Source organism: Mugil cephalus, chromosome 18, assembly GCF_022458985.1.
Source record: "Mugil cephalus isolate CIBA_MC_2020 chromosome 18, CIBA_Mcephalus_1.1, whole genome shotgun sequence".
Taxonomy (NCBI): Eukaryota; Metazoa; Chordata; class Actinopteri; order Mugiliformes; family Mugilidae; genus Mugil; species Mugil cephalus.
Window position 1 is genome coordinate 6,963,145 of NC_061787.1, and position 141,269 is coordinate 7,104,413.

Here is a 141,269-nt window from a genome sequence, read left to right on the forward strand (position 1 = left end):
CTTCCTCTCTCTTCTTTCTCTCTGTGTTAAGATGTACTGATATCTGGCCCTGGCTGCTGCTACACTTGCCAGTAGTCCTTCAGTGAGAGGAACCTGGGTATTGGGTTGGGAAAAGAGAACCAGACAGAATCAACATAGTTGGCCTCTTGAGTTTATCAACTCCTATGTCAACAGCATATTTCTAGTTCAGCCAGGGGTCATTCTTATCTGGGTAACAACTCCATGATGCATGATGCAATCGCACACCACAGTGTGACCACAGTGTCCTCTTGTATGCTGTCGAACTCCACCTCTTTGTTGACCGTTTGTTAACTGTAGCTTGGCCGTGGGAGAGGATGAGTAGCTTCCTGAGGACACTGCTCAAGAAGAGGTCCAGCCTCTTCTGCATGGCAGAAAAGGAGAGGAACGTCCTCACTTCGGGTCTCCAAGGACAAGAAACTGTCAAACTGTTGGAGAATGACATCCCTGATAACAAAACAGATAAAAAGAGAAAATAGAGAAAAACATTGATAAGTCATTGTGCTATTGGACATTCACTGGGCACTGCCAGCCAATCAGATTGATGACAAATTAATGTGTAGCCTACAATTTGCCTTTCTCATTCCTACCCGCAGACGTATCGGTTAGTTGTTTGTCCTGGAGAAACCTCTGAACCAGCCCTTTCTTGTGCTTCCTGCATCTTTCTGGGTCTCTGTACATTACTGAGGGATCCAGGCACATCATCTGCCTAACAGTCAAATAATTGAGAGGGCTCTTGTCCTGCACTCTCCTGATGATGCTACACAGTCCCTGCATGCACTCTCTCCTGAACTCTAGCACCCTGAGCTCTGCACCTTTGATGCACTGCAGAGAGGGGAATTAGACATGAATAGAACATGTCTACAACGACCTGGTTGCAGCCTAACCATATTTGTACAATTATCTCTTTAAAACATCACACTACCTTAAGGACTGACTCGGCACCTTGACCAATGCTGATGTCTTGTGGGCTGAGCCAGATGGTCTTGTCTGTGACATCCAGTTTGGTCAGCTGCAGGGCAGTGATGTTGCGGAGGACTTCACTCTTGATGAAGCGTCCGAGTAGACTCTGTTAACAGACAAACACAAAAATGCCCAGTGCAGCACATTAATCACTTACATCAAACTGTCTAATTATGATGCACATTTATCCATTATTTACACATACTTACCACAAACCCCATATTGTCAAAGACATATCAATTGAGCCTAATCAGTGGTTATTATAATGTGCAGTGTTGCCTATATAATATACAGTATATACTGTATACAGTAGTATATACAGCTGCAACAGTGTCCCATCCTATGGATGCTGAGAGAAAGACAGAGAGAGCGCGAGAGAAAAATACAGAGAGCAAAAGAAAGACAGGGAGAGAGACAAAGACGGACAGAGAGAGGACATTTCAACTTGGGGTCAGGGTTAGGACACAGTCACAGACCTATCCACGGCAGAAAGGCCTCCATGTTCAGGAGCAGTGATGGCCAGACCGCAAGGGCTCTCTCGACAACAGGTAGGTTTTCCACCCAACGATGGGCACAGAAGGACAGGGGGGAACACACTGGACTTTGTTACTGTGATGTAATCCTCTCTCCTGGCGGCACATTGTGAAACAATGTGCGCATTGCTGCAAGCAACTTGTCCAGCTGCCATGCAGTGAACCCACACTTGAATGCGTTGTGTAGCGTGTGCAGGCCATAGCTCCCCACACACAAACAAGCTGAACACCTGAGGGTTTCATTGCAAAACTTGATATTAGAAACAAAATTAATAAATTAAGGATATCGGCTCATAGTCGACTCAAACCTCTGGGTTTGGAGCAGTTTTTTAAAGTAAAGTTTTATTTACAGCAATCTTAAAAGACAGAGGCACATACTCTGTTAATTAATATACATTTATATGGTTTAATATTCAGGCGTTACTTCACAGAAAAGCATCCTTTATTCATTTAGTTGTGATGGGATCTAGGAGACAAGTCGATGGTTTAGATACTGTAATTACTGAAGTTAGCTCAGAGAAGTAGTCATAAATAGTTACCTGTGGTAACAGGTGTAACTGAACACAAGAGGGAGACACTTTTCAGTAAATATCCCAGCTCAAACGTAGTGAGAAGCATATTCAGTAGAATCAAACATGTTCACAGAGACTTGAACATTATTACAATTTCTATATCTTCACTATTGAGGGTTGTTGTTTAAACCGCACAATAGTTTGTCTGTTCATTTTGAATGGTGATAACATTTGCAATTTTAGATAAAATAAAGTCTTAAACACGTGAGAACTTATAATAATAAGATAATAATGACATTTATTTGCATAGCGCCTTTCCAGAACAAAGTCAGTAAGCTGCTTTATAGGTGAGAGTAGGAGGGTCAATACTATAGTGTGGAACAACTTGCTTCATCAGGGTCATCAAGACATGACGATGATGATTTGTTCTGGAAAAGCGCTATGGAAATAAATGTTATCTTATTATCATTACTGTGTTAGTAAAATGTGCTAATAATCAAATCTGTTCCATTAATCCACACTGTGATACACAAAGAATTCGCCCAGACTTTATTGTATCTCAGATCTCAGATTTTGTCACTGTCCGTAGTAAAGATGTGTTCATTTCAGCTGAATCGTTCCACAATTTAACTCAGTAATTTTTGGTAGGTAAAAGGTAAAAGACCATGTTTGAACAAATTTCACCCTTAACACTTAAACCCTCCTCAAACCGTCTGGACACCTTCGTGGCAAAAAAGGTAATAAAATGTGCCAATAATCAAATCTGTTCCATTAATCCACACTGTGATACACAAATAATTCTCCCGTTTCGGTTCAGACTTTATTGTATCTCAGATTACAAATTTTATCACTATGTAAAATAAATGGACTTTGGAAAGCTATTACTATTGTGTAATTTAAACAAGTGCCCTCAGTAATGACGATGTGTTCATTTCAGCTGATTCTGCAAAGTCCCTGTTGCATCTGAAATCAAGTTCTGCAGAAAACATAATCAGTTACAGTTTTTTATTTCTTTAGAAAGCTACTCATTAAACTGGCACCTTCCCAACAGCTGTAGACACTGTAATAATGTTCAGTTATTGATAATGAAGTCAATAGTTTGAGTTTTTTCTTGGTGTCTCTGTGAACGTGTTTGATTTAAGATTGGAATATATTGTATCCTACTGAATATATTATACATTAAAGTATATGATATGATATATGTGGGCTGAATATTTACTGGAAAGTGACTAATTCTTGTGTTCCCCTACACCTGTTACACATACACCTACAGCCCTCATATAACTGGCAATACACACGTCCTTTATGAGTTTTCAGATAAAGATACAACAGACACTAAAGGTGTTTTATGGAGAGAATGTGTAGCATTTAATAGCTAAAGAGAAAGACCAGATCAGAAAGATCAGAGCTAAAATAGATTAAACATATAATGAGATAGGAGGTAAGTCTAACGCATCACTGTATACTTTCTGTATGTAGCCCTGCCATACTATACTATCATTATTATACTATTATTATACTTTTTTTGGCGTACACTCATGAAGGAATGTTGAGGTAAGACATCAGCTACTGTGCACTCCTCCCAACAACGTTTCTTCTCGATCCTTTCAGGAGAAACAGGAATGTTTTACCTGGTTAATCCGACTTTAACATTGTAGCAGCAGCAAAATAACCTGTTTAAAATAGTCACTTATTTCTCTGTGAACGTGTTTGATTTCAGATTGAATATATTGTACACTATTTATACTGTGACTAACTCTTGTGTTCTGCTGCACCTGTTACACCTACTGCCCGACCTCATATAACTGACTATACACACATCCTATATGAGTTTCCAGATAAAAGAAAAGATACAACAAACACTAAAGGTGTTAGTACACACAGCAGGTAGACTTGCTTCACAACTATCTGGAGAGGAGGATTTGAAAGCTAAATACTATAGCTATATACTATTTTTTGGCGTGCACTCCTCCCAACAACGCTTCTTCTCCATCCGTTCAGGAGAAACTGACAACAAGAATGTGTTACCTGGTTGGTTTAATTAGACTTCAACAATATAAATGAGTGAAAATAACCTGCTTAAAATGTTATTAAGTAACAACTCACCAAGAAGAAGTGGATTAAACGACAGCACACCTACGCCTCTACAATATTCCACACTGTCCTCAGAATCATTTGCTACTGTCCATCAATATTAATGTATAGGTTTGACTGTATGCAGAAGAATTAATTTTATTTATTGATGTCCCTACTGTTCTGGAAAGGTGCCATACTTATAAAGCTTATTATTATATTATTCTTGTTACTGTGGACTACTACTATAAAATAACTGATAACACGTTCTGATTATCAGGTTCTTTGTGATCAGGAACCAAAAAGTGTTTCCTGGTGAACATAGTTTGCTTAAAATCAAGAAAAAATAAAAGAAACTGAATCATATTGTGCAACAGAAAATGAGATCCACTAAAGTTGTATGTGTTTATTCTATTGCTTTAAAACTGCTGATCTGTACTGTGTCCTTCTTTAATCAGACATCCAGACTCATTATTGTTTAAGTTCTCACATTGGCTGCAAGAAATCTGACTTTACAACCGACAATAAATGAAAATAACCACAACAGCACAATGAATCAAATGACAAATTCTTTATTAATACATTTGTACAAATATTAGACTGGAAATGAAACACTGCCTGTACCATTACTGGAAATTAATATTGTGTTTAATTCTTTCAGGATAACAACATCATTGAGGCAGTGGCCTGGAGACAGTGATCAGTACCAGGCTGTGATCACATTAGAAAGGTAACAGAGGATCTTCTTTGGTGTGACCTTCTTCTAAACCAGAGACTGATTTCTGTCCTCCATGACACGGAAGAGCTTCAAACACTATCACATGAAGGTGACTGGATGGTCCAGAATTAACCTGCAGAGAAAACAGAAGAAAGTCAACACGAGTCTTGAGTAGCTGAACAATGAAGATCAGGATTCAGTTTAATAACTCCAACAATAACATCAGTCTGAGCCTTTCTTTTTTCTTCAAGTGCACGATGAATAATCAGACTTTAAATAAGTGTAAATTACCTTGATGAGATAGTTAGTTCCTGCCACGACTTGGCTCCTGTAGTGAAGGGCTCTGAATATCCCATACTTCTTCTTTGTCTGTTCCTCCACTTGGCCTTTCACCTGTTTATGAACAGATAAAATATGATGTAAATCCAGACAGAAAATTCAGAGCAGAGAGTTCTGAATGAAGGATGTGAGATGTGAATGTGAACTGAAGCTCACCTCATCACAGATCCTCTGAATCTCCTCAGTGGCTGGTCTAGGCTCAGTGAATCCTCCACAAATAAAGTCAGTCATTCTGATGAAGCTCTTTGAAGTGGACAGAGAAGTCAACTGTCGTCTGTTGTGTGTCTCAAATGGTTATAGTCTAGTGGTTATCCATCATATTTATACAGTGTTACTACCTGGCTCAGACTGGAGGGTGGATCCAAGACATGACGGGTGGAGCTACATCGTTGTGTTGCTCAACCTTCATTAATGTTTCTCCAGATTCCAACTTAAAATTTTATGGTTTAGTTTCATATTAACAGCATAATGAGTCATGAGGCAAGTAAGTTAATAAAACAAATGATGTGTTGTATTTCACACAAGTTTCCATGGTTGCTTCCACAGCCATCGACTGAGACACAGACAGTATTGGAAATATATGTATTATATTAAACTGTGCAGAGATCCAAATGTTAATGTTGTTTCAGTATAAACACCCAGAAACCTTTCTTAATCTCCATCCAGCAGGAAGAGGGGAGAAAGTTCTGTCTTCACATGACATGTCATAAGGTTGTGTCCACTTCCCACTTCCCCACTCCCTTTTATTATGTTACTGTTATTGTGTTATCATGTTACAATTCCTCATTAATCAGTGTCAGTCAGAAAGAATGAATGCTGTTTATTGAAAGGTGTTATTCACTTAATCTGTGACCAGTGATTTGAATTCTTGCATCTCTTGAGCAGCTTTCCAAAGCTTTTTCCAAAAAAAAAAAAAAAAAATCTGCATAACTTCAGTTCATAAGTGTTTGAAAGAAGTGGGCGTAAGAGGAGTCTATTAGATCAGACTGCACATCTGGAACTTTGTATAAAAAAACATTGTTGTCCTGTCAAAATGTCCGTCCGTGCCTACATTTGTGTATTTATTTCAGGCTTTACCACTTTTCATTCCTGGGGCCTTCGTTCCAAAATTTAACTCAGTAATCTTTGGTAGGTAAAAGGTAAAAGACCATGTTTGAACAAATTTCACCCTTAACACTTAAACCCTCCTCAAACCGTCTGGACACCTTCGTGGCAAAAAAGGTAATAAAATGTGCCAATAATCAAATCTGTTCCATTAATCCACACTGTGATACACAAATAATTCTCCCGTTTCGGTTCAGACTTTATTGTATCTCAGATTACAAATTTTATCACTATGTAAAACAAATGGACTTTGGAAAGCTATTACTATTGTGTAATTTAAACAAGTGCCCTCAGTAATGACGATGTGTTCATTTCAGCTGATTCTGCAAAGTCCCTGTTGCATCAGAAATCAAGTTCCGCAGAAAACATAATCAGTTACAATTTTTTATATTTCTTTAGAAAGCTACTCATTAAACTGGCACCTTCCCAACATCTGTAGACACTGTAATAATGTTCAGTTATTGATAATGAAGTCAATAGTTTGAGGTTTTTTGGTGTCTCTGTGAACGTGTTTGATTTCAGATTGAATATATTGTATACTACTGAATATATTATACATTAAAGTATATGATATGATATATGTGGGCTGAATATTTACTGGAAAGTGACTAATTCTTGTGTTCCCCTACACCTGTTACACATACACCTACAGCCCTCATATAACTGGCAATACACACGTCCTTTATGAGTTTTCAGATAAAGATACAACAGACACTAAAGGTGTTTTATGGAGAGAATGTGTAGCATTTAATAGCTAAAGAGAAAGACCAGATCAGAAAGATCAGAGCTAAAATAGATTAAACTCATTATGAGATAGGAAGTAAGTCTAACGCATCACTGTATACTTTCTGTATGTAGCCATGCCATACTATACTATCATTATTATACTACTATTATACTATTTTTTGGCGTACACTCATGAAGGAATGTTGAGGTAAGACATCAGCTACTGTGCACTCCTCCCAACAACGTTTCTTCTCGATCCTTTCAGAAGAAACAGGAATGTTTTACCTGGTTAATCCGACTTTAACATTATAAAGCAGCAAAATAACCTGTTTTAAATATTCATGGTTTCACTGTGACGTCACACCGTCTCAATGGCGCCATCTTTAGGACCGTCAGATACCGGAAGTACGCTGTCAATATGCCGTCTATCTGCTGTGCGGTCGGCTGCGATAGAGCGAAGACTAAAAATACAGGATTTAACGTTTTACAATATCCCCCAAAACAATGAAAGAAGACAGAGGTGCGTCGCTGCCATTAAAAGGCCATTTAGGACCTAGCGCCACCAGCCGATCGCGGAGAAAAATGGCCAGTCAAACGGGAAATGCGCATCTTTCACCTTTCGAAAAACAACGCTATCTAAATAAAATTGTTATTTTGGGTTTCGATCCCTACTTAATTGCCTTTGAAATGCTAAATCCCCTTCAATCTGCCTTAAATTTGCCAAATTTGTCCTTTGCTGACATATACATTTATCTAATTCATAATACATCCCCCTACACCGGCGAGTATTGAAAAAAAGAGACCATTCCTTATGGGAAATAATGTCTTTTCCTTAAAAAAATCATATAAAATAGAGTGTGCATACAATGGCTGTAAAAAAAAATGTGTGTGTCGTTGGTACTACATAGGAGAACTATTCTACATTGGTTTGGAGTCACTAGGTCACATTGCTTGGGAGGTATTGAAATAAAAAGACACCGTTCCTTATTTTGAATAATCTGTCCATAATATCCGAATATTCAATATCAAACCAACTTCACCTCGGTTACAAGAACACCGAAGCCTACCTGTACCTGTATCACCTGGAGGACCAAAAAATGTTTTTGATCATGGGAAAGGTAAGTTATGTATTTATTTACTACTTTACGAGCTTTCTGGCCGATTAAAACTACCACGAACGTTACATTTGCTAGCTTGTTTTTGGCTAACTAACTAGTAATTCAATCTAAATTAAACACAACGAAGTAATCTTAATTATCTGAAACAATACTGAAGCGTTGATTTATTCTGTGACTAATATTGCGATTGTTACCTGAGATGAAGTGCTCAGCACAGAGTCTGGAGTGTTCTGTGGGAGTCCAGTGATCCCTTTTAATGGCAGCGACCCACCCCTGTCTTCTTAAATAGTTTTAGGGGATATTTTAAAACGTTAAATCTTGTATTTTTAGCCTTTTTTTAGCTCTATCGCAGCCGACCGCACAGCAGATAGACGGTATATTGACAGCGTACTTCCGGTATCTGACGGTCCTAAAGATGGCGCCGTTGAGACGGTGTGACGTCACCGAAGTGACAGTTGAACATGGAGATTAGCAGCATTCGTTTGAACTACAGGCTTTAATAGCGTCTAAATTGTAAAATTATTTTTTTTAAAAATGCGCAGAGCTGTTAGAAGAAAGGACTGGAACCCAGGCACAGAAACGTGGTGTTGTGGTTCACATTTAGTGTCAGGTAATATCAATTAATGCTGTATTTTGTGATGAAGTCTTACCCGAGTTTTGGAGGGCTGTCAGATGAGTTTGTCCATGTTGTTCTTTTGGGGTAGTTACAGCCGACTGTACTATTTCAACAATAAATAACAATAAAACAACAAACTGAATATTTGCATTCACTCCTCGTCATCCTTTTAACGTCCGGTCAGACGCTACAGTATTATATGACTAACGTTAAAGCTCTTAGCATTAGCATCTTTTATTTAGCTACATTTGTCATAAAAGAAATGAACTGAAACTAAGGCTAATCCACTTTTCCAAATCCATACTAGTTCTTCTGGATCATTGTCGAGTTCAATTGTCCTTAATTTGATCTAATAATACATATTTTCCTCGGTCTCGTGTTTTTACGGACACACTACGGAAGTGACGCAAATGCCCTCTTTACCCTCATAAAATGTACTACCCTCTGAAGCTTTAGTGGCAAAAATGTACACGCAAAAAGAAACAGGCCCCATAGACTTCCATTCAACCACATTTTTTTAATCTGACTGTCATCACAGTATAAAACCATGTATTCTGTAATGTTAGCATTTCATTTAGAATAAAGGTAATGATAATTATAAGCTTATTTCTCTGTTAATTCATCTTTTATATATTTTTAGACATAGTTATCTTCGTTTGGTTGTTCAAGTTTTCTCTGAGATCAGGTTCAGTTGTATGTGATTATTCTGTTGCATTAAAACTGCTGATCTGTACTGTGTCCTTCTGGCATTTAATAGTTAACTTAAAATTAGTGCATTTCACTCTTTACTTATAATTCAAAAATGAGAAATTTGTCAGACACTAAATTAAGCTCTGATTATGTAGAATATGTCACCTAAATGAATCTTTGTTAAGTTGTCACATTAGCAGCAAGAAATCTGACAATAAATTAAAATGACAACCATAACAACACGAATAATCAAATGACAAATTCTTTATTAATATATTTGTCAATAGACTGGAAATTAATATTGTGTTTAATTATTTCAGGATAACAACATCATCGAGGCAGTGGCCTGGAGACAGTGATCAGTAACAGAGGATGATCACATTACAGTGGTTTAAGATCATATTTACTGGTGTGTCCTTGTTGCACACCAGTCACTGATTTCTCTCCTCCATAACACGGCAGAGCTTCAAACACCATCACATGAAGATAAGTGAATCCTCCAGCATGAATCTGCAGAAAATAAAGAGGATATTATATTCATATGTTTAAAATCTCACATGGATTTTAAAATTAACTCAGTTTCTTAGAATTATCTGATAAATAATAAAACTTTAAATAAATATTTTAATGTAAATTACCTTAATGACATAGTTCATTCCTGCCACGACTTGGCTCCTGTAGTGAAGGGCTCTGAATATCCCATACTTCGTATTTGTTCTTTCCTCCACTTGGCCTTTCACCTGTTTATGAACAGATAAAATATGATGGAAATCCAGTCAGAAATTCAGAGCAGAGAGTTCTGAATGAAGGATGTGAGATGTGAATGTGAACTGAAGCTCACCTCATCACAGATCCTCTGAATCTCCTCAGTGGCTGGTTTGGTGTCTGACCATCCTCCACAAATAACGTCAGTCATTCTGATGAAACTCTTTGAAGTGGACAGAGAAGTCAACTGTTGTCTGTTGTGTGTCTCAAATGGTTATAGTCTAGTGGTTATCCATCATATTTATACAGTGTTACTACCTGGTTGAGACTGGAGGGTGGATCCAAGACATGACGGGTGGAGCTACATCGTTGTGTTGCTCAACCTTCATGAATGTTTCTCCAGATTCCAACTTAAAATTTTATGGTTTAGTTTCATATAAACAGTATAATGAGTCATGATGTAAGTAAGTTAATAAAACAAATTATCTACATGATCTCTTCACACTATGCAAAAAAAAGCGTTGAATAAGGTCAGCTGGACTTGTAGAATTTTCTTGAGGACGTTTCGCCACTCATCCGAGTAGCTTCTTCAGTTCTGAAGAACTGAAGAACTGAACTGAACTGAAGAACCAGAACTGAAGAAGCTACTCGGATGAGTGGCGAAACGTCTTCAAGACAATTCTACAAGTCCAGCTGACCTTATTCAATGCTTTTTTTGGATTACCATGACCTGGATGACTGAGAACCTTCACAGACATCTTCACACTATGCTATTTGTTAAATGTGCAGCCAAAGACCAAATCTGATCATCTTAGTCTTTTGTTACAGTTCTTGTATTAAACTAAACCAACTGTCTCTTGGCTTCAAAATAAACTTCATAGTCTAGTGATGAGAGTGGCATCTTATGTTTAATTGTGTTATTTAAACTGTGTAGAGATCCAAATATTAATGTTGTTATAATTATATAAAATGTATTTATTACTCAGCAGTGTGTAAACACCCAGAAACCTAGGTCGTAAAGTATAGGTCGTAAAGTTGCATTCACTTCCCACTTCTGTGGAAATATAGGTCCTTCCACTCCCTTAGTTTACAACATGTTACAATTATTCATTAATCAGTGACAGTCAGATGTTACATACAGTACTGTGCAAATGTTTTAGTCAGATGTGGAAAAAATGCTGTGAACTAAGAATAGACCTGTACATGTGTATTAAAGCCACAGGAATCTGAGGCCTTTCATGGTCAGATAAAGATGGTGTGATTGACTCAACATTTCTTAACAGTGCAACATTTTAAAAGGATACCATTGAACAGAAAATTTACAAAATATAAAATAATATAAATTAAAGCAATTTCAATTACCAGCCATAATAACCATATTTTTATATGTGATAAAATATATATATCCATGTATCAATGTACACACATATGTGGTCTAAGCATATATTGTAATATATTGGGAAGTACAACTGCTAAATCCCACATACGTAAATATGCACACAGAAAACAGAAAACATAGTAAAACATGAGACGACAACACCACTACAGCAGAACCAGGTTTTCTAATTAAAGGTTTAGTTTTATACCTCAATTCCTATTTTTTCCAGTTATGACAAAGGCACACTTTAAAGCTGCAGTAAGAAAAATTGTCTTCTCTTTCTAACAGTGAGAATAATTACATAAATAAAAGATAATTACACGGATTAATAACACAAAACCATCTGGAAGTCCTCCTCGAGGGTCTTGTTTAAGTAAAGTTGGATATCTTTATTAATACTACTTCCAATGGTTCCATCGCTCCATCTGCACACAAGACACTTGAGCTAAATGTTTTATTTAATATATATTTCAGGTAAACTGGACTGTACTTTTTTCTTTTTATTTATTTGCAAATGTTACTTCTACCTCATTTTTATTTCCTTTTATTTTATTCTTATGTCTATATCTTGTTCATATATGTATTTTTTTCTTATCACGTGACTCTTGGACATCACCTACATCCACGCTGTTCGTTACGCCAGCAAGTGACTATTTACACGCACCTGCGACACCGATTGCTTTTCCTCCCTCATGCCCAAAACAAGCACTACTACACCTTTGTCCCACGCCATCTCCCCCATGGGGGTAGATCATGCTACTACTCCACCTCGCCTTATTCCTACTCTTGTCACCAACAGACACTACAACCACAAGGCCTGAAGAGGTGTTATTTCTGATAACTTAATATTGCTTCAACCAATCAACTTATCTCTTCAAGCTCCAACTATAGTTGGCCTTCTAAATGTGAGGTCTCTATCAAACAAATCATTCATTTGTCAGGACATTATCGCTTCTAACAAAAATAGATATGTTTTTTTTTGTTTTTTTGTTTTGTTTTTTTCTGACAGAAACCTGGTTAAACTCAGATATCATTCTGAGGATTAGTGGAAGCCACCCCCTCCAGATTACTCTTACCTCCATCAGGGTTTCTGGTGGCGGTGGTGGTGTTGCTGTCATCTACAGCAAAAGTATAACTTGTTCTCCTGCCACTTTTGGCATTTTCTCCACATTTGAATTCCTTGGCTTTGTGTTAAACGGTAAAGCTCCTGTATTGTGTATAATTGTCTATAGGCCACCAAATCAGAGCAAAGCCTTCCTCAGTGAATTCTCTGATCTATTTTCAGTTGTCAAGTTATGATATGACAGAGTTTTAAATTTTAGGCGATTTTAACATTCACGTCTGCTGTCCTACAAATACGCCAGTGACTGATTTCATGTGTCTGATTCACTCTTTTAATTTAGTGCAATCTGTTACCTCCCCAAAACGCATGTTAAAAATCACACCCTGGACCTTTTATTGTCTTTTGGCCCCTCACTTAGCAACTTTGTCCTCCATGATATCTGTGTGTCTGACCACAAGGTTATTCTATTTGACATTGAGCTTCCCTTACCTACGCCAAAACTGCCTGTCCCAGTTTCCTCCCACATAGTGAATTCTAGTTTATCTAGCCTGTTCTCAAGTGCCTATGTTGCTGATCCCACAGCCTCTGTTATTGAATCCCACACACTATTTGCAGGGAGTGCCGGAAAGCAGGGCGTAAATGGACAAAAGACAAATTGCATATATGGTATGAGATATATAAATTACTTCTGATGTCATACCAATCCGCCATTAGACGCAAAAACAAAACACCTCTCAGATATCATCATCAAGAGCAATCATAACTATCATAAGAATTCTATTCAACACCACAATCTCCATTATGAACCCCCCTGCTGACTCCTCTATAAACTCCCAAATCATTTATGACCAGTTTAAAGGCTACGTTCTGAACAAAATTGATAGCATCAGGGCAAATATTTCACACACTACAAAAAATCTCATTGTTGGCCTCTGAGAAATCTCCCGTCTTTAACAACTTTGTCCCTATTTCATTGCCCCAGCTCAGACGCATAATTACAAGCATGAAGGCAACTAGCTGCGAACTCGATGTAATTCCAACTAAATTATTGAAGCAATCATATGAAGCAATCGGTCCTATCCTATTGACAATCTTTAACAGCTCTTTAGCCACAGGTGTTGTCCCGTCTTGTTTCAAACATGCCACAGTCCAGCCGCTCCTCAAGAAGCCTGGTCTTCACCCCAAATATTCCAAACAATTTTAGACCAATTTCTAAGCTTTCCTTTTTATCCAGAAATGTTAGAAAAAATGTTTTAATCAGATTCTGTCCTTCCTAAATCCGAATAATATATTTGAAAAATTCCAGTCAGAGTTCTGTGAACACCACAGCCCAGAGACCGCTCTTTTAAGAGTAACAAATTACCTCCTCTGTGCTGCGGATGACGGCAAATGCTCCATTTTAGTTCTTTTAGACCTAAGCGCAGCTTTTGACACCGTTGGCCACAAAATTCTCCTCCATCGCCTCCATCGCCTGTCATACTGGGTTGGCATCTTCGGTCCTGCCCTTAATTGGTTGTGCTCCTACGTCTCAAACAGACAATTCACTGTTTCCATTGGTAGCTCCTCCTCCAAAACCTGCAAATATTACATGTGGTTCTTCAGGGCTTAGTTTTAGGACCACTTCTCTTCAGTCTGTACGTGCTCCCGCTCGGGAAAATTATCAAAAGACACAACATCTGCTTCCGTTGCTACGCCGATGACACACAAATCTACCTCCCCCTCAATTCTCAAAGTCAGGATGACATCACCCAAATACAAAACTGTTTTGATGACATCAAAGACTGGTTGGCTCAGAACTTCCTACAGATAAATGAGGACAAGACAAGACAGAAGTCTTACTCTTTGGTCCTCCACATTATACTACTGCTACTGCCCAGAACCTCGACCACCTCTCCTCCTACATCACACCATATGCGAAGAACCTCGGTGTCTTATTTGACAATAATTTAAGTTTCAACAAGCAGGTAAATTCTGCTGAAATTCTTCAGCTCAGAACCATCTCTAAAATCAGGCACTTGCATCATTACACTGGCTCGCCGTTCATTTTAGGATACACCTCAAAATTATTCTGCTAGTTTATAAATCCCTCCGTGATTTGATGCAATGCTCTTTGCTCTTAAGGTGCTATATAAATTAAATAAATTTAAGCTTAATCTTGGATTGTTAAACCAAACAAAATGTGTATTTTCCTTCTGTAGGGAGTGCCTAAAATTTGTAAACAAACAAAAGTTGTAAGCGTTCAAAACAGCAAATCAGTTCCAATCAGTAAAATTCTCCAGTTGGAGAGGCTTTATTTTTTTGTACTTTGTACATACAGGTTTACAGAGAATACAAAGGATACAGATTATACAGGTTATTTGATACATGTGATTATTCTATTGCTTTAAAGCTACTCATGTGTACTGTGTCCTTCTTTAATCAGATATCGTTGATTAACTTAAAGTTAAAATAACACATAACACATAATTCAAATGTGAGAAATTTGTTAGAAATTAAATTCAGCTCTGATTATGTAGAATATGTCACCTAAATGAATGAATTAACATCCAGACTCATTATTGTTTGTTAAGTTCTCACACTATATATATATATTTCAATAGACTGGAAATTAATATTGTGTATAATTATTTCAGGATAACAACATCATTGAAGCAGTAGCCTGGAGACAGTGATCAGTAACAGAGGATGATCACATTCAAAATGGTTTAAGATGATCTTGACTGGTGTGTCCTTGTTGCACACCAGTCACTGATTTCTCTCCTCCATCACACGGCAGAGCTTCAAACACCATCACATGAAGATAAGTGAATCCTCCAGCATGAATCTGCAGAAAAGAAAGAGGATATTATATTCATATGTTTAAAATCTCACATGGATTTTAAAATGAACTCAGTTTCTCAGAATTATCTGATAAATAATAAAACTTTAAATAAACATTTTAATGTAAATTACCTTAATGACATAGTTTCTTCCTTTCACGACTTGGCTCCTGTATTGAAGGGCTCTGAATATTCCATACTTCGTACTTGTTCTTTCCTCCACTTGGCCTTTCACCTGTTTATGAACAGATAAAATATGATGTAAATCCAGTCAAAAATTCAGAGCAGAGAGTTCTGAATGAAGGATGTGAGATGTGAATGTGAACTGAAGCTCACCTCATCACAGATCCTCTGAATCTCCTCAGTGGCTGGTTCAGTCTCTGACCATCCTCCAAGAATAACCTCAGTCATTCTGATGAAGCTCTTTGAAGTGGACAGAGAAGTCAACTGTCGTCTGTTGTGTGTCTAGTGGTTATCCATCATATTTATACAGTGTTACTACCTGGTTCAGACTGGAGGGTGGATCCAAGACATGACGGGTGGAGGTACATCGTTGTGTTGCTCAGCCTTCGTGAATGTTTCTCCAGATTCCAACTTAAAATTTTATGGTTTAGTTTCATATTAACAGCATATTGAGTCATGAGGTAAGAAAGTTAATAAAACAAATTATCTACATGATCTCGTCACACTATGCAAAAAAAAAGCGTTGAATAAGGTCAGCTGGACTTGTAGAATTTTCTTGAAGACGTTTCGCCACTCATCCGAGTAGCTTCTTCAGTTCTGAAGAACTGAAGAACTGAACTGAACTGAAGAACCAGAACTGAAGAAGCTACTCGGGTGAGTGGCGAAACGTCTTCAAGAAAATTCTACAAGTCCAGCTGACCTTATTCAACGCTTTTTTTGGATTACCATGACCTGGATGACTGAGAACCTTCACAGACATCTTCACACTATGCTATTTGTTAAATGTGCAGCCAAAGACCAAATCTGATCATCTTAGTCTTTTGTTACAGTTCTTGTATTAAACTAAACCAACTGTCTCTTGGCTTCAAAATAAACTTCTTAGTCTAGTGATGAGAGTGGCATCTTATGTTTAATTGTGTTATTTAAACTGTGTAGAGATCCAAATATTAATGTTGTTATAATTATATAAAATTTATTTATTACTCAGCAGTGTGTAAACACCCAGAAACCTTTTTTAATCTCCATCCAGCATGAAGAGGGGAGAAAGTTGTATAGGTTATAAATAGGTATAGGTCGTAAAGTTGCGTTCACTTCCCACTTCTGTGGAACTATAGGTCCTTCTACTCCCTTAGTTTACAACATGTTACAATTATTCATTAATCAGTGACAGTCAGATGTTACGTACAGTAATGTGCAAATGTTTTAGTCAGATGTGGAAAAAATGCTGTGAAGTAAGAATACTTGAGGTAAAGAGCTGGACAAGTGTATTAAAGCCACAGGAATCTGAGGCCTTTCATGGTCAGATAAAGATGGTGTGATTGACTCAACATTTCTTAACAGTGCAACATTTTTAAAGGTGGTAAACACCCAGAAAACTTTCTTAATATCCATCCAGCAGGAAGAGGGGAGAAAGTTGTATAGGTCAAGACATGTTGTAAGGTTGGGTTAACTTCGCACTTCTTTGGAAATAAAGCGAGACAGCGAACGCCTGCAGTCCGCCAATAGAAAATGTAAAGCAATGTTGCACTTATCATGAAGTTTCAGCGACGTTCTGCTGACTTGTTAGGAACTCCTGTGGGTTAAAAGGTCTCATAAGCAAATACAGACAGCATATACGAAAGAAGTAAAAATAATTGTAATGTAATGTCATTTTCCATTAGCCACATCGGCTAAGTGCCTCAGCTCCTGCCTCCCATTGCTGCACCATTTCAATTCATATTACCGGGCTGACTGTGAAAAGCAAGGCATGTGCATCAATAAATAAATAAATAAATAGACAAATACCATTCACCAGTGTGTTCGTTAATTCTTGCTGTCAATTTAAGCTATTTATTCATATATTCATATATATATATATATTATAATATAGAGTCAGTTAACCTTGGCTAGTTCAGTAGTTTCAAACCATTATAACAGTTTCAACAAAATGAATATGACTGGTTGGCTACAGGAGTCGTGGTTTAGGCTTAACTCTAACATCCATCATCGGTGGACGGGTCGGTCCTGACCCCTGGCCACTCAGGCCAAGAAAGTCCTTCCTACCTGTTCCTCCCTGACATAGGCCGCATATTTCTCTCTCACCCTCATCGTCCTCTGCCTGACACTTGCAGCTGTGTAACTCCCCCCTTTGCAACTCTTATCACCTCAGAACGGCTCCTTATTGTTGTCTATTTTGTCTCTCAGACTCCTTAAATGCTTCCTCCCTGCTCTGTCCTAGTCAGCTGATTGCTACTTTCTCATTGTATGAATGTCATGTTAATATTCACACTCCAGACAAAAATCAAATAAGTAATCTTAACACATTTATGGCATATGTCTGTATTTATTTATTAATTTTTAATTGTGGCAGAGTTTGTCCTCCATACTAGACTAGAAAATCTGATGCTGTCTTGAGGGCAAAGGGTGGTGACACCAAATATTGATTCGGTTTAGATTTCTCTTCTGTTCCTTTAATTGCATTTTGTCAACTGATGAAAAAAACAATTAACACGAGAGATCTGAGGACCCCTCCACTGATTGCTGCTAGTCAGAGAGCAGTGGACGGGTTGGTTACGTCCATGCGGGGACAAGTTTTCCTCTGCTAGACAGAGACCAGTGGATCAGGAGGACGCCTACAAACAGGTCAGGGCTAGAATTCGTAGCGTCATCTCGATTGTCACCAGTACCACCTGACACCTAGAGGGATGGCCGGGGATCGATTCCTCGCATCGTCCGTTCTGCGGCGGAGATCTCCTCATCTGCTACCTGTTAGCAAAATATGAGTAATAATAAAAAGCCAAATAAAAATATAAGAACACATTGCAAGTCAAAGCAATGGTAAGAAGGAGTGCAGGAGCTCCTTTCATGGACAGAGTGGTGTTGATCTATTTGCATGTGCAAGAAGGGGAATAAAACATATATAAAAACACTAATATGAAAGACTAGCTTTTATATTTTTTGAGGGTTGAGAGAGAAGTGTCACTGTCATAACTGTACACACATTCTTCCTACACACATAATATCTGACTGTCACTGATTAATGAATAATTGTGTTTTAAGGAGTGGAAGTCCCAAAGAAGTATGCAGTGAACACAACCTTACAACATGTCTGACTCACAGTACTATCTCCCCTTTTCATGTTTAATGGAGAATAAGAACGTTCTGTCATGCGTTGTCTGGGTGAATAGTTCATTTATTATCATTGTTGTGTTGGATGTGGCATTTAATCCACTTCCTAAGCATATATATAAGCATAAATATATTTTATGCATTCATTCTGAAAGTAGGAAATTTCTTGCCAAGAAGAAACAGTCCCTGATGTCTTTGCCCCACAACATTCCTCCATGAGTGTAAGACAGACAAACACAAAAAATTAAAATAAAACAATACATCTTTCTTTATTGTCACTGCACAAAACCAGCACAATGAGATCTTGGTCTGTAGCTCCTCATCAACGTTAAATATACTGTAAAAACATTATGTAACAGATAATAAAATGCACAAATAGCGTCTAAAGGAAATGCAGTACAATCAAATAGAATGTGCATGATTGCAGCTGTGCAAAAGAACTATTGTGCACATTTATTCAGTAGTAACTGTGCAAAGTTAATCTCCAAGATATAGTGAAGAAATAATCTTTGTGTTTAGCTGTTGTTCAGCAGAAGAGAAATCAATATTTGGTGTGACCATCCTTTGCCTTCAACAGCATCGGTTCTTCTAGCTACTTGCACACAGTTTTTGAAGGAACTTGGCTGGTAGGTTGTTCCACACATCTGGGAGAACTAACCACAAATTTTCTGTGGATGCAGGCTTCCTCAGATCCTCCGTTCTCTTCATATAACCCCAGACACACTCCATGATGATGAGATCAGGGCTCTGTGGGGGCAATGCCATCACTTCCCGGACTTGTTCTTGTTCTTCTTTACTCTGAAGATAGTTTTTAATGACCTTGGCTGTATGTTTGGGCTCTTTGTCCTGATGCAGAATAACTCTGGGGCCAATCATCCTCCTCCCTGGTGGTACTTCATGATGGATAAGTATCTGCCTGTATATCTCAGCACTGAGGACACCATTAATCCTGACTCCATTTGCAGAAATGCAGCCCCAAACTTTCGAGGAGCCTCCACCATGCTTCACTGTTGCCTGCAGACACTCATTATTGCAGCTCTCTCCAGCCCTTCAGTGAACAAACTGCTACAGACAAGTATTTCTGATTTTGAGTCATCAGTCCAGAGCACCTGCTGCCATTTTTCTGTCCCTATATTATTGTGCATAGCTGAGTCTCTTGGCCTTGTTTCCATGTCAGAGGGATGGATTTTTGGCTGCAACTTTTCAATGAAGGCTGCTTCTGGCCAGACTTCTCCAGACAGTAGATGGGTGAACCTGGGTCAGTTCTGAGCTGACGGCTCTGCTGGACATTTTCAGATTTTGAAGGGAAATAAGCTTGTTGTGTTTTTAATCTGCTGCACTAAGTTCCAATTATTTTTCATTATTTTTATATATTTATATTATTTATTCTTAGTTTACATAATTTTTTTCCACACTAACTAAAACTTAGCTCCATCCACCTTGGGTGGCACTGGATCCACCCTCCAGTCTAACCACTTGACTTCAGAACTCTCTGCTCTGATTTTCTCTCTGGATTTACATCATATTTTATCGGTTCATAAACAGGTGAGAGGCCAAGTGGGGGGAACTACAAATATGATAATTGGGTTATTCAGAACCCTTCGATACAGGAGACAAGTCGTGGCAGGACTGAACTATGCCATCAAGGTAATTTACATTAAAATATTTATTTAAAGTTTGATTATTCATCATGCACTTGAAGAAAAAAGAAAGGCCCGGAGGTGTTATAGACTGATGTTGTTAAACTATTTATTTAAAGTCTTATTATTCATCACAACATTCTGAGAAACTGAGTTAATTTTAAACAGATGAATATAATATCCTCTTTCCAGACAAGATGATCTTGAACCACTGTAATGTGATCACAGACTGATCACTGTCTCCAGGCTGCTGCTTCAATGATGTTGTTATCCTGAAAGAATTAAACTCATTAATATTAACTTCCAGTAATGATATAGGTAGTGATTCATCTCCCGCCTATTGACAAATATATTAATAAATAATTTGTCATTTGATTCTTTGTGGGGTTTTTTGTTTTGTTTTGTTTTATTAAAGGCCATTTGTAAAGTCAGATTTCTAGTATAGTATAGTATAGTATAGTATAGTATAGTATAGTATAGTATAGTATAGTATAAATAACATGGCTACATACAGAAAGTATACAGTCATGCATTAGACTTTTTTTCCTATCTCATGATGACTTTACTCTATTTTTGCTCTGGTCTTTCTGATATCCAAGATATAGTAAAGGAGCAGTGTTTCTCATTAGCTATTAAATATTAAATGTTCTCCAGATGGTTGTGTAACACTATCTATCTGCTGTGTGTTGTTGAGCCGTTCACAAACCCATGAAGGATGAGCAATGTGGATCCAATGGGTGGCACTGGATCCACCCTCCAGTCTGAACCAGGCAGTAACACTGTATAAATATGATTGATAACCACTAGACTATAACCATTTGAGACACACAACAGACGACAGTTGACTTCTCTGTCCACTTCAAAGAGCTTCATCAGAATGACTGACTTTGGTCATGAAGGATGGTCAGAGACTGAACCAGTCACTAAGGAGATTCAGAGGATCTGTGATGAGGTGAGCTTCAGTTCACATTCACATCTCACATCCTTCGTTCAGAACTCTCTGCTCTGAATTTACATCATATTTTATCTGTTCATGCACAGGTGAAATTCCAAGTGGAGGAAAGAACAATGAAGAAGTATGATATATTCAGAGCCCTTGAATACAAGAGTCAAGTCGTGGAAGGAACTTACTATCTCATCAAGGTAATTCACATTAAAATATGTATTTAAAGATTTATCAATTATCAGATCATTCTTAAAATTATAAAAATAATTTTAAAATCCATGTGAGATGTTAAACAGATCATCAGTTATGATATTTTCTTCGTTCTTCTCTGCAGATTCATGCTGGAGGATTCGATTATCTTCATGTGATGGTGTTTGAAGCTCAGCAGTGTAATGGAGGAGAGAAATCAGTGACTGGTGTGCAACAAGGACACACCAGACAAGATCATCTTAAACCATTTTGAATGTGATCACAGACTGATCACTGTCTCCAGGCTGATGCCTCATAGCAACATGTAACTATTTACTTATCCTGAAAGAATTAAGCTCATTAATATGAAATTACAGTTATGATACAGACAGTGTTTAATTTCCAGTCTGTTGACAGATATAAATAAAAAAATATCATTTGATTCATTGTATTGTCTTTTTCATTGAAGTCTCTCTGAACCACAGTATAAATTTGATAAACTCATAAGACTACAAAGCAATGTAAGTTTTGTATAGGATGTTCATTCGAATGTGCAATTTATATAGTTAAATAGCAGAGACACAACTATATTTGGGCCTATTTGTTACAAAACTGTTAACATTTAATAACTGGAACTTTTCTAGCACAAAGAGGTTGTTACATGAGCGTATGTTCAAAGCTGCCAAGTCAGGACGGTCTGTCTGCTGTAGAGCACTAAGCACCACAAGTTATCAGTTTTGCTTTTTAATCCTTATGCCCTCCTTGGGCATTTTGGTACATTTTCTTTTCATTTGGTGGCCATTTTGGCTGTGTTTTATACTTGTGGCTTGAATTTCTGCAGGAACTCTTCTCTTTAGCCAAATCTTTTGAAATCTGGTGTCTTTTATTCTCACATCATTTATATTCTCGTGATGCGTATCTGTGGCAAAAATGTAAATATGCAGAAAAATGTCATAAAATCCTCATACATCAATACTTTTCTCTATGAGGATTTTATGTCACTTTCTTTGTGCATGTACATTTTTTTTGCCATGAAGGTGTCCAGACGGTTTGAGGAGGGCTTAAGGGTTAAGGGTGAAATTTGTTCAAACATGGTCTTTTACCTTTTACCTACCAAAGATTACTGAGTTAAACTGTGGAACGAAGGCACCAGGAATGAAAAGCGGTAAAGCCTGAAATAAATACACAAATGTAGGCACGGACATTTTGACAGGACAACAATATTTTTTTTATACAAAGTTCCAGATGTGCAGTCTTTTTTTTTGTTTTTGTTTTTTTTTTTGTGGAAAAAGCTTTGGAAAGCTGCTCAAGAGATGCAAGAATTCAAATCACTGATCACAGATTAGGTGAATGTGACCAAGTCCAGTGAATACAATGAGGAACAGTTATCAAAAGTATCAGCAGAGGCTGCAATTGCTGGACAATTGACACAAGCAAACTTTACAGGTAAGAAGAGCCGTAGTCGGGCAGTCAAGGAATAATAATATTTATTTGCAAAAATGAAATAAATGAAAAGAGGACCTAAAAATAAACAGAAACAGATGTGTATACTTAGAAAACACATCAGTTAGAATCAATACATTTTCAGAGCCATCAGCAGCGGGTTCCAGGCATGTAAAGTCCATGGCTAAAATCTGATTTGGCCTGGACGCCAGGAGGTGGCCCATGGTTGTCTTAGGTTTGGGGTGAACTGCTTTGGCCAGTGCACATCGTTCACATTGTTGGCAGTGGTTCTGGATGTCCTTAAACATACAAGGCCAGTAGCACCTCCGCCGCACCAATTCAAATGTTCTGTCCATTCCCTGGTGGCCATGATCACTGTGTAATTGATGCAAGACCTCACCTTTCAGGGCTTGCGGTAACACCAACTGGCGCACTGCCTCCCCACCTTCAGTTGGGAACACTTGCCGGTAGAGGACCCCATCGTTTTCCACCATTTTTTTCCACTGCCGCAGCATTTCCAGCACAGATGGAGATAGGCCCCTACGTTCTTGCCCGTTTGGCCCTCGCTCCTCTCTGCCAAAACCTCAGGAACACACTAATAGTGGGGTCGTTTTTCTGCAAGGCAGCAAGATCAGCAGAGGAGTGAGTTGGCAAAACAGAGACAACGGATTGTGTTACCTGTTGTGTGCCATGGAGCGAGATGGTTGGTACTGGCGAGAAAGTGCATCGGCATTGCCATTGGTGTGACCGGGGCGGTACTTGATTGTGAAATCAAAGGCAGAGAGTTGGGCAGCTCAACGTTGTTCCAACGCACCAAGCTTTGCGGTGGGCAGATGGCTTTAGGGATTGTTATCTGTGTAGACAACACATTTATGGCCCAACAGATACTCTCTATTTTTTTCTGTCATAGCCCATTTCAAGGCTAAAAACTCCAGCTTCATTGAGGAATAGTTTTAAATGTTTCATTCTGTGGGCCTTAAGCCTCTACTAGCATATGCAATTGGGCGTATTCTACCATCCTGTTGCTTTGAAAGTACTGCACCAAGCCCCCAGTGGCTGGCATCAATCTCAAGGTTGAAGGGGAGTGAAAAATCAGCATATGCCAGTACAGGGGAATCCACTAATCTTGCCTTGAGATCCTGAAAGCTTTTTTCACATTGCTCTGACCACACTTCCTGTAAGGGCCGTTTGGATGGCTTTTTGGTTTTTGAGCCCACCAATTCAGCCACAAGTTGATGGAGAGGGGCAGCCAGCTTAGCAAAGCCCTGAACGAAGCGACGGTAATAGATGCAAAGCCGAGGAATGTCCTCAGCTCTGACTGTCACTGATTAATGAGGAATTGCAACATAATAACACAATAACAGCAACATAAGAAAAGGGAGTGGAAGGGCTGATGCCGACAAAGAAGTGGGAAGTGGACACAACCTTATGACATGTCATGTGAAGACAGAACTTTCTTCCCTCTTCCTGCTGGATGGAGATTATGAGAGGTTTCTGGGTGTTTACACTGAAACAACATTAATATTTAGAACTCTGCACAGTTTAATATAATACATGTGGAAGCAACCATGGAAACCTGTGTGAAATACAACACTTCATTTTTTTTTATGAACTTACTTGCCTCATGACTCATTATGCTGTTAATATGAAACATAACCCACAAAATTTTAAGTTGGAATCTGGAGAAACATTCATGAAGGTTGAGCAACACAATGATGTAGCTCCACCCGTCATGCCTTGGATCCACCCTCCAGTCTGAGCCAGGTAGTAACACTGTATAAATATGATTGATAACCACTAGACTATAACCATTTGAGACACACAACGGACGACAGTTGACTTCTCTGTCCACTTAAAAGAGCTTCATCAGAATGACTGACGTTATTCCTGGAGGATACTCAGAGACTGAACCAGCCACTGAGGAGATTCAGAGGATCTGTGATGAGGTGAGCTTCAGTTCACATTCACATCTCACATCCTTCATTCAGAACTCTCTGCTCTGAATTTCTGTCTGGATTTACATCATATTTTATCTGTTCATAAACAGGTGAAAGTCCAAGTGGAGGAACAGACAAAGAAGAAGTATGAGGTATTCACAGCCCTTCACTACAGGAGCCAAGTCGTGGCAGGAACTAACTATCTCATCAAGGTAATTTACACTTATTTAAAGTCTGATTATTCATTGTGCACTTGAAGAAAAAAGAAAGGCTCAGAGGTGTTATAGACTGATGTTATCGTTGGAGTTATTAAACTGAATCCTGATCTTCATTGTTCAGCTACTCAAGACTCATGTTGACTTTCTTCTATTTTCTCTGCAGGTTAATTCTGGACCATCCAGTCACCTTCATGTGACAGTGTTTGAAGCTCTTCCGTGTCATGGAGGACAGAAATCAGTCTCTGGTGTAGAAGAAGGTCACACCAAAGAAGATCCTCTGGTACCTTTCTAATGTGATCACAGCCTGGTACTGATCACTGTCTCCAGGCCGCTGCCTCAGTCATGTTGTTATCCTGAAATGATTAAACACAATAAAGATCCTTTAATGATGATAGAGGCAGTAAAACATGTGCAGTCTATACTAATATTCAACCTTTGTTGGAGTGGAAAAAGTGATTCTGTAAAGGAATAATAAAGAATGATTCATGAAATTTATTGGGACTGTTCATTTCTGGTCAGTTTCATGTCGGTCAAGTGGGAAGAAAAGGTTTGGATCTTCATTTAGGATACACAAATATTCAAGGAACATTATTGTTGGAGGATGGTCATCGTGCACTTGAAGAAAAAAGAAAGGCTCAGAGGTTTTATAGACTGATGTTATTGTTTGAGTTATTAAACCGAATCCCGATCTTCATTGTTCAGCTACTCAAGACTCGTGTTGACTTTCTTCTATTTTCTCTGCAAAATGTTAAGATCCACTGAAATGTTCAAATTTAGATTAATATCATGGGAAAGCAGTAAATTCTGTTTCTGTTTTTATATTCTCTTCTCAGTTCTGAATTCATGCATCATGTGAGTACTTGACTAATAATCAATGAGAGGTTTCAAATATGTTTCGGTATAATAGCTTACATACTAACATTTTTAAACAATTTCTGAGAAAGTCCTCAATAATGAAATATAAGTAAAACTTATAGCAGGAATTATTCAAAGTTCTTTATTGTCATTTATATGTTGCACATACAAATGAAACTTGTTTCTCGATGCCAGGCGCATACATACACAAAGCATAGAAAAATACCAAAAAAATATAAAAATTGTCCAATAAAATACTAAAAAGCGAAGACACATAAGCAAAGGATAAAACTATTCCTTTGGCTGCGATCTGCAATCTCACCACTGGGTGTCACCAAATCCTCACACACTAGACCTGACATAACCAAGGTGACGTCCCTCTAACTTTTTTTTCTGAACTTTTGGAAGGTGGTAATGAGCCACTTGCCTTGATTTTCATTTACATGTCAAGATAAGTGTAAGGGAGGATTCCTTAAAATTTCGGTATGTTCACAGTACTTACCTTGGTCTACTCCTTTCTGAGCTGTTTGATTAGTGCCAGGTTTTTGCTGTCCTTTGCTCTTTCTTTACACAGCTGTCCCACCACTTCAGATCTTTGAGCTATGCTGTAATTTCTGTCAGCAAGGCCTTGGCCACTACTGAGGCTGCTGTGTTTTTTGCTGGGAAAGCTTCCACCCATTTCAAAAACATGTCAACCATCACAAGGCAGTATTTTTTACCCTTGCTTGATATTAATGCGATGCAATCCATCATAACGCGTTGGAGTGGTCTGTTCGGCAGGGTGTGCTGCTGAGTGTGTGAGGGATTTGGTTTTACCTGGATTGTTTTGAGCAATAATCTGCTGCGAAAGATGTGAAGCCTTTTGTAAACCAATATTTGGAGCTGATGCACACATCTCTCCTTTTGACACGTGGTCTAACCTGTGTGTCATCTTAGCAAAAGCAGGATAGAGATCTTTAGGTAGGAATGGTTTGTGATCAGGACCATGCAAAAAGCCGTCAAGACAGGAGCAGCTACTCTTGGACCAGAGTGATTGTTCAGACGTGAGAGACAGAAAGGGAGGGAAGATTACAAGAAGAACGGAAGTGGGTTTTAATGCAGCTGTTTTCACTGCGGCGTCTGCATTAGAAACACACTACAAACAGTGTCTGTACCGGAAGTGTGAACCACGCATTTGCACACTGCAAATTGTGATGGTGGGGTCATAGCCTCCAACAAATCTGCAACGAGCGTATGCTTAAGAATAGGCTTGCCACCGGATTTCAAGAACTTTCTGTGTTTCCAAAGTGTTCCAAAATCGTGAACTATGCCAAATACGTATCTGGAGTCGGTATAAATTATGACCGAACGATTCTGCCAGCGTACATGCCCTGGTTAGTGCCACCAGCTCTCTTGCCTGGGCTGAGTAATGAGGAGGGAGAGGGGGAGATTCAACGATCCCCTGGTCATCAACAACAGCAAAACTGCATGTCCACAGCCAGCATCAGGATCCCTGAAAGCAGAACCATCAACATAAAACACGACATCAGAGTTTGTCAGAGGCATGTCAGACAGGTCAGTACGTGGGGAACAAATTTGTTGCAATTCTGATAAACAACTGTGTGGTTCTCCATCCTCTGTGAGGGGAGGAGAGTCGCAAGGTTCAAAGTGGGGCACGTTTGAACTGTCACACGGGAAAGTCAAAGGAGTACAGGGTGATAACACAACCAGCATGCAGCCGAGAGGTGAAACAGAGTGTTAGAGAAGCATAACCGACAATTTTATGCGAGGCAGAAACAGCTTGTTCGCAGGCCACCACTGCCCACAAACGCATTGGCAAACCGCATGCAGCAGGGTCGAGCTGACGGAAGAAGTATGCCTCTGTAAAAGAACGGAAGTCATGTTACCATTTCTTTCATCGACAAACTGGGTGAAAGGTTTGTTAGGATCTGGAATCCCCAAGGTAGGAAGGGATTGTAAGGAAAGCTTAAGATCGCAAAATGCTTGTTCAGCAGCAGGTGTCCATATGACAGCGGAATGTGCAGTCAAATCTTTTTGATGTGCGGTATCTCTAAGAGGCCTGTCCATGTCTGAAAAGTTAGGAATGAAGGGTCGTCAGTGCCATCTGATGAAGTTTATCAAAACATACCTTTGTTCGAGTATGAGCAATGATCACTTGACCCAGTTAGCAGTGTTCTCTATTGGAAATAGTGTGGCTCGGTCTTTTTCATTTGATGCCATTCATGACAAATGTGCGAGTGCAGAGGCACGACATGTAACAATTTGGTGGTAACATTGTTACATCAAGTACTAACTGTTACGTAGTGGGTGACACTGCATGTAACTTGACTTATTTTTGGTTTTTTATAGTAGATCACCTGCTGTGTTGTTTTGATGTTGTTTTTTTCAGTATGAGACCTCTCTCTCTCTCTCTCTCTCTCTCTCTGTCTGTCTCTCTTTCTCTTTCACTTTCACTCAGTCTCTCTCTCTGTTGTTGTTTTTTTGCAGTATGAAACCTTCTCATTACTAGCCCCAGTTGAAGCTGCAAACAATACATTTTGCATTTAATGACTTCAAAACAAAAACAGTTGAGTACAAGCCTCAAGAATTATTCAGGGACAATGTAATATTTACTTTAAAATAAACTTTTAAGTCTTTATAGGCCATATTTCTTCCCTTTGAATTGTAAGGTAAACCAAAGCTGAGAGTCTGGATAAACTGGGACAGAGAAAAAGTGTTTGCCAGGTCAAGAACACAAAAGTATTGCATCTCAGACAGAATTTGACCTAGTATAGTATAGGGGTCAGGTACATTTGGAGTTGGAGCGACAATAGCTGAATTTACTGCCTGCAAGTCCTGCACAAAATGCCACTCGGTAGGCTGTCCTTCCGGTCTAACCATTTTGACAGAAAAAATAGGTGTTTGACATGTCTGAGGATCTCTTCAATACGATTTTGTGCCCATCCTCCGACCAGGGTGGTCTGCGTGTGACTCATGACAGGTTTGGTTTATCCCTCAGTGAATGCTGTCTTAAGCACTCATGTGGGCTAAAAGGTCACATAAGCAAATACAGACAGAGAATATATATATATATATGAGAGAAGTAAAAACAAAAATGTAATTTCCCATCACAATATGGACTAAATCATAAGGTTTTAAGTTGAAGAATCATTCATGAAGGTTGAGCAACACAACAATGTAGCTCCACCCGTCATGTCTTGGATCCACCCTCCAGTCTGAACCAGGTAGTAACACTGTATAAATATGATGGATAACCACTAGACTATAACCATTTGAGACACACAACAGACGACAGTTGACTTCTCTGTCCACTTCAAAGAGCTTCATCAGAATGACTGAGACTATTTGTGGAGGATGGTCAGAGACTGAACCAGCCACTGAGGAGATTCAGAGGGTCTGTGATGAGGTGAGCTTCAGTTCACATTCACATCTCACATCTTTCATTCAGAACTCTCTGCTCTGAATTTCTGTCTGGATTTACATCATATTTTATCTGTTCGTGCACAGGTGAAAGGCCACGTGGAGGAAAAGACAAATAAGAAGTATGATGTATTCACAGCACTTCAATACAGGAGACAAGTTGTGTCAGGAATGAACTATCTCATCAAGGTAATTAGGGCCACGGGACAACACAATGAGGCACTATAATGCTGCGTGTTTCTTATGATTATTATTATTTTTCATCTTCCTTCCTTTTTTCGTCCCTTAACTAGTTATATATCAAAATATGTGGCGTAAACATGATCGGTGTGCTATTAATTTTCTCTACGAAATATGAATTTGTTTGTACATGATTGCGAGTGAGTGATGTTGGTGGTGGTCAGAGAGTTCGTAGGTGCAAATTGGCAGCCACCTTTCCGTCAGTCTGCCCCAGGGCAACTGTGAATACTGAGGTGGTTTACCATCGCCACAGTGTGACTATGTGAGCGAATGAATAATGCATACTGTTCTAAGTGCTTTGAGCATCTAAAAATGAAATGCGCAATATAGAATGAATGCGTCATTATTATTATTAATTTTCCACGACATAAGTCAAGGAAAATTTTCCATTGAAATGAATAGGAAAGGAAAAGAGTGAAAACGGGAGTTTTTCAAACGTATACTGGATACTTTCACCAAGAGACTTCATTTTCCAGAGGAAATTAAAATATTTATTATTAAAATATTTCTTTCTTATTATTCATCATGTACTTGAAAAAGACTCAGACGCGTTAAAGACTGAGGTTATTATTCAATCCAACTGAGTTGTTAAACTGAATCCTGATCTTAATTGTTCAGCTACTTGAGACTCATGTTGACTTTTTGAGATTTTCTTCTATTTTCTCTGCAGGTTAATTCTGGACCATCCAGTCACCTTCACATGAAAGTGTATGAAGCTCTTCCGTGTGATGGAGGACAGAAATCAGTCTCTGGTGTAGAAGAAGGTCACACCAAAGATGATCCTCTGGAACCTTTGTAATGTGATCACAGCCTGGTACTGATCACTGTCTCCAGGCCACTGCCTCAATCATGTTGTTATCCTGAAATAATTAAACAAAATAATGATCTTTTACAGTAATGATGATACAGGCAGTAAAACATGTGCAGTCTATACTAATATTCAACCTTTGTTGGAGTGGAAAAAGTGATTCTGTAAAGGAATAATAAAGAATGATTCATGAAATTTATTGGGACTGTTCATTTCTGGTCAGTTTCATGTCGGTCATGTGGGAAGAAAAGGTTTGAATCTTCATTTAGGATACACAAATATTCAAGTAATACACAGGTGGATTTTATTAATTTATTTATTTTTTGTTAAAATCTTGATTCATTGAAATGTTTAAATGTAGATTAATATCATGGGAAACCAGTAGATGTTCTTGTTAGCTCTGAATTCATGCATTATGTGAGTATTTGCATAATAATCGATAAGAGGTTTAAAATAGGTTGAGGTATATAATTTCTGATAAAGTCTTCAGTACTGAAACACAACTATAAAAATTATAGCAGGAATTATTCAAGGTTCTTTGTCGTCCTCATGTATATGTTGCACAATAAAATTAAGGCATATTATTAATGAAACTTACAGCTTCTGGAAAGCTCTTTCAAAAGATCTTAACTATCTGAGGTTTAATTGACGATAAACAAGCTCACACAATTCAATAGTGCTACAAACCAGATTAATATATTGTGTGCTTTCTCCCTCTTGGCCCAGGTGCCTCACGGTTTCTTCCCTTAGAGCAGCTTCCTTCATCAGATGCAGAGACTTCAGTCCAGAGCATGTAGTCAGTAGTTTTCCAGGATCAGTTAGATCTGTGATGATCTTGTTCAAGGGTGAAATGCACCGATCTGCCATAACATTATGTCCAAATATTGTGCAGGTCTCTCTTGTGAGTCATCAGAGAATGGACATGGTTCTTCTGAGGGTGTCCTTGTGATGTTTATCATGCTTTGTGAGTTGTTCCTAAACCGTTTTTGTGTGCATGTGTCAGACTGCATCCTGAGGGGTATGGCTGCTGCCATCAAGGATTGTCATTGCTATGTGGTGGGGATGGTGGTGGTGGTGGTGGTAGACTTGGCATTCCACACGATTGAAGGCCAGGTCTAAAAGTTTCCCAGCAGAACATTGAATTATCGCAGGACTTCACTTGTCAGTGGTTTTAATGTTGTTGCTGATCGGTGTAGTTCTGCTTTCTGTTGTCATGTTACAGCAACTTGATGGACTTGCACTTCATGTTATTCAGAAATAGAACTCTTTTATGAACTTACTTGCCTCATGGCTCATTATGCTATTATTCTGAAATTAAACCACAAAATTTTAAGTTGGAATCTGGAGAAACATTCATGAAGGTTGAGCAACACAACGATGTAGCTCCACCCGTCATGCCTTGAATCCACCCTCCAGTCTGAGCCAGGTAGTAACACTGTATAAATATGATGGATAACCACTAGACTATAACCATTTTAGACACACAACGGACGACAGTTGACTTCTCTGTCCACTTCAAAGAGCTTCATCAGAATGACTGACATTATTGTTGGAGGATGGTCATCGTGCACTTGAAGAAAAAAGAAAGGCTCAGAGGTTTTATAGACTGATGTTATTGTTTGAGTTATTAAACCGAATCCCGATCTTCATTGTTCAGCTACTCAAGACTCGTGTTGACTTTCTTCTATTTTCTCTGCAAAATGTTAAGATCCACTGAAATGTTCAAATTTAGATTAATATCATGGGAAAGCAGTAAATTCTGTTTCTGTTTTTATATTCTCTTCTCAGTTCTGAATTCATGCATCATGTGAGTACTTGACTAATAATCAATGAGAGGTTTCAAATATGTTTCGGTATAATAGCTTACATACTAACATCTTTAAACAATTTCTGAGAAAGTCCTCAATAATGAAATATAAGTAAAACTTATAGCAGGAATTATTCAAAGTTCTTTATTGTCATTTATATGTTGCACATACAAATGAAACTTGTTTCTCGATGCCAGGCGCATACATACACAAAGCATAGAAAAATACCAAAAAAATATAAAAATTGTCCAATAAAATACTAAAAAGCGAAGACACATAAGCAAAGGATAAAACTATTCCTTTGGCTGCGATCTGCAATCTCACCACTGGGTGTCACCAAATCCTCACACACTAGACCTGACATAACCAAGGTGACGTCCCTCTAACTTTTTTTTCTGAACTTTTGGAAGGTGGTAATGAGCCACTTGCCTTGATTTTCATTTACATGTCAAGATAAGTGTAAGGGAGGATTCCTTAAAATTTCGGTATGTTCACAGTACTTACCTTGGTCTACTCCTTTCTGAGCTGTTTGATTAGTGCCAGGTTTTTGCTGTCCTTTGCTCTTTCTTTACACAGCTGTCCCACCACTTCAGATCTTTGAGCTATGCTGTAATTTCTGTCAGCAAGGCCTTGGCCACTACTGAGGCTGCTGTGTTTTTTGCTGGGAAAGCTTCCACCCATTTCAAAAACATGTCAACCATCACAAGGCAGTATTTTTTACCCTTGCTTGATATTAATGCGATGCAATCCATCATAACGCGTTGGAGTGGTCTGTTCGGCAGGGTGTGCTGCTGAGTGTGTGAGGGATTTGGTTTTACCTGGATTGTTTTGAGCAATAATCTGCTGCGAAAGATGTGAAGCCTTTTGTAAACCAATATTTGGAGCTGATGCACACATCTCTCCTTTTGACACATGGTCTAACCTGTGTGTCATCTTAGCAAAAGCAGGATAGAGATCTTTAGGTAGGAATGGTTTGTGATCAGGACCATGCAAAAAGCCGTCAAGACAGGAGCAGCTACTCTTGGACCAGAGTGATTGTTCAGATGTGAGAGACAGAAAGGGAGGGAAGATTACAAGAAGAAAGGAAGTGGGTTGTAACGCAGCTGTTTTCACCGCGGCGTCTGCATTAGAAACACACTACAAACAGTGTCTGTACCGGAAGTGTGAACCACGCATTTGCACACTGCAAATTGTGATGGTGGGGTCATAGCCTCCAACAAATCTGCAACGAGCGTATGCTTAAGAATAGGCTTGCCACCGGATTTCAAGAACTTTCTGTGTTTCCAAAGTGTTCCAAAATCGTGAACTATGCCAAATACGTATCTGGAGTCGGTATAAATTATGACCGAACGATTCTGCCAGCGTACATGCCCTGGTTAGTGCCACCAGCTCTCTTGCCTGGGCTGAGTAATGAGGAGGGAGAGGGGGAGATTCAACGATCCCCTGGTCATCAACAACAGCAAAACTGGCATGTCCACAGCCAGCATCAGGATCCCTGAAAGCAGAACCATCAACATAAAACACGACATCAGAGTTTGTCAGAGGCATGTCAGACAGGTCAGTACGTGGGGAACAAATTTGTTGCAATTCTGATAAACAACTGTGTGGTTCTCCATCCTCTGTGAGGGGAGGAGAGTCGCAAGGTTCAAAGTGGGGCACATTTGAACTGTCACACGGGAAAGTCAAAGGAGTACAGGGTGATAACACAACCAGCACGCAACCGAGAGGTGAAACAGAGTGTTAGAGAAGCATAACCGACAATTTTATGCAAGGCAGAAACAGCTTGTTCGCAGGCCACCACTGCCCACAAACGCATTGGCAAACCGCATGCAGCAGGGTCGAGCTGACGGAAGAAGTATGCCTCTGTAAAAGAACGGAAGTCATGTTACCATTTCTTTCATCGACAAACTGGGTGAAAGGTTTGTTAGGATCTGGAATCCCCAAGGTAGGAAGGGATTGTAAGGAAAGCTTAAGATCGCAAAATGCTTGTTCAGCAGCAGGTGTCCATATGACAGCGGAATGTGCAGTCAAATCTTTTTGATGTGCGGTATCTCTAAGAGGCCTGTCCATGTCTGAAAAGTTAGGAATGAAGGGTCGTCAGTGCCATCTGATGAAGTTTATCAAAACATACCTTTGTTCGAGTATGAGCAATGATCACTTGACCCAGTTAGCAGTGTTCTCTATTGGAAATAGTGTGGCTCGGTCTTTTTCATTTGATGCCATTCATGACAAATGTGCGAGTGCAGAGGCACGACATGTAACAATTTGGTGGTAACATTGTTACATCAAGTACTAACTGTTACGTAGTGGGTGACACTGCATGTAACTTGACTTATTTTTTGTTTTTTATAGTAGATCACCTGCTGTGTTGTTTTGATGTTGTTTTTTTCAGTATGAGACCTCTCTCTCTCTCTCTCTCTGTCTGTCTCTCTTTCTCTTTCACTTTCACTCAGTCTCTCTCTCTGTTGTTGTTTTTTTGCAGTATGAAACCTTCTCATTACTAGCCCCAGTTGAAGCTGAAAACAATACATTTTGCATTTAATGACTTCAAAACAAAAACAGTTGAGTACAAGCCTCAAGAATTATTCAGGGACAATGTAATATTTACTTTAAAATAAACTTTTAAGTCTTTATAGGCCATATTTCTTCCCTTTGAATTGTAAGGTAAACCAAAGCTGAGAGTCTGGATAAACTGTGACAGAGAAAAAGTGTTTGCCAGGTCAAGAACACAAAAGTATTGCATCTCAGACAGAATTTGACCTAGTATAGTATAGGGGTCAGGTACATTTGGAGTTGGAGCGACAATAGCTGAATTTACTGCCTGCAAGTCCTGCACAAAATGCCACTCGGTAGGCTGTCCTTCCGGTCTAACCATTTTGACAGAAAAAATAGGTGTTTGACGTGTCTGAGGATCTCTTCAATACGATTTTGTGCCCATCCTCCGACCAGGGTGGTCTGCGTGTGACTCATGACAGGTTTGGTTTATCCCTCAGTGAATGCTGTCTTAAGCACTCTGTGGGCTAAAAGGTCACATAAGCAAATACAGACAGAGAATATATATATATATATATGAGAGAAGTAAAAACAAAAATGTAATTTCCCATCACAATATGGACTAAATCATAAGGTTTTAAGTTGAAGAATCATTCATGAAGGTTGAGCAACACAACAATGTAGCTCCACCCGTCATGTCTTGGATCCACCCTCCAGTCTGAACCAGGTAGTAACACTGTATAAATATGATGGATAACCACTAGACTATAACCATTTGAGACGCACAACAGAAGACAGTTGACTTCTCTGTCCACTTCAAAGAGCTTCATCAGAATGACTGAGGTTACTTGTGGAGGATGGTCAGAGACTGAACCAGCCACTGAGGAGATTCAGAGGATCTGTGATGAGGTGAGCTTCAGTTCACATTCACATCTCACATCCTTCATTCAGAACTCTCTGCTCTGAATTTCTGACTGGATTTACATCATATTTTATCTGTTCATAAACAGGTGAAAGGCCACGTGGAGGAAAAGACAAAGAAGAAGTATGATGTATTCACAGCCCTTCAATACAGGAGACAAGTCGTGTCAGGAATGAACTATCTCATCAAGGTAATTAGGGCCACGGGACAACACAATGAGGCACTATAATACTGCGTGTTTCTTCTTCTTATTATTATTTTTCATCTTCCTTCCTTTTTTCGTCCCTTAACTAGTTATATATCAAAATATGTGGCGTAAACATGATCGGTGTGCTATTAATTTTCTCTACGAAATATGAATTTGTTTGTACATGATTGCGAGTGAGTGATGTTGGTGGTGGTCAGAGAGTTCGTAGGTGCAAATTGGCAGCCACCTTTCCGTCAGTCTGCCCCAGGGCAACTGTGAATACTGAGGTGGTTTACCATCGCCACAGTGTGACTATGTGAGCGAATGAATAATGCATACTGTTCTAAGTGCTTTGAGCATCTAAAAATGAAATGAAATATAGAATGAATGCGTCATTATTATTATTAATTTTCCACGACATAAGTCAAGGAAAATTTTCCATTGAAATGAATAGGAAAGGAAAAGAGTGAAAACGGGAGTTTTTCAAACATATACTGGATACTTTCACCAAGAGACTTCATTTTCCAGAGGAAATTAAAATATTTATTATTAAAATATTTCTTTCTTATTATTCATCATGTACTTGAAAAAAAAAAAAAAAAGACTCAGACGCGTTAAAGACTGAGGTTATTATTCAATCCAACTGAGTTGTTAAACTGAATCCTGATCTTAATTGTTCAGCTACTTGAGACTCATGTTGACTTTTTGAGATTTTCTTCTATTTTCTCTGCAGATTAATTCTGGACCATCCAGTCACCTTCACATGAAAGTGTATGAAGCTCTTCCGTGTGATGGAGGACAGAAATCAGTCTCTGGTGTAGAAGAAGGTCACACCAAAGATGATCCTCTGGAACCTTTGTAATGTGATCACAGCCTGGTACTGATCACTGTCTCCAGGCCGCTGCCTCAATCATGTTGTTATCCTGAAATAATTAAACACAATAAAGATCCTTTACAGTAATGATGATACAGGCAGTAAAACATGTGCAGTCTATACTAATATTCAACCTTTGTTGGAGTGGAAAAAGTGATTCTGTAAAGGAATAATAAAGAATGATTCATGAAATTTATTGGGACTGTTCATTTCTGGTCAGTTTCATGTCGGTCATGTGGGAAGAAAAGGTTTGAATCTTCATTTAGGATACACAAATATTCAAAGAATACACAGGTGGATTTTATTAATTAATTTATTTTTTGTTAAAATCTTGATTCATTGAAATGTTTAAATGTAGATTAATATCATGGGAAATCAGTAGATTTTCTTGTTAGCTCTGAATTCATGCATTATGTGAGTATTTGCATAATAATCGATAAGAGGTTTAAAATAGGTTGAGGTATATAATTTCTGATAAAGTCTTCAGTACTGAAACACAACTATAAAAATTATAGCAGGAATTATTCAAGGTTCTTTGTCGTCCTCATGTATATGTTGCACAATAAAATTAAGGCATATTATTAATGAAACTTACAGCTTCTGGAAAGCTCTTTCAAAAGATCTTAACTATCTGAGTCTTTAATTGACGATAAACAAGCTCATACAATTCAATAGTGCTACAAACCAAAATGTTCACGAAGTTAAGATTAATATATTGTGTGCTTTCTCCCTCTTGGCCCAGGTGCCTCATGGTTTCTTCCCTTAGAGCAGCTTCCTTCATCAGATGCAGAGACTTCAGTCCAGAGCAAGTAGTCAGTAGTTTTCCGTATTCCTTTATTTATTAAGTTTGCTTTAGTCAGCCAGGATCAGTTAGATCTGTGATGAACTTGTTCAAGGGTGAAATACACCGATCTGCCATAACATTATGTCCTAATATTGTGTAAGTCTCTCTTGTGCCTCGAAAAACAGTTGTGACTCATCAGAGAACGGAAATGGTTTTTCTGAGGGTGTCCATGTGATGTTTTCATTCTTTGTGAGTTGTTCCTAAACCGTTTTTGTGTGCATGTGTCAGACTGCATCCTGAGGGGTATGACTGCTGCCAGAGGCGTCACTAGGTTTTAAGGACAGATGCACAGGATGTGAGCGAACATAGCGCGCAAGCACAAAATTTCACAAACAGCTAGCAAAGACTGAGAAATTATTTAGTAGTTGTTTATCAGTATCTATTATCAGTCTGTTTTTTCTCTACCAAACACTATGAAGTGAAGGTAAACTGACAGATTTATGATCACATTTAAGTCCTTGATGACAGGTTATATGATTATTTATTTAAACTGATATGCTGGCCGTTTTATATTGAATTTATCGGCAGTATTACATAATTATTATTGTTATGCTTTCTGTTGTCTTGTTACAGCAATTTGATGGAGTTGCACTTCATGTTATTCAGAAATAGAACTCCTGACTCTTTGTCACCGCGACCATTTGTAATTGTTACTTCCCTGCTCCTCTGGATTAAACCAGGGACATGACACTTTGGTAAAATTGTTGCATTCAATCCATAAGCAGCGTAGCTCAACTCTACCACATCATAGTCACTGTATACAGAAAGAAGTGAGTTACTCAAAGGCAAATAATGTAAAACCCAAACATCACTTGAAAACATTTAATTGTCTTTTTAAAAAAAACACTATTTATACAATAGTTTTTTGGTAAAGATGCACACAGATGAGTGTTGTACAGCGGTGGTAATGCAATACAATGGTCATAATGGAATAAGTGAGTTGGAGGAGAGGTCCGAGAGGTCTGGATGATGAGCAGCCTGCAGTCAGGACTCAGCAGCAGGTCACAGTTTCAGCTCCAGTCTGGACTTTGAACCTCGAGTGCATTAGCTCCTTTCATCAGACCAAGTTTCACTTCACCTTTGGAGGTGTGTAGTGGATTCTGCACCTTTCGCTAAAAACCTGAGCAAAGGCAAACAACATATAACATTAACATTTTTATTTCATGGCTTTCAACCCAGCATGAGACCCTGCTCTTGTTTAGCGCTTTACGTGTTTTTATTGTTTTTGTTTCGGCTGTGGTGGTTTTTAAAAGTGCTCTATAAATACACTCATTCATCATACGGTACCTTCAGACTTCTATCATTGACGACTTCTTCAACATTCAGCTCAGACTGCATTAGCTTTAACTGGAAGAAAGACAAAATGTGCGTTAATTTGTTTCTTACTTCAGCTCAAAGTAAGAAAGCAGTTTAGTGTCACAATGCAATAATCAGATGCATTTCTGTGCCATAAATAAATGGTTGAACTTTGAGGAAACCCGTGTCTGAAATATATGTAGTAGTGTCACCACACACAAAAGAAGACAAAATTTAAAGGACAAAACTATTCCTTTGGCTGTGATCTGCAATCTCACCACTAGGTGTCACCAAATCCTCACACACTGGACCCATCATCCCTCTAACTTCGTGTTTTTTTTCTGAACTTTGAGAAGCTGAGCCACTTCATTTTCAATTACATTTACATGACAAGAGAAGTGTAAGAAAGGGTTTCTTAGACTTTCGCTGTGTTCACAGCACTTACCTTGGTCTGCTCCTTTCTGAGCTGTTTGATTAGTGCCATGTTTTCACTGTCCTTTGCTCTTTCTTCACGCAGCTGTCCCACCACTTCAGATGTTTGAGCTATGCAGGCCTTGATAGCTTTATCTCTGTTCAGATGGGCCTCCATCATCTGTGGGACGCACAAAACACAAGAGTGAAAAACACTGCTAAAAGTTCAGTTATCGACAAACTGGGGCATTTTATTTTTGGCTTAATAATCACACTCACAGACTCGTAGAGTTGTTTGCAGGTTTGCGTGGCATCCACTTTGCCTGAGAAGGAGACTGTGGGCACGGTAGTATTCAGGGCGTGGACAATGCGGTCATCTATGGTGCGCATCACCTTCAGCACCTCCTGAGGAACACAGAGGGAGACACAAAGTCCGTTAACATGCTTTCAAAATCAGCCTCTAAATGGCTGCCAGGCGTTTTATATATGCCATTAAGTTATTACTAAATAAAAGATCAATGTACAACCGAGACTGCGCATTGGAGCTTTATGTTTTTTTTTTCTGAATTAAAACAACATTTTAAGAAGAGATTTAGTTTCTCATTGTGCTCTTTGTTTCTGCTTCTGGCTACACACTGTGTATTTAAGTAAGCAAACATATATGTATTTGTATTTTTTTATGAACATATTCAAAAGCAAAGTTATGCTCATCCAAAGTTTTTTTGTTTGTTTTTTTCGTTTGTTTCTTTTGAATCATTGTCGACTTGTGACCCCTCGTGGCAAAATTTGGAAGCAATTTATTTCAAAAGTGATTAATCCTCCTAGCAGTAGAGAAAAGAGAAAAGATTAAATCGTAGCAAAAAAAGGGTAAAGACGTGAAAAACTCACTTAAGTATTTGTTTTAGTCTTCGTGAATTTTCATCGATATCCAAAGTTTTAGATATCAGTCTTATGTTTTAACATTAAACATCTGGTTAAAAAACAAGTTGCATTAGTATTTTACTTTATCTTTACATTTCTACGCCAGTAAATCTCAACCCACATGATGCTAGTTTTCTCTCGGGTGATTCAGTCTGGCTCCTTGAACTCTTGCAGAGTTACATGGTGCGAGCATGAGTTACGTGGAGAGTCAACAATCCACTGGATTATACAGAAAATAGACAACACGGCGTGTGGACTTCAGAGAGGCAATGTTTCGGGCGACTGTCATTCCCTGGTTGGTTTGCACACGTCGGTAATATTACCTGAAACATTGAGAAGTCCTCACAGTTTAACGTTCCAACGGGCGCCGCCATATTGGACTGCAGGGTCCTCACTCTGAGGAACTGTTCAGGAGAGTGCCTGAATAAAACCTACTTCCGCGACATTACATTTATAATTTATGCGATTGTTTATTTTCTGTATCAATTTCTTAAAACCAGTATAGTCGTCTCCCAATAGCTCAGTCAATATATCTATTTAAATAAATTAAAACAACGTCACAAACTATTATGTAATACTCTTACGACACGATGTTATATCGCCCTCCAACCTGCGAGTGTTGCACGTTATTTAACTTTAACTAACCTGTCATCCCTGTGGTGTATAGCTACCATCAAACCACGGCTTCAATAAATCACAATGTCATCCACAGGTAATAGACACAGTTTAATTGAGGAGGAGACGTGTTTACTTGTTTTTAGTCAGGCACACGGCACGGCCTCTTATGGTAATGTCACGGCTCTGTACAGTGGGAGGAGGTGATGGGAAGTTCGCCTCTTTTCTGAGAGCCGACTCTTTTGCCCCGGCTCTTAAAGAGGAGTCGACTGTTTTAGCTCCCGAACGGCAATGTTTTCATGAGAAAACTAACACATAATTTATACTTCTGCGCTAAAGTGACACAGAGGCCCCTGCGTTAATGGAGACCAAAGTTTCGGCAAACGCTTCAGCCACCAGTGTTGAAAGTGAAGAAGGAAGTTCAAGCAAAAGTTAGTCCAACTGGCAAAGTCGTAAGTATATATAGCAAGTATAAAGGTTTCACACTGTGTGTAAAATCCTTGCGTAGCCCTGCGCAGTAGTATAAATTTCACATAACAATTGTCTCATTTGTGCAGTTATTCTGTTACAAAATCATTCTTACATTTGTTTAATAATTGAGTAAAACTTTAATTGTGCAAACAAATAAACAAAACACGGCAATCAAATCCACACAAGCAAAAAACAGTAGCAAACTCGGTAAACAAACAGTAACGAGTAAAGGGGAAAACAAAAGAAAATCGCTCCATGGGAATCGACTCTTCTGATCCACTGCCAAACATCGGCTCTATTGCGTAAGACACATCAGTAATGAGAGACTAAACGCAGTTGCTTGACTTTCAGCAGCTGAAGGCAGGGCTCATAAGGATTTCCACGCATGTTCATGACTTTATAGAAATAGTAAATATCTAAAAACATGAATTTCATCGGATCTCGCCTTTCCATCTGCAACCTCCTCGGTTCGTATTGTTAACTTGAATCTAGCTTGATTCTTAACTTCCGCAGATTAACAATAACAACATGTCACAACCTGTACTCACACCTGGGGCTTGTAGCTCAATCTAATGTGAAATTAGCTGCTGTAAACAGGTTGTAATCTTATTTATTAAATATTTAATGCGTTTTACCGCTTGCTCTTTGATTGCATTACCTCAATCCGATTAAACGCAGCTATAAAAGCCTTGGGGAGTTTTGTGGACCGGTGTGTTGATAGTTTTACTTTGCTGTTGGAGTTTAGTCAGTCCATGAAGAAACAATGCATCTTGTACACAAATTATTGTGGCAAGAACTGTCTGCTTATTTCTTAGGTTTGTTAGTCGATTGGTCGTTAGAGAAGATTAATCACTTGCCACTTGTTTTAAAAGGGTTTGATTTTACAAACGTGTTTCAGTTCTCACCTGCTGAGTTGTGATGACTTGGCTGTATTTTTATATGTTATCTGGTCCTGTGACTGGCGCTTCCTGATTTGATTTGATTTATAATGAGAAATATCTTAATTGCTGCCTTCAATCAAGTGTTGCTTTCAGGTCTAATGCACTAAAGTTTGAATAATTAGTTGATTCATTCATTAGGTGTTGCATTAACTTTGATAATTGATTCATTAAATTGTCAAACTGTTTGTTCATTTCAGCCTCACTAAAAAATATTCGTTATAAATCTGGTTTACAGATGATTATCATCTACAGAATAATGCCTGCTAGAAGTAGTTCTTTCTTGTGGTTTTACAGCACACTTAACCCTTGAATGGTTTCATATCTGAACAGGTCAGAGGTGCAGACAGATCCCCAAGACATGGAGCCGTAGAGGGATGTGCAATAAACTGCAGGAAACCAAATCGGCGCCTCCAGCTGCAGCACCAGAACAAGGTGGAGTTTGAATCGCACACAGACTGAACCCTGTCGCAGAAATCAATCGTCCCTCCGGTTCTTTCTTCTTCTTTTTCTCTTTCAATGCAGAATACTTTGTGAAATTCATCAGATACTAACTTACAGCTCCATTCTCCATTTCCAAAAACAACAAAAGCATTCAACAACGGTTGTGATACAAGGTCACAGGGTTCTTGTGTATATTTTCTTCCGCTCCCAAAGGAGTAAAACGGGGACACAGGAAGTGGTGTCTGCACCCTTGGGTGATGGAGCGGATCACAGTTTTTATTTTGTTTTTCTCTCAAGGATGTGAATTTGCTAACTTTAGCTCTGATTGATTGTTCATTACGTCTGCGTGTGTTGTTCTTTCATGCAGCAACGCGTGCCTCATTCAGAGTCCCAGGCTACAAACCCTCTGACATGGACAAGAAGATGTTGGTCTGGTCGGGACGATTTAAATCCGCAGACCAGATACCAGAGACCGTGTCGTAAGTAGCCTTTTCCTGTTTACGCCAGACCGTCCAGCACACTGGTGTCCGATTGGCTCTTTGTGCGATTCAGTTAAGAGGACATTAAAAGAACAGGACGGACTAACCGAATGAGCGGGCAGTGCGGTGCGTCGCTGCTGCTCCCAGACAGCTGCAGTTCAAACGAGACGGCCGTCTGTGGACGGAGGCAATTACCGAGGCTCCTGGCATCGGGGTGGAGATCGCATCTGATCTGCTGCTGTGATAAAAGATCTGCTCGTCATGCATAGAGGCTGCCACCCACGTTCTGTACTCAATGCCCTCTTAACAAAACAAATACTGGACGGACACCAGGGAGTGTCGGGTGACCGAATCGTTTTTGTGTAAACGTTGACATGTGATAATTAAAGAAGCTTTAGTTGGTGTTTGGTGACTGTTGCCACTATCGCTGCTCTGTAACGGAACCAAAGAGCTTGAACTTTAAATTCGTCATCTCGTCTGTCACAGATAATACTTTCTAATGGGGGTTTTTGTTTGTTTGCCGACCTCTTCGCAGGTTCGAGATGCTGGATGGTGCCAGAAACAGAATGCGAGTGAAGGCAGCCTATTTGATGATAGTGGCCACTATAGGGGCCTGCATGGTGATGGTGTTTCTGGGCAAAAGGGTGAGTGACGGAGGACGAATTCCTCTTGTGTGTATTGCAACAAGAAAAGTTTAAAGTGAGACCCGCCACAAGCAACAAAAGCCTCCATCCTATAAATAAATTTGCAACGAATCAAAACATTATTAACTCATTGTTGCAGCTCCGTCTCGCCTTTGTGTGAATTCACTTCAAAACCACCCGTATTTTGTCTCATTTTCACAGGCTTCGGGCAGAAATGAGAACCTGGTGGCGTACAACCTGGAGAAGAAGGCCAAGTGGAGGGAGGAATTCAAGAAAGAGAGAGAGAACACAAACACTGCTCAGTGAGGGAAGGCCGGGTCGTCCCGATGCGCCGATAAGTTTCCCCAGATACCAGGATTAGCAAGTTCACTTTTCACCAGTGCACCTACCTCTCAAATCCTCCCAACAGCGGAGCCTCATATAATAGGGTTTTCAAAGTTTGCTGGTGAAGGTCCCAGACATCTGTCAAGTTGTCAGGCCGTTAAGTGTAGTTTTCCCAAGCCCAGTCAAGCATCTGGGTTTCTGTATGTGGAGCGCTAAACAAAATAAGTTGAATAAAGTATTTCTAGAGATCTACATCTCATCTATTATCTGATTCTGGTGCATTTAGCTCTAAAGCTAAAGGAAATGTGATTTCCCCAGACATTTGGTTGGTGTCTCGCTGCCCTGTGTTCAGTATGAAGTGGAAATGCTAACACACTAAATGTTTTGTGACGCGTCGTTTCAAAGTAATGTGAAAACCAAATCCCTTAGTTCAGCAGAAATATAAAGTTATTGTTAGATGCTGTCTTCCCAATCGGATTCACAACTATTTCTGGCGTATGGTACGGAAGATCTACTGTAATGACCGAAAATGAAAGTCTAATAAAACTGATTAAACCCGTGGTTCATGAAACAACTTTTATGCAAATGGTATAACAGGGGACAGATGCACAAACTCAATACAACAAACAGTAATGAACACGTGGAGCTGGTAATCTCTTGCAGAGATTTCGACAAAAAATTAAGCAATGTAAAGAGAACTTGGTAAACAAACATTCTGTTTAGCTAAACTAAGGTGATCGCCAGGATTTTCAAGTTTAATCCGGATTTTCATTGAAATGATGTCAAAATTTTTGCAGAATAAGGATTATGGCACCATCAGGTAAATGACAGATGCTAACATCCAATTAAAAATAGCTTGTTAAAAGAAAAAAAAAAGACCACCTTTGGTCCTAATCGCTGGTATGTGTGTGTTTGGCATGATCAAATCGCAAAAATACTACCTGAACATGTCACGTTTTTTAAACTGCGCATAGATGAACCGGCAATTACCCAATTAGAGTCTAATTACTTTAAGTTACTTTAGTCACAATAAAATTCTAGAAGCTTCGCTGAGGCGGCGTGATCCTCCGATTGTGATTAAGTGTGTGCGCAAACAGTTTCAGTCCCCGATCTGTTTGAGACCCATTATATATTATGGGGGACGGGGGGGGGGGAGAGGGTAAACAGTGTTATCCTTGTCATAGCAGAAGGGGAACGAGGAAAACCGAGCAGCCCTCTTCAAACCTCGCTTCCGTAGGAGGGAAGAGCCGCGTCGTCGACCGATTCGAATAGCGAATGTCAAAAACTGTGGTATACTGTCGATGAGGCATCAGCCCTGAACTAAAGTGCTGCAAATGAAATGAAATGGATTTATGGTTAAGATAATAATAAAAATCCCCACTGGTCTGCTGTTGGACAGAAATCCAGGGTTAAATAGTCTTGTTTTGTCTAGTCCAAGTCTGTCCAATTGTCTCAGTGCGAGGGAAGACTCCAATTCCCATGGTTCCATGGGGTTATTCACATCACACCAGAAGGCAGGAGGCAGTCTACACTCTTCAGAATGGAGCCTGTGCAGGTGGAGAAGTCCCATTGGATAGAGGAATGCATGATATGAGATCCAGGAGCGAATGCAAGCAGCCTGGTTTGTCGCTGGCGAGCTCCAGCCCCCCAGCGACGCAGTCTAGTTTCTAATCGGTCCACCTGTGGTCGGAGTCGTTTAGGTGCCTTTTGAGGAGGTCAGTTGAGTCCTTGGTGTTGGACTGGCCACATGGCCCCCGACGTGGGTTCAGTCCAGTGACCACACACGTGGTCGATGTCTCATGGTCAGTCCAGTGTTTAGGTTAGATCATTCTTCTCCGTGTGGGAGGAGGGGGGGGTCTAAAAAATCACGTCCATGTTTGTCTGTCTTGCCAGTCATTAATGCATCAATCAGACAAGCAGTGCAGTCCAAATACTCCCACTCGCTCGGAGGTGGTGACTGCCAATCCTACGGGAACATGGAGGGGAGGTGGGGGGGTCCTTTTCATTTTGGATGAGGTGAGGAGGAAATCCAAAAAGAAGTAACACAGGTGGTGTTAGAGGAACAGTCTGCTAGTAGGAGACGCTGTGGCCTGAGCAGGTGGGAAGGGTTCAGGTGCTGAGAAAGTCGGTGCAAGACAGAATGACGAGTGAAACCTTCACAAACTGGCTGATAAGACTGCAGAACTTGACCCATGCTGGACGTACGCACACGTGTGCTCCTGTTACATTTTTCCGTATAATCACAATAATGATTTTATTTAACCTCCCTGGCAATGAGAAGAGGAGGGAGAGGGTGTTTGCTGTCACCCTGAATCGTGGCAGAAAGGGGTGGGAGAAGTGAGCGTAGGTGAAGATGAAGGTGGAGCACAGGGGAGGGAGGATTTAGCATTATAGCTGGAAGCCTTCCATCGGGGCCTCGCACTGCTGGAAGAGGAACTGCTGCTGCTGCAGGTCGACGGCCGGAGCCAGGGACGGGTCCTCGTCCTCGGTGTTGAAGTAGCGCTCGATCAGGTCGAAGGCTTTCTGGTAGATCTCCTGGTTCTCGTGGCCCTGCAGGAACTCCAGCTTGTCGAGGCCTGACGGGGAAGAACGAGGGGATCAGAGCAGAAATGATATTGTCCACGAAAAAAAAAAAATACTCAAGAAGATATGTATTTAAATGGTGCGTTCACTGACCGTAGGCCTCCTCAATGAGTGCACAGTAGGGGTTGATGCCAGCCCCTCTCTTGGCCTCCAGTTCTCCCAGTCGCAGGATGTTCTCTATGCCATTTAGAGCCACCTGAACTATTTTGGAGTCCATCAGCGTGAGCAGGTCACACAGAGGTTTTATGCAGCCCATTTCCACTAGGAGCCTGTAGGGGGCAGAACACACACAGACTCTCAATGCATGAAACAAACGCATCTAAACCAAACACATGGCATCAACAGAAGTACACCTGAGGTCTGCTTTAAAATGTTAATAGCAAAATAAGGGATAATAATAGCTAATTTTCTAGCATTTCTACGTGTAGTTTCTGGATTTTTCTACATGCATTCATTTAAAAATATAAACCAAACCTTAAAACATATACAAATATGCAAATATGCAACAATGCCATAAATGAAGCCAGAGAAGATCCTGCTTCTCAAAACAACCTCACACTAGCTGTGTGCTGTATGTTAAACTGCATCCGTGGCCCCACCTGATCTGCTCCGCGGAGCCGCCCGAGGTGGCGTTGGTGATGGCCCACGCTGCCTCCTTCCTCGTGCGAAACTCCGCTACCTGCAGGATGCTGATGAGCGGAGGCAGCAGGTGCGCCTCTATCACCATCTGCAAAGACGGGGGGGCAAGACTCGTTAGATGCAATCAAGCGCAAACCTTTCCGGGTTATTCCACCGGGACTGTATCTGTACCTGTATCTGTGCTCGGTTCCCTGCAGTGATGTTGGAGATTGTCCAGCAGGCTTCCTTCTTGATGGACTCCTTGGGGCTGCTCAGGAGGTGAAGTAGGGACTGCAGCGCCGAACAGTTCAGAATCACCTACAGAGCATCACAAACACAATTAAGAGAACTCCAGCTGACTTCTGTGCACACATTATAACTGTGTAGATGCCGTTACCTGCGTCTGTAGATCATCTCCTGTGACTATATTACCGACAGCCCGCAGCGCAGGAGATACCACTTTATAATCAGTGTGCCTGAAAGAAGGCACGATTGTTAATCTAGTTTATCAGACAATAAAATATCAGTAGCATAATCTCTGAATTGTAAATATTAATGTCTCACATCAGCAACTCCACCAGCCTGCGACAAACTCCTGAGTCAATGACGGCCTGGATTTTGTCGTTAGGGCCGTCAGATAAGTAGGAGAGCGCCCAGCAAGCATCAGCCAGGATGTCCGTGTCATTGACAAACAGCAGCCAAGACAGCACGCTGAGACACGGGGACACCTAGAGGAAGGGACATCGGGACAAAGAGGCGGGGTGGAAGAAAACACGTTAGCAGGTCAAACCGTTTTCCAGCCCAGATACAGCGTATGCAAACTTTGTGCAGCTCGTGAACTTGAAAAAAAAGTGAGATATGGTGTGCGCTCAGGAGTTTTCAGTTGCCATAGTGACGTGTTTGTCTTTGGCAAAAAGAAATTACCTTAGTGAAGTCTGGAGGTGGGTTTTTTCCTCTGCACAGGTTTGAGAGCGCCCACACTGCGTTCCTCATCATCGTTAGACGATTCTGTTTGGCCAATAACCTGCAAACGTGAATTTTTATATGTGGAATCAAAGCTGCCCAAGTGTAAAAACTCGAACTATTCAGGAGGAACACTGTGAGTAGCTACTTACTGCACCAAGGAAGGCAAAATGTTGCAGTCTATGACAAAATCTCTGCATTCTGTGCTGTCTCCTGCTATGTTCCCCAAGGCCCAAACTGCCTGAGGAAGCCAGGAAGTAAACAGCATTAAAACGTGCTCTTATCATATATTCAGCCTCATTAAAACGGGGCAGACGACAGAAGGAAGTGACAACCAATGAAATCCTCCTCACCTGTTCCTGTACATCTTCAAAATCCGAGCTGAGCATCTCTATGAATATGGGCACAGCCCCTGCCTGGATGACCACCCGTGTCTGGTGGGACGTGCCTGAAGCAATGTTGGTCAACACCCACGCAGCCTCAAACTAAAACAATATTCAAAACGCAGAAAAATGGTTTGCAACACACAGAAATATATATATATGCCAGGACAGGAAAAGCAAACTTAAAAAACAAGGAGAGAATGTGAAATGTTTCGTGCCTCCTCAGCTGATTCACGCCTGCACTAAGATTTATTAAAGGCATTTACCTGCAACGTGCAGTTTTCTCTTCTCTTCAGGAACTCAACGAAACGCTCCACCACCCCTGGAGTGGCAATGACTTCGTCGATGGGCGGGTTGGGTTCTAGGTGCGATACCAAGTGTGGGACAGTGATAAGGCGAGAGTAAACACAACCGTGCTTATAAGAATAATTAAACATATTGCAGTATTTACTAAGTATGGAAATTCAGGCAGATTTTGGACAGCTGCAGTTTTCATTGAAGATGTGTTTGTGGTTTCTAAAAGGTGTTTTTTTACTTCTTGAGCTGAGTCATTAAAAATGAAAAATCACGTCCATTGCCTTTGTGGGACATGTTGCACAGGGAGGTGCCGCTGATACGAACAGAGGTTTAAAATGCAAACACAGGCGATGACTTGCAGCCAAGGCAGCCTTACCTTTAGAAAGAAGCTTCCTAAAGCGCTGAGTACCTATTAGCTGCTGCTCAGGAGAGCTGGAGAAGATCATCTGAGTCATGTCCTCAGAGATCACCCCACCCTGGAGGTGTAACGAAACATGATATGGTGTCACAGATGTGCAGTGAATGACGACATTGAAAAGAAAACGGACAATAGGCTTCTTTTTCTCACCATAAGTGGGTCCATGTTGTTAGCCTGGGACTCCAGGTAGCCGCTATCGGCCATTCCATCGTCCTCCAGGGCGCCGTCGTCCTCCACGGTGGCGACATTCCTCCTCTTAAAAAGCTGCAGCAGAATAACACACAGTATATGTTAACTAACATGCCTTCTCCAAAAGAAATGCACTGTGAGGACTTATGGACAATATGGCTGTTCGAGTTTTAGGGTGGCCTGTAAAGAGCGGCCACAAGTCCTTTCTCTAGACTTTGCTCACTTGTTCGTCCTTCTTCTGTTTCCGCAGCTGCAGTCCTTCCTCTTCCCTCCTCCTTCTCATCTCATCTGTGTTGAGAGACTTGTTCTTGTAGCTCTTGAGTCGTGCATTGTCCTTACCCTGACTCATTGTGTAGCCTGAGAAGATAAATAAATACGCCGTCAGGCCGGCAAATCTTTTGACTTCCTAACTCAGATGAGTGCTCAGCTGACATAATCCTATTTTTTACACCCCCAACCTGGATAACAGTAGATCTAACTGTGTCAATGTCAGGACTAACAAGATAACGGTTAACTAAGATAGAAACGCTGACATCCAGACTCGACCCCACTCAGCGTTTAATGTCAATATATGATTAACATAATTTCTTTTGCTTCGTATTTACTAATTTCTCCTAATTTAATGGTGACACTGATGTGGACACAACAATATATGTTATTACTCTCGTGTACCATACTGCTTATATAACACACTACTTATGCTTCATGCACTTGCTGCTTATTGCACTTCTGGTTACATGTTAACATGCTGCATTTTGTTGCTCTGTACCTGCACATGTGTAATGACAATAAAGTTAAATCTAACATAACAACAGTTCACAACATATCTTTTTTTCCAATTTAAGGTAAATCAGTGAATTGATAGGTTCAAAACTGAGCCTGGAGATAAAACGTGTTAGCACATATGTTAGTAAATCTGAAGGTTATACAGAAATCAGCTATTAAAAAAAACAACTAGTCATGATTTTGCAGGATAAAAGCAGAATGTTTGCTGTTTTACAGACTTGAGATTTAACGCAGATCGTGTGTTCAAATAGCTTCTTCGCTATGAATGTTTATTTTTCTAACATCATAGGCATCATAAGCATGAGCTGCAGCCTACACCGTTTCGACTAGCTTCATCCCTCATTGTATTTTTTTGTATGTTGAAAGGACATTTCATTTGTTTGAGGGGAGGGGGTTAAATGCTAATCGACTGAACTGAACTAACAGGAGGGTTAAGCAAACGGGGCCATCTAAGGATACTTGCTAGCTTCCTTTGACCTACCACTGTGTGATTAATGAGGCACCAAACATAAGTACAAGTATCTATTAATAAGAGATGAGTCTCTCAGTTACACAACACAACAGCACAGGGCAAGACAAAACTAAAATAATGGCGTACCGCTCCACTCTCGATCAGCTGGCTAATGTCAAAGCCGACGTTAGCCCCCTTTACTGAGGGAAGCTAGCTGGCTTAGCTTAGCCTAGCTCTGTAACCCGACGCTAACCTTAGCCAACGCGACAGCCTAATGTTCCCCAACGTTTTAAACTCGGAGAATCCAACGAGCCCCTCGTCATAAAGCGTTGACAGACACATACAGCCAGAGTCTACGTGTTTATTGTTTACTGACCTGTCAGATCGGACACCTTAATCCCTTCAGTCGCTAGGCCACTGTTTCCACAGCCGTCGCCGGTATAATACTGCGCATGCGTGATATTCACGAAACCCCTCTATCTCCCCCGCACTTGCGATGTTCGATATCACCGACTTCCTTTCAGATCCGATACTAGCTGGTATCGGCAATGCCGATCAGATGCCGATACTGTGCAAAATACGTTTAATGTGTTTGGTAATTCTGAACAAGTAGTTTATTTCAAATAATAGCTTCACAAAGAACACAAGATATCAGAGTTTTTATTTTTATTTGTTTTACTTATTTTATTGCCACCAAACTGGACAAAATCTGAGAGGGTGAAGAAGAGTTTTTATTCCCATCAATATGCTCAACTCCGATCCTTAATCAGACTTGAATTGCTGTATATTTCTGCTATTTTTTCACACAACTGCTTTAAAATATTGTAAATTCATGTATATGTTACATCTCAAGTTGTTGTTGTTGTTTTTTTTTGTTTGTTTGTTTTGTTTTACCTTAAACTCAGAGGTATAAGGAATAAGTAAGATAATAAATAATTACAAAAACATTGTTTAATTATTGAGAACTACTATAAAAAGGAAAACTTGCGTCTTCATTCTGACACTGTGCTCTCCTCTTCTGTTGTGGTTTAACCTGAAGTGTTTCTCAAGGTTGTTGTTGTGTTGCCACGACTCAGTACTTTCCACTGTGTTCCTGATAAGAACATACATTACCTCAAATGACTGAAGTATCAAAAGTATCCATCGAGCATTTTGATTTTAGAATCGATTTCAGAGCATAAAGACCTGGTATCGCAGATATCGATATTTTAGTATCGACCCCCACATTACAGCCCTACACACTTGGACACACTCCACCCTTACCCACGCCACAGCTTTCCTTTGTAAACAACGTGAAAAAGAAGAAGAAGAAGAAAAATGTTCTCCATTCACGTAAACCACTCCACAAGCGAGATTAAAAAGAAGTTTTGTTTACTTAAAGACTCAGACTTTCCCAAAAACGATGTAGTGTTTATTTGAATATACGTAATTACTCCCTGCATGTCAAGAATCATTAATTGTCATCATGTGAGGACATTTTGGGCGGTAGCTGTTGGCTTAAGTGGTGCAAATTAGACACAAAACATTAGAATAAGCACTATAAAAATCATGAATAAATAACAAATAGAGCTGTAAGGATATATACACAACCCATTTTAATTAACTTATTTTGATGCATAAAAGAGTTGTACAAAATACGACGCTTTCGCTCTGTGCGTCTTACGTATAGGAGGGTTGGGCCCACGGTCTTATAATATTTCAAACATCTTATTCACTCTGCGTTTATCTAATTTGCCCTCAGGAATTCAGTGACAAGTTATGAATGAAGTTATCCAACCATTTCACAGCAGGTCACCATTTCATAAGTCTGACAATTCAAGTTGCTCATGCGCCGATTATAACACAACAAACTCTGCGTCTCACCTGCTGGGGCGGGTCATCGAGACTTACCAAACATGACACGTGGTGCAAAGTCTAACTCTTATATATGTTTATAATCTCGTTCATAAAGTAGTCTACCTATAGCTAAGTGCTTTGTTTTTTTTTATCATTTTTAATACATTTAGAGGGATTCTGAGGTCAGAAGTGCCATAAAATCACCTGCTGTTGCACAACGAGCTCCCTTAAATAGAAGGAAGCCCCTCCACTGCAAACAGTGTTCACTGCTCTCACCTGAGAACGCACAAGAAACACAACGATTTCTTAGGTTTCAAGGCTGATTTAAAGCACCTTTGTTTTCAGATAAGCCGACTTCTCTACAATGGCAAAACACAGCATCACCCTTCTGATTGCCATAACGACGGCACTGATTTTCTTCATCGTCACCATGGTGTTCACTGCTCTGGCATCTTCTGGAGTGTGTAAGTCTGACTTTGAATGCTCTTCTTTGCACTGAAAGAATGAGCTATTATTTCCTGCCTACAGTAGCTCTGTTATGCTGTTTAATTATCATTTTTTTTCCCCCTTGCCCCTAGACCCATTTTTGTCGACCGCCAGTAATGTTTCAGATGAGTTTGTGACTGAGATCACTCCGTCAGGGTGGACCTTTACGATATGGACGATCATTTATCTCTTCCTGTCTTTGGTGCTGGTGTACATCATCTCTGGTATCTTCAGAAAGTGAGTTTTCTTCTTATAACAAAAGCAAATGTATCTGCGCTATCGAGTGCCCTGCGTGGCATTCGGCTCGTTGAACTGTGATTCAGTTCATTGCCTCTGTGATCTACAGGAACGCCTACGGCTACGTCTACTGCAGCCCCGCTGTTTTGCCACATGCATTTTTTGCAGCTTGGTGCTTGAATCTGGGATTTAACTTCGCGTGGCTCTTCCTGTGGGACAGAAAGTGAGTTAAGCACTTTTCTCCATGTGCAATTTGCAATTCATTTCCCAGTTCTGAGAACCAGGTTTCATTTAGTTGTGTGCCGTTATCAACCCCGAGCTACATGTCACTGATTGCAGAGAGAGCAGAGTACAGATAGATACTGCTCTACGGTTTAGCATCACCGGAATAAAATGTAATTTTTCTCATTGCTATTGCAGGTTGGCATCTGCTTCACTGGTCCTCCTCATCCTGATTTCCTTGACTAACTACGCGGTGATATTCTTCTCCTGTCTCGGCCTACACAACTATGGAGCCTGGCTCAACAAATACCACAAAGCAGACCTGTGGCTGCACCGTGTGTTGGTTAGTTTGTCCCTTCACCTGCGCCTTCCCAGCTCCGATCTCTTTCGACATATAGCGCGTCTGTTTCTGCATCTGAGTGCGTTCTGTTGTCCCAATACAGATTCAGAACGGGGTCGCCATTTACGCGACGTGGACGACCATTGCAACCCTAATAAACCTGACCATCGTGCTGATTTATGAAGCAAACATGTCCCAGAAAGACGCTGCCACTCTGTCGCTGTCTCTTCTCACTGCGGCGTTGGTTGCGTGGTGAGTGCAAAAGAGAGGAAATGAAGTGACAAACTAAGTTAAAAGCAAACATACAGAGTAAAGGTGATGAATCTCTTTCAGGTTTGTCATGGAAAACTTTGTCCTGGATAAACACGTGAGGTTCATCCTCACCATTTACCCCGTTGTGATTTGGGCGCTGGCCGGGGTGTTCACCAAAAACTACAACACAGAGGCTCCCACAGACAATAACATCTTCATCGGTGAGGAAAAAATCATTTGGCACTGACCAGGTGGACACATAATGAACCAACAAGACTTTTGATCCGCACGCTAATGATACTTCTCTTTTACTTTTCACTGTAGCATCTCTGCTGGGGGTGGCCTGCGTCCTGTTTGCCGGACGCATATTTTTGGTCACCTGGAAGCAAATCAAACAGCCATTCTATCAAGATGAAGACCCAAACGCCATGTCTCCCATGGACATTGCTGAGAACCAGAAAAAGATATTTAAGTGAATGCGTTGGTGTGTGTTTTATTTCATATGTGCTTTTAAAATCATTTTTATATGCTGTATTTTTTTTTTATATATATATGCTGTAAATTATTACCTTGGAGACACTGCTGACACATAACAATGTCTTACAAAACGATCGTGACGTGATGCTGACGTACATTTAATACGAACTGATCACATAATCATGCTGCGCTCTGACATCTCTGACGCGTTAATTTTATCACAACAGTATGAAGCGTTTTTTTTTGTTCAAGCATTGTGAGTTTTGTTTTCTGCAAAATAAATAAATAGATATAGTTGCTATTCAGTTTCCCGCTTTTTGTGGAATGATTTGACAGAAAACAACTTTTCACCGGAACGCCCCTGAGAGTAATGAGAAGTTACAACAAAGGCTCAATGAATAAAAGATGCAGCGATAGTGAATAATGATGAGGGTGGATGATGATAAAGGGCTATGGTTACGCCTTTCTGTGCAACTCCACAGCTGATGTAATACTCTTAGATGTATTTCCTCATCCCTAACCTTTGTAGTAGTACCTTTCAGTGTTTCCTCTCGTACTATGCTTCCTCACAACTCTGCTCATATAAACAATTAAATTCATCTCATGTAATGCTTCGTACGAGGTTAAATATTCAGAGATATCCGCTTCTGCCTGTGTGAATGAATATGTGCGTACACTATGGCATGCAGAGGGCCATCTGAAGGGACGTCTTAGACTCAATCAGACATGCGATTGTCATACGACTTCTTGCTGTCAATTTAGGCTATTTATTATATATATTTATTTATTACAGAGTGTAGAAATACATCCGCATGGACCTTGTCTGTTCAGTAAGCCTTGGCCAATGTCCCAGAAAAAGGATGATTTTCAGTAGTTTCACACCATTATAACAGTTTATTTAAAACAGAATGAATATGATTGGTTGGCTACAGGTGGGGAGGAGTCGTGGTTCAGACTTAACTCTCTCACCATTGGTGGACGAGTCCGTCCCAACCTTTGGCCGCTCAGGTCCTCCAATCAATCCCCTGGGACATCGCCCTAGAGAGAAGAGAAAGTCCTTCCTACCTGTTCCTCCCTGACAAAGACCTCACATGCTCTGTACCGCGCTCATCCTTGGACTCCCTCCTTTGCAACTTTTATCACTTCATAACAGCTCCTCACTGTTGTATATTTTGTCTCTCAGACTCGCTATATGTTTCCTTCTTGCTCTGTCCTAGTCAGCTGATTGCTTCTTTCTCGACATGTCTCAACCCTACGCAAGTAAACTCAAACGGGGTTGATGCTCTTGACCCTCCCATTATCTAGGACATAATTCTTTATGTGATTATGTGATTTCTTCTCCAAATAAATTCTTCTCTTCCAATAAACATAAAAAAGGTTGAAATTGGCACATAATAACAGCCATTAAGGGCCGGATTTGTGAGGTCGTCTGCGGCTAAAACGCACCTTGTTCCAAAGTAATCCTGCGGTGTGTTGTCCATTTAACTGTCCATCTGTAAGGCTGACACATAAGGTTTTGAAAGAGACTTGTAGTTCTCATAACTCGGAGGCCTGCGTTGATTACACGTGTCTACTGTGTGTTCTGCATACCCTCTTGTAGAGACATAATTCTTGAGACCAACAGTGACTAAACCTGTCTTGCGTGATCAAAATCAACAAATTCAGTCCGTCTGTTTGATATCACAACTATCATTAACTCCTCCACTTCTCTGACCAAGAACGACAGACGGACGAAGCTACAACTGATAGAGATAAATAAATATAAGATAAGATAACGCTTTATTGGTCCCAATTGGGTAAAACTGGACGTCATGGGAACCAGTGACAAAAAAGAAAAAAGAAATTAAATAGAGACAACAGACAACCGCTACACAACAACAAAGTGACAAAACAATGTAGACAAGAGACCATTACATGGATTTATTGTAAACTATAGAAGACAAAAGACCTGAGAAGTGCCTTTCTCTCAGTCTATGTAACTGTTCACCTTTTGTTTGATGTGTTCTAATGATCAAATGTATTGGGAGAAATATTTGTGTGTGTTTTATGATCCATTGAACTATAGCAGCAATGAATACCAGATAAGGGACACACGTGGCGTTTTGAAAGGCCATAAAACCTCCTCTTGCACAACTGGCAGTTTTATATATAACAGGCAGACCGTGTCCTCTCTCTCTCTCTGTTGTTACTCTGGATCTCAGCTCAGAAGAAGAGACACAAGGTAATGGCTGTTTATTTTGTAAATCTACCAACAATTTCTCAGGATGTTCTGGGGACAGGTGGATCCAAGTAGTTTGAAAGCTTGAGTTTAAGCGCTTGATTAGAACAATTGATTAATAAGATGTCCCTATAGTGGCAATCCTTAAATGAAGGGTAGTTATAAGTATGTAGTTGTATGTAATAAAAAAATTATAGGAGCGGCGCCTGACTAAATGGCTTCTTATATGAGGTGAAATGATCTCATAATGTATAATGTGTCTCGGAAAAGAGATTAAACATGTTTTCAATTTTTTAATCTTCCATACAAACCTGCACTGGGGTCGCCGGGGTGGCAGCTGGCATCGGTACACCCTGGACAGGTCGCCAGCCTAACACAGGGCTAACACTGAGACATACGACCATTGTCACTCACACACACACCTAGGGTACATTTAGAGTCACCAATTAGCCTAACGAGCAAGTCTTTGGAGGTGAGATGAAGCCGGAGTTCCCACGCGAACACAGGGAGAACATGCAAACTCCACCCAGAAAGGCCCGAGCTGGACTCGAACCCGGACCATCAGCGCTAACCACCGCCCTATTTATTTATTTATTTATTTATTTATTTATTTATTTATTTATTTATTTGTCGCAGTGGATCACGATGGGAAAACACGACCCTGGACGTCTCGCTGCGATAGTCGTGTCTGTCGTCTTCTTCGTTATAAGTCTGGTGTTCAACGGCCTCTCTGTAGTTGGAGTGGGTAAGTTGAAGTCTTGTTAATATTGGGTTCAGTTTCCGTAGTTTAATGTGATGTTGAAACTCCAGCAGGTGCGTCGGGAAAGCGCAAATATTTGTCGACAAATTCCTCTTACGTTACAGCACCACAAAGTTACATGAACGTTTTTCTTTCGTTTTTGATACTGGACTCGAGTAAACTCAAAGTGGACTATTTGTGACTTTTGTCTGTGTGGTTCATTTAACTCATGTGACAAGATGTATAGACAGATGGATCAATTTTCACTTTTTTAATTATATTTATATTATATCGATTCGAAAAATATCACGATACAGATATTAACGATAACGGTATGAACAAAAATATAAATACAATGACAAAATCCAGGAAATGCGTCTTTAATTTTATTTATGTCGTTTTCTCTCTTATGGGAGATGAAATACACTCAAAATAACAGTAGAATGGAAGAAAACTTTTTTTTTAATAAACTTTTATTTTTCAATTTTTAAATAAACATCAACATAGGACCAAGGAAATAAGGACCAAAAAAAAGGACCACAGCAAATTGAGAAGAGTTGAATTCTTGGTGTTAAACTAGACACGTAGAGTTAACTATACTCTGGGGAGTTAATCCATTTGTTAATCCATTCGTTGTTGCCAAAACCAAGTGTAAAAAGTGTCACTAAATCAAACCTCTAGGTGTAAATGTTTAAATATTAACTTCTGAATATTAGAAGTCAAATTTACACTAACTTAGTATAAAGGTACCAACACTTGAAAAAGTGTTAAATTAACACTGAGATGTGGACTCATATATAGACACTTTAAAAGTGTTCAACTCTTACAGTGTTAATTTGGGTATGCTGATTTTACTGTGAGGGAATAATGGAGGCCACTGGGAGGAGATGCCTTGCATAAAATTTAGAAAAGGGCACCAAGTGAAATTCCTGTGATTTTCATCTATTCTCTATCTAAGTTTCTCCAATGGTAGCAATGAAATATAATATAATATAATATTTTCTTCACCCACTGTAAAAAAGATGGTGCTTTGTCTGACTTCCAGCCACAGGAGGAAGAGAATAAGTCTACGAGCAATCAAAGATGGGGGGTGGTATATATATCTGGGAAGGTTCTTGCCACTCATCCAAGTAGCTTCTTCAGTTCAGAACCAAAGAATCGATAGATACTTTATTCATGCCGAGGGAAATTTGGTGTATAGTAGCTTCACAACATAGAAACTGATATGAGAAACATTTAAGCTATAAAATCAAAGCTAAAACTAGGTTTTTGAGTTGGAGCAAGTTTAGTTTAGTCGCATCTGAGTGAACTTCTGTTTCTAACAGCGTATAATCAGACTCAATGTTTGTATTTTCCTCCCTTTAGTTCCATTTCAAACCACTACGGCCAGCATTTCTGCGTGGTTTGACACCGAGCTCACGCCTTCAGGATGGACCTTCTACATCTGGACCGTTATCTACATCTGGCTGATGGCGATGGTTGTCTACATCCTTACTGGCCTCTGCAGAAAGTTAGGACCAGCTCTCACTTCATTTGATTAGACTGAAATATTGCAGTCTGATATTTAAATATTTAACTGTGTCTCACCAGAGCAAATAGAATAGATAAATAAAACGTGCACCTTTGTTTTGTCTCGTAGGAATGCATATGGATATGTTTACTGCAGCCCGGCTGTGCTGCCTTATGGATTCTTCGTTAGCTGGTGTTTGAATATGGGTCTCAATATTGGTTGGCTGCTTGTTTGGGACAGAGGGTAAGAGTCTCCACTGAGAGCATTGAAAAGATTATTTAAGCAGCGTGTTCTAATGCTTCCCTGTTGTTCTCATCCTTCTTAAAGCATGATGATTGCTGCACTGGTGTTACTCATCTTGGTCATCATCACAAACTACGCCATGATAGGCTTCGTCTGCCACGGGGTTCATACTTATGGACCTTGGCTGAAGAAACACCACAACCTAGACCTGTGGCTCATCCGTGTGTTGGTCAGTGTTGCCGCATGTACAGTATTTAGTTTGCGCGGTTTGAATCGCGCATGTGTCAGGTTATGTGAAGCTACGCTGTTCATAGAGAGCTGTTTGCGATATAAGCCGGGGAATTGTTTGTGTACATTAAAACAGCTGTTCATTATTTTTAGATTCTGAATGGAGTGATGATCTACACGACATGGACAACCATCGCGACACTCATCAACCTGACCATCGTGTTGTCTTCCAATGCAAATATGTTCCCACCAGACGCCGCCACCCTCTCGTACACTGTTTTGGGCGTTGTGATGATAGTTTGGTGAGTGAAGCTTATTTATATATATATATAAAAAAAAAAAAAAAAAAAAAAACTTATGCATAAAATGGAGGTTTTGCAATTAGAATTTCAAGGAGCGTGTTTTGTGTTTCATAGGTATATTCTGGAGAACTTTGTCCTGGACAAGCATGTGCGGTACATACTTATCACCTACCCTGTCGTGATCTGGGCGCTGTCTGGAAATCTGAACAAAAACTTTGATGCTACATCACCCTCTGACAATGGCATCTTCATTGGTAAGACACAGAAGAAGAAGAATTATACACATTGTATCAACAACATTTTACACAAATACGTACATTCATGAAAAGAACTATTCTCTGGTCAAACAAGTTAAAAACAAATGTAGTCGGAGCTCATTTGAAACAGCGCTCCCATTTGTTATTTGCTTCGGTCGTCGCCACAAATACGTTGAATCTCATTGAATGCAGTGAACGTGTGCTGAACCACATTTTATATTCTTAGCTGCGCTGCTGGGCTTGGCTATTGCTGTGTTTATCCTGCGGCTTGGTCTGGTGATTTGGAGACACATCAAGCAGCCACTGTACGAAGATGCAAATCCTGAAGCGATGGCGATTGCAGAGAAGAAGAAAAATATATTTTTCTGAGTGTTTTCAGGATAGAACGCAAGTGACGTGTAAAGGTTTATCATAGAAGATTATGTTGTGACATTGTATGCTATTATTATTCAGGGTTTTTAAGACTTTCATGGAAGATTTAGAATATGTAATACTACTACTACTACTACTACTAATAATAATAATAATAATAATAATAACAATAAATTAACCATTAAAATATACCTGCATAGTTCAGATCAGTTCTCCTTATGTCAAGCTTTTCAACTGGCTGAACTATGAGCCTTTTTATAGCTGTTTCCTAACTCTCTCATGAGGCACTGATAAGGAGACGAAAAGGACAAAGATGCAGAAATGTTGTTATCAACCACTTGTGTGTTAAACAATAAAAATATCCATTGTGGGATTATCTTGAAATTTCTTTTTTTTTTTTATTCTTTATTTTGTTGTTGTTCCAAAGCTAACTGTTTTAATCTTATGTTGACATACTGTATTTATTGAAATAAAGCACAAATCAAGTCTAAACACCACACGCATTATTGTTTTTGTACCAAGACCTTTTTTTTATGTTATAAGTTATAATATATGTTATATGTCTCAGGTCTCAGGTGAACAGGCTCAACATTGAGGATGCAAAGACAGACATATTTTTGTTTTATTGTCAATAAACATTAGAAAACATGATTTATTTTGTGTAATTATACCAATAGTTTGTAAAACTTATTCCTAAGTAAAAGTGATTGACAGAGATAACCAGCAGGGGGCGGCTGACCGATGGATACAGTTATAGAAGAAGAAGAAGAAGAACATCCGGGTTTGAGTAACTATGCCCTGATTTTAAAATTTAAGGCAATATTTTTTCGCAAGCCGATCATATTTCCCCTCGCAACACAACGTGCTATTCAGACTGTTACGTTTATATTTTAATATAATTACGTTTATGTTATTGTACGTTTAAATTGTGCCTTAGCATGTAACAGAATGGCGATGTTCCTGCCTGTCAGGCAACGTCCAGGGCAAAATGTGGCAGCGTCTCTAAGGAGTGCGCGGGATAATTCCAAATAACTGCGCCATTGTTTTGCTACCACTGCCGTTGCTTGTCATTTTAGCGAAATAGCTTTGTCTACCCGCGTGTGTATGGATGTATACGTGGTCCTGACTGGGTTTTTTACAGAGCGGGTTTCGCGTACGTACACATTGGAGACTAACTTACGAAAAAAAAAAAATAGTTGTTGAGAATGAGATGGTGGCTAACGTTAGCTAACCGTTAACTGCGTCTAACTGTGGGAACCAGACGTCGAGAGACTTTAAAAAAGACCAAACAAATGGAGACGAAGTACCCTGTGTTAGTAAGTACATGTCCTCTTTTTTGTGCCCTCAGTTGTCCTGCAGGTGTATGACTGAACAAACATGTAACATTAACCTTATCTCCGTTTCTACCTGACAAACAGCTGGGTCCTAGACGTAAACAGTGGTGCACAGCCTAGCTAAAAAAAAAAAAGGTCATACCTTAAGCTTTGATTGCATTTATTTTGCTAAGCTTCTGCAATGTCACAAGATTTATTTCCACCCGGTATTGCATTAATGTTTCACCAAGATCTCGTATTGATTGTGGGAGGGTCTGACATCTGCACAAAACCTTCTCCGGCACATCCCAAATATCCTCAATGGGGTTTAAGTCTGGAATCCCTGAATCATTCTTTCACATTTGAGCCCCGTGGATCCTAACATTGTCATCTTGGAATATGACCCGTGACTTCAGGGAAGAAAAATAACCGGGTTATTCGGTATATTCAGGTAGTCAGCTGATCTCATTCTTCGGACATGAACCTAGACCTGAGCAACTGCAGCGACCACAGATCATAGCACTGATCCCACAAGATCCAAGATCACTTTATTGTTTTGTCCAAATGTCCCAAGACGATAAAGAATATATATGAATCAGACAGAGATAATAAGAATAATAATCTTAAAGAAGAGGAAAATGAGGTAGTAAGAATTACAGAAAATAATATCCACTCTAAAGTCCAATTTACATATATACAAGCATTTATGTCCAGACATGAGATGTACAGACATTTTAAAGTGTCTCAGTGTGGATGCAAAGTAAACATTAGGCATAATAGGTGCTTCACTTCATCTCTCTCTTCGTACCCTGACAGGCCCATAGAAAATTATCCAATAGGAGACCTATATGCGGAGTTAAATCCAGGTGGCTGCCAATTATTAGAGATACTTGTTACTCTCGTGACCTGGTTGCATTGCATATACATCAGCATTTGATGGATTCCAAATATCAGAATAAAAAAACATTTACACAGGACATTACGGGTTTTCCAATAATGTTGTTGTTAAGCTTATTGCTCATCCCGTGGCAGAGGGCTGACATATTAGTCTTGAAACTGGGAGGCAAATGGAGAAATTTGTTCAAAATAATCTGTATTTACTCTCCATTGCCATCACACACGCATATATATATATATATACATGTACACATGTACACATGAAGCCATCATATGGCCAAATCACAACATCCCTGCAATAAACACTGTGGTGGATTTTGTTGATTCGTGATAATTTCTCAGGCTGCAATTTGTAAATGCGTTCAACATATCCATCTTACTGAGTGAGGACTACACCTGACGACCAGAGGAGCAAATTACGGTAGCAACAGATAATAAGGAGCTAATATTTTCTTTGTGTTTTGTCTGTTCACAGAGGAGACCCAAGCGGAAGCTGTGCTACGTTACAAGCAAAGAAAAGTATGTTTAATAATGTTAATATTATGCAAAGTTTCAAACAGAATCTCTTTCTTGCTGCTGCTAAAATCTTAATTGCTCTTTTTTTTGTTTTTCTTGTCGGATGTTTATATTTTAGTCCGATTAAGCAATGGGAAGGAACATTGACATTGGATGATGTTGACAAGATGTTTGATGACTTGGGTGAGTGTGGTTTACTTTCATTCTAATCTTTTTCACAATATTAACATAGACTTAACGTACATGCCGCTATATTAACTCAGACTTTTGCGTTTTTTCTTTTTCAGAATCATCCTCTTATGGAGAACTACTTCCCACGTCTCTGCTCCCGACCAGTGACACTGAGGCAAATCAGAATGAGACAGAGGTTTCTCATGTCCCACAAAAGGGAGAAGGCGCGATGGAAAATCTCCCAGGAACCCAAATGGTAGGACAGTCCACATATGCAGTGCTTCTGTGTTAGAACTACATTATAGAAACTGTAGCCTTGTTACATAAACATACATCTTCCATTTTATATTTAGGTCCTTGTTTATAGGCCCACCACTGACTGTACATCCAAGCTTTATTTTAGAAGAATCGAACCGTACGTTAGTATGTGTTTTGTGTCTCTTTAGGGTCCTGAAGGAGACGTCCTGCATCCTTCAGCAAGATCACCCAGCCCTAAACTGGAAGGTAGTGAAAAACTTAAAGACTATATATATATATGTTGCACAGGGTGAAATATTTCTCTTGTTAAAGTGTAGCTATTCTCTGTGTGGCAGATTTGGACATCTCTTTTAAAGTGGATGGGCCTGTGCAGACATCCAGCCCCATTGAGCTGCATACAGATGTGGAAGGTTTACAGAAGCAGGAACAAGAAAAATACAGCGCTGTGTCCTCAGTTCTCACCTCCAAATCCCCCTGCAAAGAACAGCTCAAAGAGAAGTATGAACATATTTTTCAGGATATAAAATGTTCAAGATTATAATTATTATTATTATAGTTATTTTGGCCTTTTGTTGGTTTTTAATTCTCCTTTGCTTCAGGAGTGATGAGTCTGAGTCGGAGTCCACTCCAATCAAGGTTGCTTCAACCAAGAAGACTCGTCCCGAAGGGAAGGCTGAAGCATCAGAGTAAGATTTTTATTAATTTTTTTTTTTATTATATTTTTAATGTGTTTACTTGGTTTTCAAGAGTCAGGTGTTCTACTTATCAGTGCATACGTTTACTTATTTACTTTCCTGTGCAGCAAAAAGGAACATGTGGCTGAAGATAAGAACGATAAGAAACCACAGTCACCTGCTTCAGAAGATAAAAGAAAAATGCCAAGGTATGAAGTGTGTTTATTTAGAGAATGTTTTTGTAATAAATGTTGTACTTTCACTTCAGCTCAGTGGCTGAACAATATTGGAAACTGAAAACAAACAAACTGCTCATAACACGATGATGGGCTGATCCATACACTGTGATTATTAGAGTTGTGACTGTATGTACTCTGGTAAAATATCACAATTATTATTATAACAGTTAACAGAAAATACACTGAACAAACATTTTAGGTGCTGAAACTAAAGTGACAATTCTTTTAAAAATAGATGCCATTTATTTCAGAGTACAGTGGCTTAATCAGATACTATGTGATTTTTCTTTTCCCCTGTAAAAAAAAAAAAAGAAAAAAGTTCTCCTAAATATTTTAGGATTAAGATATAATTAGATTTTTCAAATTGGTACACTATGATATACAATAACTACATTATTATATATAAATACTACAGTTTATGATGACGATGAGAGAGAATAAACAACAGCTTGTAAAAGTAAATAAATAAATAAATTCACAGCCAACACAGTGTTTGCAGTGACCCTATAATATCAGGTTTATTTGAGTCAACATTACAGGGAGGAATCCACCCACAAGATCACAAGACTGCAAAGTGTTGCTGTATTTATTGCTGGTGTAAATTGTGTCATTGTTACTACAGCTGTTTAATCTTATTCTGTTTTTTTATATATATATATTTAGCAGAACAGAAGACACAGAGTCTCTGACGCCTGAGTCTGAACTGGAAGCTCCTGAAAAAAACTCATGCAGCGTTCGCAAGCAGCCCTCCCCACCAGGAGCAAAAGACGTGACTTTGTTCCTGCAGAAGCTCAAAGATACCATACATTCAAAACTTGCATAGTGAGTTGAGATAAAAGTTCATGACTTTGACATGTCAAAGCCTCGACAATAGCTCTACATGGTGTACGTCTTCATAAAACAATTAATAATCTGTTTATTATTTGTTTTTTTTCAGTTCCCGGAACACTCTGGCTAAAGTTCCTCCTCCTCTTCCTGAGCCAGAGGATGATTTTCTGATTCTTGAAGATGATGAACCATTTGTCATTTCTATCCCGAATAAAAATGTCACCAGTAAGAGACGAGGGCAGAGCAGGACTTCCAGCACTGACAAAGACAGCTCCGCGGACACGGGGTCACGGAAAAAACAAGAGAAGACTGTTGAGGTGACTGAGGCTGGAAATGATCAGGATAAATTGCCCAGTCCTCAGGAGCCTTCTGCAGACGACCTGCTGGAACAAAAGAAACCAAACAAAAAGAAACAAAAGCTCAAGAAGGTCCCGTCAAAAGAAAGTAACACGGCAGAGGATGAACTTATAGACAAAGCGAACGGGGAGACGGGAAAAGAAACACACTCTAAGAAAATGGAATCAAAGAAGTCTTCAAAAGACGGCAAAGAAAATATAAAGTCGAGCAGAGCTAACTCAACAAAGGGCAACAGAAAAAGGCTGCAGCGACCTGAAGCTGTAAAGGACACGGTGCAAGTTGATGTGAGGGAGCAAAGTCAGGAGGACCATAAGGAGAATACATATACTGACGACCTGGGGCCTCTTACAGGTAAGATCTTTCTACCCTTAAAACCTGTTTATTTGTGTTGGCATTGCATCTTTTGACTAGTTTTAGTAGTAAGTCTACAAAATCTATGATGGGTAACATCAGTATTCGATAATAAAACAGTTTTTGGTTAAGTTGGAAGCAAATCATTGCTTAAAAACAACACTATTTTCAGCTTTTAATGCCTTAAAAAGCACTGAATTTAGTTTTCTCTTAGCTGCTGTGGTTTTCAAGTTGGAAAATGTTACGTACACAATTTCTGGCTTAACAGTGGTTAAGCTGCAGGAGACTGTTCAACCATTATAGAGTTTCAGCTGCTGCAGTTTCTCTATGAAGCTCATCCCATAAAGGGCAAGTGTCCATTTATTAGAAACTAAAATCATATCTAAATATATTACATTTATGTAGTGCCTTCAAAGCAAAGAGCATTTGCACCAAAGTGCTTCACACTCAACATGTCATATAAAACATGTGAAATACAGATTAACATCAGTGTATCTATTGAAAGCCAAGGAATAAAGGTGGGTTTTAAGGTGCTTCTTAAAAGCCTCAACAGATTCAGAGCTTCTAATGGCTTCTGGGGAAGAGCTGCAACAGAAAAGGCCCGGTTCCCCTGAACATGGCACAGCCAACAAACCACAGTCTGAGGATCTGGTGGTGGTGAATGTAATGTGTGTTGTCCTGTTGCCCTACAGACAAGGAAATGATAATAAAACCCGACGCAGGTGGAAAGTCCAAACGAAAAAATCAACCGGCTGCACCTGAGAGGATTTCAGATGACGGCTGTTCATCAGACGCCCCTCAGGTGGGAAAGAGGAGAAGGAAATCAACTGGACAGTGGTGGTTGAGTTTCCCTCAGAGCAGCAACGAATCAAACAACCTGCACCTCACTCCTAAAAAGTCCAAACAGAACAACGAAGAGGCAGATGTAACGTCACCTGTAAAGGCTAAAAAAGCCAACGTTTTAAAGGAAAGTCAGAAACGACGTCCACACACTGGTAAAGGAAAGAAAACCAAACAGGACAAAAAGAGAAATGCCAGAGGAAACGCAGCAGATGAAATCTTCAACACAGCTGAGGCAGAGCACAACGATAAAGAGCTGGACCAGGATCAGGAGCAGTCCAGTCCTTTGTTGTTCTCACACAGAGACCACGGCCTGAACTCAGGTAAGGTCACAGCTGGAGGAGGTTTTAAGCTCTTTTATATCAATAAATGAACCAGTATCACAATTTAAAGACTTTGAACAGTTTACTTACTGAAATAGTCAAGAGATGCGCTATAAAATTATTAATAATTATGAATGAATAAAAACTACATTTGTTACTACATCTGATTACATGTTTAACAAAACATAGATTTCACTCTCACTGATTCCTGAACTAGTATTTAATAGACATTTGGTTTGTGTTGGTAAGAAAACGTACTTATAGACGTGTTATAACCAGGGCTGGGTATTGGCAGGGACTTCACGATACTTGAGTCACGATACGATACATTATCGCGATATTGCAATATTCTACATAGTTCACTGACAAATATTTAATGCAATTTAAAATGCACATTGTATATATATGTGTATTTATATGTGTGTACATCAGGTGAAAGTGATGATTCTTCGGACAAATTGAGTCGAAAAACAATATTAATCCAAATGATCCATTTCCAATTTATTTCACTTATAGAAAAAGTGATGGTGGAGGTGTGGAAGTTGTTCACTATTGACCCAGAACATGATTTTTCTTTTTCTTTTTTTTAAATCAATATTAAGACATTCAAAATCGATATTGTATCGGAAGAAAAAGTATCGTGATAAATTGCCATATTGATATTTTTTCCATACAGACAAGACATAATGTTACGTCTGATTGGTGTATCAAAAAATGGGAAATGGTGGCTTTAAGAAGTAAAAATAAATAAATCTTAAACCAATATTAAACATTGATTAGGTCATTTTACATGTCAAGAGGAACACAATAGATACTTAATGAGTAACAGAAAACATAAAATGTGAGATATTTTTTTTCTCTTTGTTCATTAATTGATAAAATATCTTTGTAGTGATTGACTGATCATAAAACAAATATTGTGTATTTAATGTGTGTTGTCCTGTTGCCCTACAGACAAGGAAATAATAAAACCTGACGCAGGTGGAAAGTCCAAACGAAAAAAACAACCGGCTGCACCTGAGAGGATTTCAGATGACGGCTGTTCATCAGACGCCCCTCAGGTTGGGAAGAGGAGAAGGAAACCAACTGGACAGTGGTGGTTGAGTTTCCCTCAGAGCAGCAATGAATCAAACAACCTGCAGCTCACACCTAAAAAGTCAAAACAGAACAACGAAGAGGCAGATGTAGCGTCACCTGCAAAGGCTAAAAAAGCCAACGTTTTAAAGGAAAGTCAGAAACGACGTCCACACACTGGTAAAGGAAAGAAAACCAAACAGAACAAAAAGAGAAACGCCAGAGGAGACGCAGCAGATGAAATCTTCAACACAGCTGAGGCAGAGCACAAGGATAAAGAGCTGGACCAGGATCAGGAGCAGTCCAGTCCTTTGTTATTCTCACACAGAGACCACGGCCTGAACTCAGGTAAGGTCACAGCTGGAGGAGGCTTTAAGCCAAGGGTGTCACACTCATTTTAGTTAAGGGGCCACACTCACACACTTCAATCTCTCGGGGGCCAGACCAGTAACACAATAGCTTATTAACTTGTAAATAATGACAACTCCTAATGTTTCCCTTTACTTTAACGTCAGGAAGTACAAGTACATGTAATGAACAACTGTACATTTCTTATGAAGTGCAAGGTGCAAGTGCAATTTCTTATTTTATTGAATATTTTCAGCTGTTATCTTCAGTGTAATTTTTGCAAATTCATCCCACGGGCCAGATTGGAACCTCTGGCGGGCCAGTTTTGGCCCCCGGGCCTTATGTTTGATACCCCTGCTTTAAGCTCTTTTACATCAGTAAATGAACCAGTATTACAATTTAAAGACTTTGAACAGTTTGTCGTACAGTACTTTCCGTTTACTGGTCTCAACTCCCGATATCATAAATTATTAGAATGTGTATATTTAACTTCTTGTTACATTATAACCAAAAAATAGATTTCACTCTCACTGATTCCTAAATTAATATTTAATAGACATTTGGTTTGCGTCACTAACCTTCAGATAAATATAGTCAAACACTGAAGTGAACTGAGTGAATGTGTTTTGTTGCAGGAGGTCAGATATTTCATAAAGTATATCATCACACCCCTAATGAAAAAATTTCCGTCACACCAGCCGCAGCTATCTCGCCCAGACGACCGACAGAGCGGCTCGGTGAAGCACGACCAGTAAAATGTGAGACGAAACCACGAGGCGACGGGTGGATGGTTGACAGCGCGTCTGAGGATGTGGAGACCGTGTCCTCACAATCTCAGCAGCCTCCTCCTAAAGAGGCCAAACGTCCTAAAGAGAGGAAAAAACTGTCCAAACGGAGCAAATCCTCCAAAAGTGGCACCGTGGCGGCTTCGTCCAAACCACCGGGGGGCGCTCCTGTGACTTCTCAGAAAGCAAAACCGCACTCGTCCCCAGCAGACAAGCGTCAGAAAAAAAGTTTACATTCTCCCGAGGAAGCCACTGACTGTGTAAGTCCGACCGATCCAGATGTTCTCTGCATGGATGTTGGTGTGTCCATGAGCAGCTTTAACAAGACACATGACGGCGTCTGTCAGCGGGAGAACACGTAAGAAAGTCTAAAGTCTCCTAACCTCTGTTTCTCTTATCATCTGTGAGTTTTTCTTACGCTGCTATAAATTATTTGTGGCAGGTTTAAAACCCCCAGGAGTGGACCCACCTCCCTTATCGATCTACATGACTACGAAGAGAGTGACATCACAGGTTATGACATAAGTACGTTAAACAGAATTTCCTCTTTTTTTGTTATATAATCACTATTATATATCTCCTCTAAAACCTGATTTATGATCATTTTTTAATAGCGAACATGTATTTTTGATGAAGTAATGAAAATTAAATATTAATATGCCACTAAAAAGTATTGCTGTACATGAAGATGATATAAGATAAGAATATCCTAGATTATCCTTCAGTCTTGACGTCAGTGGCAAAACTTAACTTTGTGTTCAGCTTTAATACAAAGTGACGGATGTGTTCCTTTTTCCCAGAGAAATTACCTAAAAGGGACTGTGACGGTTCTGACTTGGATTCAGATTCAATAAAATGCAATTACACCTTGTAGGAAGAGCAGCAGAAGCAGAAATATAATGTTTTCTCTGGGCATAATAGAGACTGAGTGTGCGCTGCCAGCTCGAGCTCAGTCTTCAATAAATTACACGAATAAGCCACATTTTTACAAGTTGCTCTGTCAGACTTGAAGTGTGGGCAAACACACGGCAACGTTTACACTCGGCCCCTTTTTTTTTTTTTTTTTTACCTTCTGTGGTGACACTGATCTGGTCGCATCCAGTTAAACGTGGATGGATGATTGTGTTATTGTTAATGTCTGCTTTTATCTTTCCTGTGTTCCAGTTTTGCCACGAATCCACGATGTGTTGTCCGGATCAGATCTATGCGCTCTTCCTCTCAGACCGCTGGTCCTGCAACCGAAGGACAAGGCAAATCTGACCGAGTGGTTTAAGAGTCTCTGGTCCACCACCGCCGGCAGTAAGAGAATATATTGTGTACTGCTCTTAAAGGATGTGTAGGGTTTCCAGCACTAACGACAGACACAGGTTGTCTTGTACAGAAATGCATGAACAAAGTTGCAATGACCTGCAATGAGCAGATTAGTTTCAGACCCGGTTACATTTAGGGGAAGGTATCGTTAAGGTTTTATCTGATACTGGTGCTGAAAGAATTAACTAATTTTAAGGCATTTTGTGACGTGAGAATATTAATTTAAATAATATAAATACAACTAAGACTAAGGAATAAATAAACCAAATTTAAGTTGTCACATTTATCATAATTGAAAAAATAAAAAAATGCTATGCGTCATCAGATGTTTAATCAAATTCCAGGTGTTACTTCCCTTGTACAATATCACCTTCGATCACCAGTCTGCATCTTTTCAGGTGAAGTCCAGTCAAACTTTCACTTTAGGTATTTTTCCGTCCATGCAGGTGAAAAACTGACATCACGTGTACCACCGGCACAGCAACATAGCTAATTAAAACTACTGTTAGTCGGCACCGGTGCGATTATGGTACCGAGTATCGTGTCCATCCCTAGTTACAAGTTGCATCTGTGTCATTTAGTGCAGTGGTTCTCAATCTTTTTGGCGTCCTGCATGTTTTTGATCTGTCCAGCCCCCAGAGTACATCAGAAATGAGCTTAGCTTCATTTCAAGCACTAACCTGAACAAGTTTCCCACACATTCTTGCAGATGTTTCACAATAAGAGCATTAATAAGAAATGAATGGTGTGTGCCTCATAATTTGAAACAGATGCAGGTTGTATTAAGTTCGTCTTAACAGCAATAACTTTCAATGCAACCTGGAGCGAGGTCTATTAATACTGTACAGTAAATTGTGAAACAGATGTGATTAGGTGTGTAGTTTAGGTGGATAAAGTTCGGACCCCCGGTTAAGAATTACTGATTTAGTGTCCTCTTATCCCGTATACAAGGAGACAAAAAAAATGATTGTATCAGTTTTCAGAATAAAGCTGTACTATGTGCAGTGTATTATTATTATTGTATTATTTTCCCATTACCCAGTATTTGTTACCGTTTACATCATTCCAGGTGATTGCAACATCACTCCAGACCATTTCGACTGGTACTTCTATCAGGACAGAGCGATGGGTTTACAGGTGGATTTGAAGACTGGCTCCATCTGCAATGGAAAGATCCTCCTGGGCTCCTTCATGAAGAAGCCTCTCTGGGTGGATCACAGTGCCACCACAGTACGTACACTACTTCCTGGTTTCTTTAGATACTTCCGGTGTTTGTTTTCCCTCCATTCATTCATGAATTTCATTATTTTTTTTAAGGTTTTTAACTTGATTACAAGCTCTCTGAGAGTGATCATTGACGGCACAGAGTCCCGCTTCAATCCTGGACAGTCCTTCATGGTGGAGTGTGGTAAGACTCTGATTCCATCTCACTGTAAAATCTTTCGTTTAAATCTCAAAAGTCTTGTGTTGACGTCACTCATCTTATTCACACACAGGTCACGCTTACAGCATCCAGAATTTGAACGCACAGCCTGCGGTTGTGTACTTCACCAGGATGTCGGCAGAGGGCTCCAGCTGAAGCTGCTGCGCGACGCGTTTTAACAAACACCTCGAAGGATTCTGAAAGAAACCGTGTTAAAAATGTACAAAAAATTTACCGACTGGCTTTTTTTAATGATCTGCTTTTGTTCAGCTTTAATTGTTAATAAAAAAAAATAGTGTTTTTTGTTACTTTTTGTTCAGTCTTTGTTTGCCTTTTTGTTTTCTGACTATTGTGTATGTTTTAGGATCTGCAAAGAGTCCTTTATATCATCTGCTGTAAAGCTGCAGTGTGTTGAAAACACATAATTACTAAGTAGTTTAGCTGGAACAACACATTTATCTCAGAATGTGTTTTGATTACAAACAAATGTGATAATGATTTACTTCACAGCCTTTCACATTATTAAATCTGTCATTTTTGCAAGACAATTATGTTTTATGGGAACAATGAATTGTGGGTCATTATCAAGCGGTCAATATATTCAGTGGAGTAAAGATGCATTGTAGTGCTGTTAAATGTACAAAGGCGAGAATGTTTATAATTATATGACAAGAGTGGTGCTGTAGAAAAGTTCATTTCTGTAATAAATTACTTTCAGTTGTTACTGTGGTGCACTCAGAGCATCGAGAAGTGGCTTTTCACTGGAACACGGGGTCCAGGACAATTGATTCTTTGCTTGTGGATACGCAGTGCTGTCGAGCCACTGGCGTTCACAGATAGTAGAGGATCATAACACGAACCTTCAGGGGTCCGGGCCGAAGCATTTGGAGGTGTATTATTATCAGAAGTCTCTATCCCACTCTGCTCGAGCCTCCCTGAAGTATCGCACTGTAAAATAGTTACTTACTTGCAACAATTATCCAGCAGATTATTGTAAATATGTTTTTATAGTAGATATACTGTAAAACTTATTTACAGTATTTATGCTGGTTAAAATGAGATTGAAATCTTTATGATTGCACTGCAAAAATCTGTTAAGATTTCCATCTATCTAATCAAATTAATGTGGAACTACTTCCTTACTTTCTTGTTTGCTTCCTTACTTCCGGGTTTACTTCCTCACTTCCTCGTATACTTTCAGGATTACTTTCTCACTTCCGGGTTCACTGGCTTACTTTTGGGTTTACTTCGGGTTTACTTCCTTACTTCCTTGTTTCTTCACTTCCTTGTTAATTTCCGGGTTTACTCCCAGGTTTACTTTCAGGTTTACTTCCACTTCCTTACTTTCACTGCAAAAATCAGTTAAGATAAGCTATTTCCATCTATCTAATCAAATTAATGTGGAAAGTAACGATAATAATCAGGCCTTTGTTACAGTATTTGGCAAAGACCTTGTTTCACAAATCTACATCGCTGACATCTTTATATCTGCCAGAGGACTTTTAAGTCACAACTACCGCTCTGCCATGAAACATTTACTAACCTACTTTAATACAGACTGAACTATGTTTTAGAGCAAGAATCTGTGATATTTTCACATCTGTACTGGTTAAGAGCCTATGATCGACCGTTCTCTGACACTAGAATACATTGTTGTAATATTGTTTTCTGATGCAGCTTATTTGATGATTTAGAAAAGCTTACCCTGTTCCTGCAGGCTATGAAATAACCATCCTGGCAGACGCTCTGACAGAGTTACTCAAATTAAATTAATTAACATTCATGACTTGAATACAAAACAAAGGAGAATAGCTTCTTCTCTGCAGCTCCTAGCAGACTTTCAGGATAATAATTTATCTCTTTGGGTTCGTCTACTTTTAGTTCACCCCAGGGCAGGATCTCCTTCAGAGAAGTGGATGCTGCTTGGATCACCAGAGTATTCGCGGGAGTATTTAAACCATGTCTGTGACTAAATATACTGGCAGTAACACAACATCTGTGAAGTAATCGGTGTTGTAGTGACACTGGAGACACGTTGACATATGTGCCAGCAGCTTTCACAGGAGAGAACGGGTTGGCATTTTAAACACAGTGTCCTCTTCTTAATACGGATTATGATGTTGTGGAAAAGCTGAAGCTGAGTCTTGCCCCTAGTGGATAAAGTTTATAATCCCCCAGATGGTACACAAGCAATTAAGTGGGCAGTGACGCTGGCTGTTTTTCTAAAAAGCAAAGAGCGGTGACAGCAGCTCTGGTCCATGCTAACATCAACATGCTAACATGCTACACCTATTTTATGGGATGTGGAGCAATAAGATTAATACCTGTCCTTTATTGGCAATACTTGTTTGAATTGAGTTAGTAAAAAACTCATATACCCAGTGGTCTCATCCTTTCAGTGTGTCCTACATCAAGTTACCCGGCAATTAGCTTGATACTCTCTCTTTTGTGTACACAACTTTTTGTAACAAGGCCTTGAGCTCTGTTTGAATGGAAACTTATTTTTTCATCATTATCTTACTAAACCATTAGCCTTGGTGGTTTCTAGATGGCAACCGTTGCCTAGCAGCACCTTTCTTACCACACTATTTTTTGCCAAATACCATTTTGTGTACACAGTTTGTATTAACTGCAAGTTCACTAGTTCTGTCTGAAGGCAGCATTAAATGCAAGTAAAGTTTACTGCCATTCCTGTGGCTTCTGGGTGATACCGGTACGTCTACCGAAACCGTTTTTTCTTAACTAATAACAATTTAAAACAATTTAACAGTATACATTTTTTTTTTAAATTCTACACACAATAGCTTTAGAAAAAAGAAGTCATTAGTGCACAGGGAACAATGTAACAGTAAATATATAAATATAACCATGTAAACAACTCAACAACAATGGAAAATAAAGTCAGTAACAGCAAAATAAATATACAAAAACCAACAATGTAATAATAAATATCCGATACTTCCGGGTTTCTTCCGATACAGATACTGGCCTTGGTATCAATACTACCGATACACGCAGCCGTACATTCCAGTTGAGCTCGTTAGCAATGCTAACACTTGCTAATTAACGCAACACGAATTACGGCTGAAGTATCATTAGTTTTGCAGGTCATGTAGTGAACAACAAGTTATGGCTTTAACTAGGGTGAAAAAGTGTCCTCTTTTTCCCGGACATGTCCTCTTTTTGAGACATAAAAATGTGTCAAACTTTGATTTTGTTCTATTAGCTCAGGTGTCTTCAACGTCTTTCAGGCCAAGGACACTCAAACTGATGGAGAGATTAAGTAGGGACCCCCTACCTACTATATGTGTTTTATATTAAAGTCAGCCTAGTCATGTTCATAAATATACATTATTTTTAATATTATTATTACCATATATATGTATGAAAAATGTCTAATCAACCAAAGATTTTGCGACCCCCCCCCCGCAGTGCCTCCCCAGACCCTCTAGGGGCCGTGGACCCCCTGTTCAAAGACCTATGTACTAGAGCCTCAGACATGTTTACATTAAATTTTTGTTTCTCTGTTACCTAACCTGATAACTACCTAAAGATAAAAAAAAAAAGTTTAGGAATCACAAACATTACTAAAAGTCTTCAGGTCACTGAACGGTCGGGACGTCTCTTTGGTTAAACTATGAGCGTTTACACAGAATCATCAAAGTTCATCCTCTGCTGAACATCTGAACAAAATTCAAATCAATATTTAGTGAAATATTCCAGTCACGAACATTAAGCAGCGAGTCAAAAAAATAAAAAAAATATATATATATATATAAATATCTGAAAAAGTGCCATGCATTTGTCTTGGCTGGCTGAACGTTAGGTGCAGAATCCCTTCCTTGGTAAGTTGGTTTAAACAGTAAGACAGGCTCTGAATAATGTATTCCTGAGAGTCCGCCTTAAACGCAGCTTAATCTCGGCTCTCGCCAGCGAAATGTGCGCCCTTTCTCTCACCGCTATCCGTTAATGCAGAGTCATGACTCATTTAACCGCCACTGATGCTACCTTGCTGGTATTCTCATAGGGGTCGGCATATAGTTGGATAACGCTCCCTGCCACTTTTAAATTTGTAAACTGAGAACACTCTAGAAATATGAAATAACTCACAAATAGTGTTGCATACTATAGTTAAAACTCAGCATATTAAAAATTCAGATGTCGGAAGTGCAGAGAGCGTGAGCAACTTGACCTTTTACATTTACGTCCTCCTGGAAATTAATGAGTTCGGCGGAACTTTCTTCAGCGAAAGAGGCACTTTTTAGAGAATCGCTGTTCACATTTCTGAAATATAATATAAAACAGAGAGCGGCAAAGTGGAGCGGGCAGACAAATTTTGTTTGGGCTAATTTGCTTTGCAGTCCAGAATGAAAGCAGCGAGAGGACCTAACGCTGAGAACCGTGCATGCTCCCACATTTAGTCATCAGAGAATATGAATCACACAGTATTTTCCTTCACTGAACTTCGCATGCCACATATTCATTTGTCCAAACAAAGGTTATAAAAGTTTTCTCGGTCTCGGTTCTTGGAACAGACTAAAAGCATTGAATATGACTTCCTGTCTTTGTTCAAATTGGCTCCGAGCCTTTGTTTGGGCCTGTGCTTTTCGCTAATAGGAATAAGAGTGTATGATAAACTTGTTTACAATAAAGCTGCTGCGCTGCCTCATGAATCCTCCTCATACAATTGAGGAATTCTTCCAGGTTTCTGGCGAATGACAGGCAATCACTTTTTAATGTTCATCTGAATTATTTACACAAAGACCTGATTAATCTACCAGGGAAATTAAAGGCTTTTTTTTTTGAAAGCGTTGTTTGTGTGCCCATTATATATTCTGATTTAAACAACAAGTAGTAGAAAGAGCTACCTCGCGTGCCCCTTCTCCCAGGGAGCCGCTGGACCTCCAGTGTGTTGTTTACATCCTGGTTACGCCCTTGTTGACAGGTGACGGAAGATAGCGACACACGGGGCACAGATGCAGCAGGGCTGCACTTTCATTGATGAATTATCTACATTGCGTTGCACTGAAGAGTCCTGTATCATAAACAGACTCCCTGTTGAAGTCATTCGGACAATAAATGATATACACACCCATTGTGCAACGTGGAAGCACGCAGAAGAAACACAAAGACACAAAAAAAATATTGTTTACGGCGCGACAGTTTGAAAGATGGTTTCCATGCCGCGGTATTGTTTTCGATTATTTATGTGCCGAGCTTGTTTAGAATGGCACCTGAAAACCTGACTTCATTCAAACGTCTGCATACGAGGTATTTTACGATTATGTGCTCCATCTGTTGAGGATGGCGTTTTTCAGGAATGCTCTGCGTTCACAGTTCACTGGTTAGACTCAGGAAAAGGTTAATCTGGCCTGCTTAATCCTGCTCGAATGCGCTGTGCATTTGAAGTGGAAGAATTACAGTCGGCATACAGATGGAGTTTGAGGTGGATGGACGGGTTGTTGTTCTTCTCTTGTTTTGTTTCTCCAAAGTGCAGCCAAACAGAGTCGTATATTAGAGAGAGTCTGTCCAACTAGGGAACGGACTGTCTGAGCTATCCCTCTATGCTGATTGGTTTTGAGCTGGTCACGTGTTTCATGGGCGCCATGTTAGACACATCTAACCAATATTCACCCATAGAGAAGTGGCAATAACAAGAGAATAAAATTGGATTATAAATTAAAATATGTCACAATGCTCAGCCTACGGCTCCAGCACTGGATCAGGATAAAAACGAAGAAAGTTATGGGAGCAGAAAGTTAAAGGGAAGAACTGGACGTCAACTGATTTCTCCCTGTTAGGCGAAATGTCAATGTCTCTCATTGACGTCTGTTAAGATTTTATACGGGAAAATTAAAGTCATACCATCATTAATGTGTACCTTGATTTCAAAACACTGCCTTACAAATGAATGAAGTTTGAAGTGAACCAAGCCTTATGCTAACTGTATGCTAGCTAGTTATCTAGACTAAAAGCTTAAAAAAAATAGCAGCTACCATCATATATACTGTGAAACCCATGTGTGCATGTAATATTATGTCCATGTAGATAGACAAATTTAAATGACACGTAACTTTGCCTCAGTTACTACTAAAATATATGGCTAGCGTGCTAATGTTTAAATGATAATACTAAATAACAGTAAGACTGGTTCAGTTTTTTTATTTATATTTTTGGAATATTTATAACTGAGGAGAAGGTAAACACAGCTCCATGACTGATGATTGGGCTACAAATCGTTTTACAGGCTCATTTAAGATATTTAAAGTAAGTAGTCGCTGGGATATTTAAGCGAGGGCCTTTTACATATTGACAGACGTTAACATTTATAGGCCCATTGATAGTGAAAATAAGACATTTACACATCCGCCCCATAGGGTTACACTGTTGAATCATCCCTCCGATGTAGCAAAGATGGCGTCCATGATTTGAGTTGGCCAGACTCTCTCTCTAATATATGGTTCAAGCCAAAGCAGATAGAGCTCCCCCTAGTGTCTGGCTGCAATATAAGTCATAAACTCCACCCAGCGCCTAGCTGAGCTGATGTCCACTGAGAAGAAGGTAATTGAGCAAATGAAACACAAAAAAGTAATTGACAGATTCCCCTCTGGGTGAGGAAGCGTTGATTGGAGTCTGCAGGGTCTGTTCAATTCAAAAGGAGAGACAAAGGATAGAATGATGTTCTCTCTTAGGCAGGGTTGTCTATTTTTATTGACCTACATATGTTTAAGTCTTTAAGGTTGGGGGGTGGGGGTGCTCAGTTCCCCTAAACCTCTGACCCTATAATCGCCCCTGGACAAACTAAAACACTAAAATACAATGCAAAATTCAATCTTTTCCATCCAAAAAGGTCAAAGTAAAAACCATGAAAGATATCAAGCAAGTTCCACTGTCAACATAATAGATGTTTTAATGATCCTCTCTCAGTTTAGTGGCAAAAAGGCTCATCTGGGGTAAAGTAATTTTTCATTGATGTGCGCTGCTGTAAAGTTACACACACTTCCAACAAATCCTCAGTGGATGTCTCATTCAGCGCTATCCAGCCTTGAATTCAATCTGCTCCCACTCAACACTTTCAAAACTCCAAATGGATGATGACAGCATCCACTCTGAGGCATTCCTGATGCACCTAACTGCCTGTGGGCTCGCTCCCTCTCACATATAAAGTGAAAAGTAGAGAGGGGGCAAGATAAAAGTAGATAGCATCTGTCTGTGAATTAAAGTAGAATTTTAAAAAAGTTTTCCCATTACCTTTTAATAGATACCCCACACATATTTTTTTTATAGAAATGCCAAGGTTAAATTACATTGCTGTGGGGACAAATTTTATTATAATCTGTGGTTTTGTGCACACTTACCCCAACGTTATCTCTTTGAAGGTTTAGGGGCTTTGCTGCTGTAAGCTTGTGCTGCTGTTGCAGAGTTGTCACTCGTGCAGTCATCAGGAGTGGTCCGTCTCCTCTTTCTTGCATTTTCCATGTACAGACGGGAAGAAAGTCCCACATCAATCCTAAAAGAAGTATAAAATCTCATAAACAAGTAAGAATGAATACCGCATAAATCAATCAATCAATATCTTTTCAGTAATTGCAGCAATGACCCAGCTTCTAGCAACACCAACTTTGTGATACTAGATCGAAAAATAACACAGAGAAACTATACAGGTGGCAACTTTCGGGCTTAGCCGACGTCTATTAAGAGTTTGGCTCTGCAGCGCGGGTGTCAAATATAAGGCTCGTGGGTCATATCTGCCCCTGCCAGAGGGTCCAATCTGGCCCATGGGATAAATTTGCAAAATGCTACAATTTCATGCTAACGACATTCAGTAAAAATGTTTCATTAAAAGTAAATGCTTATCCTAATTTGTCCACTCAGGGGGTCGCACTGTTTTGCGTACATAAAATAACGCTGATACCAGAAATAAACAGCAGATGGCAGCAACGCAGTGCATTCTGGAGCAAGTTTGCAATTGTTTGCGCTCATTTGCTCGACATACTTTGTGCGTCCACTTTTCTACTTTTTTGATGAAGACATTTTGGTAACTTTAGTGCCACGGAGGCTAATTTTGACAGCAAAAGAGCGCGTACAATAAACCTTAATCACGGTAAGACAAATAGCATCTGATTGAACCGCATTCCTGCCATATGCTGTTTCATTATTTCTGGGTGTTGTTTTATATACGCAACTCTGATTAAACAGTGCGACCTCTAGTTTTGTTTGGCACTTCATGAATTCATCCCACAGTCCACATTGGACTCTCTGATGAGTCATATTTGGCCCAGGGGGTCACATATCTGAGGAAATAACCTTTCGTTTTACGTGCAAAAGAAATCCTGAACAAAGAGCGGAACCTGGACTTGATAACATGCATGCGAAAAAAGCAGGTTATTGCAAGAGAAATCTGCCTTAATATGTGTCTATGACAACCATCTGAGAAAATTACAAGCAGACTGAAATCAACCAATAGGGACCGGGCAGCAAAACTCCACGGATGACGTCTTCATGCTGATTGGACTATGCAACATTAAAAACTAGCCTAATACTGTCGTTGAATGTTGGTGATTCCATAGGAGAACACGTCTGTGCTCATATCTGTACAGGAAGTCCTCGAAATTCAGTTCAATCAAGACGGGCAAAACTAATCATGACCCACTTAAATGCCCCTAGTCGCAGCATCCTATGGGAGATTATGTGAATTACCTATATGGAGGCATAAATCCTTTTCAGGTTATTTCATTGCTAATCTCAACAGACTTCGGTTAAACTAAGCGCCGTCACAAAAGTTGGCTACCAATAACTCACCATCAGCAGTGGCAGCTATTTCACATTTGCTTGTTTTTCCACTGACATTATGACGCCGCAGTTGGAGAGCTTATTGTCTTTCCCAGGGTTTCATTGCAGCTCGGGCTAAGCAACTCACAGCTTTTTGAAGATCCCAAAAGGGAAAAGTCTCTGGAAGTCTTTTACAGCTAGATTAGAGAGCGGCAGAGCTTTAGACACGGATAGAGGGATGGAAAAAAAGAAAGAAAGGAACATAGATTAATTGGCGTTTTTCTGCTACAGCAGTTCTCAACCATAAGCTACTGAGCAGCACAAGAGTTCAGTCCAAGTGAAAGTCATCCGACTGGGTGTCTACTCGTTTAGAAGGACTGGACTGGTGGTCTGGTTGCATTTATTTATTTTTGAAATCCCAGGTTCAGATTAGCCCCAACATGTACATTTTTTTCAGCGATAATCTTCCTCTTTTCTGGCACAAACCAGTCAACTTTTAAAAAGTTACAGATATCCAACCACAGAATTATCCCCAATCAAGAGGAGAAGCAATTTCAGAATCACATAGCTGCTGATACAGCCCAAGAGCCTGTGTCTGAATTGGCACTGACGTTGCTTTGAAAAGGATTTGGTGTCTTGTTCAACTGAGAGAAGTGATATTAAGTTAAACAGTCTACAAACCTTCCTCCAGTTCATTTTCTACTTCGCTACTCCAACTCATTGCTCTCACAGACATATCATCATTTTCAGAGCACACTTCTATGACATGCATGAAAAAAAAAAAGAAAAAGACAAAATGTTCCACCGTGATTTAGGGAATAATTGTGCTGGCAGTGAGCATGATCCCGCTGTTCATCTTCCAGCTGCGAAAGGCCTCAAAATGTCAGTGGATTCAGGGATCATGACATGAAAGTAGATCAGGGTGAGTCACGGCCTCTTACACGTTTGCCATAAATCCAGAAGTATCACCTCATCTTATAGAGCTCAACATTTTCAAAACATTCAATATAAGCTGCGAAAGGATATTCAGACGCCGCTGAGAAATGTGATGCACTTGTAACACTGGTACATGAAGGACGAAACAGAAACGGTCTGTGCAATTCATTCACAGCGAGAAGTGCATGAAAAGCTTTCATGTTTCAATTCCTATTTATGAAGTGAAAAACTTAGTTTCCATGGATGTCAAAACTTTTCAGACTCTCTTTAGTTTGGAGGTGGGGTTGTTTGTTTGTTTTCTTTTTTTAAAAAAGGTCTTAGCATGAACATAGACTAAAACCTATAGACCCCTTAATGGTTTGTAAACAACGTGACGTTTTTTGAGGGGCGGGGCTTAGCAAACATTTCAATGGACTTTTTGGCCACGAATGGACGATATTTTAGAGAATATACTAAAACACTCACTCTCTGAGAGTTATTTTAAAAAGCTGACTCTGACTGATTGGACTATATTCACCGACCACTACACTCTCACTTAATGGAAGGACGATTTGACCAAAAAGAGGACACAGAGGAGACGAATGTCTTTATCAAGTGAAGCCTCTCCAACAAAGACATTACAAGAAGTAAGTGGAACCACTGTGGAGTATAAGGTAGTAAATGCAACTTCTGCTTGGACACCCCTGAAACACGTAACTAACGTTGAGTTAGCTCGCGGTTAGCATTAGCATTAACATGTAACAGGAATCCCCTAAATAATGATTAACGTAACGTAATTTCAGTCACGACTTAGTCTAACCCATAACCCATAACGTTATCCAGGCTGAAACTGATGATTACATATTAATCTGACCTGATATGAAGTGTGCCTGTTGCTCATTGTCTCACTCCAGTCTTTTCTTTTAATCGCCAAAGTCAAACCAAAGTTGTCTACGACTGAGACAAAAAAATTCAAGTTAGCTTTTTTGACAGTGTTTGCCTCCAGTTGACATTGTGACGTCACAGCGACGTAGGTCATGAAGGGGTCTATGATGAAATGGTCCTGAGAACAATTAGTTTATACAGTATTGTTCACAAATTAATTATTTAACACATCAGTGAGTTATATTCTTTGATAACCTTGCAGTTCACTTAGATTCAATCCCACAAACAACGTCCACAGGAATAGTTTGTGCCGTGTTTGTATTCTGTGCTAACCTGGCGTATCCCTGCTCATTTTCTGTCCTAATATAAGACGATATGATAACACACCATTAGCTGTTAATCTTTTGCCCAGCGTTGCATAAATCCCTGTCTGAACTGTTTAATTGGCCTGACAGGACCGTGGTTTTCCACACCAGCTCTCCACCACAAACATTGTGTGGAGGAAGTCAAGCTGGCCTCCAGACTAACTCACTCTTCTAACATTTAGCACCTGTAAAGGAAGCAGTGTACTCGTTATAATATGATGCAGTGACAGCTTAATGCGGGAAAACAAGTTCTTAGCCTTATTATAATAAACTCCACACAACTGAGATTTTTATTTTTTTATAAACACCAGTGTTGCATGAATTATAATGTAAGGTAGAACTATCATTGAACTTTGTGACAGTTTCTAAGAATCATGCAGCATCAAAGCAAAAGGACACTTGGGGTTTGGTCCAAAAGAGGTCAGTTCCCAACTGCTATCTTGGTCACTTTGGCAAATTTGATCCCTTCTCGACAGCTGTTAGGGGGGAATATATAACTACTACTACTAACTATTACCCTGCTGTCATCGGGCAGGTCGCCAGTCCATCACACACAGACAATCAACCGTTCACACTCGCTCCCGGAATATATAACTATATAACATTTAAAATCTTTCAAATTATTGTAACCTAGCGGGTTCACTAGGATGCAGGGGTTTCAATGAAGAGGCCACAACAGTCAGTGTGGATGAACGTGCTGTTTATTTTCTCTAAAACATAGTTAAAGAAAAGGAGCACAGACAGACCAACCACTCTCTGCAAGGGCACTAGGAGTATAACACTTTTTCCAAATTAATATAAACCCCAACACGCTTCAAAATAAAACACCACACTAACAAAACTTATCACCATCTAGAGCAGCATAGGTCTTCAACAGGGGGTCTTCAACTCGTAGGGGTTCCACAGAGGGATCACAACTTCTTTGGTTGTTTAGACATTTTTTATATATATATGTGTAAATATACACATATTTAATTTCCACCCACACTTTTAAATTTCTTTAAATGCCCATTAACATGAATCCAACATTTGCTGCTGATAAGCCGGGTAAGTGAAAACAGGTGCAATTACAATATCTGAAGTTTAGATTCACTTTTAAGGAGACTTATGGCATTGATATGTTGTGTGCTTTCCATCAGGGTCAGACATCTCACTGATTTGGGTGTGCCATCAGATAGCTTGGTAATTCTCCTCCTTCTACATTTAGCTGTGATTAAAGTTTAAATCTGTCAATTATATAAACCAGTTAAGTTATTGCAGGGCCACTTACTGTTGCACTGTATGTTTTAAGTAAAAAATGAATATTTGTACCTGTGTATTATTTGAGTAGCTTAATATTGAATGCAAAATGATAATAATAATGTATATTTATGAATAGCACTAGCCCTTACTTAATCAGTTTGGGGGTCCTTGCCCCGACCCCTGGTTTAGGTCCTTTTGTTAAAAACAAACATGATCTAAGTGTCCTCAGTAGCAGCAAATATCAAATACTCTCATTTGATTTTGACTTCTAGATTTTTGCAGAGCCCCTTTCTCCTACATGCGCTTTTAGACAGGATGTTCACAGTAGGAAACTGAGGACACGGTAGTCACGGCCGAGTTTATTTCTGGCCACAATCAAAGTTGGGCAGCTGGCACCCTGTGTCGGGATGTTGTGTCAGGAGGATCGTCGGAGGCTGTTAAAGGAGGGCTGCCTCCTCTCTCTGTTGCACTCTTAAAGCCACCAATTAGAGTAAAAGCTCTGCGGATCTTCCCTCTTTCACCTTGTGAATGTGACACTTTGGAGCCAGATGCAGTGGTGTTGAAAAGCAGCCAGTAGCCTCTGAAATCCATCTGTGGTCTGACAGAGTGAATTAATCTACAGTAGACACTAGAGTCGGTCCTCTCAGGTACCCTCTGCATACAGATTCAAGAGCTAACAACAGCAAGTTTCACAAAGACGTGTTTCTTCAAACACAAGCTACTTTTAAATGATCGATGATGGAGACGCAAAGTCTGACTGAGAAAACTTTAAGCACAGCGACACTTTTGCTCACCACTCATCTCCTTCATCCATCAATATTAGTGCAAACAGTTATTTTCTGGTTTAATTTACTCCCACTTGTTCTTCAGATTGTCTTCATATTTTTCAAGGAGCAATTTCTTTTACTTCCCCAAAATTACCTTTGACAGCCCCCACTGGAGGATGTCAGCTCGTGTCTTAGCTCAATAATTTTCTCGCGGCTCTCACCCATGAATGCACCACATCTCCCGGCTGCGTCGCATTATGGTCCGTTGAAGCCACCGTCACAGGGGATATTGATTTCTTTTCTCTGCCTTTTAATTCGGAGAGGCTGACAACAACACCTGACCTTAACTGTTGACATTTCAGTTTGCTGGAAATATTTCTGCTCCCCAGCTTATTTTTGGCTGTGATGGAAAAATGTTGACACTGTTTGATCAGTTAATCGGGGGGGGAGAAATGGAAATATAAGGCTGCCTCTTTGGTGTTTTAGAACAGATTCAAGGTGTAGAATTGTGAATTAGCTCCTTACAGCTTGTGTCTGGCACCAAAATACTCATGTCATTGGTTGTGCGGCCTGTGCAGTGGGCGGTTTTTCCAATAAGAGACAACGGTTCTGGGTAATTAGGTAGGAAATTGTTTTGTTTGTGTGACGTCCAAAAAAAGGATGCACCCATCAGCAGCAGTGGGACTTATAATTTCCTGGTATGCCTCATCAGCATTCAGGTCACAACATGCCATTTTGCACTGACCAAAAACCACCTTAAAGACGTGTGTTTCCTGCAGTAGTAATTGTCTGACCCTTATGTAATCTGCAGGGCCTAAATGAGACTCTCAGCAGTGATTGTATGGGAGGTCTCTACCCTGGGCGCTCTAAGATGAGTAACATGGGGGCCGCATATAAAGCACAGCCAGAGGTAAATGTACAAAATTGTCTTACTGCTGTGACTGAAGCTGCCAGCCGATTGCTTGGACTCTTGCAGTTTCAACTATATAATGTGGAACATTCATTATGTGTGTTCTCGTTCTCTCATTTTTATATTTGATTAAACCTGCTGCAACAACACAGACAATATTAGTTCATGACTGATGTGGCCAATGTATTAGCAAACGGTGCTTCCCTGCAGAAGACACAGAACATCAATCAATCAGTCAATCAATTTTTATGTGTGTAGCCCTTTACAATAACCAAAAGGTACCCAAAGTCATAAAACAACACCTGAAATCAAAGAATAAAAACATTAAAACAATACAGTGCTGAGGGGAATTGGAGGCCTTCCGGAAATACGTAAAATGGAAAAGATAAGAATAATAGAATACAATTAAAGACAGTTGGAGTTAAATGCCAGTCTACAAAAGTAGGTCTTTGGCTTTGATTTAAATGGTGCAAATGTCAGGAAGCAGTTTGTTCCACAATCTGGGAGCACAAAAGGATGTATTGGACGGCCATGCTTCTGGACACCTGGTTCATTTAAATTCAATATTCTCTAACTTTTGTTCTTACATTTTTGGTGTCCAGACACTCCCAAGGCCAAGGCAACTTAATTGATAGCCATGTGTCAATATACCGTAGCTACGCCCTAGCTCTAGACCCAACGGCCTAGAATAATAACCTGACGTGCAGCCGACGAGAAATGTGTGACTATGAGTCGTGACAGTGCAGATTGTAACGGCTGTGATTGGTCCAAAATACTAAGAAAGTTCTCCTTTAGTCCATTGTGGTACAGGTCCCACATAGACCGGGTGCAGGAGTATAATCCAGGTTTCAGTGCTCTCTAGCTAGTTGCAAACTGTTATTTGGTACAACCTGAGCAGGAAGGATTTTTCAGGTTCTTTGCTGCTTATTGCGGCTGCAAAACAATGCAGATAAAAAGCACAAGACTTAACCATGACGTGACATCAGCGATCAACTAGCTAAAAAGTGCTAAAATGCATCAGACAGTGTCTTTATGTTGCTCTGTCACTTTCACTGTAAGCAACAACAAAATGTAGTCATTTAATACGTCACCTTCATACTTACTTTGAGGGTTTCAGGCAGAGTTTTAGACCTGATTTTATAAAGGTTCTTGAGACAATTTGTATGGTTATTGATGCTATATAAATAAAACCACAGGTTAAAGTCCCCTTTAAACCAAACTCCACGTTTAAGTATGTATATATATATATATTGTACAACATAACATAAATTCTGGTCAAAAATCTACAGAAAAGTTTTTGGCAATTCAATTCTACAAGAAATTCTACACCTGCGTCTCTATGGACCGCACGAGTTTAACCATCCTTTGTGTCCTTCTCTGGTCTCCACAGACCAGACAGAAGTTAAAAAAAAATCTATTTCACATCCAAAATGTCTGCCTTTGAAGGGCCGCATTCATCTGCACAATGGTTGACGATTTTTTGAAAAGATGGGAGCCAAAATATGTCACAGGTGAGGCTTTTTCAAGGACTTTTGAAAAAAAATCAAAATTAATTATCCACTAAAGGCAAAAAAAAAAAAAAAATACTCTTTCAACATTGCTTGGTGTGTTTGAAAGAAACACTGAAATAATTTCTTTTAGCATTTTTGAAGCACAGAAACAAATCAAACCAACAGTATTTGGATCTAATTACAAAACAGTTAGTAGCTTGGTGAATAGTAAAATGTTAAAAATTAATCAACTAATGACATGCAACACCAAGAAAACAGTCCACTATCTTATATGTACAAGCAAAAGTGACTAACATTTTTGAGAAACCAGTGAAGGAGACAGCTTAATAAGAGCTGTCTGCTATGCTAAACCCCAATCAGCTGTTGAAGGACACTTTGCAGATGGCAACTCCTCTGCTTCACATTTGGAATTATACAGAACTGACATGGTGATTACTCAGTGTCTCAGTAATGTGCATCAGTTTTGACTTCAACAACGCTGCATAGATTCAACCCGTTTATCTCACTATTTCATATGAAAGTGTGACAGCGTTCAAGCTATGGAATTATATTATTCCGATGTGTGTGGTGTGACTTGACCTGCTGGTAATGGGCTCCATGTGTGGCCCTAGATCATTGAGTGGGTGCACCTGTAGAGTAGCTAGTAGGATGATTCAGGAAGCATGCCTCATCTGGCGCAGTGTCTGCATTATGTAGATGCTTTTTCACATTATTTAACCATCTATAAGAATGGAAATAAACAGACCTGTTCCGCTGCATGTGCTGCAGAAACCTTGACTGACGGGAAATAGAAGTCACCACTGTCAAAGTCAATCACAGCGTTTCTCCCTGCGAACACAGACTACCGCCATTGTTCACATGACGGCAGGCGGCAGCTTGGCACGGATGTTTGATTGTTGGTGATTTTCTAACATTTCACCTCGCATTCCACAAATTCTACGGTTTCACGGTGGCAACAGCACACTCCCCGGTCTAGTTTTGCAAACCGTGCGAATCCCAGAGACGTCCACTGGTCCAGAAACAGAGTTGTGAATTCAGCAAGTGCCATTCTGCCTGTGTGACCACAATTGAAGTGACAGGTAGCTCAAGCGATATACTGAGGGATGATTTGGCTGATGGTGATGGATGAAGAGTAGCAGGCGTGTGCTAATTCAGCGGCCAGGTCCGTGACTGCACAGGGAAGGGATTTGACCATAACACGTTTTAGCATCTTCGCGTTCTTCGGCAAACGAAACATTTCTGGGAACCTGTCGTACAATCCCTCGGGATAAATTAAGTATCTATCTATCTATCTGTGAAGCAGAGCAAAAATGTGTTCACGTTCGGTTTGTGTTGATAAAGATTTTAACAGAGCTAGCTTTGAACAGCTGTGCAAGGTAATAATCTGTCTCTCGACCATGTAATTTGAAGTGACAATATGAATGAAGGGAGTGTGACCGTGGGTCGGTCACAGTGAAGCAAAGCCTCTGGTATTTTTTCATTCCGACGCCGCTCTCTCGTGGCGATGGTGCCTTTTGAAAGAAATGCCGACCCTGAAGGACTGACATGTCTGATTTTCAATTCAATTAATCTGACTTACAGAGGCTTTTGAAAAAAGAAAAAAAAAAAAGAAAGTTCAGTTGGATAGGAATCCAGCAGATGCACCACACTTGCATTTTTAATAGAGGTTTTCTACTAAGTAAAGTGATTAGAAAGCTCAATTGAAGATATGAAATGAGCGTGGTGCATGTGGAGAGGAAAAGACCTGAAATTTGCAGAGTGTTGGTCTGTACAAGGCCCAGAAAGATGCTAAAATATTTAAGCGGTGTCCGCTCTCTGGCACGAAAACCGTATTGATCCATGATGTAATCAGGCTAATCCAGTTGGTGGAGGATGAAGGAGTAGTATGTGTGATCACTGGGGCTTCACAGGACCAAAGAACGCCTTTCCATTGGCACGGATATTGGTGAAGGAAAGCCTCTGTACCGTTTAGCATTCTCAGCCCTAGCTTTCTCAAAGCTGACAGCAGGTGCTCTAATCATACAATTGATCTTTTTAAAACATTGATTTTCTCTGCTGGATTAGGTGAGGAGGGGGAGGTTGTGTGTGCTATTTTCTGACTGTGCGGGAGTAAGTTGGAGGTGAGTTTATTCATTGGCTCAGATGAACCCTTTAATCCAGTCTCTTTGATTAAGCTAACATGCTGTCAAGGCCCCCATCAGTCACCACCATTGTACACACCGGCAGTGTGGGAATTTGGCTGCAGAAGTAATGAGCCGATGTTTGAATTAAGATCCAGAGATAGCACACTCGGTGAGTTTATTCATTGACATGTAACTGTCACAGCATGATTAACAGAACACTGGACAATACCACCATAATTACAGCAGCTGTAGTTATTGACTGTATTCAGTAAGAGACCAATCTCCTGTGTATGTTTCCTGAGCAACGGTTTTGAAGCTCAGTGGGGTGGCTCGGGTAGTTGCCATCTTGGCAGTGTGTGACTCCTGACCTAACTCCTGGCTAATTCAAAGGTAATAGGTAATAGTTTTACTTTGAATGGTTGCAGTTCTAATCTGAGTTTTGTGCAGCTCTAACTAACGTTAAGGCGGAGATCAGTAAATAATAGCGTGTATGTCAATGCGTATGACGCACACACACACATAAACCATCGCTGTTCTCAGTTCTGGAGGGGTAGCAGCAATATTGCACTGCACCCCAGATTATGTTGGGATTAATGTGCATAAACAGCACAACACTGAGATTGAGCTGGCTGCATTAGCCACATGCTAATGCTAGTGGTGATCCCACTAAACAGTCCCAAAGGCTTAGTTGCTGAGGTTTTCTGAAAGAATTTCACATCTGATCTAAGTGTCTTATACAGATCTGAGGACTGGACAGAACTAAAGAAGTCATGGATGATTCAGAATCTTGACAGTCTTAATTTCTGCAGTAAAGTTGAACATTTAAAATGGGTGATTATGGAAATTGCGTTCAAAGGATTGACTGTATATATTGTGGACAAACCCATCGTGATGTTACCCGTTGGATTCTGAACCTCAAAAATGAAGCCTGAAGTGGGCGGAGCCTGTGGCTGCCATGTTAGATGAGTTTTACTCCACCCACACTAAGATACTCCAAAAATGGACGTGGGGGGTCATGTTGGACGTTGAGACTCGCCCACCTTAATCCCTGCTACCTGTTAGCTCAGGCTACCGCCGGAAGCCGGAACGACCTTAATTATGCAGAATTTTAAACCGTAATAAAAAATAAACAAACGCTCAGGCCTGGAAGTTGCCGCTTCGTTCAGAGCTAGATAGACTCAAACATGGACATTTACGGTACTGCAGTTTTAGCCAGGTTGTTTTTAAATGTGAATAGATAGTTTCCCCATATCTAGTAGGTAAAAACTCTAGGAAGCCAGATAACAAATGACACATTTTACGAAACAGATAATCACTATTAGACTGAAGACTATAGACAGACAGGACAAGTTTATTTTCAGCTTGAAGATCATCTCTCTTTAGATAAATCTATAAATCTATTTACTGAGCCTTTGGTTGGCACCTGCTCTGTGTAGCCAGGTTTGAACAGGATTGCAGTCAGAATTGTTTGTTTCCCCTGGCAGACAGCCTCCAACAGCCCACTCCCAACATTAGTGATATAATTACAGCAGACAATCCCACAAGCATATTGGGCCATTTTTGTCGAAAGCAGAAAAAAACTGGACTTTAACGTAATGGAACATCAAGAACGTGATGTAACGTGTCATAGTGCTCATGCTGCTCTTGTGCATACTGATGCAGCCCTGTGTTTCAGTTTGAAGCTTATGTGCGTGAACCCTGTGTTTCCACCAATATTTCAAATCAAAGTCAAGAAATTACAGATAAAAGGTGCAAAATAAAAAATATACAAAAGCAAAATATAAAAGATGGTCAACGGTGAAAGTAACTACATGTGTTACAGACAAAATAAATCATCAGAAAAGTTTTAAATGTTAGGATCCTCTGATGAGCTATTCCCAGAGGGAAGGAGCCCTAACAGCACCTGTCACCCTTGGTCTTGACCGGGTATGTAACTAATAGGACCTGAGTCCTCCCGCAGGCAAGCGACAATTTAGAATCTCTCAGAAGCTATGACTTGCTACTGGAGGCTGTGCATGACTGATGAGTGGACTGCTGAGAGAAGAAAGAAAAAGGGCCAATTAGATTTTTTGAGACTTGTATCTTTGCAGCGTATACTGAAGGAAAACATAGATGCAGCCCCTTATTATGATGAGCAGGATCCTGCTAATGGTTGCATACTTAGTCGGATGGAGGCCAGATCCAGATTGATTGTTTATCTTTCTGTTTTATGAATCTTCTATTGAGTTATTTTTCTTCTCTGCCAACCTCCTGCCCTTGGATATCTGTCTTAACTATCTGCAATTTGAAAAATGTCACTCACCTGTGGACCTGACCTACAGAAAACAAGTAAGAGAATATCCGACTGTGCTGCAGTGAGATATTAAAGTGTATTGTTGTGACGTGTAAAGAGCTAACCCTCCCAGCTCCCACGCAGCTAGTCACCGGAAGAAATTTCGCCATTTTAACCGTCAGTGCTCTGAAAAAGAACAAAGACTTTTAAGTGGAACGACTCTTGTTCAGTACTCCTGAGGGTTTAGAAGTGGACAAATTAAATTGGACTCCCAAGAAAGCTCTTCAGGTGTCCTTGCTAAATTGCTGAATTTGAGGGTCTAAAATGTGAAGACCCTCCTGATAGCTGTGTACGGACATATATGTCCAATTTACCAATGCTGGTATTTATAGTAGTAAATCGAAATAGTATAGGACAATACGAAGATTTTCCAAATTACACGACAATCCAACCAAAAAACTGCATCAGGTACATTGTCTAGGAACCACAAATGTCTTTGGTCAGTGCTTAAGATATCAAGATCTGGATGTGAAAAGTTGGACCTGCTGGTGGTAGGACGAGTGAGACTTGAGCATTTTTTATCTAGGGACCTTTATATGTACCAATCAGGCATAACATTATGTCCTAATATTGTGTAGGTCTCCCTTGTGCCTCCAAAAAAGTTGTGAGGGGATGGACATGGGTCTTCTGAGGGTGTCCCGTGATGTCTGGTATACTTGATCTGTTTGAGATTTAGTGAATTTGGAGGCCAAGTCAACACCTTGTGGTGTTTTTCATGATTTTTTGAGTTGTTTCTGATGATAGCTGAGGAATGTCATTGCTGTGGGGTGTCTGGTCTGGTCTAGGTGGGTGCTACATGTCTACGTCACATCCACATGAATGCCAGGTCCAAACGTTTCCCAGCGGAATATCGTGTCGTCATAAGCTGGTCAATGTTTTTCACTTTCACTTTTATTTCCTTTGCCAATGGTTTTAATGTTGTAGCTGATTGGTGTAGTGTCAGTAAATGGGCAAAAATTATCATTATAAGCCTGAAAGCCAGCATGGAATTGCCCCAACCACAATACAATAAGAACTGAGGTTGGACATGCCAGGCTGCCACATCCCTAGATCTTTTTCAGATGGCGCATGTTTCCCACATGCCTCTCTGAGGAGGTATTCCAGGTGGTGGTCCATCCACAACCAATTGGGAAAGACCCATTTGATGAACTACATCCCCCAGCTTACCGGGAAACGCACTGGAATCCCTCCAGAAACAGAAGAAGACGTGACTCACCCTCCTGCCAACACAATCTGGACCTGAAGAGGCTCTGGGAAGTCAGAGGATGGATGAATAAATTGACTAAGTGGTCTGATGGTGGTGGTTTAATTTATGATAAAAATTACAGCGATTAAAGTTTTAAAACCACAGGCCAGCTTTTGAAAATGAAACCTGCTTTATTTCATTTGTGGAGTACAAGTCAGTTTTTCACTTTTATTTAATATCCTGGAAAATGCACATGTTTATTCGCATGGTAAGAACTTTTTCACAAAACATTACTCTGCCCATCACATCACTACTGTTCTTCACACAATGGATCCTTCAGTTACACATGTTTGAAGGTTCCAACCATTTCACACTCCAGAAACCTGATTACATTCGGGTGAAAGGTATCGTCTCGGTATGAAATAACATTCTGCTGAGATAACTTCCTCTCCAGGAAGTGTGACTGAGGAGCAGCTCTCTGTCACAGATGAACACAGTTGTTTTCTGCAGCAGCTCTGTGCCAGTATGCACAAAACAGGAGTTCTGTCAGAGGAGGAAACAGTGGCGCTGACTTTGAAGCGGTCACATCGCTCCCGCTATGCGGGCATTATTCCCAAATCCATTTATATCCATTTCTATAGCGTCTCTAACGATACAAATTGACGTGTGAAGGCGACGGTGGAAACGAAAAACTCCCATTTAACAGGAAGGAATATGGAGGGACCCATCTGCCTAAGAGATAAACATGCATCCGTCGTAGATACATACATCTAGCTAAAGTGGACGTGTGCAAGATGTAGCTGATGATGTCACATGACAGGAATCACAGGCGGGTTGGGGGTTGTTCATTGAGGTAGGAGTGGGTGACTGGGCGGACTGATGAGACCATGCCAACAGATATAGTTTGTAGCTCCATAGGTCAGAAACACACAACTTAAGGCCATATTACAATGGTTTTGTGATTGTCAAGTGCGAATTTGTGCACTCAATGTACATTCATCGGGTGAAGAGGCGCTCTGTATTCATCCTTGGAGAGATGCAGCAGTTGTGTGATCATTCAGACTCAGATTGTCTATCAAGTCACTGCAGAGTGAGCTATAAGAAGCATTTGCATTTGCAGCTAAAGAAGCTATAGCCGACATGTAGTAACACATGTAATGCGTCAAATAACAAGCAAAACCTGTGTGAATGTGCCACTCCTCGTCGTGCTTTGTAGATAAACTTTGGTCAACTCTCACGGCTCAACACAGATTTTCAAGCAGATGCAGTTAATTATTAATGCCCCTCCATTGGTCTCGCGTTTTGAGTCAGGGTGTTTATCCAGCTTCTGTGTGTTCATGTGTTTTTAGGTCAGAACGTGGAAACAGCATGGACACGACATGCTCCAAAGCAAAGGGCTTCAGATAAGTGGAGCCATGACATAATGTTAATCCCAAAGAAGTCAGTATTGGTTGAAAAGTGTGGTTTTAGGTGCTTGTGAGTGATGGACATGCAGCCTGCATGTGTCTTAAAGGTGTCACAACTATATATGGGGTCAGCAACTCATGTAAAAGATGTTTTGACAATGCTTTGAGTTGCTGTTCCGGCTAAGGCGGTCGTTCACATGAATTCTTCCAGCTGGGAACACAGTGGCATGTTCTGCAGCTAAAATGCCAAATTATTCTCTCGGGAGAACTATTGGAGACAGAAACGTGTAAATTGCCTTACAACAAACACTGAGCAATTCATAACAAAAAAAAAAGAAAGTCTCCCACTTCAGCATTTAATGGGACTGTCAGCTATGTCACCTAATTATAATTAGAAAACCTTTATAAAAGGTATGCATTGACATCCCTTCCCCTGAGTGGAAAAAACGTGATGAAAAATACAAGGAGACCGGGAAAAATGTGGATTATCAGATCAAATTAAGGACGACTGAACTCGACAATGATCCATAACAACTAGAATGGATTTGGAAAAGTGGATTAACCTCAGTCTCAGTTAGTTTAAGTTATGATAAATGTAGCTAAATAAAAGATGCTAACGCTAAAAGCTTTACTGAGAAGTAACATTAGCCATACAATTCTGTAGCGTCCGGCGGGACGTTAAAAGGATGACGAGAAGTCATCGCAAATATTCCATTTATTTTTTTATTGTTATTTATTGTTGGAATTGAAATAGTAAGTGTATGGCCACAAAACAACAACATCAACAAACGTATCTGACAGCCCTCCAGAACGTAACTTAAGGTCTGACTTCATCATAAATTAATATGACCTGACACTAAATGCGAACCACAACACCAGGTTTCTGAGCCTGGATTCCAGTTGTTTCTTAATAATGAAGTGATCCATTTCCTTCTCATTTCTTAGGCAGATATCTGTAAATATATATATATATATATATATATCTCTGACTGCTTTTCAAATCTGTTGGTTCAGTCAATCAGCTCTTCACCTTTTTTTAAATTAATTTTACAAGTTAGACGCTATTAAAGCCTGTGATTCAAGCTAATGCTGCTAATCTCCATGTGCAAATGTCACTTTTTGCCACTCGGTGGCCGTAACCAACTTCGTAAAAATAACAAATATCGTTAAGGTTTTATCTGATACCGGTGCCAAACCGCTACTTCTGAAATGGTGCTGGTGCTTAAGCAATGCCCCAACCTGCATTATAACTTAAGTTATCATATGTTTACACAGGTCAGTAATGTACGGTACCTCCACGCTCATTATAACTAGTAAAGCACCTGATATTAAGAGAAATTCAAAGTGTCAGTGGCCACAGAGGTTGCTATTCTGCAAAAGGGACCCAGTGTAGTCTTTCATTTTTATGTTGGTGACATCACGGTGACATCATGTTTAATTTACAGGCAGAAGGGAGAAGTGCATGCAGAGACAGAAAGATGAAAATGTATAACTCTAGAGTATAAAAGATGACAGCTGAGTGGCTGCACCACAGCTGGCAGGAGGCTGCGCTCTCAGACCTCAGAGGAGAGAAAATCAAGTTGGCTGACAATATGATTTCTGTCACCACAATGTAGCTCTGTGTGTATCATGTTTTCACCTTCCTCTTCTTCCAGCAGCTTGCAGCAATGCGCTGTGAATCTCCGCTGCACAATGCGTAATAGCTTAAGTGCTCTTCAAGGCATGGCATGTCTTTAAGTAAAGAGGGCTTATCCTGCGCCGCCAGAACACGCTGAACAATGTAAATTGAGGTTTGGCGCTCAGACATAAATGCATGCTTCCATTACTCCTGCGGTAAATAATTTCAGCTGCTGCACTAAGCCCAGAGCCAGCTCGTTTCTATGTAAATATGTCTCTTTTTGTAAACCAAACAAAAGCTGGAGTATGAAGACAATAGCACAGCATGTAGAAAGGGCTTTTCATTGGAGACATTAGTTTTCCAGGAATGGTAGCAAGTGTTACTTTGTGGATCACCAGTCTTTTGGCCATGAGCATCAACCCCCACATCACTACTGCTTCCTCTGCTAACTGTAACGTTTAGGTAATTGGTTTAATTGTGTGCAGGTAGTGTCCCATCAGTTTGTCCACCGGTTGCAGTAGATCAGCTAATATCATATTGGTACAGTTTGCAAGAGGCTACGTGGAGTAATTCCACGACTTTTGAATCGATGACATACAAAAGCTCCTCTCTCCACTGCCAACCTTCCCCCTTCATCTTGTCCTTGCCTTCAATAAGCTTTTAGCCCCAGAGAAAAAGGCCCGAGGTGCAGATTAGACATGTGTCAAGTGAGCTGTGACTGACGGCACACGTCATCTGTACAATATTTCAAATGTGTCACGATGTGCAGAAGCATCCTGAAGTCAGCTCTGTCTCAGCTTCACTGCTACTCTGTGTGGATGAGCAACCGCAACAAGCTGTTTATTTTTTATTTTTTTCTACCCATTTGCTCTGAACCCACTTTTAGACACACAACTGATCGTCAGGCTCATGTTGTGAACCAACAAGGACATGCTCTTTATTACCCGATTGTCCAAACGCAACAAAGGGATGCTTCAGTACGCAAAATATCTTTGTGATGACCAAATACGCAGGTGTAGAGACTCACTTCCAATTTCCGCTCGCTCCATTCACTCCGACCAGGCTCAGCTGGCTAAGCTCTCGCCTGCATGTGTGTCCGAATCACAGACTGACAATGACACGCAGGAACACACTAATGCTCTCACCTTCACCTTTAGGTTATGGCTCTTTTTTAAAAAAGTGGCAGGCAGGAAAACGATGGTGCCCGGTGCATCGATGATGCCACTGCGGTGGATGAAGGATTAATGGAAATGCATTGTGTCGTTGTGACAGCTGATATTATGATGATAATGGTTGTATTTTTACTGTTGATTGTAGTGAAAAATTAAAAAAAAATAAGGTAAGTGTGGAAAACCTTCACATTTATTAATCTTATATCACTTCTATCTCACACGTTATATGATGAATATTGCTTATCTTTGTACTTATGAGGAACTCCTAGAAAAAAGGGACTAAAATGGCTGTAATTCCGATATATTTCCTCCAGTTTGGAAGTCAATTAAAGATGAAAACCTGCACTTAAAGCTCGCATTTACAAGAGAAGGGTCAGTGACCAAACATATATGGACTGAACTGTATAAAATGCATGGCAGAATCCGAGGCTTTTAAAAGAAACTCCTCGTCTTGCACGTGTCTTACATATTCCTTCGTTCTCTGCGGCCGAGAAGAACGGAGGACTGTACTGTCCATTTATTTTCAACAATTTCCTCTTCAGCCTGGATCCTGAAACATGCCACAACCTTCAGATTAGTTCCACAGACCGAAAGACTAATTTCCTTTGATAGAGCGTCTTTTAGTTTTCCATGGTTTGCTGGCCTTATCGCTTTCTTGATGTAAAGGTCAAGGCAGATAAAGAGATCTATAGATTTATTTTCATCCGATAACCTATGAAGGGTCCTCACTCAGCATAAAGGCTGGTCTTTCTTATTCATCTGAGCGGAAGGAGGTCATGCTGTTAGGCAGGCAAGTATCAAGTTGAACTAATCTCAATTTTGCCATTTAGTTAAATACCAATGGGGGCTACTGATACTGTTGATTTACTGTATACACACACACACACACACACACACACACACATATATATATATCTAAATGGACTTGGAGCATCAGGTGAATCCAGACCAAAATGGCAGCAGTGACAATATTTTCAAACAGAAAGCAGTGGAGGCAAGAAGAGCGAGAAAACCAAACAGATACGTACGGCAAGTGCATTCGCCGATACAATTTTTATTTTTTTTTCCCCAGCAGCATCTACAGGCGCATCCACAACCGCAATAAATGTTCATGTTTTTGGTTAAATTGTACTTGTAACATTTATTCTCATTGCCTTCATTTTTATCATGTAAATAGAGGGAGAAAAAGCAGTATCAGCTCCAAACATCGGCTCAGAAAAATTGGCAGCACGTATCGGCTGAAAAAGAAAACGATATCGGCCCTAAAACATCCATATCGGTCAATCTCTAGTTTTAACTTGGCGGAAATTATGGCTGAGGTACTTTCAAAGTCATCCCTTAAGAACTTTACAGCACATGTGGTGCAATAATGTGTCCGTTTATAATCCTGATATGTGTGGCTGCACTCTTTCACTCTTTTATCATCTTTGCATAAATCCACTAAGGAGCTTTGAACCTGCACCTTGTAACCATCAGTGGAGTGTGTAGCGGTGGTTCAAGACCTATAAGTACCTGGGTCTGCAAACTGGACTGGTGGGTTAACAAAGACTTTAAAAAGGTCAGAGTCGTCTCTATTTCCTCAGGAGGCTAAGGTTGTTTAACATCTCCCAGAAGATGCTGGACATGTTCTACCAGTGTCCTCTCCTACGCTGTGGTGTGTTGGGGAGGCAGCGGTAGGAAGAAGGAACCTCGCAGCCAGACAAAGTAATGGAGAAGATGGAATCTGTGGTAGTCCCTGACATCAATGGCAGAGGGAAGGACCTTGAACAAACTCATCATGAACAATGTCCACCACCTTCTACACGACACCATAGTCAGACAGGTTGAGGAGACGTCTCCCTGTGAGGAACCAAATATCTTTCATGTCTGTTTCTATGTAATGGTGCTGGACACTGAATTTTTTCCCTTGGGGGCAAACAAAGTATCTATATTTAATATCTACATCTATTATCTATCTATCTACACTGCAGCATGCTTTCACAGTCTTGTTATACCACAGTCTACAGAGGAGCATTGCTATGATATTGAGATATATGACAGAATAAGACATGACAGCCAGTCTGTGCCCTGTGTGTGAATTCGCACATTTTTGGCTGTGTTACGCTGGCTTGTGCGACGCATATTTAGCATCAATATTCATGGGCGAGCTCATGCAGAGAAGTGGCAGTCACAGTGAAGTCGGCCGGTCACGGAGGCTGAAGAGGAAGCCGTGCTGCGAGGTCCAGTCAGCTGCGAGAGGAGGTCTATCAACTGTGACACAGACGGGACCCGGGCTCCAGAAGATGGAGGAGATGGAGGTCTGAAGTCGTGGCCAGAATAGATGATGATTGCACTTGTGTCACTGCAGGGGGGAGTATCTCTTGATTTGACCCAAAAAGCCAAAGTGCTGCCCCCACAGTAGCCACTTTTCTCCGTCTGTCAGCCTCGTAAATGAAAACCAGCCTCATCTTTTCTTTCTTCGCCGTCATGTTTTGTTGATGATCTCGCCTTTTTATTTCATTAGCAACAGCAAGGGGCATGCAACATTGCAGTTTGGGTAATATTTTTCTCTTGGAAAGCAAGCTGCTGTTCAGTGTATTACTCTTTCTTGTATGTGTTTCCTTCCCTTTTGTCAAATCAGCCTACTTTATTCCCACATCAGGGTAACAAGCTGCTGGCTGCTCCTGACAGAAGACATCCTTCTCTTTGCCTCTGGGTGTCTTTAGGTGCTTTCAGACCAAACAGGTCAGGGAACTATGTGACTGTAACTACCGACTGGGGAGGCCCCCGCGAGCTAAATACTTTAAAGGGCTTTCAATCACGCCCTCAACAGAAAAGCCGAACGCACCAGGATAGCCGGGTTTTGACTGGCACAGCAACTGGTAAACCCTGGAGTTAATTTGTTTGGAGTTTGTTCCAAAATGTTAATTTTTCTAAGGCTCGTGTTGTACCCATGGTTTTATTTTGGAGGCGCTGCATTCATGGATCAATCATCATACTTTTGTCACTCAAGGTTCCCCTGGTTCTGGGAAAGCGCCTACGTTGATCACGAAAACTTTAATTCTAAGATCAGCGATCAATCTCAGTTTGTGCGGCGCAGTCAGTAAAAGGAGGTTGTTTCTCCAAGAAGAATTGTTCTGGCATCTTTAGCTTACTTTCCGTGATTAATAAATTACTTTAGTTTGTAGATGCACGACTTCCATATGATGATGAAGATGATCGTGATTAATGATTCCCATAAGAGTAAGATGCTTTCAGGGCGGTGGTTATCAGAGAACCGCATGAATGCACTATATCTTCATGCTGTAATGAATAACTGGGAACAGTTATGAAAGCTCATCGACCTCATGAGACCTTTATTATTATTTAATGTGGCAGGCGTCGGTGAGATAGTCATATTCTCTGATTTGTTCTTTGGAATTTGGAGGCATTTAAGTTATACACTAAAGACACATTTTTTGCCTTTTTTGGCCACACGAAACGCTATTGAGTTTTTTGATGCAGTTTTTTTTTTTATAGTTCATGTTAATAAGAATTAATAAATAGACAGACATGCAGTAAATACAATGTGCATTGGTGGCATTGAAGAATTTAGCAACGATCCAACAAAGTCGGCTAAGAAGGGGGCTGCATGCAAGCAGGGCTGTTTCAAGACATTCTGGGGGCCTCGGGCAAGAGGGTTAGCGACAGTGTTAACAGCAAATTTTAACAAGAGACACATTACAAATAGTAGAAAGTAACATCGTCGTTGGCAGGGATAACTCATTTCAAGCACAGTGTTCTGTGTAAACAAACGTTGGCAACAAAACCGATGTCATCATTTTATAATACACCTCTCAAACAAATTAAAACAGATATGTCTCAAGAGTTTAAAAGCTTCAAGCTGGTCCGCTGTCTTGTTGGGCGTTGGACTCTAAGCTTTTCTGGGACAAAGCGACTTGTGGCAATAACTACTTTATCACCCATTAGGGTGGGGCCCCATCAGGGAGACTCCGAACTTGGGGGTTTCAAGTTGTGTCGTTGATTACCGACAGAATGTGAGCACTAGCAAGAAGGGGGCCCCATCAGGGGGGATTCTCGATGTGTTGTCTTTGCAGCATCTATGTAGTTCCATCATTGTCATTGATATGGACCAGTATCAGGACCTGTTTCCATCTCGGAGCCCCGAGCAGTTGTCTAGTTTGCCTGCCCCTGTGTGACTGCCCTGACTGAAAGCTAACAAACGCAGAGCCCACACAAGATGCACAGTAAGAATCTAAATAAAAATCTAAGCAAAAAATGTTGAATGTAAATAGAGCATTTCTCCACTGGCTCTTTAAAGGCATGTCATGTTTAGTTGTGCAGTATTTTCAGGCTCCATTTCTCCGAAGATCCCCCAGTTTTGAGTGTTATAAATAAAAATGATTGTTTTCCTTTTGTTCCCACTATAACTGTATTCCTGTTAGTGTGTAGGGAAGAGATTTTTTGTTTTGTTTTTGGACTGTATACCCTAAATTATTTCCTGCAAAAATGTTCTCAAAGGGTTTGATCCATTTATTTATAAATATAATAATAAAAAAATGGGGGGGGGGGGGGGTAGAGTCTAAATCTTGGTTACGGGGGGGGTAGAGTCTAAATCTTGGTTACGGCCCTGGAAAGGTTGAAATATAAGCATTAATCAGAATCTGAAATCAGAAAAACTTTATTTATCCCCGAGGGGCAATTGGGAGGGCGAAGGGTGGCACATAAAATTAAAGAGCGAGGGAAGAAATACACAAAGGTGGAGTATATTGAGTGCAACGACAGCCCTGCTACTAGTAACAGCATGAGTGGTTTCTGTGGAGGTAATAAGGCAGAAGTACCTGTAAAGAGTCGAGATGAATAGTAGTAAATCTAATAAATGTAAAATAAAAAATGTGTAAAGTGTAAATCTTAAATTATTGTAACCCCTTAAGAGTTCACCCACCTGCAGGTATATCCCCTCTGTCAGGTAACTTTCACAGATAACTCTCCAGATTGTGTTTACTTTGTGGTCACTAACTTCGGAAAACGGTTACACTAATTAGTGGGCGTCTAACGTGACACCGCCGCCCCCTCTCCACGCCCCCGCAGTCTCGATAACAAACAGCCCCGTGGGGGCCGGAGCAGCCGCGGAGTTGTGAATGGGAGAGAGGGGCGGGTACAGTCAAACAGATGCGGCTCTGGTGTCGGAGGAGCGCACACGTCCAGAGAGAAAGAAGGAAAGAAAGAGAAAGAGAGAAAGAAACAGAGGCGCGATCCGATGGAGCTGCAGCAGCGCTTTACCTCCCACATCTGAACACACGCAAAGCGCGGACCGATCCACGGAGGAGGTTTTTTTTTCTTTCTTTTTCTTTTTTTTGCAAAGACCGAGGAGTCGTGAATAAAGAAAACTTAAAAATATAATAATAATAATAATATTAAATAAAAAAACAAAAACGATGGATTCTTCACAGCTGCTCTGTCTGATGCTGTTGTACGGATTTCTACCAAAAGTAAGTCTCTTTTATTTTAAATAATAATAATAATAATAATAAATCAAGCTGTGAACTTGAATCACCAATTTATGAAAAAGTTTTTACCTTTAATAGACATTAAATCAATTAGATGAGGTCCATCTTCACAGTGTATTTCTTGTTGAATATAATGTGTCTGTTCTTACTTAAAACACAATTTTACTTTCTTCTTCTCTTTTTTTATTTATTTATTTATTTATTTTTGTAACGCAGTAGACCCCCATATCTCCCCAAGACATCTGACTTTTTAAAAACATAATTTACTCCCTGCAGATGAGTCACTACTTGCAAAGGTGAAGTTCTTTCACTGGCTGGCAACAAGACCAGACTGAGTAATGGATGAAAAAATAAAAAATCAGTTTTAAGTTTCGCAGCCGTTCAGAGTTCTCAAAAAGCAGCTTTTTTTTTTGAATATATAACCAGAGTTTTGCTTTTGTCCGGAGTCACCTTGATTAATTGTTTTACGTGAGGAACACCTGCATGTATGTCCTGTGTCCTGACAATCAATCTAATGATTAGATACACCGTGTTTACAAGTGTTGGCGTCCCCTTCGGGGGCCTTGCCATCAATTTAACTTGCAGTACCTGAACTCCCCCTACATTTATGTAATTGGATGGAAAGCCTTTGAGCATTGCCACGTGGTGATAAGTCACCTTTTAATGGCGCTGCGCGTTGCTGCGGGGAGTTTTAGTTGGGTGACGTGTGCGCCGCGGGTGATAGATGCACACGCTGGCCACTGCATAGTTTTTTAATTACACACAAGGCTGGAAGTGTATCCCGAAGTTAAATAAACAACCACCCTGCGGCTCAAACCAAAGTAGCGCACCTGGTGGAAGATTATAAATCCTGGTGGGCTGCTTGTCTTTTCATTTCATCAGGCCCTGGCGGCATGATGAAAAGCCCAAGGACCATTTTTTCCTTTCCTATTAGGGGGGACGCCAGCTCCGGTTCTCTTTCTCTTATGACTTTGCACGATTTCTGACAGGGATTTTGCTTATCTGCGTCACGTGTCGGTGTAATTTCAATCGTCGAGACCGAAAATGCTTTGTAACAGCTCCAGAATATCAAAAGGTTGTAAGAAGCTTAAGATTTTTGACGACGATAGCAGCCGTGACTTTGTGCTGACATTAGTCATCTGACGCCCAGCGTGGCTTCCTCCGCCGCCTGCCAGGGAGGCTCTTCCCAGGAAGAATAGACTGTGAACATTTAAGTGACTGTGTGAAAATGTCTTCCTCCTCACCTCTGACAGCTCGGAGACGTCTGGCCCACCCTCACTCTTTAGATCAACGCGACGCGTCATTTGTTGACAGTGGCTCTTATGCGGTTTTGCTGGTGTATCTTTTCCACAAGTCACAGGTGGTCGCCTTGCAATAACACACACTGACATGTTTCATTAATACACTCGGCGAAGGAAATGCGGCGCTGAGAGGTGCACAGAAAACCCCTCAAGTGGTTAAAAAGTGCATGTTAGTAAGTGGATGTCACTGCTATTGATTTAACACAATGCAGAAAGCGAGGAGGAGGAGGAGGAGGAGGAGGAGGAGAGTAGAGAGGGTGGGCGGTAAAGACTTCTCCTTTTCCGTCTGGTTCTAAACACGAAACCGGACGATAGAAACCACAAGGAACTTGTTGAGAAAATAGCCGGAGATGCACACTTAAAGAGATGCAGAGAGCTGCATGCTAGCGGTGCACGGTAGCCTCATCGTGCTTCCTCCCGTGGATGATTTATATGAACTACATGTGTGTGTGAAGTAAAGTGAATTTAAAGCATAGATGCAGAAATTTAAAGTGTCTTCGCCTCAAGCTTAGAGGAGCAGCGAGCAAATTGATATCACTAAAGCACATCTGTTCACTTTAATAAACTAAAGCTTCTAATATTATTCTCTGTGGGTAAAAAAAGGGGTTATAGTGTCTAGTAGTGTGTAAATCATATACCTGAATGCATAAGTCTTAAGGACCAAGGACCCTCTACCTACTATATGTGTTCTATATTAAACTTGACCTTGTGCTATTTATAAATATTTATAAATATGTATTATTATTATTATAATTTTGCCCTCAGTTCTAAGCTCTTACCCCTTTACTGAAATATGTTGGATTCATGATAGTATGTATTTGAAGAAATGTAAAATTGTAGGTGAAAATGAAAAAAAAAAAGATATAAAAAATGTCTCATCAACCAAAGACTTTGTGACCCCTCCTGCAGTACCTCTGCAGACCCCTGGGGGGGGGATACTGTTACTAGTACTACCGGGGAGTTGCAAAATCTTTGGTTGATTAGACATTTTTTTTTATTTTCCTACAATTTCCCTCCACAAATTGAGGTACATTTATGTTTATGGCAGCTGCATAAAAAAACGAACCTGTGTTTTATCTGAATAGCTGAACACTGAATGTAAAATGTTAATAATAGTGTATATTTATAAATAGCACTAGTTTTATATAGAACACATATAGTAGTTAGGGGGTCCCTACTTAATCTCTCCATCAGTTTGGGGTCATTGGCCTGAAAAACGTTGAAGACTCCTGATTTAATGCATTAGCATTCGCGCTGGACATCCACGTTTCTTCCATATATCTGCCTTTTCCTCCTTTGTTCAAGCTGCCTACACAAAGCTACTACTAATCCGTCATTAGTGGAGGTAGAGGAGATGAAAGGAGAGACAATTGATCTGAAAGCTGAGGACATGAATGAAACGCCAAACAGCACGGTAATGAGAGGGCAAGCTTTGATTTCTGTACCAGTCTTGCACTTTATTCTGTCGACCAAAGAAAACGTCACTAATTTATTCTCATGTCTCCCCATGTCTCATGTTTCATGCACACTTCCCTCCCACCGTGCGATGCTACAGGCGTGCAGACACCTCGACTTACATCTGAAGTGGTAGTTCTCAGAAAAAAGTCAACATTTGATTTGAAAAAATAATGATAATTGCTAAATGAACATTTTCTTTACAACTACAGTGATCAGTTATGTGAACAGAAAGTCACAGCATCGCATCTTTGGATATTACTGTGCATTTGCATGAATGTACACTAGATTTATTTATATATTTACGTGGAGAAATGGTTCTACACGCTAATATAGAAGGAATCCAAGTGGGAAATTAGCTTCATGCTTCCAAAACAGCTTCTATGAGGCAGGTTGTGCAACCATATTTCATATAATGTTTGACTTCCCTCTGTACGGTTGGTGCATTTAAGTTAATCTTATTTCTTTTAATTTGTGCAAATGGGTGCAAATATTTAATAGAAACTAATGTGCCAGCCAATGCAATTATGTGTTTAATAAAACATCAACAGCAACTGGAGATTACTCACATGGAAATAAAGTCACAACGTAATGAACACGATTAAACAAACAAGACATAATCAGTGAACTTGAGTCAGCTATTTTGTTTTTTCATAGCACCAAACACAAATAAGCACATTTCCCAAATCACAAAGTATTTGTTATATATACGTGTGTGTGCGTGTGTGTGTGTATATAAGGTCAAAGTTCACACTCTGTCCACAGGTTAATTAACCTCAAGTGTCGCAGCAAATGAATGCATACGGTGCTGCTCTCCAGTGATGTGCAGGAACGGTATAAACACATTACTCTGCATTGTCTGGCCACACACACACACACACACACACACACAGAGCCAAGCTTCTCCTTTCATTTTCCCGTGAACTCTTTCCCGTTTTTTTATTTGATTGTTATCTGGTGCTCAAACAAGCCGAGGCCGGCAGCCGTTTTAGATGATCACTGAGAAGTCGGAGCGGCGGCGCAGCGGCCCTCGTGACGAGCTCCGCGCTAACAAACTATTGGAGCTGACAGGTATTTATGTGATGTTTTGCTCGCGGAGGCACTGCGTACGTGTGCTTTCCCTAGGCTCCGCAGAGGTCCACTTATCATCTGCATAGCTCAGGATTGACATTTTGATTAATTTCTCAATGCAGCTCGGCCTGTCCAAACTCTACATGTTATGAGTCCGTTTTCAGGTTCTCATGTGGCGGCCGCTGAATTTCTTGTCTTCTGCTCTTTGAGCTTGAGCATAAATCACTGTCCACTTGTTTCTTCTGGCTTCATGCTTTAGGGAATTCGGCTTCTCCTGTAAAGCCCATACTGTGAACTCTGGTGATTGTTTCATCATCGGTCTCCCTCTTTGTGTATTCTGGCTCTGTTCACAATGAGCATGCTTGTGCGAACTAATAAACTACCTCCATGCAACGGAGAGCGCTTGATCCCAGCAGCCTACCGTATGAGGCCATGCACGGATCCCACCGTCATTTCTGTTTTCCCCCCCTGACGAGGGACTTTGTGTCAGTTTTCCTACTGTTTATGCAGCATTAATGGTTTTTGGGGGAAACCTTACGCAGAAACTGGGTTGCGTTTCCCAAAAGTCAGAAGACAATAAGAAAACATGCCCTACTTTCATATTTCATAATCAAACTGAAAATCTGGGTTGTTTAAATGCTGCAGTGGAGACTTGTTACATTTGCATAAAAAAACCTTGTTGTGGTAGCGAAGCATACGTAAACTAGGCCTCCGTGTCCTAATAAACAGCAAGCCAGCATGCACCATGAAACTCAAAGTACATTTTTATATTATTTACACGTTTCCAGCTGTGATCGTGTGAAAATGTCTTCAGTGAAAAGCTTTATCTGTCGTCTGGGGCAGCTCGGCTAGCATGCTAATACTACAACAGACAGAAACAGAGAAGCATCTGCGTTTATTTAAAGCCGCGTTTCCATCCTCTTAATTGCAAAAGTTCCGTTTAGGAAGTTCCTTGTCACGTTTTTGGACTCTACACAAGTTAATGGGGAAAACGATTTGTCACCTGAAGCTGCCAAATGCTAAAGGAAGTCGACGCAACTTCCCCTGCCTGCATTATTTATTTATTTATTTATTTTGTCTGGTCCGGAATCGCTCCTCTTGGCCAGGCTTTATGTGTCGACAGGCAGAAGAGCTGCACGGCTTCGTAGTCGTACGCGTCAGAGGTGAATTTGTTTACAGTGTGTTGGAGAAGGAAGCCGGTTGGAGTGCACCATCGCGTCTGTTGTGAAGAATACTGACAGCGAAATAACTTAATAATAGAACAATTAACAACAGAGATCATTTTATGTCGCTTTAATGAAAACGTAAAGGTGTAGGTAGGGGTTAGTAAGACGTCATGTTGAGGCACGTCCAGTTAAATCTGCCTCAGTGTATTGGATATAAAAGCTGCTTGGTTGGTCACGATGCTGATAATTCATGATCTGTCAACCTTCATCGTGTCTTTCTTGCTTTATTTGCCATCGTCCTTGTCCTTAATCATAAAGAGCTTGTTTATTTTTCTACAGACAGAACAGCTAGCCTTGGGCCAGTTGTCCATTTATGATCATCACATTGTTCTGACAGATCAAATATGTAAAATATTTGACACATTGATCTACACTCATTAACAATTGTTAAGTTTATTGTGTGTATTTGTGTTGTTTGTTTTTTTTTTTGGCAGTTCTGAGTAATGACACGAATGATGTACTGAAGTCGTAGCTGGGTGTGATTGATGGTTTCCAGTAGGGATAGTGAATCTGCTCAATAAGAGCAACCTCCCTTCACTGCCAATTACCTTGATTGGCCTCAGATCAGATTCAAGGTGAGGTGAGAGAAACCTCCCTCCAGCACATAAAGCACCGTCTGCAATGAGCTGATGTGGAATCAGTTGCGCACAAAAAGAAAACTTGCAGAATATTGTATAGATAGCGCCTTAGCCTCGGAGGGGTTTCTGGACTCCGATCCCCCTTTGAGTGCTCCGTTGCCGAATCAATTCCATGCTAATCAAAAATAAGGTTACCAAAGGGTATGACCCACAGGAGATTTCCGCCTGTTGCTCTGCGCAGATGGAGTTGGCAGATTAATCTCCTGCCTCTCTGCCAGCGCTGCTGCTATTACTTCAGGATATGTTGGATTCTCCGCAGTAATCACCTGCGAGGTAAAGACTGCCCCTCGCAAAGTGGTGTGGATTATGATAGTGTTATGATAGAGGGCGACCTCATCCACAGGGGAGGGTGATGGAGGGCGGGTGAGGGAATGAGTTAAGATCAGGAAAAGTCAGTGTGGAGAGGTGGAAGTAAATGACATAGGGGTATTACATGGTTTATGTGGCATCTAGTGCATTTGTCAAGTTTCCGCAAGTTGCAAAGGTTACCCCTCGATTCTTGATGCAATGCCACAAAATGATCAGATTCAAGGCCAGGGCAGAGAAGCCTCCCCTCAGCGCATGAGCAGAGTGCGTTGTTAAACTGAGCCCGTGAACTGCTCTGCACAGAGAAGCGACAATAGAAAGCTAAATACAGCGGCTGAAAAATTCTCACACCGGCGACACATAATGGTCACAACTGACGCCCAAGGACACCAGGAGAGGAGAAAACATCAGGGCTCCAGAAGCTGTGAGACTCATAAACAATGTGCCAAGGACCTGACATGGCCCCCAACATCTACTGCTCTGCATCTGCCACGTTTTTATTGTACATTTTATTGTATTTTATCGCACTATTTTTAAGATTTCATCTCGTCTTCTACAACCGCGTATAGGGTTGTGGGGGGTTGCTGGAATCTATCCCAGTTGTCATCGGGCGAGAAGCGGGGTACACCCTGGACATGTCGGCAGTCTATCGCAGGGCTAACACAGAGACAAACACCTTGTCAATTTAGAGTCACCAATTAGCTTTGGAGGGTGGGAGGAAACCCACGCAGAAACAGGGAGAACATGCAAACTCCACCCAGAAAGATCCTGGACGCTGGACTCGAACCTGGACGTTCTAACTAGAATCCGCTGCCATAGTTTTTAGATTTTCTTTTAGATTTTTATAATCTGTATGTACGTTTGCTCCTGGCCCCAAGAAACAAATTTGTATGTGCAGCACATAAATGACGATAAAGAACCTTGAACGTTGCAGATAAGAATTATCACCACTCCCTGTTTATTCAGGCTTCTGGAAAATAAATAAATAAAACATCTAAACTGAGTCTAAACAGGAACTTCTTATATACACCGATCAGCCACAACATTAAAACCACTGACAGGGTAAGTGAACATCTTGTGACAATGTGTTGAGTTTGGAAACTTTTGGACTTAGCATTCATGTGGATTTTACTTAAATATGTACCACCCACCTAGACCAGACCAGACACCTCGACCCTATAACAACAACAACAACTCCAGTCCATCTTTAGAAAACTAGAATGATCCACAGAGGTCCTTCTCCTTAACCCAGTGCTTCTCAAACTTTTTGGTGATTCCGGTGGATTCAGGATTACTCAAAACCCTGAATCTCTGCAGCAGATCGCAGCAATTCAAGTCAATGTGTTTACTACGATAGAATCGTTTAGGTGGGAAGTCCATCGTTGGCAAACATACTGGATCCAGGGTTATTGTCAAGAAAGAAGGCGCATTGAATTGGCCGAGCCCCACCCGTCATGAGAAGCACTTTGAGAAGCACTGCCTTAACCCATAGGACCCCAAAGACCTCCACTAACAACATCTTGTTATCAGACACTGCAGGACGCCCTCAGGAGACCCGTGTCCATTCTCTCAAGAGCCAACTGTTTTGGGGGGAAAGGTGGTTTTAAAGTTGTGGCTGATCGGTGTATGTTGTCTCAAAAGGCAGCGACACACAGTTGTGTTTTTTCGTGGTCTATAAGCAGCTCATAAAAGGCACCAGAAATCTCATCATGTCTGAGATTCAATGTTGGATTTGACCGTCTGCGCCAACTGCTCCTTTCAAATGTGTCTCCTAAATGTTCCTTCACGCCTCGGTTTCACATCAGACACCCGGTGTTTACTTACGGTTTAAATGATGACCCTCACTACTACATAATACACGCTCGTGTGCTCGCTGCTGAGCGGCCCTCTTTTTCATTAGCCACATTTTGAGGTGTTTGTTTTGCCCCCGGGGTGAGCAGTGTTCCACCGTTTACCGTTTAATGTCTCATCTATCTGGAGATTAACCTCAGACTAACCAGGACATTTCTGGGCGACTGATGGCGATCATTTCACATTTGACAGCTCTGAGGTGGCCGCGGCTCATGAAAGAGCCCATAAAGACATCAGTGAGGACCAATTAGATAACACGAGTTGTAGAACGGTAAATACATCATCTGCTTTGTTCCGCAGCACTCCTCTCGCCGTGACCTTTACAGCTCTGAGCGTCCTAGGTGTTAAGGCTCGCTAGCAAGGAGTTTATGAATATTCTCCACCTCACGCTGACTTCCCTCTCTCTTCATCTCCGCTGACCTTCTCAAGCTCCTCGCCGCTCGTCTACACACTTTCTCTGACCCGTCGGTTCTGCACCGGTGGCTGTCAGCACGCATTGTTGCAGCCTTTGTTGACACAGATGAACAATCGCAGCAGATTGCTCAGTGGCTCCCTTCTCCACTTGCTAATCCATTTGCATGATAGCATCTATTTTTCGCCCGGCAAAGAAAGAGCCCTGTTTGGATTTCAGGCATATTTCTCAGCCAGGGGCTCGTTCTAAAAGCAAAACAAAGCATGAAAGGCTGAAGCCCGAACAATGTGATGAAGAAAATGGAATATAAAGTATTTTCTGTCACGCCACTCGCCGAAGATGAAGTGCTTCAGCCGCTAATTGCAAACTAATGAGATGTTTTTTTTTTTTCTTTTCTTTTTTTTTTCTGCCTCCTCCTCAGGTGTTGTCGGTGCAGATGTGCGACGTGGTGAACGAGATCGAGCTGGAGAAAGAGCGCTGTGAGAACACCACCTCTGGGAACGTCACTTCAGGTCATTCTCCAGAACATATTTCCATATCCGTGGCTGTTTATGGGGCTGTTGAGGAAATGGGAGGAAGCAAGAGTAAATAAATAGCGAGGTGCGACTTTATAGATAAGGCACTATTATGGCAAGCACAAATTGAGTCCTCTTTTTTTTTAAGAGATGCAATTTAATTATTCCGACTCTACCGACGTCGCCTTTGCCGTAACTTCAGCTGCACCTTGAAAGAGTAGATAGATGTTCTTTTCCAAACCTGAAAAGCCTATTTGCCTTCATCCCTGGACTGTGAAAGCCAATAAAGGTCCATTAAAAGCCCAAGTGCCAATCCACTCTCCTTCTCAGCATCATAACTCGATCAGATCTGAATACACCGACATGGTATGCATATTTAGAGATGCACTGTGACTTACACGTCCAGATGTTGAGTGGTAGGAGCAGCAAGAAACAAGAAACAACAAGAAACAATACAATCATTTAAAAATACTTGGTTAGAATTTAAAGCTGTGCAGCTAAACCATAGACTGTATATAAATATGGACACTTCCTTGCAGTGGTTTAACTAATACTATGCTCTGGTCTTCCTCCCTAAGTTACAAGAAAATGTTGGATCTTACACTGTACTTATTTTTAAAAAATTGTCTTTACAGCTCTTACGTAGCAGTTGGCATGGCAACCCATGATGTCACATCCTGTTTCTATTTAGTCAAATAACTAACTAGAATTAAACTTATCCGAAAAATTGACACTTGAACATGAATCAACATTATATTAACTACCTAAAATGACTGAAACTAGTATTGAAAAAAAACAAAGACGTATAGGTTAGTGTTTTAGTTCAGCCCAAGTCCCATCCACTATCATGGAGGAGGTGGAGCTTATGACCTATACTGCAGCCGGTCACCAGGGGGAGCTCTACTTGCTTTGGCTTCACTTTTATACAGTCTATAGTCCAAACGAGCAGGGTCATTCAATCCAACAAGTTTTTTTTTTGTTAATCATGGCTATGAAGAGGTTAAACTACACAGGATAAAATTCACCATGAATTAAGTTGTTGTTGGACTCAAATTTATAACTTAAAACGCAGCATAAAACGCACTGCATGCACAGAGAACGACCTCTACTCTGAATAAATGTGCCTCTCTAAATATACTCAGTAAAAAGGGTAAAAATACATCCATGCCCTGTGCACATGTGAACCCAGTAACACTCAAATTAGTATTTATGTACTTTGGCCCAAATCTGGTTCTCTGTCCTTCCTATGACTTTGTAAACACGGCGACACTTGCATTAAACTTTGTCAGCGCTATCTCCTCATTTCAATAAGGAAAAAAAAATCACTACGCATTCGGTGCATACTGCTCGCTGAATTAAGTGAATATACATGAAGGGCTCGCGTGGAAACGGCTTTCCTTATCTCTGCAATGACCCTCATTTCTCTGCTTCCCTATCTGCTTCCTCAACAGGAAGGCAGTGGAAGACGCACACAGAATAAATGAATTAGCGCCATTTGTGAAAAAAGCATATGTTCAGCCTGTGCAGTTGCATAACATATTAAGTATATAGGGGCGAGTATTTTCTGACAGTTATCAGCTGTAAGGCGCCGCTGAATGACACTTATTATCGTAATTATTAATCGCTTACAGAAAAGTTCAAAAGCGTGCTTCTTTAAAGACAGTTCATTGGGGAAGAAAAATTGTGTGTGATTGTTTATTTAAGACCAGCTGCAGCTGAGGAAGTTATACCGAACAATGGTGATGTTTCACAAGTATTTGGGATTTGGATACACAATTAGATATTTTGTGACATGAGAAAAAGCAGGTTTCACTTTTTGGCAAATGCTTGTAAACATCACCAGTCTCTGCCCAAGTATTGCTCTAATTCAAACTTACCCTGCCTGGTTTATGGAGCATGCATTAAGAGCTAACTTGTGTGCACTCGGTACCCAGCATGCGTTCTGCAGCCATTATCCAGGATGCTGCTGTTCCAGTTTCAGAATGACCACATTTTTTCCTCCCGTCCTCCAGTTTCTGTGCTTCAAAATAAGGTTTTTCAAGTCCCGAAATACCAGGCGCACAACTCTGGAATTTGTGCACTGGGTTTTGAAAGAAACATCCCCATTCATTTTCACCTCAAAGCTGAGCACTTCACAAAGCCAAACCTGAATTCACTGAATTTAGTGAGAATGCAATGCCCCTTAACTGAGATGTTGCAATAATAATCAAAACCAGATAGATTGAAAACTTTATGAAAGTGCTTGTCAATCAATAGCAGTATTTATTCAATCCTGTGTAGTTGCAGATGCATATTTACATGTATTTATAACTAAGCAATGAACCACATATGGTAAATTCATGTATTTAGACCATTAGAATAAATCTGCTGATTCAGGCACTTGTCAACATTATCACATTAGACAACACTTCTTTGTGGTACCTAATATTACGTTCAGTGTTTATGCAGAGGTGGACCGTGTGGACCACGCTAGACCCTGATTAGACCTGAGCGAAAATCACATACTTCTAAACCTCAGTGAGAAACACAGGAGTCAATTTAAAAATGTGATGAAGTTACCAAATATGGTTCCTTGCCCCATAAAGGGTTAAGACACAGTGGAAGTGACAATAATTATATATAATCCAAAATAACTTCCTTATATAATGAAGATCGGAGATTAACAGACATCTTTAACCTGAATCCATGCATCAATAAGTCTGTAAAGAGTAAAACTAACCCTATAGTATAGTCAATGCTTAGCACGCACCGCGTCACAAATGTCGTGTTAAACAAGTGTTTTCATTTTGTCTAAGTGGCCCATGTGTGGTGTGCGGTGCTGCAGTACTAGGGATTGATGTTATTGTGTTCTCCTGGCAGGTTGCCAAGGCATGTGGGACATCATCGCCTGTTGGCCGTCAGCCAGAGTGGGAGAGGTGGTGACGATAACCTGCCCCGCGTACTTCAGCTACTTCAGTGACCAACAGAAAGGTAAGCGCTCCTTTCATGATACGGTCTGCTGCCGGGATAACAGCTAAGGTCATCTGGTAATAAAGCTCAAATCAATCTGAGATTCTTCACGGTCCGTGTGCCTTTGTGGTCATTGGATTTTCTGTTCAGAAAAGGACAGAAAAAAACAAAAAAAATGATGGTTATTAAAATGGTTATTTGATTTTCATTTTAAAATTCAAGGGATTTTTCTGTATCGGGGTTGAGAATGGATTAACAACTATTTAAAAAACTGTCGATTTTCATTTTCTATTTCTAAAAACAAAAAAGAAAATAATTAGAAGACAGAAACAAAAAGGGGTTTTCATATTGTGAGACAGGAAGTTGTAATTTTCAAAGTAAGAGCACATATGAGGACGCTGCTAGACGCAGACTTTGACTTAGACAGACTTTAATGATCCACAAGGGAAAATACTTTGTCACCGTACCTTCGTTGCATATAAAAGTAAACAAAAAAAATATAATATAAAATGAGATTAGATTAAAGTAAAATAAAAAGTGTAATCAAAAAAAGTACAGAATTTGCATTATGAAAAAATATACAAAAATAGTTGGCAAAACAGTGTCTGAGGTTGTTTGGACAGGATTTGTTGTCAGTTGCATGTGGATCAATACGTTGTTTTTCGAAGCAATAAAAGAGTCTCAAAGCCGCATATTTCAGGTAAAAACTAAAAATAACTGCATATAATGCAGGAGTAGTTAGCTACTAGCTAACATTACTCTGATTTGCATGCAGAGCTTTCTGCAGAAGACAAGCCTTGTTTTACCATCAGAGTAAGTTTCCAAAGACATTTTAGCCTGGACCAGCTAAGGAAACTACAGATAGAAGTCATATAATTGGGCGTTCTTGCCATAAACACAGCATCGTCCTCATACGTGCTCTTACTTTGAAAACAGCAACTTCTGGTGGCAAAATATGTTTCTGTTTTATCGGTTTGATTTTTTTTTTTTTGTTTTTAGAAGCAGAAAATGAAAATAGACCGGTTTAAAAGTTTTATTAATCCATTCTCGACCCTAATAAAGAAAAATGCACCAAATTTCTATTTTAATTTTTGAATTTTAACAAGAAAAACAAATAACCGCTCGTTTTTTGTTTTGGTTTTTATATCCTTTTCCAAACGCAATTTCCACAGACCAAAACATACACAGACCCTTCACACTCATGTCAACAACATGGTAACTCTATAGATTGTTACCATTTGCATTCAGCTGATCCTTTGGCTAAATGATGGAGATGAAATGTGCTGCTCGCACACCATAGCGAGCCCACGGCAAAGATTACATGGAAAAAGTGGGTGGATACTGATTCAGGAGCCTCACAAAGAGCATCAGCGCATCGTTGTTATTTACAGAGAATTTCAAAAATGTTCTACATTTATGTAATGGCCTTTCAAAGAGCGACAAGAAGAGAGTGCTGTCCATCACCACAGGGCTTTAAACAGGAGCACCTTACAAACAATGTTGCTTTAATAATAATAAAAAAAAGAGTGGTGAGCTGGTGAATTTATGTGGTGCATTAAAAGACCTGATGAAACGTTTCAGATAGATCTGAGGCTCGCTGAAACACATTATGAACTTCTGCCTGGGTTACAAATGAAGGACTGCGTGGAAACTCTGTCGCAGATTTCCGTCTGGGTCTAAGAAAACAAGGAGCTCATCCTGATGTTTATTTTGGAGGGAGCATCGACACAGAGGAGAGAAGATGGGAGACGCTTCACAGATCTAAGATAACAAGGAGAAACATTACCAAATTTGTTAGTTACGTGCAAAAGTTCACTAAAGGTGCGACCTTTTGCCTCCGCGAGCAGTTTAAGGTTTAATCCTCTTCAGCTCTGTTTTGGAAAAGTGTTCCTTTGTTGGCTTTTTAACTTGGCTCCTCTTAAAATGAAATAAAATGACACATCAGGTCTATTTAAATGGTGGGTCAAACGTATTTCTTCCTCTAACTCCATTAAGTCACAGGAGATGAGTGCTGCTTTCAGAGCATATTTGTGCGGTTGTATTTCTGACCGTGGCTGTGACACACTGTGTGGTTGCTTAAGAAATGGTCATGGGTTCACTGTTCGGTGCTTTTTATTTGGTTTTAAATAATTTCCATGGACTTCAGCCTTTTTTTTTTTTTTTACGTAAGCAGTACAGCACTGTATTTGTTTTCCGTTCCTGGTTTTCTGTGAACTCCACAAGAGCATGCTGCAAATTAACATATCTCAAACATACGAGATGTTCCTTGACAATTGATCTGTCTCCTCGAGATTTCCGCTCAACCTATAAAGTCTCTGTAAATAGGAGCCGGCAGTTAAACTATGAGTACAGTCTTTAAATGACAATTAAGCCATCTTTATGGGTTGCTGTCTGATTCATTGGCAAAGCAATGCGTGCACCGTCTTATGTTATGCCTACGTTTTCATTCAGTGGCTGCGAGTGGAAGCGACCTTCGTCTGACGCCATCAGGGCCTTTTTCAAACAGTATCGAACAGCTGTTCAGCCCCTTTTTACGTCTTATCAAAGATGCCAAGGTGATTTATCAGTTTTAACTTCAGTAGCCTACACCACAGGCCTGGGTCCTCCTTCTTAATTTTACCGAAGCGCTGAGTGTTGAGGAGGAGCATGCTGAGCCAATGGCCTAAACATCTCATTTTTCTCATTGCGGCAATAACATTTGTTTTATATAGAGATGGTGCACTTGCTGCTGCCACTATCATTGTCATTGGCAGCAGTAGGATACAGTAAATGCTATTGGTGGCAGCAGTAAAAACATAATGGCCTGGGGTTTACCATGTCTGATTGTGAGCATCAAATAGAGAAAAAGGCCAAAGTAAGTACAAAACCACTCTTTTCATTCTGTAAATGCCAACGTGTGGACCACAAACAAACAGCCCCACATCAGCGGCACACAGCGGGGAAGAGAGGACCCTTAGGCGAAGATAACTGTGCCAACTTTTCTACAAAGGCCTGCTATACCTCTGTGTACCATCAATGACATCAACAACATCAAATGCTGATTGTTAACAGTGTACCCATGAGCAAAATGTCTTAAAAGAGAAGAGCTAGTGCAGACAATAGAAGGGAAGACAGGTTTAGTGCTGCCTTTTCCACCATTTTTTTTGCGTCTGCATGCTCTTTTAAATAAAGCTCTGTAGTATTTAAAGTATACAAAGTGGTATATTACACAAATGAAATTATTAGTAGTACTGCTGTTGTTGTTGTTATTAGCATTATACCACAATAAAACTTGCAAATAGTCCAGATTAAATGGACTCACCATGACAGCGATGGTCTGAGGCTGCATTCATAGCGTTTCAACACAATCTGCAGTATATCAAGGTGTAACAGTGGTGTGGTTCAATAAAATAAAACTAAACTGGCTAGTCCAGTCAGATTTGGACCATTTTTCTGGTCAACATTGAGCTTTTTTCATGCTGGCAACTTACGGTATAGGTTGTGTAGGGGATGCTGACTTAGCTGTGTTAGTGGTGTAGGTACCAGATCTGCTCAGGTGAGTATGCAATGCTTCCAGATGACGTCACAATGTAGGGGATGTTGACAACGCGTTTTAAATTTGGTTGGACAACAGGAAGAACAGAACAGAGGACGGAAGAACGGGACAGAGGCTAGCGGCTTTAGCGGTTTAGCCGTAATAAAATGACAAACTAATTTGAGTTCAATCCATACGTTTGTATTGTAGGCGCAGAAGTATTTATGACGTTTTATCCTGCAGAAGATGAAATAATAATACAGCTTTTTATCAATTTATCCAAAGAATAAAAAAACAAAAAAACAGTTGCTCTGCTTCGATAACAACCGCTAACGGCTAACACTGCTAACCTCTCTTCCGCTTCCACTTCTTCCTGTTTTCCAACCAATTCTAAAACACGACGTCAACATCCGCTTCATCGTGACATCATCTGGAAGCGCCGGATACTCACCCGAGCAGATCCGGTACCCATCGATCAGTCGACATGCGGCTGAGCTATTTAATTAGCATATACGGCTGCAGTACGTCATGAATTGTAGCGAGTGTACGGAGTAGGCCAAAGCTGAACATTTTATTAAACGTGTCGCTCATTATTATTTCACATATTAAGACAATACACGGGCCAGACATTTTACTTTTAAGTGTGTTAGTCTGAGGTTCTCACAGGATAGCATGAGCAGAATTAATTTACTGTAGGGTATGTTTGTAAGGTGCTATGAACAAAGATTAATATAGCTGCTGCAGCCATGGCTAGAACTGCCATTAGGCGCCTCACGTTGAATAAATTAGCATTGGTAATTCAGCCCATGATTATGTTTGTTACCCACGGAAATTTGGCCAGTTATTGCTTTTTTGGGGGGTTATGATAAGGGCACGGGATTTTTTTAAAATTTATTTATTTCACAATGCCCTAATCCTTGTCAGTCTAAATAATTATTTAGTAATATAATGTGTGAAGGTAGCACAAAATGTTCTTCATTCAGGCTGTCGTATAAATTCAGGTTCAATAAATTCTGTGACCCAGTCTTGGCCTCATGTTGTCTTGGACCATTAGGGTTGGATCATTTTTCTCATGCCTGTGATATGATTGGCATTCAAGCTGTGAATGTCTTCTTGGTGTGAAGAGGCAGCGTGTTTTACAACATGTACTATTATGGTCACGAAACGGTCAGGAAATTTCTACTTAAAAAGCTATGAATGCTCTTTCTCGGGCCAGTAAACAGTAAACAGATTTTGCTTGTGTCCGATCTATTTCACATACTTCCAACGAATATTCCAAAAAATATTCTGTGGCGTAAGGTCTTGTTCTGTCAAGTGGGTACACGACACTTCTCAGTCCATACAGGCCTAATAAGGGAATAAGGTCCGTGTGTATGTCAGATATTTGGCCTTTTCTTTAGCTTCAGCCTGAAATCTTTTCCCAAAAATCGGCTCCTAACTGCGTCTCAGACAAAAAGTAATGTCTGTAAGTTGCCCCAGTCTAGGTGGGTGGAACATAACTCCCAGCTGGATTATAGGCTGTTTGATACCATCTCAGTTTTATACAGCAAAATATAATTACATAGCTAACACGTTATTGCCCTGTGTGACCTCCAGACCTCTCTGTCCACCATCATTACTTTGGACTGTGCTCATTTATTTTCCAATTTCGTGGGGTGACCGTATTTTTGAAGGCGGTTCGCTCCTAAACAGACCCTCGCCGTAGTTCTATTATAAATCTCTTTAACTTTTAAATTTTGAACCGTCAGGTGTTGTTTTGTGCTACTGCTATTTTTCGATGGTCTAGGTTTATTTATTTTTTAAGAGTATCATTAGGCTTAATCTACGGAGGCAGACCAGCTCAGACGATGTTCCCTGACCCAAACCTCACCTTCAAAGCCTTTTCTTTCCTCTCTGAGAGTCATTTTCAAATTGGTGCTGATGGATATCCATTTCCTCTTTTCAACACCTCTGAGCTTTTTTTCTTTCTCCTCTTATGCTCCTGTGACCCAGCAAGTCATTGCTCATTCTTGCACCCTGACTGAGAGAGGTGCTAATACCCGGCTATTGACAGCCACACTGGAGGTGAAATGACGGGGCTTTTACTGTTAGGTTACCACTTACATTAAGAGATGAGGACGCACCGTGAGATCATACACAGACGCCCCCAAATGACATGATGGTGAGTTTGGTCGCGGTACTGCACCTGAAATGGATTTCAGCATTTTTCTGTGGATTAAAGGATCAACGGGCCGCACTGGTTCGTGTCCATCCAAAACTTATTTTATGTCTGCTGCTGTTCAGGCAAGTTTCACTCACCTTGTTTTGCTGTTTTGCTCCCACACGACGAACCACGAAAGTTTCCCTTGAATCCTGGTCATCGTTGCCAAGCGTACGTGTTTGTACGATAACTTCCAAAAATCCCATAATGTACGATAATTTGACCCCTTCAGTACATGGCTATTAGCAAACACAAACTTAGACTTAGACAAACTTTCTTGTGTTTTTCTTAAGACTGTTTTCTTGTATGTGCAAAGAAGCCACTACAAGAATGATTAAAAAAAGATTGTATTATAATAAAATCAAATAAAATCTAAATTAACAGTGTAATCAAAAACAATTACAGCATTAGCAAACTATTGTAAAAAGTATTGTGAAAAATACTAATAAATTAAGTGATGAAGTGCATTCAAGATCACTGGACACTGTTTTCCCAACTACTTTTGTACATTTGTTCATAATAATTCTGTACTTTTTTTTTATCTAGATCTGATGCTTCATGTCGAGACAGAGCGGGCCTGAAAAAAAAAATTCTATCAAATCTTTTCATCTAACTCTTGAAAAGATAAAACGTTTAACCATTTCTTTAAAACTAACTTGTGTCATTGTCCTTCTGTGGTGACACATGATAGTTAACTTAGTTCCTGGAGGGTTTGTTCCTTTAAGAGCTAGAGTTTGAAGTGGTTGCTTAGCAACCCAGGAGTTTATGCAGGTTCAGGGTTCTATAGAGTTTGTGTGGTTTCCTAGCAACCTAGCAGTTTCGTGTTATAATTGTGTGGAGAGTAAACGGACTCAACTCACCTCAGTCTCCGGTCTGATCGTTGTTATTTACATCCTCCACATCCAGACTATGACACGAGCAGAAAACATTTGACTTGACTGTTTAAGAATCTCTTAGATTCTTTGCATTCGCTCACGGTCGTGTCACATTTCACTTTCATCATTTGCCACAAAGTTTTCAAAGCCTCTACTGCGACACCTTTTTTGTGTATTTTGTCTGAAAAAAAGTCATCTAGTGGGTGGCAGAGCTCTTTAAACTTGCATATTTTGTAGAGCGAAAAAAAAAAACAAAAAAGCAAATTCACCACTTCTTAAACAGTAAAACTCCTCTGAGCCATCTATCTGTGCAGGCAGACCCCACCCACCAACAACACCACCACCACCACCACCACCACCCTCTCCCGGGAGTGATGATGCACTCATACAGGCATTAGCACCTCAGAGAGCCCGACAGCAAATTAGAGACCGAGGGAAATGTGACACTTCAAAGATGGAGGCTGCACTTTCAACCTCTCATGTGCTGATGGCAGCGTGACAGAGGCAAAGGTTATGGCTAATGGCTAACATCCCAAAAAACTCATAACACTTTGAAGGGGTATAATATTTCAACAAAATCCCACTCATTTGGTGTTCGTCCTTAAACATGCACATTTTAACCTTGATAATCAACTTTATGACACATGCTGGCATCAGAAGTTTTATTTATCAAGCAGAGCGAAACGACGACACTGTCACTCCGATGCGACGAGTTTGTGAGGCAGAGGCTTCGTTTTTTCGTAAATCTGGGACACGCGAGAGCCTTGGAACATTTTCCTAGACAATGCGATAAACATTCAGTTTTTCTTGTTTGATTATTGTTTCCCCCGCGGATGAGTTAACAAGATCAGTATTCATGGCGCTGAGCATGTAATTTCCCCTTGAGGCGGCCGTTCAGCCAGAGATGACAACTGCTTTCGTTTGTCATGTATCATCAAGTGAAACTGTCAGTCGACCGTGAGCCATTTTGATGTTTGTTTTTCGATGTTTGATGCGGTTTTGCCTCTATAGTGCTTTTTTTAATGATCGCTTTCAGAGCAACCCATCAGATGAATTAATAACCGAAAAAGAAATAAAGTCATTTATTAGTCTTTGATGTTGCAGCTCCACTGGTCTTTCAGTGTTTGGTTCATCATCTCCCACCTGTTTCTTATGGTTTATCAAAATAAACTTAAGACTGAAATTTATTTTTATTCGTTAGCAGTAACGTTTTGCTCTGAAATCTGAATTATTTGTCATTTAAATCTAAGTTTACAGACATATAAACACAGCTTTGCATACAATGAATCCAAATAAAATAAAATCTTTAGACGTAATTGATTTTAATTGAGTGTAGTGAAAATTTTAAGATGCAGATATACACAGATCAGGCTTAACATTGAAAAAGAAATGAATTACATTCAGTAACATTCAGTTAAAATTGGGTAGTAGGACCTAAGATGTATAAAAACTAAGCATCTTCTTACAATAGGAAGTAGTAGTTTTGGAAAACAACTGTGTCCTCATATGTGGACACTGGGATTATTTCATTATTTATAATAAAATAAATAATAAAATATGTGACAAAATATAAAACTGTTTATTTTAATACCTGAACATGGCTCAGCTAAACTAGTCCCAACGTCCTCAAACGAGTACTTGCTAATTAGCGACGTTGTAGCTCGTTGCTATTGATAAAATTTGTTAAATTTGCGCATCATATTAAACTAGAAACGTTAATAAGTAGAAATAAGTAAGTTTGTGCTGTGATCACCTGTAGAATCATCATGTTTTTATCAACTTGTGTATTTACACTTTGCTACCACTAGATGGCAGATCAAATTGTCCACTAATGAGGACAACAGGTTTAAATGAAGTACAATAAGCTGAAATAAAACCTAAAACTTGATGTCCCCGTATGAGGACGCAGGGTCTCGGGAGGTTAAAAGTAGAATACTAAGTAAATCAATATATATGTATGAAAATATATTTAACAAAAGACAAAGAAGTCAAAGATTGCACAACTTGTAGAAACACACAATATTGTATAATATAATAAGAGACATACAGAATATACCCTTTACATTTTCCCACTCATCTTCAGGCCAGAAGACACTTCTGCATGTCCTTTTTAAAGCATTGTTTATTTTTAATTAGACAGATTTTGAAAGGTAAACTTTTGCACCTTGTTATTGGTCTGTAAATTTGGTTCCCACAAACACAAAAATGGTTTAGAACAACTCAAAAAAAAAAAACAAAAAAAAAAACATGAAGACCAGCGAGAACAGAGATCGTGTTTTTTGTGTACAAATGATTCATATGAACTTCCTCAGACTATGATGTAGTAAAACACCTTTTCCTTTTTAGCGTAAACCTGACCTTTCCATTTGACAGTTTTAGATTGTCTTGACATATAATTTCTGAAAACTATTCACACAAAGAGTCAAATGGTGTTTTGTCGGAGCAGAATTCTGATCCTAATGACTCCTCTGTCGGACCGCTAAGAGTCGGTGCTGCAAATTGAGGCAAATGTCATTTTTAATGACACCCCTTACATGTTCTTCCTTCAGTACATTCAAACACGCTGAAAGTACAAAACAGTCATGACCTTTTCCTGGGACTGAGTCGCATTTCTTTTTTTCCCCCCCTTTACCCACATATCATCCATCTCTGAGATTAAACCGACTCACTTCTTATCTACATCTCCTACATTGTAATTGCTTTATCTTTAATAGGAAAGTAGTAAAAGCTTTTACCTCAATTGAAACCGTCTCTTTTTTTTTAATAAAAGTTAATTTCTTCCTTTCTTCTTTTCACATGCCACAACGTCACAGCAGCTTGGTTGTGTTAAGCAGCCACCAGTGTACTCCATCCTCCTCTGGGATCAGGGATTGGCCCGACGCCCACAGCTTCTGCTTCTCAGGCTGTTACACACCACAGAGTTGGCCATCTATCCACATTCACTAAAGCCCCGTCACGTTTCTGTGCGCTGCGTCTCCAATCTCACATTTCTGTTTCAGTCCGTTCACACTGAAATGATGCTTACGTGCACCGTGTGTTAAGCTCTGAGGAGTTAAACATTTTCAGAGTGAAACAAAGGACAATACGGGATAAATGTCAACGTCGGTCTTATGTAATGCTGATGATTTGAGACTATTTAAACAGATATAGACTACTGTATGTCCCTGCAACTTCACATGCTACAGTAAAGTTTGGGAAGTTCCACCAAAGTCACATATCGAGGTCATGCTTTGACGTCACTTCCGCCCAGATTTGGAAAAGTGGATTAGTCTCAGTTTCAACTAGTTTAAGTTAGTTTTAGCTCATTTCAGATTTTTTTCTTATGATGAATGTTTATTTTCCTTATGTACATATTCCAAAATAACTTCTCATTCATTCATAAATGTAGCTAGATAAAAGATGCTAATGCTAAGAGTTTTACTGAGAAGTAATGTTAGTATCAGCTGTAACTACGCCAGAACAACAACATCAGCAAGTATTACCTGACAGGTAAATCACCAGGTTTCTGTGTCTGGATTCCAGTTGTTTCTTCGTAATGCAACAATCCGTTTACTTCTCTTTTCTTTTGTTTCTGGGAGCCTGTAAAAATATATCTGTGATGCTTTTCAAATCTGTTGATACAATCAATCGCACAGCAGCTCTTCACTATTTTTTTTTTATTTAGTTTTACAATTTAGACGCTATTAAAGTCTGTGATTCAAACTAATGCTGCTAATCTCCATGCTCATGTGTCACTTTTTGCCACTCAGTGGCCGTAACCATGGAGACTTCAGCTCAGACGTCACGTGCGTGAAAATAAATATAATATTAACTTAGAGTCAAGTCTCATCAGAATGCGAGCGTGGTAACGTGTCATTTGAATTTGAGACGTAATTCAACTTTTATTGAAAAGAAGAACAAACGCTACTTGAAAAACTGCTTAATCAACTTTGAAGAATGCACAGGACGACTCGGTTCTTCTTATTCTTTGATTTTATTGCCTTGGGGATTCTTTGAGTAACAGAACTTGATAAAATAAACAGAAAAAAAAACGCTTTAGCCATCACATTTTGACCTTTACTTTCATGAATCCATTAATTAATTTCAAAATGTATTTCAGAAACAAACACCATAACTCATCTTTTTTTTTTTTTTCTTTAAATTTACATTTGTTGAAACAAACTCAACAAATTCAGCTCACAGTCAGTTCACACACAGTCTTCTTGTTTATTCCAAACAAGTGATTGGATAATTTCTTAAAGATAGAACTTACAAATATGTGTTGATTCGGACGTATTTTATTCCTCAAATGTTTCTTGAAGCTTTTCTATGTGCCACCTTACATGTGTGGATTGAGCCTCATGAGAAAATCCAAAACGTTTATTGAAAAAAAAAAAAGATTTTATCAACGTGTCATGGTTCTGAGTTTTGGATGTTTTTCCTGTAGCCCCATTTGATTTGTGTTTGAGTTTCCTGTTTTTATTTTGTAATCAGTTTTCTTGTTGGATTTAAACTTCGTGTCTCTGTGATTCTCTCTCATTATCCCATCAGCCCTTTGTCCTTTGTCAAGTCGTCTGTTCTGTGATACACTCCTTAGTTCTTCTTTTTTTTCTTAATTTCTGTTCTGAGACCACCTCGCCTCTCTGGGTCTAGAGTTTGGCTCCTCCATCCCTTTGCTACTATCCTTGATAAAACCAACTAAATTTGTGCCTCATCTTCCAAAAAACTGCCCACAGGGTTTATTTTATCCACAAGCACATGCTTTTCCCAATCTCGGACCAAGAAATGTTATTTTTCCCAGAATCCACCCACCTGTGATGTTTTACTCCTAGTAGTTGGGTGCCAGGGGAATATGACAGAGTGGGGGAATAAATGCCATGCCTGGAGGACAGATCACCAGCTTTGGGTGTGCTGAGCCTCCTGTGCTGTCAGAGTTTTGCACCTGTACTGCAGCTGATATGTGAGTAGCAGCCTTAGTTGCGCGGTAGCCAAAACTGTCTCTTAAAGCTGTGGGATTCATTTAAAGTCCAACATTTAACTTGTTAGAAGTTTTGTGACCGATCCCTTGCAGCTTATGGCATGTGAAAATTAGTTTCTCTAAGCTCAGAAGTATTATATTTTCAAGATATCACCAAGCAGCTACTTAAGTTTTGAATGATGTGGGCAGTGTACAAATAATACTTGCTTTATTGTCATTCAGCAAACACGCCATGTCTTTTCTCATAGGCACAAAGAGCTTGGTCACTGCAGAACAACAGAACAACAGAAAGTACTTTTAACTGAATATGCAACAATGCAACACCGGATCTTTTAAAAATTTTCACGGCGAAATGCAAACAAGAACGACAAATAGTACGGGAAAAGGTTGAGAAGTTTACTTTTCAAACTCCAGACAGATGGTATAAGACGGGAACAGCCTGAGGTAAACTCCTCTGCAAGAATACAAAGACGCTGACTCAAAGTGGAGCTCTGGGATAAATCTGCCTAAATCCACTCCGCCCCAAAACAAACTTTCTCAAACCCATCTCCGCAAGCGCAATCTCTCTGCTGGGATGTCACACGTCGGTCGGGCTTTTCTTGACATTTCCGAGTTGAGACGACACAAGGAATGAAACAATGTCCGCCCGTCCTTTTGTCTGCCTTTCTTTCGCTCAGTCCGTCCACTTGTTTGTTCTGGTGAAGGCCTTGTCAGACGGTGTTAGTCAAGTCTCGGATAAGGTCTGGCGTTGCTGTGAAATGTTGCCAAGGCATTCATGAGGATGTTTTAGTAATAACTTTGCTTATACCCTGTCCCTATCTGCTCTTATTGAAGATCTCTTGGAGAAGATAACATGAGCTCATATTCACTTGTGTTTATTTTGTTCATGAGTTAAATGGACATGTAGCAGGCCTTCATGTTCCCGTACATCCATTTTGGCCTCAGTTGTTGGCTGATGGGAGCCAGCTACACCGTTAGCTTCTCTTCTGCTAATATTGCTTCTGGATTTTACCTGGGGACTGAATAGGCTCTCAGCCAATTGCGGGGAACCGGACAGCGTCAGTGTGTAAAATGGGGCCTGGTGATTGGCTCAGCAGCGATAGGGGCGGGGCCTGCGGTGGTAGAGGAGGCTTCGAGTGCAGGGCTGACTGAAAGACAACGGCTTCTGCCTCCATTTATTTAAAACCAAGTGGTAAATCAACAGCCTCATGTTTCATTTGAAAAGCAAATGTACCGACTTGAAGGATGTCATCAAAAATAGTCAACAATTGTAATTTAAACAAGAAAGGTGCAACACTGGAACAACAACTTTGGAAAAAGTCGCTAATCTAACAAAACGCTTTTAAGACAGTAACATTTTGTGCAAATAAGACGAAAGTTTCATTCATCATTATTGAAAGTGAAGCAGGAAGTAGAAACAAAAATGAACCGGACCAGCGAAAAAGACACAGCGCCGACTAGTGTTTGGGTGGAGTTGTTACAGAGCAAACCAGACTGACTCACACCAGTGTAGGCCAACCACTCTCTATATCCTACCTAGGTATAAAACAAGTTTTAGCATGACACATGACATCACGTGACCAGGTTGCACGGCCGTAAACTCATACACAAGACAAAGAGGATTAGCAAGGACTGGAATCCATTAGTTCAGAGACACTTTCACTTTAAATGTTCCTCTAATAATGCAATAAAACGACTGCATGTCTTACGTGGGTGCAGAGCCAGACATCTATAATAACAATCCTAATGCTTGTCAGAAAATCTGTTCGAGAGAATCGTATATTAGAGATCAAAGGAGATTTATTTGTCTTCCAGTTGTTACCGAGTTGGCGGGTGGGTAGAGACAAACTCTCGATAAAGCAAAATCAGCATCAAAACGGGGCTCCAGCGAGCGGATGTTATCTGTTACACTAAAGAAACCAATTCTGAAAACATGCTGAAAGCGTTTATCCTGTGTGAGCATATCTGATCCGCGGTAGCTACCATGTGAACTGGAGGCAATCCATATCTATATCTGAGCTCTGCAACATGCATTTCAGTCAATTATTGATTTCCACCACCGAACAGCCGGGAGGAGAGGAAGTTTATCCCTAAATGACGGCCGAAGACGCTCCCCGCTGTCTCGGGTGACCATGACCCAGCTCGGTGGAGCTACCTCCTTCTCTGCAAATGTTCTCAACACAGTGGCTGATGACAGCGCTCCACTTATCTGACAGCAGCCTGACAAAGCCTTCCTCCTGCATGAGAATCCACAGATTAAGCTGTTAGTGGGTGTAATGGGACTCTCAGAGGTGGCGGCCTGTTAGTTTTTCCCCCCTTCTGTGGCATTTGTACACCCACTGTGCAAAGAAAAAACAAATGTTAACAGATTGCACTATTGGACTGAGGGCAAATAACATCCGTTCATATGGGATGATAGGGGAAAGAGAAAAGGGTAAGCACCAGTTTAATGGTTTATGTCTGACGCAGGCTGGAAGGTGACGCTCTGGAGCGTTTTGCTTTCCACAAATGTTAGCAGCACAAAATAAACACTGACTATGAGGGGATTTGTATTGGGGATTGTTTTCACCCAAATGGGGGTGTGGCCTAATTTGCTACTCTCTTCTATGTGAAACAGCGCTCTGTTGAGACAGCTCCTTCTGCCTTCATTTATCCATTTACTAAAATATGTTGGATTCATGTTAATGTGGATTTAAAGAAATTTAAATATGTGGTATATACAATATACACAAAAATGTCTAATCAACCAAAGACTTTGTGTACCTCTACGGACTCCTTAGGGGTCACTGACCGCCTGTTGAAGACCTATGAGACTCTAATTTTCTAACTGCAAGTAGTTCAGAGGGAAACATTGTATTTTAGAGTGGCATTTCTGAATGGTGAATTGAGTAAGATTGCACCACATTCAACGGCTAAAACCAAAAATCGTTAATATTAAGGATGATGCGCCAAAATGGTTTTTCCGACTCCACAGGAAACATAATCAAGTTACCATCATTTCCTGCTGCTCCTCGGTATAATACTTACCTCAAAACATTTAAAAGCGCACATTCATATCCCCCACACACAGTAATCAGTTGTTATATCTATGAAATGGCCTTGAGAAGTGACGTTGCTCAGCTTTCTCCGGCGCCTTCCTTTCCTTCCCTCTCACTGGCGTTTTGCAATATTCTGCAATGCAGTGATGAATCTGCTGCAAGGAGTGGAGGCTCACCGCCCTGACTACAAATGAACGGGGGACTGAAATATTACTTAACGTCAACTTCAGTCAGTGTTTTCAATTAAGATCCTCGGGAGGATTCAGCCCACACCTTCCACCGCAGCAACTCTTCAAAACCCCTTTGAAAACTTATTTCCTGACAGGAGAGGAATTATGTTTAATGAGACTGATCTGCGAGTGCGCCTTCTTACGTTGAGACAGAATTGTGTTTTGCAAAAAAAAAAAAAAAAAAAAAAAAAAAACGAGAAAGGTTGAAGAATTGGCAAACTGTGCCCATAGCAGGGAAAGATGACATTTCAATCACCCTCTCTGACTGAGTCCACCAATCTCCTGCTTTCGTGGCTTATTGCCTGCGAACGGTAACATTTGGATGTAATTGCCGACATTTACATGCGCAGAGTGGCCGGGCTGTCAGTCACGCCGTGGTCAAGGTCTCATTTGGGTTAAGCTGTTTACATGAACCTTTGATGCCCCCCACATGAATAAACCATGAATAAATCCCATGAATAAAGTAAAAGTAACAGGGCTCCTCTCACAGAGCATTAGGATTTCCTTGGTGGAGAACAAGCCGCTTAATGTCCTTACTTTAATATGTTTGGGCTCACATTTTTTTCCCAAATTTAGCAATGACACGCACCGATGCCTTGACTGAGGAAGCACATGCTGGAAATCCACAAAAAAGGAAGGAAAATTAAATCATATCACTAAAACAGAAGCACTGAACCCGACAATAGAATCAGCATTAATACACATCCAGATGAAATCACCACCACACAGGTCACACCTGCAAGCAAACCCTATTTTGTTTCCTTCCCTCAATTCGAAGGATGAATGAAAGAAGAAATATACAGGAGACCATTTAATTTGCAGATACATCGTGTAGATGCTTTGAATCATGTAATCCTGTCTAGTTTTTAACAGTATCTTATCATGTTTTTTAAGTGTGCTTGTTTCTCCTTTGTTTAATTCCTTTATTCACAGTCCTCTGGATGGTCTCGGGAGGGCTGGAGCCTATCCCAGCTGTCATTGGGCCAGAGTTAGTCTATCTCAGGGCTAATAATAATAATAATAACCCAAAAAAAAATGAGTTGTGCAATAAATAAGGAAACACCCCCAGGATAACATTTTTTATCAACACTGTAATCAGGAGAGATTAATTAAACTGAGAATTTTAAGCATCTTTGACAATTAGAGCCAATTGTGATGCCATTCATTTGCCGTTTATCACTTTATTGACATAGCATCAGCCCCCGATCCAAACTGCCTCAAGACGCCTTACGAGGAACCACAGAGACTGGAAGCACTGAGGCGGCGGTGCTTGAGACTGGCTGGGCAGAGAGACAGAGAGATAACGGGTGATTCCGTGCTTTGCATAAGAAGCTCTGTGGGTCTAGACACCGACGAGAAGAAGAAAACGCTGTGGAGAGCTGGGCTGGAGGAGGAGTAGTAGAGTCTGAAGAGCTCCAACCTGGAGGAAGGTCGCTGCAGTCTGAAACCTGAGAAAAAAGTTAAAAGATTGTGGCAGAATCTGAATGATTATGGTTCATACATATGCTGGTGCATTTTGATGTTACACTTTATTTCATTATTTCATTTTTATTTTATTATTATTTTTTTTAGCTATCTTACGCTTTTCAGGGATTTTCAGGGACGGCTGGTATAAATGGGCTAACAGGGCTAAGCCTTCCCAAGCTAACACAAGAAAGATAAAAAATATGTTTTTGTCTTTGAGACCTGTTTCTGTCTTTTTTACAGATTCTTTTGCATAATATTCTGCTATTTTGCACTGCATATCTTGCACTAATGTTCACTGAGTTTAGTTGAAAGTTGAATTTCGAGCATAGCTCGATTAAGCTGTGCATGTAAACGCACTGAATCAGATAAGGAGAATTAATTGGAGTAACGTGTTTACATGCACTGAAGTTGTCCAGCTACTGTTGGTCCGATTAAGGCAATAATTCCTTTTTTTCACGTGCATGTAAATGCACTGATCATTTGGGCTAAACCCAGTCAGTCCTCAGGCCGCTGGTCATTGGTCAAAAGTGCCGCTGGTTTGAGGTACGGCATGGACCCAACAAGGAACCGTGAAACACAGATACTTTCTCCATAGTACACTGTTTTCATACATTCAGTAAGTGAGGATTCTCAGCTAAAGCTACATAATTTGAGTTTTTTATTTTTTATATATATATTTCTCAGTAGTTGCGCTTTTTTATTTCATGTATTTTGCATGAAATAAAAAAGAAAATTGTCTGACATTTAGATCTTGTCATTAAAATTTGATTAAAGGGTTCTGAAACCACTGATGTAGAGCACCTGTATAGTATAGTTTACCTGTAACTGATTGATTGATGTAACTGTGTGTGTTGTAGGTGATGTTTCTAACGCTGCTGTGTTAAGTATTTAATCTGCGTTATGCATTTGCTAGCCCACCCACCAAATTTCACCTTTTTTACTTTTTTTCCTTTTTACTTGTGGTGGTTTTTTTTCATACTATGCAACTGGTCTACTGTGGACAAGCAATTTCCGTTGTGGATCAATAAAGTCTTATCTTTATTCAGGTGCTGAGAGTTGGAGAAAGTTGTGAATGAAGTTAAACACAGTCTACCTGATTTAATTTAGGCTGAGCTTTATAAGATGAAATTGATCTTACTGTTTTAATTAATTCTAGATACTAGATCGTCTGTGTGAGATAGACAAAAGACTATATGCGCCAGTTAAAGTCTGAAAACGGATTGGACATTGTTATGGTTTGTGATATTGTTGCCTGAATCCCGGAGATCAGGAATCAAATCCCTCTCTCTGGTGTCAGAATGCTTCGCTTTGCACAGCTGCCTTCTTTGTAGTAAATACAGCAAATTTACCACTTCATTCAGCTCTGATTGGTTTGCCTTTCAACGCGATCCAGGCCCGTGATGCATTTCTCGTCACACTGTGAATGGAAAAGTAAATTTGCACTGTGTAAACGGTCAAAAATGTCTCGAGCTGGAGTTGTTGAATTAAAACATCACTGTGTGGGCCTGGTAATATTTCCTCACACGGCCATTTCTTGGAGCATGGTAATCTGTAGTTGGGTGTTGGACGCGCGGCAAGATAAAAATCACTTTGTCAATATCTGGAGCAGCTGCGTGTCTGTCTGCGTTCGCAGATAATACACGAGTCAATAGTGGCTCGCATTTAGAATGAGAAAGTCACACAACCCTTTGTGGGTTTCAAAGTTTTCTTGCTGGTTGAAGCGAATTTAACAATCCAGTTAGAGGTCACCGGAAGAGTCACGGCGTGTCTCTTACAGCGAGTGTTTTGAATTTTGAACTAACTTGGTGGGCAGATGAAAGAGAAATGTGCCCCGGTGTCGGCTGTGACCCCTTCATTTCTTCTCTCTGTCTCCAGGTAACCTCTCTAAAACCTGCACAGCAGACGGCTGGACCGAGATGCATCCCCTCGACATCGCCGTGAACTGCGGATACAATGTCAACAGCACGAGCGATGATGTGAGTAAAGCGAGGGTCTCATAGTGAGCGAACGCAGCAGCGCAGCGGGGGAATATCTCTAGAGCCAGTGGGCCGGAAGAATTGAACGAGAACATCTTTTCTTCTCTCTGTGGGTGGGTGTTGTTAGTTCTATCAGGAAAATGTCTTTATTGATTGTTTCTGGACTCTGCTGTTTCCCTCATATTTGCTCAGTTGCATCGTGCTGCTTCCAATGACTGGGTAATTTACAGCTTCGGCAGCATTACCGACTGTACATTATAATGCTCTTAGCATTGAGGGCTTTGGAAAGGAAATTTAGCTCATTGATCATCATCATTAATCTTTATATTATATATTAACCACCTGAGATCTGAGCTTTTATTTGCTCCGATTTTTAAATTTTTCAACGTATTTGGGATTAGAAGGACCTATAAGACATGTAAAAACTAACCATCATCTTTGAGCAGGAAGAAAAAAAAATATAAACCTATTTATTTTAATACCTGAACATGGCTGTGCAAAGACAGAATTGCAAACGATGAAATCCCAATGTCCTCAAACAAGTCCTTGGCAATTAGCGACGTAGCTTGCTACTGTTGTCATTAGTTCAATTTACGCCTTCATATCAAACTAGAAAAGTTAATAAGCCCAAATAAACAAGTTTCAGTTGTAGAATTTTTTCGCTGTACCTTGTCCACTTTTGTTCCGTTATTAGCTGTAGAATGAAAAACTTAATGTCCTCGTATGAGGATGCAGGGTCTTAAGTATTAAAAATGAATAATTTGTTGAGAGTTAGGTGAGAAGATCTGTAGCTGGTGATTAACTTAGTAACGTAGTAATTATGAAGCTCTTTCATTTGCATTCATTGTATTTTAATGTAATTTTCGTAACCATAATCTGCGCTAACATGAAGGCTAAGATATGTTGCATATTACTGTGATGTATTAAAAAATGAAAAAACACCTGAATTTTCACTTCTTCTTACCTTGATGCCCCAGAGTAAACATGGACTCATTATCCCACATGACCTTCTTCTATTCCTCCAGAGTCCAATCTTCATGACCCCTAGCAAATCGAAGCCTTTTTTTCCCGGTTAGCCTCACTGATTAGTGGTTTTCTTAAGGCTGTTCAGTCCCAGTCCCTTGAGTTTCCTTCACATTGTACGTGCAGAAATTCTCCTACTTTCACTATTAAACTCAGCCCTGAGTTCTACTCGTGTTTTTCTGAGTTTGATTTCATCAAACTTCTAAGCGATCGCCGATCAAGATCAGTCAAGACCACGTTTCTTCCCCACTATCCTTCCAGTTTTTAATAATGCAGCACTGGACAGTTCTTAACCCAATTTTAGCACCGTGTAAATCTCCTTAGATGTTTTCTCTGCTTGATGCATGCCAACGATTTGACCGTTCTCAAACAGACTAACATCTTTTCCACCACCAAGGGATGAACCACATGGTTGTTGAAGAAATTAGAAGCTACTCATTGCATCAGTTGGGGTTTAATAACTTGCTGCCGTCCGAAAGATAATCACCCATGCAGCAATTAGCCTATAGCAGGCTTGTACCTATTTACTTTTTGCCTTTTTTTTTTTAGCTTTGTGTGCCTCCAAAAAAATTATTTTTTTTCCTTCAAACTGAAGAATTCATGACATAAAAGCCAGAAACATTCAATCATTAAAAATGAAAACAGCAGCAAGAGAGTATTGTTTGCTGTTTTCCGGAGCACGCACGTGTCTTGAAGGGTTTTCATTGACGAGGCCGAGCATCTTATCATCAGGCGTCATGAGTCACTGGAGGTTATTCATAAAGTCTCCAGGGGTTAAGATGAGAATAAATGCATTAAATGTGGGTCTTATTTGGGTTGGCTTTGCTTGTCTCCGATGATGAAGGTGGAGCAGGGTGAAGAGTGGATGAGCACTACAGGGTGGTAAAAGCTTTTTTTTTCTTTCTTTTTTTTTGCGGCATACTCGTCTCTCTGAGTCACACTGGCCGCCTCATTAGTATGCCACAGTGGCAGTCAGGAGGGACCTGGGTGGTGAAGTTCTCTAAAAGGAATTCGATGTCTGTCTTTCTGCATACTTGATAGCTCCTCCGCGCTGGATGCAGAACTCAAAATTTCATTTTCATCAAGCGCTAAACAGACAGTGGCCCGGCAGTAACACGGTGAAGCTGCCCTGGAAGGGTCTGGATGTGCTAAAACCTGCACTTTCCAAAATCCATGCTATTAAGATGTATTTTATTGATTCTTATTAGGGAAAGGGGGAGGGCTGCAGCCCACCAGATCTTTACTTGCAGCACTAGAAGGTTACGGGAGTCAGTAAATTTAACTTCATGTTTTGTCCCTGGTGGATCACTTAAGGAGACTTTTTATTACTTATTTAGAACAAGAAAGATGGTATTCAGGAGCTCACTCTGGACGCCTTGTGCCTCATCACATATGTTTGAGTTAATGAACGTTATCGCTTTTAATTTTCCTTATAAATCGCCTCCGCTCTTCATCTGTTCCGATGAAGGTGGTGTTAAAAATTTTAGTGTGTTTGTTACTACTTGCCAGGCTGAAGCATTTCACATGTTTGTTCAGCTCACTAAGACGTCGCCTCGTTTCCTTCTCTTTCTCAGGGAAAGTTCTTTTGGCAAGTGAAGATCGGCTACACAATCGGCCACAGCGTTTCGCTCATCTCTCTCACCACAGCCATTGTGATCCTCTGCATCTTCAGGTACGTGGAGATACAGCTACATCGCTCAGTCAGACAAGAAAACATCTACATTGTCGCTCTTTGACTATGAGGCAAAGTGGTTTTGTCATTTTTTTTTGTCATTTTGTCTTATTTTTCTTCATTTTCCTCATGAAATATGCCACAGCCTGATTAATCTGAAAGGCTCCTGGTTTAATTATTATTAGTCAAAATAACAAACTCCTAGATTAGATTTGATTCATATTTATTGTCATTAGACATTAAGGCAATGAAATGCACATTAGCATCTAATCAGAAGTGCAACAAGCATGAAGTGCATGCAGCATAAATAGTGTGGTATTATTATTTTTTTTATTGCATATGGACAATATTTATGTGCAGGTGAGACCATATTTACAAGTGAGTGAGCAGAATATAAACAATGAATGATTGAGCTACTATAAACATATAGTTTTAGTTTAGTTTTTTATTTCATTCATTGATTAAAACAGTTCAATATAAACACAAACATACCCAAATCTGAATGAAAGGGAGCAGAAAGAAGAAGAGTATTATATAATTTCCCCTAAGAATCACTTTACAAAGAACATAAATAATAATAATGAAAAATAACAACATAATGATAATAATAAAATTAAATAAAATAGGCATTGGCCGACACTGACTGTCACGTTTCCATTTTAGTCCCAAGATAGAATTCCATCATACAAACAAAAATGGCTTTAAACTTACTGGCTTTAAATGTTCATTTAAATGTAAATTTGGATTCTTTGGTTTCTTTGTTCAGATTGTTTCATAAACTGATTCCTTTCACAGAAACACAACCATGACTTTAGAATCTTTGGTTCTCTGTTCTTTTTAAGTTAAACTTGCTTTCTGAATGTTTTTTTTATGAGCTTTAAACATAATTTGCAGAATACTGTAACCTATTAATCTACTAACTTACAGCAATAATGGATTGGTTGGATCTCTGTATTGTTTTCTACTGATTATTCTTATTCTCTTTTTTTCAAAATGAAAATGCACGCCTTGCATGCAATTACAGGTGGATTTGTAAGTAAGTAGAGTATACACAGGAACTATAACATAATTCATACTAGAGTAAATGGTAGATGATAAATTAAGTGAGACAAAATACAGATGCAGAACATTAAACCGTGCATAAATAATAAGCAATGGCTATTATGCAATATTTGGTGCATAGTACTTTGCAAAGATCATTTAAGGTGTGCGCGTGCAGAACAGTCCATTAGTGCAGCGGTGATGGTGTAACAGTCTTAAAGTGTCTGAGAAACGTAACCCAATGTCCAAAAGCTCATCTCGGGTGCAGAATATAAAACAACAACAACCACACAGACCCAAGATGAGCAGGAAAAATACTGCAAAATTGCAAAACCAGGTTAGTCCCATTGAGATCAATGATCTAATTTTCAAGGGAGACCCGACTAAACTAGCAGCAGCATAAAAAGTCACAGATGGGATACAAACAACAACAACAAATACATTAAAAGTAATATTAATCCAATGCAAATGATAACATTAAAATAGCTACGTTTTTATCATTGAGGGTAATGAGAACTTTTAAAATTAGACAGTAAAACAGGTCTATTTGACGTCTGTTCCAGGTGAGAGGAGCCAAGCAATTCAGTCCTTACACTTGGTACGTACAGTAGTATAACATGTTGGAAAACAAGCTACATCTACCACCAACTATCTGAGCAATCAAAGAGCAAATATAAGAAGGGAGCTTGCCTAGCAAAGATGACGGTGTTCAACATCCTCAAACAATGGGCTGCACCATTCATATATAAAATATCCCCATGATCGAGAAGAGGTAAAGAAATTTCTTTCTGTCCTCAAAGGAGAAACAACTCCTGTTTCTAAAATAAAACCCTAACTTCAACCCTTATACTTGAGGTTTAAAAGACATCTATCCATATGTCTTGATATTTATAGCAGGACACCATATCTGGTTTCCTTCCTTGAGTTCTAACAATATCAAAGGTGTTGCCAGGTTTTGACCTTATTTATGAATTAATAAGAAAATGAAAGTGTCTTTTTGAATTCTGGCTCCACCTGTAGTCAAGTAACCTTTTATTTTACCAGCAATCCTTCACCCCTTTCAAACTCCACACTAATCCCTCAAAGATTAACCCGGCTCGTGTGCTCATCGGTTCTTTAAAAAGACGGAGAATAATCAATCAGCTTACTCTAACGTCGTCGTCGTCGTTCCCGCTGGGTGATGTGACAACATAACAAATTCTAGACTCCCACGTCACGCCTCTTTCCAGCGGGATTTCATCATCTCCGATCAGCGCGGCCTCACAGCTGAGTTCGAACAGCGGGCTTGTATTAAACTGATAGATGATAGATGGGAGGGGAGATACAAATCCTTTCTAAATTAAATAAACTGTCACTCAAACGTGGAGGAGTTTAGAGGTTGAGCTTCTGAAGGGATTAAGGAGACAGTTTTGTTTTATTATTTTTTATTTTTTTTATTCGCTCTTCAAAAGCAGCGGCGGTTTCGAGATGAATCCAAAGAACAAAGATTAGACAATATATGTTGCACGCATAATAATAATGTTCCTCGGAAGGATCTCATTTTCTCTTTTCGTTGAACTTTTAACATCGGAGGATTACAAGAAAATGAGAAGAGAAGGAGTCTGTAAATGAAAGGGAAGTCGAGTTTTTTCTGTCTATTGTTGCCGACTGCCTTTTGTCCCATGAACACACTGTAAACAAGCTGTTTGTTCTGTTGCGGGGGAAAAAAAAAAAAAACGTCCTCTGTGCCCATTTCATGCCCTTCACAGTAATTTGATGGAATAAGTGTTTTCTTTCAGCTCTCGCCCGTTCATTTCAGTCGCGGTCACGGACGGACGCATCAATTCATCTCTTGTTTTTGCAAAGAAACCGCGGCAGCTTTTTCCACGCGTCTAACGTCGCAGCGCGCGCCGCTGAGTTGATCGCAGGTACCTTTCACGCTTCCGGCAAAAAAAACAGCACCTGAGAGAGTTTCGTTCACTCTCACGTGTCCGGACCCAGGACGCAGGCCAAGGTCGGGAGGATAAACTGGAACGTGTGAAGGTGTGAAATCCAAGCAACCCGCAGATTTGAGTCAGAAGGAGGACGACGTGGGGGGAAACTGAGCGTCACACCTGTTCCTGAAACACACCACAGAGTGAAAAACAAAGATCAGCGTCTTGAAATGTAAACACTGTCTAAAAGAAAACTGTCCACTGTGTCCAGGGTGTGAATCATCCCACAGAGATCTAGTGAATCTGGAGGCCAGGTCAACACCTCGGTCTGTTCTTCCTAAAGCATTTTTGTGTGTTTGTCAGTGGGTATTGTCACCAGATGGTTAATTAACAAGTGGATTGGTTTAGTGAGTTAAGTGTTTGCATTGTTGAATTGCATTTGAGACTTAACTACGCATTCGACATTTTTAAAATATAAATTGTACGCAACAGCTGCAGAATAAAAACTTTCACTTTACTGCAACGGTGTGTTTTGCTTCTCGCCTTCATCAGGTTTATGCAAGTATGCATGTAAGCTGCGTTTGTAATCACCAAATTAGGCAGCAGCTGTTATTGGGTCACCCAGAGATGTTCACAATAGGCAAATAACACTTCACGCCACACCAATATCTATGAAAAAGCTAAAAAAAACGCAAATAAATGCACAATTATTTAACAGAAAAAAATCTTTCATATGTTACACAAAATATAACAGTTTATATCACTTATTACATTAGTTTCATTCAGGACACAAAAAGGCTCATTAAATCAATGCCAAATGAAAGCAGACATTTAATGAAATAGTTTTGGACGCGTATATAACCTGGATAAGAGCGTTCACCAATAGTCCTTTTAAAGAGATGTGACAGAATGTTAACAACCTGCGCCGTGTTTGAGATGAAGTTAAATGAAACTCTAATGATTCCAGAGGGGCCATTAAGTGATTGGGCTCATCACATCTATCACAACTATCTCATCACCCCGGGAAACAGCATTATTGCATAAAATAAAATAAAAATTAAATTAAAAAAAAAAACACCTGTCTCCCTTCATAATCATTGAATCCACTTTTATAATTCAATCGGGAGGTGAAGGGGGATTTGAAAATTGATGCTTCAGAATATTTCTGACAGGCAATTTGGAAATCTTCACCTCTTGTCTTTATTGTCGAGGCATGTGAAGGACCATGAAAAAGCATTCACTGCACTCTGAAGGAAATCCACCCACACACTGACGAAGGGAACTGAGGGGCTTAATTAGGGTTTAATTCAGCCTCTTATTTGCTGTCATTTTAAGCTATTAACTCCAAGGACATTGGATTATTAGCATGAAGGCCCTCTTTATCAAAGTGTGTGTGTGTGTGTGTCTCATCTCTTTGTCTTGATTGTGCTGTCTTCTTTCTCCTCCGTGTGTCCCAGGAAGCTCCACTGCACAAGGAACTACATCCACATGCATCTGTTCGTGTCGTTTATCCTGAAGGCCATCGCTGTGTTCATAAAGGACGTGGTCCTCTATGAGGTCGGGGAGGTGGACAACTGCTCCTCAGGCTCTGTGAGTTAACTTTCTGAGACGCTGCTGTTCGATGTGAGTGTTTGGAGCTCAAAGTTGTCCATGAAGACCGAAAGTAGTTGAGCTCAGCAAGAGATCTGGTTGTAATTTTTTAAGCTTGGAAGTTGCATTGCATGTTCCTAAATTAATGCATTTAGTGAGGTAGCATTTCATTGTAAAGGAGCTGCACATAAAGGAGGCAGAATCTGTGATTGGGGGTTAATGGGGGGCCGGGGTGATCATATTTGCCCAGGGCCCCTTTAGCTGATTAATACGGCCATGCAAATGATATATGCATGTCTTCGCATCAGTGTGAATTGAATGAAAGTGTTTTGATGCTCTTGCATATATTTTTTTGAATGCCGTCAGCAAAATCCTTAATATATACATGAAGTTCAAGTACGTTCTTTATTTACCGCCCCGAGTGTACCGCATTAAGTGTAATTAACATTTAAACTTTATTCACTATGTTCATTCACTTGCTGCCTGTTTATACCTTGATAAGGACCTGAAAGTGTACTTCTGCCGGGGAAGGTTCAGCGGATGCCTTTTTTTCATTCAGCGAAAACATCTCGTTGGAACGTGTTTACTTCCCGCACACGGTGCAGTTTCAGCGCACATTTGCCTTTAATAGTCACATCACTAAACAGAAGAAATATGGCATCAGAGTGTGGTGATTATGTAGGTTAATGTTCCTTGTTATTAACACAGTGACTTTTGACAGTTGCAGTTTATCTGCATATATTATTTTATAAACTCGTTACGATTTTTATGTTCAGCTCTAATTTATGGAATAACTTGTACGATGGACGATGGATGGCTCTGCACGTAGTAAACATGTTTTCTTTAATTTAGTTTAGTTTTTTCCTTTGCTCTTCATTGTCACATAAATACGTGAAGCAGCTGTGAATGTGTGCAGAAAATGCAACGTATCTTGTTTGTTGTGCCCCTGTTGTTTCGGCATTCGACTTTTTGACTTTCAAAAAGTCAAAAAAGTTACTCAAAGAAAATAAAATTACACTGCATCATGTTTTTTTATGTTTTAATGCAGAGTAACTATTGCATCTGCATACTTTAAGATAAATATAGTAGAAAATGTACGGAAGCCCAAAGTGGCCATGCGTTTACATATTATTTTTTTCTGTTTTCTTGTGATGACCAGTTAATTATCTCGTTATGTTTTGTTTTCTCGAGATCTCGATATGTTTAAT

General features: G+C 40.1%; 13 protein-coding genes across 19 annotated transcripts in view; 8 read left to right on the top strand and 5 right to left on the bottom strand.

Moving 5' to 3' along the window:
- Positions 1-4,655: 4,655 nt before the first annotated feature.
- On the bottom strand, positions 4,656-5,475 carry LOC124996040 (cystatin-A5-like). Its single transcript, XM_047568854.1, has 3 exons — positions 5,313-5,475; positions 5,109-5,210; positions 4,656-4,950 (listed from the first exon to the last, which is right to left on the bottom strand). Exons 1-3 carry the CDS (start codon positions 5,385-5,387, stop codon positions 4,822-4,824), a joined length of 306 nt encoding a protein of 101 aa, XP_047424810.1. The 5' UTR covers positions 5,388-5,475; the 3' UTR covers positions 4,656-4,821.
- A 4,179-nt stretch (positions 5,476-9,654) lies between these two features.
- LOC124996041 (cystatin-A-like) lies at positions 9,655-10,357 on the bottom strand. The gene is made up of 3 exons (XM_047568855.1): positions 10,252-10,357; positions 10,049-10,150; positions 9,655-9,920 (listed from the first exon to the last, which is right to left on the bottom strand). The coding sequence occupies exons 1-3, from the start codon at positions 10,324-10,326 to the stop codon at positions 9,792-9,794; spliced, it is 306 nt and encodes a 101-aa protein (XP_047424811.1). The 5' UTR covers positions 10,327-10,357; the 3' UTR covers positions 9,655-9,791.
- Positions 10,358-14,848: 4,491 nt separating this feature from the next.
- Positions 14,849-15,836, bottom strand: LOC124996042 (cystatin-A-like). The gene is made up of 3 exons (XM_047568857.1): positions 15,712-15,836; positions 15,509-15,610; positions 14,849-15,380 (listed from the first exon to the last, which is right to left on the bottom strand). Exons 1-3 carry the CDS (start codon positions 15,784-15,786, stop codon positions 15,252-15,254), a joined length of 306 nt encoding a protein of 101 aa, XP_047424813.1. The 5' UTR covers positions 15,787-15,836; the 3' UTR covers positions 14,849-15,251.
- An 8,846-nt stretch (positions 15,837-24,682) lies between these two features.
- LOC125024425 (cystatin-A-like) lies at positions 24,683-25,530 on the top strand. Its single transcript, XM_047612177.1, has 3 exons — positions 24,683-24,830; positions 24,932-25,033; positions 25,203-25,530. Exons 1-3 carry the CDS (start codon positions 24,756-24,758, stop codon positions 25,329-25,331), a joined length of 306 nt encoding a protein of 101 aa, XP_047468133.1. The 5' UTR covers positions 24,683-24,755; the 3' UTR covers positions 25,332-25,530.
- A 1,554-nt stretch (positions 25,531-27,084) lies between these two features.
- Positions 27,085-30,561, top strand: LOC125024424 (cystatin-B-like). 2 transcript variants are annotated; one of them, XM_047612176.1, is made up of 4 exons: positions 27,085-27,448; positions 29,214-29,300; positions 29,402-29,503; positions 30,225-30,561. In XM_047612176.1, exons 1-4 carry the CDS (start codon positions 27,128-27,130, stop codon positions 30,351-30,353), a joined length of 639 nt encoding a protein of 212 aa, XP_047468132.1. In that variant the 5' UTR covers positions 27,085-27,127; the 3' UTR covers positions 30,354-30,561. The 2 variants fall into 2 exon arrangements, with proteins under 2 accessions (XP_047468132.1, XP_047468131.1); XM_047612175.1 differs by lacking the exon at positions 27,085-27,448 and adding an exon at positions 28,829-29,118.
- A 4,319-nt stretch (positions 30,562-34,880) lies between these two features.
- LOC124995763 (cystatin-B-like) lies at positions 34,881-36,842 on the top strand. The gene is made up of 3 exons (XM_047568420.1): positions 34,881-35,572; positions 35,674-35,775; positions 36,506-36,842. Exons 1-3 carry the CDS (start codon positions 35,498-35,500, stop codon positions 36,632-36,634), a joined length of 306 nt encoding a protein of 101 aa, XP_047424376.1. The 5' UTR covers positions 34,881-35,497; the 3' UTR covers positions 36,635-36,842.
- A 1,456-nt stretch (positions 36,843-38,298) lies between these two features.
- On the bottom strand, positions 38,299-40,880 carry mix23 (mitochondrial matrix import factor 23). 2 transcript variants are annotated; one of them, XM_047567977.1, is made up of 5 exons: positions 40,764-40,880; positions 39,477-39,602; positions 39,232-39,378; positions 38,778-38,837; positions 38,299-38,610 (listed from the first exon to the last, which is right to left on the bottom strand). In XM_047567977.1, exons 2-5 carry the CDS (start codon positions 39,585-39,587, stop codon positions 38,560-38,562), a joined length of 369 nt encoding a protein of 122 aa, XP_047423933.1. In that variant the 5' UTR covers positions 39,588-39,602; positions 40,764-40,880; the 3' UTR covers positions 38,299-38,559. The 2 variants fall into 2 exon arrangements, with proteins under 2 accessions (XP_047423933.1, XP_047423932.1); XM_047567976.1 differs by lacking the exon at positions 40,764-40,880 and adding an exon at positions 40,442-40,648.
- A 624-nt stretch (positions 40,881-41,504) lies between these two features.
- Positions 41,505-44,285, top strand: fam162a (family with sequence similarity 162 member A). Its single transcript, XM_047567975.1, has 5 exons — positions 41,505-41,671; positions 42,476-42,577; positions 42,954-43,065; positions 43,601-43,709; positions 43,911-44,285. Exons 1-5 carry the CDS (start codon positions 41,629-41,631, stop codon positions 44,013-44,015), a joined length of 471 nt encoding a protein of 156 aa, XP_047423931.1. The 5' UTR covers positions 41,505-41,628; the 3' UTR covers positions 44,016-44,285.
- Positions 44,286-44,821: 536 nt separating this feature from the next.
- kpna1 (karyopherin alpha 1 (importin alpha 5)) lies at positions 44,822-51,243 on the bottom strand. Its single transcript, XM_047567974.1, has 14 exons — positions 51,098-51,243; positions 49,708-49,841; positions 49,446-49,559; positions 49,254-49,353; positions 48,847-48,941; positions 48,551-48,682; positions 48,350-48,438; positions 48,159-48,258; positions 47,799-47,962; positions 47,632-47,710; positions 47,427-47,552; positions 47,216-47,343; positions 46,710-46,885; positions 44,822-46,609 (listed from the first exon to the last, which is right to left on the bottom strand). Exons 2-14 carry the CDS (start codon positions 49,831-49,833, stop codon positions 46,422-46,424), a joined length of 1,617 nt encoding a protein of 538 aa, XP_047423930.1. The 5' UTR covers positions 49,834-49,841; positions 51,098-51,243; the 3' UTR covers positions 44,822-46,421.
- A 1,496-nt stretch (positions 51,244-52,739) lies between these two features.
- LOC124995840 lies at positions 52,740-54,872 on the top strand. The gene is made up of 7 exons (XM_047568554.1): positions 52,740-53,021; positions 53,136-53,280; positions 53,390-53,503; positions 53,701-53,845; positions 53,946-54,094; positions 54,176-54,315; positions 54,419-54,872. The coding sequence occupies exons 1-7, from the start codon at positions 52,922-52,924 to the stop codon at positions 54,568-54,570; spliced, it is 945 nt and encodes a 314-aa protein (XP_047424510.1). The 5' UTR covers positions 52,740-52,921; the 3' UTR covers positions 54,571-54,872.
- Positions 54,873-56,737: 1,865 nt separating this feature from the next.
- Positions 56,738-60,928, top strand: LOC124995748. The gene is made up of 8 exons (XM_047568394.1): positions 56,738-56,792; positions 57,426-57,534; positions 58,894-59,038; positions 59,168-59,281; positions 59,366-59,510; positions 59,663-59,811; positions 59,926-60,065; positions 60,295-60,928. The coding sequence occupies exons 2-8, from the start codon at positions 57,435-57,437 to the stop codon at positions 60,435-60,437; spliced, it is 936 nt and encodes a 311-aa protein (XP_047424350.1). The 5' UTR covers positions 56,738-56,792; positions 57,426-57,434; the 3' UTR covers positions 60,438-60,928.
- A 454-nt stretch (positions 60,929-61,382) lies between these two features.
- si:ch211-161h7.4 (transcriptional regulator ATRX) lies at positions 61,383-72,888 on the top strand. Of its 4 annotated transcripts, none has more exons than XM_047568805.1 (18): positions 61,383-61,756; positions 63,126-63,169; positions 63,285-63,349; positions 63,454-63,593; positions 63,784-63,841; positions 63,931-64,093; positions 64,195-64,281; positions 64,398-64,478; positions 65,172-65,330; positions 65,446-66,044; positions 66,737-67,207; positions 68,156-68,629; positions 69,265-69,772; positions 69,857-69,939; positions 70,579-70,713; positions 71,795-71,955; positions 72,043-72,133; positions 72,222-72,888. In XM_047568805.1, exons 1-18 carry the CDS (start codon positions 61,733-61,735, stop codon positions 72,302-72,304), a joined length of 3,426 nt encoding a protein of 1,141 aa, XP_047424761.1. In that variant the 5' UTR covers positions 61,383-61,732; the 3' UTR covers positions 72,305-72,888. The 4 variants fall into 4 exon arrangements, with proteins under 4 accessions (XP_047424761.1, XP_047424762.1, XP_047424763.1 ...); XM_047568806.1 differs by having other exon boundaries at positions 61,384-61,756; positions 68,162-68,629; XM_047568807.1 differs by lacking the exon at positions 68,156-68,629 and having other exon boundaries at positions 61,386-61,756.
- A 9,378-nt stretch (positions 72,889-82,266) lies between these two features.
- vipr1b (vasoactive intestinal peptide receptor 1b) overlaps positions 82,267-141,269 on the top strand; it is a 74,774-nt gene continuing 15,771 nt past the window's right edge. The window contains exons 1-6 of one of the 2 annotated variants that reach the window (XM_047568893.1): positions 82,267-82,482; positions 111,523-111,613; positions 114,476-114,586; positions 132,722-132,822; positions 135,420-135,517; positions 139,929-140,061. In XM_047568893.1, the coding sequence (XP_047424849.1) occupies positions 82,438-82,482; positions 111,523-111,613; positions 114,476-114,586; positions 132,722-132,822; positions 135,420-135,517; positions 139,929-140,061 (579 nt within the window). In that variant the 5' untranslated portion in view covers positions 82,267-82,437. Of the gene's footprint in view, positions 82,483-102,464; positions 102,824-111,522; positions 111,614-114,475; positions 114,587-132,721; positions 132,823-135,419; positions 135,518-139,928; positions 140,062-141,269 lie in introns of those variants that run through there. The other variant, XM_047568892.1, reaches the window with a different exon arrangement.

Coding starts and splice junctions, on each gene's coding strand:
- LOC124996040 (XM_047568854.1), bottom strand. CDS start 5,387: ATGACTGACTTTATTTGTGGAGGATTCACTGAGCCTAGACCAGCCACT. Junction 5,211..5,312: donor TTCAGAGGATCTGTGATGAG/GTGAGCTTCAGT, acceptor GTTCATAAACAG/GTGAAAGGCCAAGTGGAGGA. Junction 4,951..5,108: donor GAACTAACTATCTCATCAAG/GTAATTTACACT, acceptor TTTTCTCTGCAG/GTTAATTCTGGACCATCCAG.
- LOC124996041 (XM_047568855.1), bottom strand. CDS start 10,326: ATGACTGACGTTATTTGTGGAGGATGGTCAGACACCAAACCAGCCACT. Junction 10,151..10,251: donor TTCAGAGGATCTGTGATGAG/GTGAGCTTCAGT, acceptor GTTCATAAACAG/GTGAAAGGCCAAGTGGAGGA. Junction 9,921..10,048: donor GAATGAACTATGTCATTAAG/GTAATTTACATT, acceptor TATTTTCTGCAG/ATTCATGCTGGAGGATTCAC.
- LOC124996042 (XM_047568857.1), bottom strand. CDS start 15,786: ATGACTGAGGTTATTCTTGGAGGATGGTCAGAGACTGAACCAGCCACT. Junction 15,611..15,711: donor TTCAGAGGATCTGTGATGAG/GTGAGCTTCAGT, acceptor GTTCATAAACAG/GTGAAAGGCCAAGTGGAGGA. Junction 15,381..15,508: donor GAAGAAACTATGTCATTAAG/GTAATTTACATT, acceptor TCTTTTCTGCAG/ATTCATGCTGGAGGATTCAC.
- LOC125024425 (XM_047612177.1), top strand. CDS start 24,756: ATGACTGACGTTATTCCTGGAGGATACTCAGAGACTGAACCAGCCACT. Junction 24,831..24,931: donor TTCAGAGGATCTGTGATGAG/GTGAGCTTCAGT, acceptor GTTCATAAACAG/GTGAAAGTCCAAGTGGAGGA. Junction 25,034..25,202: donor GAACTAACTATCTCATCAAG/GTAATTTACACT, acceptor TTTTCTCTGCAG/GTTAATTCTGGACCATCCAG.
- LOC125024424 (XM_047612176.1), top strand. CDS start 27,128: ATGCTTAAGAATAGGCTTGCCACCGGATTTCAAGAACTTTCTGTGTTT. Junction 27,449..29,213: donor GTCAGAGGCATGTCAGACAG/GTCAGTACGTGG, acceptor TCCACTTCAAAG/AGCTTCATCAGAATGACTGA. Junction 29,301..29,401: donor TTCAGAGGGTCTGTGATGAG/GTGAGCTTCAGT, acceptor GTTCGTGCACAG/GTGAAAGGCCACGTGGAGGA.
- LOC124995763 (XM_047568420.1), top strand. CDS start 35,498: ATGACTGAGGTTACTTGTGGAGGATGGTCAGAGACTGAACCAGCCACT. Junction 35,573..35,673: donor TTCAGAGGATCTGTGATGAG/GTGAGCTTCAGT, acceptor GTTCATAAACAG/GTGAAAGGCCACGTGGAGGA. Junction 35,776..36,505: donor GAATGAACTATCTCATCAAG/GTAATTAGGGCC, acceptor TTTTCTCTGCAG/ATTAATTCTGGACCATCCAG.
- mix23 (XM_047567976.1), bottom strand. CDS start 40,492: ATGGCGGCGCCCGTTGGAACGTTAAACTGTGAGGACTTCTCAATGTTT. Junction 39,379..39,476: donor GCAAACAACTCTACGAGTCT/GTGAGTGTGATT, acceptor TGCGTCCCACAG/ATGATGGAGGCCCATCTGAA. Junction 38,838..39,231: donor TCAGAAAGGAGCAGACCAAG/GTAAGTGCTGTG, acceptor TCTTTCTTCCAG/TTAAAGCTAATGCAGTCTGA.
- fam162a (XM_047567975.1), top strand. CDS start 41,629: ATGAATTTCATCGGATCTCGCCTTTCCATCTGCAACCTCCTCG. Junction 43,066..43,600: donor CAGATACCAGAGACCGTGTC/GTAAGTAGCCTT, acceptor ACCTCTTCGCAG/GTTCGAGATGCTGGATGGTG. Junction 43,710..43,910: donor TGGTGTTTCTGGGCAAAAGG/GTGAGTGACGGA, acceptor TCATTTTCACAG/GCTTCGGGCAGAAATGAGAA.
- kpna1 (XM_047567974.1), bottom strand. CDS start 49,833: ATGAGTCAGGGTAAGGACAATGCACGACTCAAGAGCTACAAGAACAAG. Junction 47,344..47,426: donor GGAACCGAGCACAGATACAG/GTACAGATACAG, acceptor CCGTCTTTGCAG/ATGGTGATAGAGGCGCACCT. Junction 46,886..47,215: donor GGCTCCGCGGAGCAGATCAG/GTGGGGCCACGG, acceptor TGCCCCCTACAG/GCTCCTAGTGGAAATGGGCT.
- LOC124995840 (XM_047568554.1), top strand. CDS start 52,922: ATGGCAAAACACAGCATCACCCTTCTGATTGCCATAACGACGGCACTG. Junction 53,022..53,135: donor TCTGGCATCTTCTGGAGTGT/GTAAGTCTGACT, acceptor CCTTGCCCCTAG/ACCCATTTTTGTCGACCGCC. Junction 53,281..53,389: donor ATCTCTGGTATCTTCAGAAA/GTGAGTTTTCTT, acceptor TGTGATCTACAG/GAACGCCTACGGCTACGTCT.
- LOC124995748 (XM_047568394.1), top strand. CDS start 57,435: ATGGGAAAACACGACCCTGGACGTCTCGCTGCGATAGTCGTGTCTGTC. Junction 57,535..58,893: donor CCTCTCTGTAGTTGGAGTGG/GTAAGTTGAAGT, acceptor TCCTCCCTTTAG/TTCCATTTCAAACCACTACG. Junction 60,066..60,294: donor TGACAATGGCATCTTCATTG/GTAAGACACAGA, acceptor TTATATTCTTAG/CTGCGCTGCTGGGCTTGGCT.
- si:ch211-161h7.4 (XM_047568805.1), top strand. CDS start 61,733: ATGGAGACGAAGTACCCTGTGTTA. Junction 61,757..63,125: donor AGACGAAGTACCCTGTGTTA/GTAAGTACATGT, acceptor GTCTGTTCACAG/AGGAGACCCAAGCGGAAGCT. Junction 68,630..69,264: donor AGACCACGGCCTGAACTCAG/GTAAGGTCACAG, acceptor GTTTTGTTGCAG/GAGGTCAGATATTTCATAAA.